General features: G+C 34.6%; 18 protein-coding genes, 1 long non-coding RNA gene and 2 pseudogenes across 25 annotated transcripts; 12 read left to right on the forward strand and 9 right to left on the reverse strand.

The window, feature by feature from the left end:
• Positions 1 to 2319: 2319 nt before the first annotated feature.
• Positions 2320 to 3092, forward strand: LOC148205294 (zinc-finger homeodomain protein 11-like). The gene has a single exon (XM_088110313.1). It carries the CDS (start codon positions 2470 to 2472, stop codon positions 2995 to 2997), a length of 528 nt encoding a protein of 175 aa, XP_087966439.1. The 5' UTR covers positions 2320 to 2469; the 3' UTR covers positions 2998 to 3092.
• Positions 3093 to 12640: 9548 nt separating this feature from the next.
• On the forward strand, positions 12641 to 16152 carry LOC124843981 (annexin D5-like). Its single transcript, XM_047320827.2, has 6 exons — positions 12641 to 12838; positions 13018 to 13163; positions 13326 to 13538; positions 14704 to 14919; positions 15006 to 15095; positions 15696 to 16152. The coding sequence occupies exons 1-6, from the start codon at positions 12763 to 12765 to the stop codon at positions 15897 to 15899; spliced, it is 945 nt and encodes a 314-aa protein (XP_047176783.1). The 5' UTR covers positions 12641 to 12762; the 3' UTR covers positions 15900 to 16152.
• Positions 16153 to 16806: 654 nt separating this feature from the next.
• On the forward strand, positions 16807 to 18815 carry LOC148205295 (purple acid phosphatase 17-like). Its single transcript, XM_088102938.1, has 7 exons — positions 16807 to 17109; positions 17274 to 17430; positions 17539 to 17646; positions 17728 to 17855; positions 17986 to 18114; positions 18220 to 18287; positions 18367 to 18815. The coding sequence occupies exons 1-7, from the start codon at positions 16933 to 16935 to the stop codon at positions 18578 to 18580; spliced, it is 981 nt and encodes a 326-aa protein (XP_087959064.1). The 5' UTR covers positions 16807 to 16932; the 3' UTR covers positions 18581 to 18815.
• A 1618-nt stretch (positions 18816 to 20433) lies between these two features.
• Positions 20434 to 22550, forward strand: LOC148205296 (purple acid phosphatase 3-like). Its single transcript, XM_088102939.1, has 7 exons — positions 20434 to 20791; positions 21034 to 21190; positions 21304 to 21411; positions 21477 to 21604; positions 21705 to 21833; positions 21928 to 21995; positions 22079 to 22550. The coding sequence occupies exons 1-7, from the start codon at positions 20618 to 20620 to the stop codon at positions 22296 to 22298; spliced, it is 984 nt and encodes a 327-aa protein (XP_087959065.1). The 5' UTR covers positions 20434 to 20617; the 3' UTR covers positions 22299 to 22550.
• Positions 22551 to 24086: 1536 nt separating this feature from the next.
• Positions 24087 to 26506, forward strand: LOC124843970 (UV-B-induced protein At3g17800, chloroplastic-like). The gene is made up of 3 exons (XM_047320811.2): positions 24087 to 24381; positions 24644 to 24930; positions 25424 to 26506. Exons 1-3 carry the CDS (start codon positions 24274 to 24276, stop codon positions 26238 to 26240), a joined length of 1212 nt encoding a protein of 403 aa, XP_047176767.2. The 5' UTR covers positions 24087 to 24273; the 3' UTR covers positions 26241 to 26506.
• Positions 26507 to 28556: 2050 nt separating this feature from the next.
• LOC148205297 (purple acid phosphatase 3-like) lies at positions 28557 to 30551 on the forward strand. The gene is made up of 7 exons (XM_047320803.2): positions 28557 to 28746; positions 28990 to 29146; positions 29260 to 29367; positions 29433 to 29560; positions 29660 to 29788; positions 29883 to 29950; positions 30034 to 30551. Exons 1-7 carry the CDS (start codon positions 28573 to 28575, stop codon positions 30272 to 30274), a joined length of 1005 nt encoding a protein of 334 aa, XP_047176759.2. The 5' UTR covers positions 28557 to 28572; the 3' UTR covers positions 30275 to 30551.
• Positions 30552 to 31957: 1406 nt separating this feature from the next.
• Positions 31958 to 36404, reverse strand: LOC124843971 (potassium channel SKOR-like; annotated as a pseudogene).
• Positions 36405 to 37591: 1187 nt separating this feature from the next.
• On the reverse strand, positions 37592 to 42083 carry LOC124843984 (potassium transporter 25-like). Its single transcript, XM_047320832.2, has 10 exons — positions 41837 to 42083; positions 41346 to 41574; positions 41030 to 41272; positions 40838 to 40894; positions 40705 to 40755; positions 40143 to 40403; positions 39960 to 40012; positions 39755 to 39872; positions 39417 to 39671; positions 37592 to 39011 (listed from the first exon to the last, which is right to left on the reverse strand). The coding sequence occupies exons 1-10, from the start codon at positions 41864 to 41866 to the stop codon at positions 37921 to 37923; spliced, it is 2388 nt and encodes a 795-aa protein (XP_047176788.2). The 5' UTR covers positions 41867 to 42083; the 3' UTR covers positions 37592 to 37920.
• A 2563-nt stretch (positions 42084 to 44646) lies between these two features.
• On the reverse strand, positions 44647 to 48565 carry LOC124843969 (NF-X1-type zinc finger protein NFXL1-like). Its single transcript, XM_088102940.1, is given in 3 exon segments — positions 44647 to 47524; positions 47527 to 48196; positions 48440 to 48565. Coding segments are annotated over 2 exon segments (3258 nt in total). The 5' UTR covers positions 48167 to 48196; positions 48440 to 48565; the 3' UTR covers positions 44647 to 44906.
• A 3955-nt stretch (positions 48566 to 52520) lies between these two features.
• Positions 52521 to 55714, forward strand: LOC148205298 (putative inactive receptor kinase At1g48480; annotated as a pseudogene). The gene is made up of 2 exons (XR_015783233.1): positions 52521 to 54038; positions 54593 to 55714. The product of XR_015783233.1 is annotated as a putative inactive receptor kinase At1g48480 (transcript).
• Positions 55715 to 58623: 2909 nt separating this feature from the next.
• Positions 58624 to 61255, reverse strand: LOC124843966 (factor of DNA methylation 4-like). 2 transcript variants are annotated; one of them, XM_088110326.1, is made up of 6 exons: positions 61210 to 61255; positions 60595 to 60814; positions 60043 to 60332; positions 59715 to 59855; positions 59354 to 59572; positions 58624 to 59271 (listed from the first exon to the last, which is right to left on the reverse strand). In XM_088110326.1, the coding sequence occupies exons 2-6, from the start codon at positions 60812 to 60814 to the stop codon at positions 58978 to 58980; spliced, it is 1164 nt and encodes a 387-aa protein (XP_087966452.1). In that variant the 5' UTR covers positions 61210 to 61255; the 3' UTR covers positions 58624 to 58977. The 2 variants fall into 2 exon arrangements, with proteins under 2 accessions (XP_087966452.1, XP_087966458.1); XM_088110332.1 differs by lacking the exon at positions 61210 to 61255 and adding an exon at positions 60943 to 61112.
• Positions 61256 to 64085: 2830 nt separating this feature from the next.
• LOC148205299 (TPR repeat-containing thioredoxin TDX-like) lies at positions 64086 to 69432 on the forward strand. Its single transcript, XM_047320819.2, has 10 exons — positions 64086 to 64270; positions 64362 to 64395; positions 64476 to 64601; positions 64697 to 64784; positions 64897 to 64977; positions 65119 to 65183; positions 65276 to 65416; positions 65499 to 65630; positions 68064 to 68094; positions 68601 to 69432. Exons 1-10 carry the CDS (start codon positions 64161 to 64163, stop codon positions 68933 to 68935), a joined length of 1143 nt encoding a protein of 380 aa, XP_047176775.1. The 5' UTR covers positions 64086 to 64160; the 3' UTR covers positions 68936 to 69432.
• Positions 69433 to 69562: 130 nt separating this feature from the next.
• On the reverse strand, positions 69563 to 74475 carry LOC124843974 (ABC transporter G family member STR-like). Its single transcript, XM_047320817.2, has 5 exons — positions 74264 to 74475; positions 72396 to 72836; positions 72085 to 72264; positions 71743 to 72011; positions 69563 to 71354 (listed from the first exon to the last, which is right to left on the reverse strand). The coding sequence occupies exons 1-5, from the start codon at positions 74276 to 74278 to the stop codon at positions 69719 to 69721; spliced, it is 2541 nt and encodes an 846-aa protein (XP_047176773.2). The 5' UTR covers positions 74279 to 74475; the 3' UTR covers positions 69563 to 69718.
• Positions 74476 to 76586: 2111 nt separating this feature from the next.
• Positions 76587 to 86763, reverse strand: LOC124843983 (uncharacterized). Of its 3 annotated transcripts, XM_088102942.1 has the most exons (13): positions 86687 to 86763; positions 86466 to 86527; positions 84812 to 85331; positions 84463 to 84720; positions 82749 to 82991; positions 82365 to 82511; positions 80771 to 82146; positions 79413 to 79486; positions 78551 to 78632; positions 78353 to 78478; positions 78079 to 78185; positions 77514 to 77671; positions 76587 to 77030 (listed from the first exon to the last, which is right to left on the reverse strand). In XM_088102942.1, the coding sequence occupies exons 3-13, from the start codon at positions 85250 to 85252 to the stop codon at positions 76791 to 76793; spliced, it is 3252 nt and encodes a 1083-aa protein (XP_087959068.1). In that variant the 5' UTR covers positions 85253 to 85331; positions 86466 to 86527; positions 86687 to 86763; the 3' UTR covers positions 76587 to 76790. The 3 variants fall into 3 exon arrangements, with proteins under 3 accessions (XP_087959068.1, XP_047176785.2, XP_087959069.1); XM_047320829.2 differs by lacking the exons at positions 86466 to 86527; positions 86687 to 86763 and having other exon boundaries at positions 84812 to 86153; XM_088102943.1 differs by lacking the exons at positions 76587 to 77030; positions 86466 to 86527; positions 86687 to 86763 and having other exon boundaries at positions 77530 to 77671; positions 78079 to 78175; positions 84812 to 86153.
• A 235-nt stretch (positions 86764 to 86998) lies between these two features.
• Positions 86999 to 90177, reverse strand: LOC148205300 (uncharacterized). The gene is made up of 6 exons (XM_088102944.1): positions 90037 to 90177; positions 89800 to 89931; positions 89508 to 89662; positions 88775 to 88864; positions 88356 to 88514; positions 86999 to 87196 (listed from the first exon to the last, which is right to left on the reverse strand). Exons 2-6 carry the CDS (start codon positions 89927 to 89929, stop codon positions 87122 to 87124), a joined length of 609 nt encoding a protein of 202 aa, XP_087959070.1. The 5' UTR covers positions 89930 to 89931; positions 90037 to 90177; the 3' UTR covers positions 86999 to 87121.
• A 142-nt stretch (positions 90178 to 90319) lies between these two features.
• LOC148205301 (uncharacterized) lies at positions 90320 to 92678 on the forward strand. The gene is made up of 2 exons (XM_088102945.1): positions 90320 to 90595; positions 92007 to 92678. The coding sequence occupies exon 2, from the start codon at positions 92009 to 92011 to the stop codon at positions 92498 to 92500; it is 492 nt and encodes a 163-aa protein (XP_087959071.1). The 5' UTR covers positions 90320 to 90595; positions 92007 to 92008; the 3' UTR covers positions 92501 to 92678.
• A 3038-nt stretch (positions 92679 to 95716) lies between these two features.
• Positions 95717 to 96854, reverse strand: LOC124831987 (uncharacterized). Its single transcript, XR_007028308.2, has 4 exons — positions 96823 to 96854; positions 96571 to 96696; positions 96406 to 96473; positions 95717 to 96205 (listed from the first exon to the last, which is right to left on the reverse strand). It is a non-coding gene; the product is annotated as an uncharacterized LOC124831987 (long non-coding RNA).
• A 1468-nt stretch (positions 96855 to 98322) lies between these two features.
• LOC148205302 (bifunctional D-cysteine desulfhydrase/1-aminocyclopropane-1-carboxylate deaminase, mitochondrial-like) lies at positions 98323 to 100357 on the forward strand. Its single transcript, XM_088102948.1, has 3 exons — positions 98323 to 98386; positions 98688 to 98785; positions 99983 to 100357. Exons 2-3 carry the CDS (start codon positions 98709 to 98711, stop codon positions 100185 to 100187), a joined length of 282 nt encoding a protein of 93 aa, XP_087959074.1. The 5' UTR covers positions 98323 to 98386; positions 98688 to 98708; the 3' UTR covers positions 100188 to 100357.
• Positions 100358 to 101315: 958 nt separating this feature from the next.
• On the reverse strand, positions 101316 to 113091 carry LOC148205303 (uncharacterized). Of its 2 annotated transcripts, XM_088102947.1 has the most exons (10): positions 112903 to 113091; positions 112563 to 112802; positions 111220 to 112450; positions 107948 to 109068; positions 107724 to 107878; positions 103964 to 104243; positions 103614 to 103721; positions 103250 to 103528; positions 102522 to 102665; positions 101316 to 102131 (listed from the first exon to the last, which is right to left on the reverse strand). In XM_088102947.1, the coding sequence occupies exons 3-10, from the start codon at positions 112424 to 112426 to the stop codon at positions 101943 to 101945; spliced, it is 3483 nt and encodes a 1160-aa protein (XP_087959073.1). In that variant the 5' UTR covers positions 112427 to 112450; positions 112563 to 112802; positions 112903 to 113091; the 3' UTR covers positions 101316 to 101942. The 2 variants fall into 2 exon arrangements, with proteins under 2 accessions (XP_087959073.1, XP_087959072.1); XM_088102946.1 differs by having other exon boundaries at positions 107724 to 109068.
• Positions 113092 to 117526: 4435 nt separating this feature from the next.
• On the forward strand, positions 117527 to 121622 carry LOC148205304 (uncharacterized). 2 transcript variants are annotated; one of them, XM_088102950.1, is made up of 10 exons: positions 117527 to 117973; positions 118061 to 118216; positions 118283 to 118414; positions 118484 to 118622; positions 118732 to 118770; positions 118876 to 118950; positions 119031 to 119090; positions 119716 to 119738; positions 120908 to 120998; positions 121384 to 121622. In XM_088102950.1, the coding sequence occupies exons 1-10, from the start codon at positions 117699 to 117701 to the stop codon at positions 121432 to 121434; spliced, it is 1041 nt and encodes a 346-aa protein (XP_087959076.1). In that variant the 5' UTR covers positions 117527 to 117698; the 3' UTR covers positions 121435 to 121622. The 2 variants fall into 2 exon arrangements, with proteins under 2 accessions (XP_087959076.1, XP_087959075.1); XM_088102949.1 differs by having other exon boundaries at positions 117536 to 117973; positions 119716 to 119780.
• Positions 121623 to 125489: 3867 nt separating this feature from the next.
• LOC124843989 (protein indeterminate-domain 14-like) lies at positions 125490 to 128130 on the forward strand. Its single transcript, XM_047320835.2, has 3 exons — positions 125490 to 125917; positions 126121 to 126520; positions 127135 to 128130. The coding sequence occupies exons 1-3, from the start codon at positions 125779 to 125781 to the stop codon at positions 127910 to 127912; spliced, it is 1317 nt and encodes a 438-aa protein (XP_047176791.1). The 5' UTR covers positions 125490 to 125778; the 3' UTR covers positions 127913 to 128130.
• Positions 128131 to 137938: the final 9808 nt, after the last annotated feature.

Here is a 137938-nt window from a genome sequence, read left to right on the forward strand (position 1 = left end):
AGAGACTGCATTATTGAGAGATTAAACTATGATTGAAATTTTATGATATAATAATTTTAGTTTAATCAAAGTTTTAATAATTTTCATATCCTTATGGTGGTGTATGATTTGTAACATATACTTGATGAAATAACCTATATGATTATCTTGGAGTCACTTGTACTAGATCTTGACATGATCTCTAGAACACTCATAAATATTAGACACACACATGGCCTAGTAAGCATAACACAATGATAACAATAAGGATTATGGAATATATTATGATTGGTAAATCATTAACTCACATCAAAGTATTTTGGTTCATATAGTTTGTTATACCAACTACACTATGTCTTAAATTTCTTAATTTAAAACTGATTCATATAGTTTGTTATACCATATATGATGTTTTGCATGTTATTTACCCATGATTTTTCTCTTCTATTCTATCTATCTCTTTATGGTTTGCAATAAGTGAAAAATTGTTGTAAAATTAGTATTGCAAATATCACGAGTATTGGTGTTGCAAAATATCAAGGCATAATCCTACAAATTTTGGTGTTATGGTTGAGATTCACTCCACCAAATATGTAGTCTTCTTCACCATGAATGTAGTGTTTTCTTCTCGAGGGTTTTGATGCTTGAACATCGAGTCTCCTTCACCATTGTCAGCTAATGGTTATCGGATTTTATAACTCACCTTCATTTTATAAATAGTGCATTCTTCCCGCATCTTTCACTCTTTTTTCTCTTTTCTTCTTTCATTATTGTTGTATATTTACTATATAAAAGAGTTTACCTTACTCAATTCTGAATATCTAAAAAACAATCAAGACATTCATGTTGTATCCTGAAAAATTTGTATATACAAAATGGATAAATATATAAGAACATTGATCATTTAAGCCTTAAAAAATTTACTTTGTGTTCTCATGATATTTATAGAACAATATCTTCGTTGATATTGACCAATGACTATAATTCTCACCATCGAATAAGGATGATAATCAAAATTGACCAATGACTACAATTTTCACCACGGAATAAGAATGATAATCAAAATTGAAGTATATGGATTTCACATTGATGCACCGATAAGGAATCATAGAAAGGTGAAGAGAGTCATTGAGAAAGGAAGGAAACACACGGAGAGTTGAAATTTGTTATCTAAAGCATCTATTATCAAATTAGATGGCAACTAAGGATAGAGCAGAAAATAATTAATAAAATGGCAAGTATATGCATAAGAGAAAGATGAAAGGAGGTAGGGTAGGAAGCATATTTTGGTTGTTGCAGCCTTAACAAAGAAAAGAGAAACAAAGTAGTAAACTAAAGTGATAAATGTGTTTGTGTGTGTGGGTTTGTGGGCATGGGATTGACACTGTGACTCTGGACACTGTACAGTGACTGGACACTGAGTGGAGAAAAGGAAGCAAAGCAAAATGGTTCCCAAAAGCTACTGAACCAACCATTATTGTTTTCCGACACATCAAGTGAATGCGTCTTTTGCCTCTCAAAATCCCACCCACTCATTTTTTTTTTCAATTCCTAAATCTTATATTATATATTTCTCATCCTCTCACCATTCTTATACCTCCCACCCAATTATTGCCAACTCAATCTATATAAATTCATTTTCCCATGCACTTATAATAACCATTTTTTTTTCTTTCTTTTAACTTCTTACCACTACTCTTTTCACTTTGCTAACATGTATGTTTTCCAATGACCTTTTTCGGAGTGCACAATCCACAATCCAATGTTTTCTCTCTTCATATATGCAAGTTGTTAAAATAACAACAATAGAATTGGTTTATATTATCTAGATAGATCCAGGAGGAGATGGTTTGACATGTTTATATTTTATTGAGAAGAGAAATTGAGAGTATGAGTAGTAGAAAAGTACAAAAAGAGGGGTGTGTCTGTATCTGTATGTAGAGAGAAAATAATGAAATTCCCCAAGGTTTTGTTTCTGCATTCCAAAGTGAATTATTGGACAGAGCCCATACTGTTGAGGGTCCCTCTGCCTCAACCTTTCCTCATTTCCTTGATAGACACTCATGTCCCTTGCAGGGGCTCGAAATTACTGCTCCATTTTAATATGATACCATGTTAAAAGTATATATATGTGTCAATAAAGTGTTTACTTTTATATAGACCCACTTGGATAATATATATACTTTTGGATAAATAGAACAATTATAATACATTATGCATGTTTATATGTTTGTTAGATTTAGGGTTTAGTCACAGTTTCGTAGTATTGCATGCCTAGAAAACATTATGTTAACAGGATGTTTTGTTGCTTGTGTTTACCTAGTAACAGTGGGTGATGTGGATGTTATTGATGAAGATAGATAATATTGACATGCGTATGTAGATATATAGTGGAAGTTCGCAATAGTGTGTACGTGTCCGTAGAAGGAGAGACACTGTAATTATGGTATCTAAGGATGACTATAGTAGTCATTGCAAACGCGAAGAAAGATGTTGGGTTATATAGTTTATGCACTCTGCGCTTGGAAGCAGAAAGAGAGAGAAATGGAAGGAGGATCTGGAGAGAAGTGGAAGACAGTCTACAGAGAGTGCTTGAGAAACCATGCAGCCAGTCTGGGAAGCTATGCCACTGATGGGTGTGGAGAGTTCACGGTGGACGGCGGGGGGCTGCAATGCGTGGCGTGTGGGTGCCACCGGAATTTTCATCGGAAAGTGAAGTATCCTGTGGGTCCGGAAAGTCCTGAAGCCATGGATTACGGTGGTGAGGGAGGGAGTAAGAAGCGGTTCAGGTCGAAATTCAGCGCAGATCAGAAGGAGAAGATGCTGGCGTTTGCTGAAAAACTTGGTTGGAAGCTTCAGAGGAAGGATCTGGATGATGAGATTGAGAGGTTCTGCAGAAGCATTGGAGTTAGTAGGCAAGTTTTCAAAGTTTGGATGCATAACCATAAGAACTCTTCTTCCTCTTCTTCTGCTTCAGCTTCAGCTTCCACAGGAAACATCTCCTCCCTCACCCATTAACACTGTAACACTATATATTCCTTTCATCTCATCACTTTCAATCTCTGCACTTCTTGTATTTTCTTTTTCTCTTTAATTACCTCCACTTATCATCATCCTCTCTTCATTTTCTTTTCACCCTAACCTAACCACAAACATTATCTAAATTTGTTTACTCTTTAATCTTTCTGCTACAGGATTAATTAACCATTCTCTTACACACACATACATTTTTAGGTCAAAGATTAGTTAAAATAATTATATTTTTAACAACATTTTATATATAAAAAAAATTTAATCAATCAAATTATTGCTTTTTCATGATAATATGCACACACAGGCACACATTCATAATTTAATTTTTTATTTATATATTTTTAAATACCATATTATACATTAAAATTAAAGTATATATAGTAAAGTTTTAAATATATTTTAAATTTTATATACAATTTTGTATACTCCTTCCAAGTGTTGGATTAATTAAATTTGTACTCTATAAATGGTGTTGAATGTAAGATTTGATTAATTTTTACATGTGTAAACAGATAATAACTCTTTCTCTCTTTATATTTGTTGAATTAGAGAGTAAGTCATGATTTTACAATACACACACAACACTTTGTTTCCTTACTTTCATGTCATCCAATCTAATATTTTATTTTCAATCTTCATCCTCACAATCTCATTCATTTAGTACTAAGAAATAGAAGTATCTTCTTGGAATAGACTGAAGAAGTAAGGAAATTGCCCTTCAATATGTTTAAAACAAAGCATATATTTCAAATTTAAATGACAAATTATGCAGATCATTATCTCAATTTATCTTTTAAGGACATTGTTAAGTTTTCATTATGGTTTGTATGGGTAATTTGAGTTTGAAAACATCAATTGATTTCCTCAGTGAAAAATTGGTCTTGAAAACTTCTGGAAAACATTTAAACCTCTATGAAGAATAATGTCATTTTGGAAATCAGGAATTTGTATAGAAAAAGTGAGAGAAACATATACCACACAATGTGAATTCTCTTAACATGTAGCAACTGATGTTTTTTACACTTATGTAACATATGGTTAGGTATCCACATCATATCTTAGTCTGGTCAATTTACATTTTAAAAAGTAAAAAATATATTATATATAACTTAATAAATTTAATTAAAATTTAAAACCTTTATCAGGATAAAATTTTAAAACATTTGTTATATTTGTGATATAAGATTTGTGCATTTTCATTAAAGTTTATTCTATGTCATAGTTTTCTAGGCAGGCAAAAGCGTTTTCAACAATTAAGTTACTTATGAAACACAGATATCATTTTTTATTTAATATCCATCCAACACTAAAATTATTTTTTACTTATAAAATAAATTAACTGGACAAGGGAAAAATATATTTTTTCTTATTAAATGTTAGAAATGACAAATCAACTTAACTACTCCACAAACAAAAAAAATGAATGAGGAAAATGAAGTTTAATCATATCATTCACCAAAAGTTAAAATAATTTTTATGGCATAAATAAGTGTGAATAGTTAACTATCCAATTACACAATTAATTATTTACTATTAAAGTATGAAGGAATAGTGATAAAGAACTTCACCAGTATGATCCAAATATTGGACTTGAACTTATCAAATTGTATTCTTAGCAAATAAGTGATTGGCAATAAATTTTGAATGACTTAAATTAGGAGTGAAGGGTGAATAAATAAACACCATGTTATTCCTTCCAGAGTCCGTGTAAGCATGCCAACAAATGTTGAAAACCCAATGACCATAAATAATGGGCTTTGGCCCAATCTAACAAGCATCTCACAATATTCTCTAACATTATACTAATCCACTGAAAAAAAAATTGGATTTTGAAAATAAATTTGATGTAATAGAAATTAATGGATTGAGAAAAAAATTGAATTATTTATATTAAGAAAAAGATGACTATATAAATGAAAGAAAAAAGTTTACTAATAACATGATCAATTAGATATATTAAAAAAATATTTTAATTAATAAAATTGTAACATTATAATTTTATTTTGTATTTAAAAAATAATTTAAAATAAAATATTGTTTGTAACATTCCAAATTTTCAATAGTATTATCAATAAGATAAATTACACATCAATATATTAGAATAGTCATAAAAAACATATATGAACTTTTACTCGTAACCATAATAGTATAACATATACTAAAAAAAGAGAATAATATCTTTATTAACAAAAACGCTTTAAAAGTTAAAGTGTGGCTAGAACTTATCAAAAGAAACTATACACATTTATAAACATATATATATATATATATATATATATATATATAACATCAATAACTAAGAAGACTGAGATTGGTCTTTTGCTCTGTCTCCCGCCTCCTAACATTTGATCCAGATACCACTCCTCATCTACTCACATCTAATTATTGCAATCCAAAAGATAAACAAACACAAACAAAAAGGGTAAGCTAGTTTATCAAAGAGCACACATAAGAATAATTAAATAATTCAATTATCAATCATCAAACCATATTCACACACATATCATCATCTAACTTTAGACTAACCATCCGAATACATGATAATGAACTATAGAAGTCCTGCCTTTGAGGTGGTATACATCCTTATCAACAAATCAACATACCAAGGTTAATCCTTTCAAGCATCTATGACTAACAAATAATTAATAGACTATGGACCTCCTACTACTCTCCATCACATAATCATCATTCTCTTCTTGAGACTGGAGGTTATTGAAAGTATCAGAATAACCTCTAATTACTAACTTCCTATATCAATACATACACTTACACCTATAATCATTTAAAGGAATTTTCCTTGAACTCCTTATAACCATCATTCATATGTCATCACACCTATATCACAGAATATAAGATACATCATTCCACCACTCACGAATAAACACAATAGAGAAAACACTTAAAAATTTGCAAGGAAACCCAAACTTACTCGCCCAACGAGAGCAAAACCAGTGAGCTCTCACGGGCTAAGCAAGCCTTGCAACTAACACCTAAACACCTTACACACTCGCCCAACGAACCATATTTGTGAAAACAGAGAACCTCGACAATGTAGCGAGGGAGCTCGTCCAACCCCTAAAACTCACTATCAAAACCCTTCTTTACTTACCCAACTATCAATTTACTTGTCCAACCCCTCCGAATAAACCAATAGCCCTCCAATCAAAATATCAAGCATCATACAACCAAATTCACTCAATCAAAACGACATTTTCAAAAAACTCATTCATCTCTAACATGTCTAAATCATATTATTATTATAGAAATTCAACAAACATACTTGAAATTAAATACTCAAATCATAAAACTAGCTTCCCTTACCTTAAAAGAAACTACAACCTCTCTACACAGTCCGCTACTCTTATTTCGAGTTCAAAGAACTCTCGAGAAACCTATACACCACAAGAACATGATCAGCGCAAGTCTTTATGACCTTTGATCAACAAAGAGATAAGTAGAAAACTAATCTAACACATGCGAAAAAAAACCCATACACATGAATTTGTGATCACTTAGATACCTTATGATCGTCAAACAAATTATTTAAACATTAGAAATTGTAGAGAAAATATAAAGAGTTAAAAAAAACATTTTCAAATAGATGATAAGTATTTTAAACAATAAAATAAATTTTAAATTTTTTTATTTATATTATTAAATTATTTAATTTTAAAATATTTGGTCTCATAATTTTAATCTACAATGAAAAGTAAAAAATATTTCGAAAGCAAAATATATGCCGTGAACTCTTTCGAAATAACAATACTATATTAAAGTCAAGACATGCTTGCACTACATTTTTTACAAATAGATAAAAATAAGAAAAAACAAATTTTACCTTTTTATAAACAAAAATCAATGTATGCATAAGTTAAAATAAATAAAAACTAATTTTCCTTTTTTGTTTTTTAGAAATTTTTTATGGAAACTCGTCAAAATAAATTCTTAATTATCATAAGCGATTTTAAAATTTTCTGAAAATTTGGTCAGGACTAATAAATTTTAGAATAAATTTTTTTCCCCTTAAATTTAATACTCTCTTATTACCACTCTCGAAATTCAAGAATTTTTCTTGCAAAAATTCAACTTCAGTAACTCTAACGTGTTTATTTAAAAGGATGGTAGAAATTTTATGAACTATTTATTATTTATTTTGAATATATATTTGTTAATTCTTTTGAAATTTACGAAAATAAATTTATTATTTACGTTTTTGTTTTTAGCAATTAAATAATTGCTAAAAGAAATTAGGACTAAAAATAACACTAACCAAAAAGAAAAAATCACTTGTGAAAAGGAAGTTTAATGATTTATAGTCTTGTAAAAAAGACCAAACAAGAAAGGTATTTGTAAAAAATTGTGAGAAAAATAAAATGTTAAATAATATTTGTAAAATTTTTGATCTTGATGGAAACGGACCTTTTGAGAGATAAAACTTTATTGATGAAAATCAAGAGTCCATGCACTGGCACACTAGTTGGTGGGCACGAACTCGGGACAAAAGAAAAAGGTACAGAACTTTCCTATGGACAAAATGAACCACAAATCATGCCTAATTAGAGGTAATAATTACTCACTGTGCTCCACGACAACAACTGCATCGGAGAAAATAGTAATAAATGATGTCCTAACTAAAGGAAGCTCACAGATGGCTTTAGGATTTCAAAATAAAAGAATGCCTGGTTTTATGTAGCTTCAGCATCGATTTACTTTCCTCTACAAAGAACCAGACATTATCCACTCAGACAAGGTGCTTCTTCAATTTTCAATGGTTGAAAATTTCTCGACATTTCACTCACACCACTACTCATTTAACCTCCTACTCTACTGTTCAGCCATTGAATTATATCCTGTGTGATAGCGTCTCGTTCTGGTTCAAAGAGAAGGTCATGTAAGAAGCCGTCGTATAGTTTGATACTCTTGTCAGTTGAGGAGGCTTCTACGTAGAATTTTTTAGAAGCAATGGGATCAGTTACGGAATCAGCAGTGCCATGGAGAACAAAAAATGGAACTCTTAATTTTTTTACATTTTGCTGCAAGTAGGTTGTAATTCTGAGAATCTCATAACCAGTTCGTACTCTAAGAGGTCCAGTACATACTAATGGATCAGAGTATTTAGCAATTAGAGCCTCCGGGTCTCTAGACACTACCGAACCCTTCTTATATGCAGAACTACATTGATATGTTGGCAGCAAAAATGAAGCTATTGGAGCAAGTACCTACAATGAAGAGGACACGAAGATGAATATGCCAAATCTGACATGTTTTATGCATTCTGGTATAAAACGAAGACGTCAACTAGAAATGTACGCTCACCAGCAAAACAGGATGAGCAGGGGCAACACCAACTGCAGGGGATGTCAATACAGCACCAGCTATGCGAGCTTCAAACTTCGGATCAAGCAGAGCCTACAATTATGATAGAAATAATAAGTTAAATCATTTATACTTCTTGAGCTTTCCCCTTTTACTAGTAATTGCAACAATCTTGTATTAAAAAAAAGTATTACCTTAAGAGTAATGGCTGCTCCCGTCGAGTGTCCAAAGCAGAAACATGGGAGTCCAGGATTTTCATTTAGAACCTTTTCCAAAAACGTTTTCTGTTTATCAAAATGTTAAAAATTGTTTCAGTGTTCTTCCAATCAGAAAAAAAATTCTATATCAGTCCTCCCATTGCGTCTCTCATGAAACTTCTGCCCACCACCGTGCATACTCAAAACATAAATCACACCACCATTTTTCTATGCATTGTCAAAACTTTGGTAGAATGCAGTTTAGAAACGTACCATATCAGACACGGCATCATCAAGAGAATGGACATAACCATGTAACCCATCACTTCCACCGTGACCTATAGATGTAAACGGAACAGGAACATGAGAGTTGAGCAAACACTGAGGAGATGAAAAACAAACATTCTACCGTATATAAAATTATCATAATTCTAACAAGTTGCAACGCAATGTATCAAACCCATACAAGCTTGATTTAACAAAGAAAAGGAAACCTATCCTCCGAGGGCCCAGAAAGAACCAAACGAATAGAAATTTTTAAATCAGGCCCTTGCATTGTTTTATCGTTTAAAACAGCACTAGGGAACTCTACATATTCCAAACTCTTAATAGCCAAGTTTTGTAAAGACAACTTGGGCATATTCCAAGCCGATAAGAGGCATCTTAAAAACTACACATGAATATGAATCCAACGATATTATAGAAATGTTCAATCTACATAAATATTAAATTGTTAATTAAAAACGCATATATTTGCAGACTTCAGAGACAAGCTCGACATTTTAATAAGCTGGACACTTCCTTCTGTCTCACGATTTGTTTCTACGCATTTTGCCGATTAATAAGAAAATGCGCGACAACAGTTATCATTAATGTTCTAAAGACAACCTCTGAACTGAATCGAGCACTGTTACATGCCAACAGGACAACAAGAGCAACATGAGAAAAAAATAAAAAATTAAAAAGAAATCGGACTGTTCATAATGCAGTGAATGTTAATAATGATAGAGTTTAGTCTGAATTAGGAACATCGACACAAACCATTTGTCGCGTATAGGATAAAGTTTTTAAACTGGTGTTTTAAAGTCGCGGCCAAATGTTAGTGGGAGGGAGTAAAATGTAGGAAAATTGATTTGTAAATAAAATTGTGGAGAAGTCTTACCAAGCCAATCCATGGCGTAAACCTTGAAACCATTAGCATTGAGCTGCTTGGCAAAGTCAGTGTATCTGCCACTGTGAGAAAAAAAAAGGGTGAGGATGAGGAGTAATTGTTAAAAAATAAAGCGAGGGGAGGAAATTAGAATCAGAATTAGGATTGGATACCTGTGTTCATTAAGTCCATGCATAAGAAAAACAAGTCCCCTGTGTAATGCAGAGATGGAAGATGGTTAAGAATGAATTAAGATGAAGGAGATTGTGGCAACAGAGGAGATGAGAGAAGAAGGAGTAACCTGATGGTATGATTAGGGGAGCGGGGAATCCAAGACTGGGTGAAAATGGTGTCACCCCTGGAGGAAGCGATGAGGCGGTAGTCCCTAAAAGAGGTAGGATGGGCGTGTGCGTGGTCGGCGTCGGCGTCCTCCATGACTCTCCGAATGGCGAGAGCCCTCCTGGCGGTGGAAGAGGTAGAAGCAGCGGCGCTCTTCCATGCGAGTCGCGAGGAGAGGAGAGTCCCTTTGCGGAAGGGAAAGAGAAGGAGCAAAACGACAGCGTTGAAGAAGGCAAGGAGGGCCTTGAGGGCTCGCAGGGAAAAGAGGGCGCGGATTCTGCCGCTGGCTCCGGACGTCAAGATCAAGGTGGAGGCCTGGTTTCCCCTGCAAGACACGCCCTCACATCCCATTGCCGTTGCTATTGCCATTGCCGATGCTTCCTAATCTTCCCCTGCTTCCTGTCCTATCCTATCCTCGATGAAGGAACAAACGCAATCAAAATCACTCACACCAGATTCAAAATTCAAAATCGATCCCCCAAATTAGTACGCACCCAAATTTAGCAGATGAAGAAGAAGGAGAAGGATGGATGAATGTTATTTATTAAGTATATAAAAGACAGGAATTTTGAATGGTATCGTAGCACGTTGAACGTTGGTGAAAGTGGATTGTTCCAGAAGGGCGGGGGGTGGTCACCCTAACATGTGGGGAATTCCATAACCACATCCACCTGTGTCTCTCACCGCACGACACGTGGGTGGTATGCGGCGAAAAATATTACTTCACGACCTTCAATAACATGTTCCCTCTTTTGTCCCTGTCCCACCTTCTCTCTCTCATTCTCCTTTGCATGCAGTCAACAGCTTTTTCGGATCATCCTCAACTGCCCCGTTTCTAAACATTTTATCCACAACTCTCTCTCTCTCTCTCTCTCTCTCTCCCCTCTCTCTCTCTCTCTCTCTCTCTCTCTCTCTCCCTCTCTCTCTCTCTCTCTCTCTCTCTCTCTCTCTCTCTCTCTCTCTCTCTCTCTCTCTCTCTCTCTCTCTCTCTCTCTCTCTCTCTCTCTCTCTCTCTCTCTCTCTCTCTCTCTCTCTGTCTGAATATTATTTTCATCTTTACCATAATTTATCTAATTTAAATAAATAATCTCTTGTCAGAAAAATGCTTTCAAAATCTATTCTAGAGTTTCAGAAAAAAAAATTACTTTATATATTAATATAATTAAATTCCAACTTTTTTATTTAATATTATATTTTTAATTTATATATTTGTAATGTAATTATGTTAATATATAAAGTAAAATCATAAATAATGTTAATGTATATATTTGTTCACGTATATATTGCAATAAAGAAAGTCTTTAATGGAAATTCCTATAATTTTGTAACAATAAATTATAGATTAAATAAAAATTATATTTAGGATGTAGTTGAATTATTTTGTAATTTATAAGAAGTTTTCTTAGTTTATATTTAGTAAAATATGATAACAAGTGTGAAATGTAAATTATATAAATATAAATGTAAACCATAAGTTACCTCTTAAGGAGTGTATTTAATTCTCAATAAAACATATTCATAATTTTTTTAGTTTTAAAAAAGTAATTATGTCATGTATTTATGACAAATTAAAACTATATAATTTATAATAAAAGATTGAATAAATAACGAAAACCCCATCAATGCAAATATCGTATTGTGTATAAAGTTTTTTATGATATGATTTGCTATTGGATTAGTTTGTATCCTACCAATGTAAAATATAAATTTAAATATAGGTATTATGTTATTTAAATTGGAAGGGTTAAGTTTTATATGATATCATCATAGACCCTCTTGTCAATATAATAAAACATGTTGCGGCCATCCTCATTGAATAAAAGTATTATAAAAAAGACACAGATGTAACCATGAAATACGTTACATTTGTAGAATTGATTTCCTTTTATTACCTTATTTTTAATTGGTCAAGTAATGTTGGTCTAAGTAACGTAAGTGAATACTTATCCTACCAAGTTTCATTGTTTCACGAATTCAGTTTGCCACAACAGAATGTCAAATATTAAAAAATTACAAAAATAAACAAAAAATTAAATATATATATATATATATATATATATATATAATATCTTATATTATCTACTATTACGTCTCTACGTCCGAATATATTTTTTTTACTTTACTATAATCTATCAAAATCTAAATAAATTATATGTTGTCAGAAAAACATTTTTAAAAGAAAGTACCGGAAGGTTCCCAAAAGAGGAATCCAAATTACACATCACTCCTCTGGGTAATAATATAAATAAAGAAATGTTAATTGACTTCTGGCTGTCATTGTTTTGAATCCACTCAAGACTTTGTCCTTGAAGTGGCTTAATTTATGGAAAATATTTTTTAATAATTTTTTTTACAAGTTTTTTTATAACCGTTTATATAATAGCTTATAACTTTGATGTCCGTGTTAAATACATGGATTAATAAAATAGTTGACTAAAAAAATTGTTAACATATATTTTGAGAGAACGTGGTATAAAATGACACGTATTTATATTTGATACGTATTATGAAAGAATGAATTTTTATATTTTAAAAAATAATATTAAATAAATATAAAATAGTGACGTGTGTAGAAGAGAAAATATTAAATTGAATGGTTGCGTGAAAAATAATATTTAAGATTATTCATTTGAGGATTGAACGGTAAGAGAAGTGGTGAATTAGGTGATTGATGAATCAAAAACCGATCCCCTTCTGCTCTTTGGTCTGCGTTTGAAAGAAGAAACGAGTTTGTTTTTGGATACGAAAATGGCGACCTTGAATGTACCCCCTGTTCCTCCCTCCCCAAGAGACGACGCCATAGCTCTTTATACCGCTTTCAAAGGTCCTACCATTTTCTCTCTCATGGCTTCTTTTTCCTTCTCTCATGTTCCACAATCTTACGTTAATTCACTCCATTAAATTCGCTCAATTAATTACGCATGCATGTTCATAGCACAAACAATCAATGCACAAATAATTTCTTTCCAGATCCAAATTACTTGTGCTGATTCGTTTTTGCAGGATTTGGATGTGATACTGGCGTTGTCATCAATATACTTGCTCATCGAGATGCCACGCAGCGTGCCTATATTCAACATGAATTCAGGACAATGTATTCCACCGACCTTCTCAAACGTTTATCTTCTGAGCTTTCTGGCAAATTGGAGGTACTTTTATTCTTAGGGATTCGATTTTACTTCATCACAAACATGCCTTCCTCTGCTTATCACATCATTATATGTGTGTATGTATATGACTGTGTGTGCGTGTGTTTCGTTTCCGACACTTTTTAATTGCTTCGCTTTGGCCTGTGTTTTATGGTTCCATAGACAGCAGTTCTGCTTTGGATGCATGACCCTGCTGGGCGTGATGCCCTTATCCTCAGGCAGTGCCTGACTGCGGAAAATCTTGAAGCCACCACTGAAGTATTATGTTCGCGAACTTCTTCCCAGCTCCAGTATTTAAGACAGGTTTACCACACTAAATTTGGTGTTTATCTGGAGCATGAAATCGAAAGATACGCCTCCGGGGATCATAAAAAGGTGAATCTTCTCGTTCTCCTTGTCTGTATTTCGCTATCAAGAATTATTCATATTAAGATTTGTATCTGTTGGCCTCTGAAGTCATGCGCTCTTTTGATTCCTAAGCACCCTTGCAGCATTGATGCTAAAGAAATTAAAACTGCAATATGCTTGTCTGATGACTCAATGTTCACCAGAGGTGTATTAGTATATTTCTGAAATCATTGGTGGATATTTCCATTTAAGACTCCATGTGCTTGTGGTCTTTCTATTCTACTCAGAAATTTACAGATGAATGACTTTTACCAAATCGTTTGAGGCAAGGGTCCAGTTATGTAATCGGGTTAGCCTGCAACTTGTCAAGAAACGAATAAAGCACCCAACTGCAAGAACGACAAAACCGGAAACAAACTAAATCAAAAAAATCAAACAAGGGAAAATAAACAAAAATGAATACAGGATATACATGATTTAATCTTAAAGACCTACATCCATGAGAAAAGGAGCAAAATAATTCAGTATCGGATAATAAGAGAACAAGATCAAGCCTGTACAAAAAGTGTTCACTTGGCCATTGTATCACCACTGTTCAGAAACAAAAAACAAGAAAACCCAGTTCTTAACTCTATTTCCTCCTTTCTCTCTCATTCTTTCAATAACCGAGTAGTACATGAAATGAACCTCTCCTCTCTACACATCCACCGTAGAATAACACCTATATAGTCACTAGACACAAGATCACAAAGAATAATCTCCAAACAATCCTCTAGAACAAGTTAGTTGTAATCAATAACTAAACGGAACAGAAAAACTCGATGCAACCATTTGTGACAACTTGCAACGGATTTATAGGCGCTTCTAATAAGAATATAGCAGCAACGCCAACAAAATTTTTTGAATCCATACAAAAGATTGAATGCTTGATGGCAGTTCCAAGATTTCAATCTCAAGTCAACCGTGGGATGGAAGGGGACTAAATTTCCGGTATATCCATTAATTCAAATATGATGGTGTGTTTCATTGCATTGCACGTCTCTTGAGGGAAACCGTGTTCAATTGTTTGTCGTAGATCACATTTGATGTAAAAATTCTGGTTCATTCCCTTTATTCTCTACACTAATCACCTCTCAGTTCCTTGTATATTCAAATAAAGCGTGTTACTTTCTATCCAAAATTCTTGATGCAGATGTTGCTTGCTTATTTAACCATTCCGCGTTCTGAAGGCCCTGAGGTAAATAGAGAGATAGCTGAGATGGATGCAAAGGTTCTCTACAAAGCAGGGGAGAAGAGGCTGGGAACTGATGAGAAAACTTTTGTGCAAATATTTAGTGAACGGAGTGCAGCACATTTGACTGCTGTAGATCATTATTACAATAGCATGTATGGACACTCATTGAAAAAGGTATCTTTACCATTTTTTTGTTTCCTTTGAATGTAGTCTCTCCCAAGGTTGTTTTTCTTGTGCTTATCCCATTTGAATATGTACAGGCAGTAAAGAAGGAAACATCAGGAAATTTTGCTCTCTCACTTTTGACAATTCTTCAGTTTTCTGCGAATCCTGCAAAGTATTTTGCAAAGGTATTCCCCCTGGCTTGAATTTTGTGTAGTTGCTTCTCGTATTGCCATTATACTTGGAAGGGGATCACAACGTTTTCATTCGATGATAACTCTTCATTTCGTAAGAAACAAGGATAGGATGATGGTGAGAATCAAGTGAAAACTGGTGCAAGATAAGATGATTATGTTATAGTTACTGTTAAGACGTTTTTTCGTTGAAAAATCTGTAAGCAACTTTAGCAAGGAGTTTTTGAAACAAATTAATTATGCAGTTGAAAATGTTAGAAACTTGAACGAAGATGATCATTTACTACATATCTTCATGGAGTTCAGACATTGTAGGCTTTGGCAGGGTCATGAGCCTCTCAAGGGTAAAAATCAATGCAGTGTGCAGTGTCAGTTACTTTGTTCAGAAGGCTGACATTGATTTTTATACTGCAGAGAGGATCCTAACCCCGTTTAGCAGGACTTATAAATGTATTATGGATCAACAATTCTTCTTTCTCTAACTTCTTGGTGATTTTTGTAGTAGTTGGTTCTGTAAGCACAAGTCAACTCCTTGAAATTTCTAACTGACAAGACAATGAGATTTGCTTTAAATTCAACTTTTGCACCGTGTAGATGTTGCGCAAGGCAATGAAAGGTTTGGGGACTGATGACACAAGACTTATAAGGGTGATTGTAACAAGAGCTGAGATTGATTTACAACACATCAAAGCAGAATATTTAAAGAAATACAAGAAGACGCTCAACGACGCAGTCCACTCAGAAACATCTGGCCACTACAGGGCTTTTCTTCTCTTACTCTTGGGTCCCAATCAGTAGACAAAAATTTTCAACCATGTTTTGGTAATAAATTCAGCGTATGACGTTGAATATATGAGCAGGTATTTTCTGTATTGGTTTAGTTAGCGTGTGGTACTTTGTAAATAATTTCTACACGTATTTGGTTTCATCATGTATTTGCTTGCCATATCATCACCAATGCTCGGATAAAGGATTGGCGTGTTGTTTCCATTTCAAACATTTGTAATTCCTTTGCTTGTGTTCATGTTCTGTCTCGATGGTTCTTCTTTCATGGATTCCGGAATGATTCTGTCTCGACGGTGCTTCTATTCTTTAGTAAATTTTAATTTTTTAAATTATTTTTACTGTAAATTTTAATTAGAAAAAAAAAGGGTAGGGATTCAACATGCTCGGCTAGATTGATAGGGGAAAAAAAGACTAATGAGCTAAAAAGGTTGTAAGCTTCAAATCATGCGACAGAGATGAGAATTTAATTGATTGATATTAAATTAAATCAAATGGTTCAATCTCCTTAAATACACACATGTATGTTTAGTCTTTATAAACATCATTCTGTCTCAATCTTTACAAAAATATTTGCTAATTTTAAAATTTCTAAAATTTTCTAGCCAATCCTTTTAGTTATTATCATTAATCGTAATTAATTTAATGCTAAAATATTAATCCATTCAATTAAGACAACACATAAGTAAAATAATAATTTATAACGTATGAGTTTTAATTAGGTAATATATTTATTATTAACATAAATGTGGTAATTATATCATTAACTTTTTCCATTGGTAAGAGGAGGAGCAGCAGAGCATAGCATCCGAATATTCTGCCTCATATGCCTTTCTCGTGAGATGGGTTTGGAATATGCTGATTCGTCCCACTCTTGCATGGCATATTCGAATATATCATCACCCGCTTCCTTCGATATCATTGGATACGATCTTTTTCTTTTCTATTTCCTTCATCGTCTCTCTCCATAGTTACTCTCAAGTCTTACGTTGTTGCTCCACGTCATCCCAGAAAGCTTGCTCCTTCTGCTGTTCCAACCACACTCACCATGTCCATCTCCTTTCTCTTCACCCTCATCGTCACCTCTGCCCTGTGTGTTCTTTCTGCATCTGCTCATCTCCAGAGATTTCCACACTCATCTAAACATGGTGCTTCTCTTAGCTTCTTGGTGGTCGGTGACTGGGGCAGAAGAGGCTCTTACAACCAATCACAAGTCGCTTTTCAGGTTTCTTTTTATGTTTCTTCATCCGAAACATTTAGGTGTTGTATCATTATTTAACTCGTTTTCATCTTCTAGCATGTTATAGCGTCTGGTCTTATAGATTGCTCCTGGTTGCATCCTTTAACGGATGAAAAATGTCATTTTTACTTCTGAAAATGAACATGCAGATGGGAAAGGTGGGAGAGAAATACGATGTAGACTTTGTAGTTTCCACTGGGGACAATTTCTATGACAATGGACTAATCAGTGAACACGACAACGCGTTTGAAGAGTCGTTTACCAAAATTTACACAGCAAAAAGCCTGCAAAAGCGGTGGTATAGCGGTAATTTTCTAAACAAATAATGATGAAGACGACAAAGGAGTTACATTAGAGTGCAGAGTGTAGTAGATCTTGTCATATGCATAACCTTTTGTATCATGGTGGATGCAGTGTTAGGCAACCACGACTACAGGGGTGATGCAGAAGCCCAACTCAGCCCAGTCCTTAGAAAAATGGATAGTAGATGGCTCTGCCTGAGATCATTTATTGTAGATTCAGGTATTGTCTTTGCTTCTTTCGGGTTTATCTTCTAGGGGTTAAAACCAACCATTGCAGTAATCTGATGTACTTCTTCTACAGAGCTGGTTGAGATTTTCTTTGTAGACACGACTCCTTTTGTTCAAGAGTACTTCACTGAACCAAAGGAACACAAGTACGATTGGCGTGGCATTGGACCACAGAAACCTTATGTTAACAACTTACTCAAGGTATGCATACACGATTCCTTACTTTTTTACTGCAAAAGCTAACCATTTGAACAATTTGAAATATATGAAACTTGCAGACTGGAAAATTACATGAAGATGGATTAAAAATAGTGTTTTGAATCATTTTCAGGACCTAGAATTGGCACTGGGGGAATCAACTGCAAAATGGAAGATTGTTGTCGGTCACCATGCCATTAGAAGTGTTGGGCATCACGGTGATACTCAAGAACTTGTAGAGAAGCTGCTCCCGATCCTTCAGGTAACTAAAAGCTAAGAACTGAAGATGATCCTCGTCTCCCTCCTTGTGTAAAATAATTTCCTAGTTCCTCTAACCAACTGGGCTGATTTTACTTTCAAATTTCAGGCAAATAATATTGACTTCTACATTAATGGGCATGATCATTGTCTTCAACACATCAGTGACACAGAAAGGTAAAACTGAATGAATTGATATTATAGAAGGAACGAAGCCAAAGTAATGTATTTATCTGATAAAGGAACTTGTTTGCAGCCCCATTCAGTTCCTGACTAGCGGGGCAGGGTCAAAGGCTTGGAGAGGAGACATTAAACAAACGAATCTAAGAGGCCTAAATTTCTTCTATGATGGACAAGGCTTCATGTCCGTCAAATTCACTCAGACCGATGCCACCTTTGAGTTCTATGATGTTTTTGGCAACGTTTTGCACAGACTGGCTTCTTCAAAACAGCTACATTCTTCCACGTAAAGTTCAGAGCCACACTTTTGACGTTGAGATTCTAAAACGAAGACCGACCCAAATTGGTTGAGATCAAATTCAAAACCAATCCTTGATGTCATGCTTTAGTATAACAGAAATGAAAATATGATGTCTGAACTCCAACTTTTCCATTGTGATTCATCAGAGACGGACTCGTAAAATTTAAGGGCTTTCACTCCAACATTACCAATCAATAATATAATAATTGAATTGTTATCAGGAATATGTGGTTTATAAACCTCGTTAAATCTAAAGCAATCCAACATTTCCACTAGTCCTGAATCCATTGATTTTGTAGATAAGAATTTGTAAGGATGGGGAAATGGAAGCATGCGTTGGTGATATCCAATATCCACTGTCTTCTTATACGCCACCATTAAAATACGACTATGTTTTAACACCTGAGGACGTTTAAAAGACAAATGATTCAGGGATATAATTTGGAAATTTGAGAACAGCAAGAACACCGAAATCCCATGAGGTGGTACAAAAGGAAATTCACTTACGATTGTTGACTTTTTTTATGCTTTATTACCTATTAAATAACTGCCTTTATTTCTAGGAAGGAATAAGTGGTACATCTTTTCGTTCATTATGTATATAATTTTTTAGTTAGTTTCTTTTTGTAAGGCTTATAAAGTTGTTTTTTTATGCAGTTTCTACACAATTAAGTTGTATGAAATCGGTTTTTCTTTGAGTCTTATCAATTAGTATTAGAGTTCTACAAGGGATCTGAAATAGAGTGAGCAAAGAGTGTGATACAGGATGAGAAAACAATGTGAAGAGAACATTTAGATCAAAGGCACAGTGCGATTTCATGTCTATCTCAAAAAAATTCGTTCAACTGCTATCCCATGGTTCAATAGGCATTATGACTTCTAGTCCATGACCATAGAAAATTTCTTACGTAGCAAAGAATTATGGTAACTTGTGGAAGACGAAATTCCAACGCTGAATGCGGCACCAATTGAGACTCAAAGGAAAGTTGTAATAGACGCACATCTTAAAGAACTAAAGGTGAAGAATTTCCTGTTCCAGACAATTGATCGAAAAATAAGGAAAACAATGTTGAATAAAAATACATCACAAGCGATATGGAGTTTCATGCAATAGAAGTATCAAGGTACAACAAGGGTTAAACGTGCTCAGCTTCAGGCCTTCCGACGTGAGTTTGAGTTTGAGTTTTTAACAATAAAAGAATCCAATGTGATATGCTCCATTAAGGAATCCAAATAGTTAGTTTCTCATATCTTTAACCTAAAAATTCAACTATGTGGTATGCTCCATTAAGGAATCCAATGACCCAAGCACCTTGAATCTTGACGAACTTCATGGGAGTTTGCTAGTGCATGAACAGAGAATGTAAAGTTGGATCAGTCGGTTTTTCTCTGAGTCTAATCAAATTTGCAACAGTATTATTACTCAACCGCCCTTTACCTACCTTTGGAGGAAAATGATTCCGTCTATCTCTAGCTAACTAAATATAACTTTTGAATTAATATACATTAAAAGACTCAGTTAACTTAAATAGAATATGCTCCAAAACCATCTTAACTTTAGCTTCAGAAAATCGATTTTGAAAGAGGTTTACACTTTGGATATATATTATGAGTTGGGCATTTTCCGTATAGATGATGTGGCCATCTGAATACCAAACGTTGCACAAAAAGGATTTTTAGTAATAGTGGAGGAGGTAGGAAGTTGCAACGAACGTGCACAAGCTAATATGTGGGTCCACTGAGAACCTATTATTAGTATGCCGGGCCATAGTGTCATTGGAACGAATAAGTTATCTACGCTACTTTGACAAAAACGCTTGTTTCAGTGGGATTTTCTTACGATATTGTTAAAACAGCTTTTATGTAATTTTACCTGTGCAACCAATATACAGTAAGTTCGTACGCGACATCATGTTAAGCCACACAACTCTACTATTATGTCATAATATGCTCTTAAGATGCAAGAATCTTTTTCTTTATTACATAACAACAAAGTAAGGAGTTGAAGACACCCACACACAAAAACATGGCTGGTTTGGGTGTATGGATGATGGCTTTCATTAGTCTGTGTTCTCTGAATGTATCTGCTCTTCTCCAACGCCTACAGCACCCTGTCAAAGCGGATGGATCACTTAGTCTTGTGGTCATTGGAGACTGGGGAAGGAAAGGAACGTACAACCAATCAGAAGTTGCTGCTCAGGTCTTTGTTACAATCATTCTTTGTGAATCCTTAACTCTATTCTGTGTTCCAATCTAGTGCCTTAATTAAGCACATCATTTTGTGAATCCTTTTACTTGCTCGTTTGACGCATGGCTTTGTTCTTTTGCTGCGATGTATGTGTAATTGGTTAAAGTAATGGTCATGGAATGGATCTCTCTCTCTCCTAAAGCAAAAGCTGGTGCTTTTTAGACTCTCATCTCTTTGCCTATGTGATATGTCAGATGGGAAGAGTTGCAGAAAAGTTAAATATCGACTTTGTGATATCCACCGGAGACAATTTCTACGACGATGGTTTGACTGGTGTAGACGATCCAGCATTTGAATTTTCCTTCTCAAAAGTTTACACTGCCAAGAGCCTCCAAAAGCAGTGGTATAATGGTGAGTTCAGACACACCAACTATTGATGTATAAGCAAAAATTCTTAGCCAGCTAAACTGTTCCTTTAATCTTCCATTCTTCTGTCCATTAAATGTGATGGACACTGATTTCAGTGTTGGGAAACCACGACTACAGGGGAGACGTGGAAGCACAACTGAATCCAATCCTTCAGAAAATCGATCCCAGATGGATCTGCAAAAGATCATTCATAGTTGATACTGGTAACGTGGCTTCTCATCTTGGATACCAATCATTAAGTATTCTGCTAATCTCAAAAACTCTACAGAAATTGCTGAGTTCTTCTTTGTCGATACAACACCTTTTGTGGACAAGTATTTTCTTGAGCCGAAGGACCACAAGTATGATTGGAGAGGAGTGCTTCCAAGGGAGAGATATTTATCAAAGCTCTTAAAGGTAAATCTCTTAATATTTATCATCACAACGGATTAAGATAAAAAAGCAAATCCAATACATTTTTCCCTTTTTCTTTCTGTGTGTGTGGTTTTGAACATAGGATCTGGAAGTAGCATTAAAGGGTTCTTCTGCCAACTGGAAGATTGTTGTGGGGCATCATCCCATAAGAAGCATAGGACACCATGGTGACACCCAAGAGCTCATAAGGCAGCTTCTGCCAATTCTTGAGGTCATTCAGCCAAGATATATTAGAGACAATCCTATTCCTATCCTAGACTAGTGAAAAATGAATGCAACCTTAACCGATGAAATTAAAATTGCAGGCAAATGATGTGGATATGTACATTAATGGGCATGACCATTGCTTGGAACACATAATTAGCACAAGCAGGTGTGTGTTAACGATTTGTTTGCTAACTAAATCACCTCTAAATCATGGTAATTATATGATGGTATTATTGAGTGTTGTTGCAGTCAAATCCAATTCTTAACCAGTGGTGGAGGTTCAAAGGCATGGAAAGGAGACATCGATAAAAATAGGAAAGACGGCACAAAGTTTTACTATGATGGACAAGGATTTATGTCTGTGGAGCTGGAACAAACAAATGCAAAAGTTGTTTATTATGATATTTTTGGCAAAGTTCTGCATGTTGTGAATCTGTCGAAGGCGTTAGGTTCTGTCCATGCCATATAGAAGAGACTAGTTCAGGAAAGCAAAAATTAAAGATGAAAAGGAAAGATATCTATCATATGTAATGAAATGAATAAGAGTGACCAATGAAAGATTACTGTCATTAATAATGAAAAAATATCAGACACGGCATGCCCCAATAGAGGTCCGATATGTGGCCTAAATAGTTGAAGGTGACAGTGTAATAATGGTTGAATATTCAAATATCTTTTATTGTAGGAAGAAATTGTAAGTGATGTTTCTTTTGATTTTGCATATATGGGCTCATTACACCAACTACATATATGGGCTCATTACACCAACTGCATGAGAGATGTGTCAAGTACATTACAACGCCTGCCAAACTTTCATACGAGGTTAAATAATATAAAAAAAGTAAAAATTCAAAAGTCTTTCTTTGTCCCTTTTATATTCATGGAGAGATTTTAACCAGCAAAACAAAATGACACGAGTCATTCATAACTGTAAAACTGAATGCGAGTTTCTCTTATAGAAGATGTATAGTAGACCAACCAATGAATTTTCGACAAGAGTACAATATTGGAAAAAGAGGAAGTTAAAGAAGAAAATTGAAGTAATCATGAAAGCAAGAGCATTTCACTCCACAGAAACAAAGTAATGGTTCATAGCAATGAATGATTTGTTAAGACGTCATTTTCCGCAAGTGAAAAAGATTTGAGCCAAAATTTATCAAAACTGTAAAATTCATAACTGTAAAAATTCATCAAATGCACGAGCTTACTAAGTCATAGTTGAAAGGTCTAAATGGAACTAGGAAGGTACAAGATCAATTGAAAATTAAAAAAAGAAAACACATATATATACAAAATAAATGATTTTCAATGTAAAAAAAATAGTTCTGTTATGATTTTATTTTAAAGATGTCTAGCAAATTTTAATTTTTTTCTTGTAATCTTTTAACTTTAACATCCCTAACCCTAGCCCTAGTGAAGGGAGTAGGTAGAAATTTAAAAATTCATAATAATTATTATAAATAAAAATTTAAAATATAGTTATCTACATATATTATTACATTTAATACTTTTTCGATAATCGTTTAGTAACTTTATTATCAAAGTTCTCAATTTGGTTATAAAGAAGATTTAAGAAACGGAAATGCGGAACAATCTATTCGGAAATTGACACCATTTCTCCTCCTCATACCCAAACAAACATTTCTTTATATAAAATAGAAGAATTGGATTAAAGTGAAATGAATGAAAAAAAAGAGGAAGATGTGGAGGCTATTTTGAACAGAAATGATACTGGAATCAAAACAATACACGATGACAGGTGTACCGCAAAATTGAGGCACGAGTGGCCAATTTTGGACCTCAATTACTTGTGATTTTGTTGCACCACCACAAAATGAATTTTAAAATGAAAACGCTCAAAGATCTTATTTTCCTCACAAAAACACGTTACACGCCATTCGCGAACACTCTAATCCAAACGTGTCTCTCCTTCTCACTAAAATAATATCTTCTCTCCTCTTCTCCGATTTACCCATGCCTTTATAAACCCTTACAAGGACCAAACAATGAAAACTGTAACCTTAGTGATCAAATTCCAATAATCATCATTTTGTTATCAATACTACATGTCTATTGGATTCACTCAAATCATTCAAACTTTTCACCTATTAACATAATTGAGTTACTTAAGATAAACCAAAGCTAATTTCATCACTAAACCAATTGTGAAATTTAGTTCCGAGGGTTGAATTGTCATTTACGCAATTGTGGGCCCGCGAAGCACAGGAGACGCCCTATAAATCCTTCTTCACGTGGCATTAAGGTCTCTCTACCATTAACGCAAAACGCACACCGGAATTGAATTGAATTGAATCGAATAGAATCGTTGATTGATAACCATTTTCTCTTTCTCTAGGGTTTCGTTTCTTCTGCGCTTTCTTTGTTCAATTCGTCTCTGAATCCATCAAGCTTTCAGCTCCTTGGTGGACCTCTCCGACGTCTAAATGGACGTGGCAATCACTGCTGTCCGCTCACCGGCGATAGTCCTCGGAAGACCGATCAGCGCCTCCGCCTCTGTTCGCCTCAGTTCCACTTCTAGGTTTTCCAGAAAGGTATCGTTTCTGTGATTGATTACGTGTTCTCTTTGTTAACTGTTATTGTCGTGAGGTGATCTGATGGATTGCCGTTTTAGTCATCTTTTCCTGGTAATAGTTGGAATCAGGGAATCGGAAATGCTTTTCTAATCTCATTGACATAGCACGATACTTTGTAAGTGAAATGAAGTAAGCATAAATGGAACCAAACACCGTGTCAAGAGATTGATATCATTGATTAATTATCATTCACCTGCTTTTTGTTGTTGATGTTTTCCAGCTTTGCTTCACTTCACTTTCTATCCCCAAGCAAGCTCGTAGAAGAGGTTTTGTAGTTAGAGCAGCTTCGTCATTTCCCGAGTCATCTGAATCGGATGCCCATGCCAAGATTGCTCCTCTTCAGTTGGAGTCTCCAATTGGGCAGTTTCTTTCTCAGATTTTGGTAGATCACCCGCATCTTGTCCCTGCTGCCGTAGACCAGCAGCTTGAGCAGCTCCAAACTGACCGCGATGCTGATCAACAAAAGGAAGAGCCTTCTGCTTCTGGCACGGATTTGATTTTGTACAGGTTTGTTTCATTCTCATGTCTTCTCACACTCTCTTAAGTTTCTTCTAATAAATCTGACAAACTTCCATTCTTGCTCATTTTGGCATCCATAACTTGTATGAACGAAACATATTCCATTAGATGGCAGCAAAACATTCTGATGTTCTCTATGGTTTAGGTTTAGTGTGAAGTATAATTTGTATGATGCGCGTGTTCAAAGCTTTAGCTTTTTAATGGTTTGACTATAGGTGTTGTACGTTTAGATATGTAAGAATTTTTCCCAAACTACACACCTTACTGTATTATATTCCACTGGTAATACAAGAGTAGTGAAATATAAATTAAACTCACTTTAATTTTCTGCATCACTTCAAGGCTTTGTTTGATGTATTATATTAGTATGTGGTCCACGTTCAATGTGGTTCCACTTAAGATCTTTTATTTATAAATCTGAAAATGTTTGTCTTAAAGAAACCCGTTGTTGATCATTGTGATGGCTTCCAAACCTTTCCAGGAGGATTGCCGAGGTCAAGGCTAATGAAAGGAGGAAAGCTCTCGAGGAGATCTTGTATGCATTTGTGGTGCAGAAGTTCATTGATGCTAATATTTCTTTGACACCATCTGTAACCCCAGATCTGTCTGGTAAGATTGATTTGTGGCCAGATGAGGATGGTAAACATGAGAAGCTTCACTCACGTGAAGCATACGAAATGATTCAAAACCACCTGAGCCTCATTATGGGTAACAAAGTAGGAGATTTAACATCCACAGCTGAAATCAGCAAATTCAGGGTAGGGCAGGTCTATGCAGCATCAGTGATGTACGGTTATTTTCTTAAGCGAGTTGATCAAAGGTTCCAGCTGGAGAAGACAATGAAAGTTCTTCTAAATGAAACGGAAGAAGAGAATAGCGTTCAACAAACTACGATGGATAATGCAAGACCCGGTTTTGAAGAAGACACTTCTCAAGGGATGTCGCATCCTGAAGTATCTACTTGGCCTGGTGGTGACGTGAGGCCTGGTGGATTTAGCTATGGTATAAAGGCAACCAGATTGCGCAACTATGTGATGTCCCTTGATGGAGATACCCTGCAAAGATATGCAACAATTAGATCCAAAGAGGCTATCAGCATCATTGAGAAGCACACAGAGGCACTGTTTGGAAGACCTGAAATTGTTGTAACACCCGAGGGGTCAGTCTCTAAGGATGAAAACGTGAAAATTAGCTTTGGTGGTTTAAAGAAACTTGTTTTAGAGGCTGTGACTTTTGGCTCTTTTCTCTGGGATGTTGAGAGCTACGTGGACTCAAGGTACCATTTTGTCTTGAACTGAGGAAAGCTTTGTAGGTGTATCCTCCTCAGAGCCCAACAGGTTGAGCCTTGTGTGCATTGGGTTATCCTTATGAGTTCTGTTTTCTCCCATACAATACAAAACATAGATTACAGTGTGTCGGTACTAACTGATGAAGTATATTTTAAATGTGATTCGAGGTTAAAGTCCAATTATTGTTTCTCTAATTCATCTGTATATACTGTATTATAGTGACAGTGGCTCTGGATCTCATTAATAAAGGGAAAGGTAGATATTTTGCTTATTTATCCTAAGCTTTTGTGATTGGCCAATAGTATGATAGTTTGTTGTTATTTGCTGTCTTGGTTAGATGGCTGGATTTTTCCTATTTAGGTTTATGGTTTATAATGTATGTGAGATAATGGTATGCTTGGTTGATAATTTGTTAGTAGATGGATGGGTAAATGACTATGAGCACATGGGAAGGCAATGGATCAGAGTAGAAGTGAGTAGATACTAATAGTGCGCAATTTGTAATTTAATGATCTAGTACCCCATAATTAAACGGTAGTATACTTTTTCTTACGATAGTTAATACTTTACATTAAATTATTAACTATTACCTGATGCATAACGGCGTATTCCCGTCTTATGCATTTAATAGTAATTGGTATAAAAATTGCTATAGAAATCACTAACTGTAATGCCTTTCTTGCATCCTTTTTTCCATCAAATTCAAAATTTGATATATATATATTTGAGGAAGTTTGATGGGAAATATGAACATGCTATAGAAATCACTATGAACATTTTTCTGTACCATAAACAATGAGACATTACAAAAATAATTGTGTTGTATCTAATTAAATTTAAACTTTTATTTGATAATTTGCATCTTATCTTATTAAATGTATTGTTCATAATTAAAATGAAACTTTGAATATCATTAGAGAATAATCAACCGTAACTGTATAGTATTGTTGATACGTTTTCTTTAAAAAAAATATTTTGACTATTCACATCTTTAGCCAATAAAAATTAAAATAATAAATATAATAATAAAAAAAATTAAAAAATTGAATTCCCTTTTGAAGAATGAATAAAATTCCGTTTCCATAGTTAAGATAATTTTAAAAATTCATATTAGTTTAATGTTTCTAATTGCATTGACAAATAGATGGTTAGCTAAATCTCTATACAAAAAGAAAAAAAAAACTAGAAAGCCATGACTTTTACGTAACTTTTTTTTTCAATTTTTAGTTAATTTCTTTTATATATTTTGTTTTAAAAAAAATTTAAGTTGGTTATTTAACATAATCAAGAGAGTTATGTGATTTTTTCCAATAAAAAAATTACTTAATCCGTCCCAATAAATATTATAAATATGATTTGTTTATTAGTTGAAAACAGTGCTTTTAGGTATAAATTTTGAAAAATAAAATATTGACTCCAATTGAAGTTTACTGAGTGGGGTATGGTTTGCGTGGTGGTCGACATTCTCGTTGACTCCGAAAGAAGCCTCTGTGAGAAGGCTCTGGGTGTTCTCGAGTCCCTCTGCGGTTGTTAAGAAGGAAGAGAGAAGGGCTTATGGCAATGCTTTGGCGATTCCTCTTCTGGTAAAGAAGCTGCTGCGAGGCCCTGCAAGCTTTTGCTGGTATTGGCGGCGCCGTAGAATGCATGGATTCCGATTTCAAGAACCTTCAAAGATTAATAACTGTTATTATTCTCATTAATGCCAATCAATGGTTGTTGTCGTTATTGATTATCCTATGATGTTGGCCACCGACCATCCGTCCATTAGCCGAACAGGCTGACATACAATACAAATGTAAACATTTGTTCACATTAATTCAATTTTAAACGTCAAGAAAATAATAACACCAATACCTTTCAAACGTACGAGATTACATTAATAACAGTAAAGTATAAATAGGAATCATGCTGAGCTGAAATTATTTACACAGGACACAAGATTTACCATTGACTGTTACACCTACAATTACATTAACTATTCCTTATACACACTTGGAATTGGATGAACCGATCATCTCACCTCATTTTGTGCTTCACTCACTACAAATAGTTTCTCATCGTTGTTAATCATGTCTACGTAAAGAACTTTTCCACCTTCTTCTGACAAAATAGGAATTGTTCGTAGTTTCCAAATGTTTCCCTGCCTCTTTATCGGTTCTTCAATGCTTAGTGGAACCCATAGGACCTCTCCCTCTGGTAAGTTCGTACACGACATCATGTTAAGTCACATAACTGTTCTATTATGTGATATTGGATATGCTCTTAAGATGAAAGAATCTTTTTTTTTTTACACATAAATTGTCCCACAAGTAAAGAGTTGAAGACACCCACACACAAAAACATGGCTGGTTTGGGTGTATGGATGATGGCTCTCATTAGTCTGTGTTCTCTGAATGTATCAGCTCTTCTCCAACGCCTACAGCACCCTGTCAAGGCTGATGGCTCACTTAGTCTTGTGGTCATTGGAGACTGGGGAAGGAAAGGAACGTACAACCAATCAGAAGTTGCTGTTCAGGTCTTTGTTACATGCATTCTTTGTGAATCCTTAACTCTATTCTGTGTTCCAATCTAGTACCTTAATTAAGCACATCATTTTGTGAATCCTTTTATTTGCTCGTTTGACGCATGGCTATGTTCTTTTGCTGCGATGTATGTGTAATTGGTTAAAGTAATGGTCATGGAATGGATCTCTCTCTCTCCTAAAGCAAAAGCTGGTGCTTTTTAGACTCTCATCTTTTTTGCGTATGTGATATGTCAGATGGGAAGAGTTGCAGAAAAGTTAAATATCGACTTTGTGATATCCACTGGAGACAATTTCTACGACGATGGTTTGACTGGTGTAGACGACCCAGCATTTGAATTTTCCTTCTCAAAAGTCTACACTGCCAAGAGCCTCCAAAAGCAGTGGTATAATGGTGAGTTCAGACACACCAACTATTGATGTATAAGCAAAAATTCTTAGCCAGCTAAACTCTTCCTTTAATCTTCCATTCTTCTGTCCATTAAATGTGATGGACATTGATTTCAGTGTTGGGAAACCACGACTACAGGGGAGACGTGGAAGCACAACTGAATCCAATCCTTCAGAAAATCGATCCCAGATGGATCTGCAAAAGATCATTCATAGTTGACACTGGTAATGTGGCTTCTCATCTTGGATAGCAATCATTAAGTGTTCTGCTAATCTCAAAAACTCTGCAGAAATTGCTGAGTTCTTCTTTGTCGATACGACACCTTTTGTGGACAAGTATTTTCTTAAGCCGAAGCACCACAAGTATGATTGGAGAGGAGTGCTTCCAAGGGAGAGATATTTATCAAAGCTCTTAAAGGTAAATCTCTTAATCTTTATCATCACAACAGATTAAGATAAATAGCAAATCCAATACATTTTCCCCTTTTTCTTTCTGTGTGTGTGGTTTTGAACATAGGATCTGGAAGTAGCATTAAAGGGTTCTTCTGCCAACTGGAAGATTGTTGTGGGGCATCATCCCATAAGAAGCATAGGACACCATGGTGACACCCAAGAGCTCATAAGGCAGCTTCTGCCAATTCTTGAGGTCATTCAGCCAAGATATATTAGAGACAATCCTATTCCTATCCTAGACTAGTGAAAAATGAATGCAACCTTAACCGATGAAATTAAAATTGCAGGCAAATGATGTGGATATGTACATTAATGGGCATGACCATTGCTTGGAACACATAATTAGCACAAGCAGGTGTGTGTTAACGATTTGTTTGCTAACTAAATCACCTCTAAATCATGGTAATTATATGATGGTATTATTGAGTGTTGTTGCAGTCAAATCCAATTCTTAACCAGTGGTGGAGGTTCAAAGGCATGGAAAGGAGACATCGATAAAAATAGGAAAGACGGCACAAAGTTTTACTATGATGGACAAGGATTTATGTCTGTGGAGCTGGAACAAACAAATGCAAAAGTTGTTTATTATGATATTTTTGGCAAAGTTCTGCATGTTGTGAATCTGTCGAAGCGTTACGTTCTGTCCATGCCATATAGAAGAGACACATTCAGTGATTGAAGAAATTTTGGGGAAGAAGAGCGTATAGGAAATCACAAATTAAAGATAAAAAGGAAAGATATCTATCATATGTAATGAAATGACTAAGAGAACCAATGAAAGATTACTGTCATTAATAATGAAAAAAATATGCGATGTAGTAGAGTATGTGACCTAAATAGCTGAAGGTGACAGCGTAATAATGGTTGAATATTCAAATATGCTGAATTGGCTTATGTTAGTTGGTTATCTTTTATTGTACCAAGAAATTGTAAGTGATGTTTCTTTTGATTTTGCATATATGGCATCATTACTCCAACTGCATATATATGGTCTGATTACACCAACTGCATGAGAGATGTCAGAACGCATCAACGCAAAACGAACACCGGAATTGAATTGAATTGAATCGAATCATTGATTGATAACCATTTTCTCTTTCTCTAGGGTTTCGTTTCTTCTTCGCTTACTTTGTTAATTTCGTCTCTGAATCCATTAAGCTTTCAGCTTCATGGTGACCTCTCCGACGTCTAAATGGACGTGGCAATCACTGCTGTCCGCTCACCGGCGATAGTCCTCGGAAGACCGATCAGCGCCTCCGCCTCTGCACGCCTCAGTTCCACTTCTAGGTTTTCCAGAAAGTTATAGTTTCTGTTATTGATTACGTGTTCTGTTTATTAACTGTTATTATCGTCAGGTGATCTGATGGATTGCCGTTTTAGTCATCTTTTGCTGGTAATAGTTGGAATTAGGGAATCGGAAATGCTTTTCTAATCTCATTGACATAGCACGATACTTTGTAAGTGAAATGAAGTAAGCATAAATGGAACCAAACACCTTGTCAAGAGATTGATATCATTGATTAATTATCATTCACCTGCTTTTTGTTGTTGATGTTTTCCAGCTTTGCTTCACTTCACTTTCTATCCCCAAGAAAGGTCGTAGAAGAGGTTTAGTTAGAGCAGCTTCGTCATTTCCCGAGTCATCTGAATCGGAGGCCCATGCCAAGATTGCTGCTCCTCTTCAGTTGGAGTCTCCAATTGGGCAGTTTCTTTCTCAGATTTTGGTAGATCACCCGCATCTTGTCCCTGCTGCCGTAGACCAGCAGCTTGAGCAGCTCCAAACTGACCGCGATGCTGATCAACAAAAGGAAGAGCCTTCTGCTTCAGGCACGGATTAGATTTTGTACAGGTTTGTTTCATTCTCATGTCTTCTCACACTCTCTTGAGTTTCTCGTAATAAATCTGACAAACTTTCATCCTTGCTCATTTTGGCATCCATAACTTGTATGAATGAAACATATTCCATTAGATGGCAGCAAAACATTCTGATGTTCTCTATGGTTAAGGTTTAGTGTGAAGTATAATTTGTATGATGCGCGTGTTCAAAGCTTTGGCTTTTTTATTGTTTGGCTATAGGTGTTGTACGTTTAGATATGTAAGAATTTTTCCCAAACTACACACCTTACTGTATTATATTCCACTGGTAATTACAAGAGTAGTGAAATATAAATTAAACTCACTTTAATTTTCTGCATCACTTCAAGGCTTTGTTTGATGTGTATATTAGTATGTGGTCCACGTTCAATGTGGTTCCACTTAAGATCTTTTATTTATAAATCTGAAAATGTTTGTCTTAAAGAAACCCGATTTTGATCATTGTGATGGCTTCCAAACCTTTCCAGGAGGATTGCCGAGGTGAAGGCTAATGAAAGGAGGAAAGCTCTCGAGGAATTGGATGACCAGATCATCTCACCTCATTTTTTTCTTCACTTACTACAAATAACTTCTCATCGTTGTTAATCATGTCTACGTAAAGAACTTTTCCACCTTCTTCTGACAAAATGTAGGAATTGTTCGTAGTTTCCAAATGTTTCCCTGCTTCCTTTATAAGTTCTTCAATGCTTTGTGGAACCCATAGGACCACTCCCTCTCTTTTACCCGCTTTGTGATCCCATGGGTGGAAAGGATACACTGTACATCTCTTTTTAGGAATTTCATTTGTTGACTGCAGCACTGGTGTTGCTGCAAAATTCATGAACATACACTATTTGTTAGAATGCTTACACAAAAAATAAGGAAAGAAAAGTTAACCAATTTAAGACGGACTCCAATTATTTATTGATTCCTTAGCATGATGACAGTTAAAAATGCAAGATCCCATTGTAGGACATAATGTGAATGCTTTTGATGAACTTAAATTGGAAACCAAACATAAGAATCCAAGCATCCCTCACATCAAAATCCAGAAGGAAGTGCAGAGTATTTAGCATTCCCAGGTTCCAATGCCAACTGTACCAAACACCTAATGATCATCTGCAATTGTATTATTCTGTACTCAGACATAATGATACCTTGAGTTTCATGAATATTATCGGACAATTCAGCCAACTGAGAAACTTTAGCAACTTCAAGCAATTTGATCATATTTCTATTTCCACCAGTATGAGCTTCATGAAGAGGTGTATTTCCCCATCTGCCACAGAGAAGTGTTGATTGAAACATGATCTTTTGCAATTCAATGAGCAAGACAACAATGCTATTTTATTATCCTTCTAAGTTAGCACTGAATATAAAGTGATATATCCAAAAAGATACGCGTTCTCCCTGACTCAATATTTGGACCATACCTGTCCTTGGATAAAACACTTGCTCCTGCCACTAGAAGTAACTCAACCATTGTAAAGAAGCCCTCAGAGGCAGCAATGTGAAGAGGGGTACGCTGATCATAATTTTTTGCATTTGGATTAATACCACAAGCTAGAACCCTTTTCAAAATGTCAAACTCCTTCCTTGCAACTGTCATGCAGAGAAAATTGCCAACGTCATCAATAGCAAGGATAGCTCCCGCGTTAACAAGTACAGATGCCACATCTTCATGTCCATTCTTGAGGGCTTCAAGCAAGGGAGTGGTGCCAAATTTATCTAAAACAAATGGATGTTTCAAAACGAAAAGTGTTTTTCGCTTCAAAGATGCATGTTTAATAAAGTATAATGCCAAACCTGCTGTATCGATGCATACTCCTTCTTCAACAAGATAAGAAGAAATATCCACATATCCTTTTGATGCAGAGATATGCTGTCATAAGAAACACAAAATCTGATTAATAAAACGCACTTTCTCACCACTGTATAATATTTGATCACCTGTTCATTCTGTGCCGAATTATACACTAGACACAAATTTATTCACAAGCAATGTGAGAATAGAAATAGTTATGCATAATGAAGAAATGAAAGTTCGTTGTGATTGAGTTCATGAATATTTGTTGTGCATACCAAGGGAGTTCTACCGTCATAATCAGTTTTGTTGGGATCTGCCCCAAATCCAATCAAACGTTTGACAAGATCAAGATGACCATCATGGGCAGCACAGTTGAGCCTTGTAGCCAACTCTATTTCCATGCTTCCGATAGTGAGGTTGAAGTCTGATAACAAAAGCTTACGCTGGAAATTTAAGTCTTTTACCTGTCACCCAATTACAAGCATCTATCATAAATTTATCAGCTTAGAACTTCAACCATTAAAACATCTCATGCGTCAAATGTTGATACCATCACAACTATATCAAAGATCTTTTCATTCTAAAGATATCATTTCCCAAAACTAGCCTCGAATCTCTAATTAGGAAAGCTAATCCTAAAGTCACTTTCTCTTGAATATATTTACTCTCACCCAACTTATTTAAACACTACTATACTTTATCCGTTCCTATATTCCTGAATTCTTGAATTGCTTATTGCTCGTTCATAGATCACGTCTCAGTATCTTAGTTTTCTTTTACGAACATAATAAAATAAACTAGGGTACAGTTTCAGTTAATCACTATTTAGACGCCATACATTAATCCAAGGTAACATAACTTTTTGTTTTTGTTTTTATTTTACGTCTTTCATAACCCTTTCTGAAACAAGCTTTTCTTGTCTTTTTTTTTTGCAATTTTTCTTGTTTTGCTTCTGAAACACCAGAGTGTTTTTACTGCTAAAAGTTAAAAAATGTTTCTTATGCATTTTGTTCTAATATTTTCTGTTCATTAATTTGATTCAAAATTACGTTATTTGGTTTTGTAATTTTATCATAAGTCTGTGTTATGAGATGTAATTTCCTCGTAGTGATATTATTTTAAGTAATGTCTTCATATAAAAAAAAAGTTTACATCCTTAAAAACCCAAAAGAAAACTTTTAGTAAAAGTATAATTTTTTGAATTATTAAATTTAAAATCGAGTAATCTCAATATTCGTTTTAGACCTACAAACATGTTGGACCACATGAAAATGATAATTATTATGGATAAGGGACTTGGTTGACTAATCCTCTCTCAGTTTTATTGCAGTGCCTTTATGCTCTCACAATGGAAATGATAAAAAAGGTAAATTTTTCCTTTAAATCACAACATACCTCCCGGAGGTTGTTCAACACAACACGACCATCTAAAAAGTATATCTTCAGTATTTCAGTAAAGGATTTCTTATCAAGTCGCAAAACCTTGCAAAATTCATGAGCTTCAACCGTCGAACTTTGAGGTATATTGCAAAAAAAAGAAAAATGGCCGAAAGAACTATAGGTCTGCAATGTGATCGTCTCTTCTTCTGTATCACCCTCTTCCCTCCTCATCTCACGCTGTTGACAACAAGAATAGTTATCAAACCAGATTTCAAAACAAGATAAGATAATTCATCATACAAAATGTAATGCGTGATATCTTTATTCTTACCATCTCACCATGATATACAAAGTAGAGTTTATCTGCGACATCTCCTTCCTCCATAACTAATTCTCCTGGGAGGAAAAACTCTTCCTCCACTTTGGTTGCCTGTTAAAACAAATTTTGTATCAGACATTTCTATGAAAACAAGGCAATCACATGATCGATTATAAGTTTTAATTAGTATCGTGTACGTAATCAAACAAGTATAAGTAAAAATTTTCTTACGATCTGCTTTATAAACCCTGAAGAGCATCCCTTGAAAAGAGAAACTTTCTGAATGAACTTTTCGTACATGCTTATTGAAATCTGCAAGCAGGCAACAAGATTCACATAAATATCTGGGAAGTGATGAACAAAATTTGGTGATTGACATAGAAAGACCTTCTTGCGAATGGTGGTTGGTATCTCCTGAAGAATAAAAGATCCGTTATAACTTCGATCATACTTTAACCTCAAGTGATCTTTAATCTGGTGACATATCTGGCTGTCCAGTTTGTTCTTATCGAAGAACTTACTAATATCAGACATTTTATCTCTGAATCTCTCGGTCTTAGACCCTTTCACGATCAACGCAGTCATGTTGCCGAGGAGGTAAGCGCCAAGAATCATGTCAAAGGAGACATAAACCATGACGAATATCATTTCACGCACGTTGACTGCGTGGATTTCTCCGTAGCCTGCAAAGCAAAGGATTTACAAAGTAGGATATATATAAATATGACAGTCAAATGTGTGAGTGAGGAAGCAGAGGAATGGAATCGGAAGGAGTATCTGACCAACGGTGGCCATGGTAACAACGGCAAAGTAGAGGGAGGTGACATAACGCTTCCAGAGATCGATGTGTCGGAAGTCAGAATACGCATAGTCTCCCATCTTCAAGCTACCGATCCAGGTGTAACCCTCCTGGGAAGAGGGCAGAGTGGTGGCAAGATAGTAAAAAATGCAAGCAGCGGAGTGAGTGCAGTAAAGTTCAACGACGAAGAGTTTGAGGATTCTGGTGAACAAGTAATTGATCCTTGTATCCTTCTCGAGGGTGTCGAGGAATTGGGTGACACGGGAAGCACGAGCGAGTCTGATCCAGAGCAGAGAGCGGAGGAGCTCGTTGTTGTTGGTGCGCTTGTAGATGAAATCCCATGGGAGACATGCGAGGAGGTCGAAGACGAAGCGAGACTTGAGGTACCTGACGGCGATCTTGTAGTGGTCGAGGACCAAGGAGAGTGAGTTGGAGTGAACTTCGTGATAGCCCACCAAGAACTGCACCACCATGTCCATCAGAAACACCAATTGCCCCGCTATGTCCAGGAGAAATATGTTGTTAGGTAAGCCTCTGAAGAAACCGAACTCCATCGGAGTGAAGAATGAAGAGTAAATCGCCCATATCAGAATGAAGTGCTTCCACAACAGATACCACCTGCATGTGCATGCACCATTCATATTTCAGAATTTCATGCATTATAAAACTCATAATAAGCCTTATGCTGTTTTTATTAGACAGGACCAAGACAACAAATTAAGGTAGAAAGAAACTCGACCAACCATAATGGATAATTAAGATGTTCTTTATTTTCTTCGATATATGACAGAATTAACTAAAAAAAGGATTAAAAATGAAATTAGAGAGACAGAGACCGATTATGAGGATGAATGAGGAATCGGTGGCGGCGCGTGGGAGTGGGAGCGGCGCAACAACGGGTGAAACTTGAGTGAGATTTATCCATTATTGTCTGCATTATTATGGGTGTCTTCTCCTTTCCTTGATTTCTTCAAACCAAAACTGCCTAATAAAACTAAAATTTTAACTTAAATAGGAAGTGATGAGGTTGGCGACAGAGCTGCATTTAGTTACATAAATCTCGTCCAACCTTCAACACTTTCACTTTAGTCTTAATAAAATTTCACAATTTTATTATTTTCACACTCTACAAATTTATTATTCTATTTTTCAATTCTTTTTCTTTTACCTTTATCCCCTTCTCATCGTATTTCTTTTCAGTCTTATTCTGTATAACTCTTTTCAAAGTAAAAATATCTCTAATCTCCAAAAATAACACTGTGGCTTTTTGGCCTGGTAAAATAAAGGCAAAGAGTAGGTAGGTAGTAACTGTGACAAAAGTTTAAAAAGTAAAATATATAAATGTAATCTGACCCCTATGGACTCACTAAAAGATAAAAGGGGACATCACTATATTTTCACTTTGCATTCTACTCATGAATTGTGTTTTAAGAAATAAAAAAAGATGATAAAGAAATTCTTTCTCAAATCATACTATAATAAGCAGTATAATTCCAGTTCATATTATGATTATATGTGCGTGAATTCCTTTAAATGAATTGATGTTAATCAAAATTAAATAATCATATTTAGGTATGAGATGTTGTGATATATATACATTTTTTTTAACTTTGCTAAAGATTAATGATCAAGTTGATTTTACTAATCTCTCGTAATATAAACATAAAAGTAAAATATTACAAAGTAGTAGATCGTTTAAAACATTGGGAAGAGTTATTAACTGGTAATGCAAAAAAAAAATTCTCATAATATATTTTACCTATAACTATGAAGTGAGTTCAGGCAATAATGATTATCCTGATTAAGTGGTAAGTATTTTGAACATTCATGATGAAATTCCTGATCATTATGAAAGACTTCAACTTTTACTATAGTTAATTATTGTTAACATGTCATTACACTGTTAACTAGAATATTTATCACGAGTGAGTAATAACATGTTAACTATTCATTCACAGGGCATAAAGAAAAACTTCAATAAGCATATTCTTGAAGACGATGAGAGCATAAATTCGAAATTCTGATCCCATTGGCATCGTATGCCGCTTCAATCAAAACTCCAGTAGCACCATTTTGCACAGTCTGCAATCTACTACTGGTACGAAATACAGAAATGACACAAATTTTGTGTCATCCTACGAAATACTGCAATCTACCATGTTGGAGCTATATAGTACATACGACACCAACTTCCACGAGAGCAGCATGAGGGATTTTAAGAGCCACTGGAGGTTCTCGAGAATTTTTTTCACTGAAACGATAGACCATTATTAAGAATCTCTTGAGAAAGTTTGAGCCATCACGCACAACTAAATGTGACTGCCCCAAGAAATATGCACTTCCACTCTCCCTTGCATCGATCAGCTCCAAAAGCTCATTCCTAACAGATACCTGCATTTTAGGACTATTATGAGGCAACATGAACCGAACCTTTTTTCTCTTCTTACAACCACTGCTACTCTCCATCGCCTCTTCTGCCACCGGGCTTATCTGAGATTCGTTGTTCACCTGGCTTTGCACCATGCATGATGATGATGATGATGACTCTAAATCCTCCAGAGGGACCAAACCATTTCCATCATCCCTTGAATCTCCAACAAGCATCATTCTTTCATCTGGGCAACTCATCCTCGACTCAATGTCATTCTGTTCAATGGATATGAATTCCCCTATTGAACGAAGAATCTTCTCCTCAAAATCACCCGTGTCCCTTATGTGATCACAGTATCCACTTCTCACAATGCACCGATATATTTTGTAATCCTTTGGCCCGATCCTACCTATCAGGTACCTCTCACTTTCTCCTATGTAAGGCACTGGGACGGACTTGAATGATACCAAGATCAAGACTTGATGGAATGCAGGAAGATTTGTGATGAAATGTGAAAAGAAAGCTGGGATTCCTGCCACTATTTCCGTGTAAATGAAGCCAATTCCGGGTACCCTCGAAATCCCAAGGCCTGGACTTATATCTATCAGCCACTCTGTTGATACTTTGTTTTGCAAATCAAACTCGTACTTCTTCATACTTCCATAGTGCCATGAAAGCATCACTGTCATCGTAACTGCCAATAGGACAACCAGATACCACGATCCCTTGTGGAACTGTAGCAGACATGCCGAAAGATATGCAGCCTCTATGAACCCAAAACATACAAGAAAGTACACAGACACCATCATGTCCTTCTCCCAATACAAAGCAATGATCAGTGACATCAGACTCGTGGTCACAAGCATTCCACTTATAATAGCCAATGCTGTCACAAATCGTGAGCTTATGTCATGAATATTTTAACTGAATAATATAGAAAGAACTTCGTGTATGCACTCATATATCTAATCAGTCCAACTATTGAGAACGTGCATTTGGATGTTGCATATTTTTAGTTTTAGCAAGCTTTCAGATTCTGTTTCATTGGCCATTACTGGATTATCTCTATCCTACGTTTCACCTAAGCTATCAGTGCAGTGGCTAGATTCATGAAACATGATGTGTTAGTCTGTTATTTCTGAATGTATTTAAATCAAATTGTAAACATACTCAAGTTAGCTTTCTCAATAACAATTTATTTCTTTAAGTTCTGCATGCTCTCTGTTTTTTCTCTGTTAGCCACTGCCTTTAAGTATTAGTGTGTAATCAACAACAGACAACAACGGCATACCTGTTGCATTGCCAATTTTCACAATGTCTCTGAAACCAATAGTTACAGTGAGGCTGAAAATCATCAATAGCCAGTTGACATCGGGGATGTAAATCTGCCCGTTTATAGATTTTGATGTGTGAATAACTTTTACTCTGGGAAAGCAATTCAATGCGAGACACTGGTTAATGATGGAGAAACACGCTGTTATGGTAGCTTGGCTTCCCACGGCTGAAGAGAGTAGGGATAACACTATGTACAAGTGTTTGCACTGACCTGGAATCACCAACCATCACTTCAGTAAAGTGAAATTGCAGAAAGGAAAATCTCATCCATATAGAGATACTCCAATAACTTACCTGGCATGGATTGGCTAAGATGATTAAAATCAGAAGAAGTTAAATTTTTGGAAATGTATGCAGCCTGACCCGCATAGCATAACACAAGAAGCGGATAGATGAAGCATATAAATGTAATCTACAACCACACACGATGCACAAGTTAGTAACATTTTTCAGTGTACAATTAATATATGTCCATTACAAAAGATGCTACGTATTTTACCTTAATTGATTTCTTGGAGAAATGGCCTAGGCCTGCAAACATTGCCTCCGATCCTGCAAAACAATGCAGTATCTTGTCAAAGCAATAATTGAAATTCTAACAAGAAAAATATCTCAGAATTATAAACACTGATAACTTGTTAACATTTGCACAGTTCTGGAAAAATAAAATAAAAAGGGCCACCTGCTACGCATAAAATGACGCTCCCTAACAATCTCCATCTGTGGATGTCAATTTTTGTGACGAATCTGTATATGTAGAATGGGGATATTTTATAGATGATTTTTACATCCCAGTGGAAAATGTTATACGTTCCCACCGCAGCAACAAACAGCAGCCAAGCAGCAATTATTGGTGCAAACATGATCCCAATTTTACGTGTACCGCAATGCTGCAGCATGAACAGGCCAACCAATATAACACACGCAGAGGGAACAGGTACATCTGAATAAAGTAAATGAAGCACAAAGTGAACAACATAGTTACAGGAGATACATAGGCATCACTTTTCTAATAAATACTCAATCACAACTTAAACTGGCTAGTAAAATGCACCAAACAGATAAAAACCCATCAAATATATGAACTAAGTTACTTAGCAAATCAAAGTCTGTTACAGATATCACAAGTAGATGCAAATTCAATGTTTGTTAGTAATGTTTCTTCAAGAATAGAATTAATCAATTGAGGCTTTCTAAAGGGAAATTTTGAAAAAGCAAAGTGTGCCGCATATGTTTAAACTTACATGCTTTTAGAGCCTTTGACACGGACTCCTTAGTATGTTCTGACGAGCCAACTGGTTATAGATAAAAGGGTAATCAAAAAACACGTTGTAGCAATTAAAGATAAGGCCTTTAGCATCAGTTACAAGGCCTTACATATGTCTTTCAATATGTCTGTCAAGGATCTCTGAACTCCTGCTGAAGCTGAGTACACTGGTAAACAAACAGCCATAATATTAGTATATACAGTGAAAAGTAATTACCAAATCTTGCACATGCAACCAGCAATTAATTACTTCCACCAAAATTAAAATATATTACTAAAGTGGTAATTGTATTTTATTATACCTGAAAGGGCTGGAGTGAGCACTGCGTCCCCAATAGTCATGCAGGAACCGAAGAGAGCTAAGAACAATATTAAATAGTGACAGATCTTGTGTTTCTCAATGGCCCTTCGTGCTCTTGAATCGGCTTTCATCTTGGGAGAACTTTTCTCCTCGTAAAGCATAACCTCGTTTGCACTTGTGTCACATGGGAGTAGACCAACTTTTGCATTTCTACACAGCAGTGAGTACAAAGCAACAGTGCCACCTACAAAAAATTTCTACCAACATTCAATCTTGAAAGATAAATATGTTACAGTCACTGCAGATCAGAAAGTTACCCTCTCCTTCATCATCAGCTTTCAACACTATGGAGGCATACTTCAGCAAGGAAATTATGGTGAGCGTCCAGAAAATAAAGGAGAAGAGTTCATAAACAACTTCCTGATCTGCTGCAAGATCGCTCTCTCGCATTGTCCCAAATACATATAAAGGTGCCGTGCTCAGTTGACCATAAACTATACCCACAATTTGAAACGATAGCAGAATTGTTTGCTTCCATGTTTTCTTCTGAATAATAAATATATGGAGTTAAAAGTTATGATTCAAGGATAAAGGAAAAAAAAAAGGTACATACTAGATCCTTTCAACATCCCTACAACAAAGATTCAATTGTATATATGAAGCAGTAAAGTTCTTAATGCATGAAGACACTGAATAGAATATGTGAGTGAAACTGAATTTGGTTGACACAAATGTAAGCAAAGAATTGTGATTGATTCACAGTGTTGACATGCAAGAATGTTTGTGCAATTTAGGCAATGAATTTCACCTTATCTTGATCAAAGAGATGAGAATCCATTAGTAGGGAGGCAAAATATGAGGTAAGTAAGTTATGAGAAGAAAGAAAGTGACAGAAATGTATATGAATGAAGGAATGAATGATTGAACAGAGAGAGGTATTTAGGAAATGGTTGAAAGGAGACAGACGGAGGAGACTAGGATGATGATGGTCATTATGGACCCTACATTACAGTGTCTTAAACAGCAGAGGAAAATGATCTAACATAGTGATCTTCACTACAAATTCTTTTAGACGGCTTATTATTATTGATCTCGTGATGATCTTCACTATCACTCTTTTCATCTCTGCATTATTTTACTATTTTATTACAGATAGCAGAGAGGGAATGCCGAGGTGACATGGACACCCCAATTGTATCATTCACACACAGCCATCTGTAAGTTCTAGTTTTGGTCCATGCATTCCATAAACTAATGGATGAGTCAAATTCAGCACGCAACAACACTTCAATTAGGAGTCAAATAATACTCACAGCAACACTTTTGCATAGTTTTACACTGTCTGTTTAGTACATGTAATATATTATTATATTTAGAGTCAAATCCTCTGGTTTAATCAGCCGTGATTGATGTTAAGCAAATCCTTGAATTATGTGAAATGAAATCCATTCCTTTTTTTTATTGACCTATCAGGAATCATATGATCATATCACATGGTTTCCCTTACTGTAAGGATACAGAACTTATTCCTGTTCCTTCTTTCTTTCTTCTTTTTTTATAATTTTTCTGTCTTCTGTTTCCATTTGTTGAATGGTTGAAAGATGAAAGCATGTGGATGCGACAGAAAATACAAACAATCAATGGACATGTGCTGCTTCCATTTGTCTCCAATATTTGCAAAACCAAAATGCTGAATTGTATGAAATCTTCAACGGAAACTGTCACACAAAACTATGTGCTGCACTTCCACTTTGTTTCTTAGTTATTTTTTTATTGGGGAAGTTCTTGTCACATTTTAAGAATGTAAATGTGAAACAAAAAAGAAAGAACTGATTAATTGACCTTGAATATGATTTTGAAGTCTTTCCAAACTTATTAAAAGTTATTAAGGAGAGATCTAGCATGAACACAGTCCCTAACCATGCTATTACTTCGTCTATTTCTTTCTATTTTTCTCTTTTAAAAATTTATGAAACGATTCTTTTCGAATTTATTGAAGATTCAGTCAAATATTGATAATATATACTTTTATTATTATTATTGTTATTATTATTATGGATTAACATTTTAATTGTTTATAAATTTTACTATTATTAATTTAGTCTCCATTAATATTTTTCTTTTATTGTGTTTTTAAAATATTATATTTTCAATTCAATATTTTTTATTTAATTTTTCTATTAAATGCATAGTATTATTATTATATTTTGTATAAGTGCAAAGTAGGTCACGTTTATTTGAATTTTCAATTCATCAACTCACTTTATCTATCTGCTTGATCAACTAAACTGACAACAATTTCAATGATGTAATTATAATATTAATACTTACAAATTAAATTTTAATTATTAATTATAATAAAATAATTTAATATAATAACTTTTTAAATTTTTTAACAGTAATTCAATTAAAAATACTCAAATTTATAATGAACTTTAAATTTAATTTACGACTATTATTATTATTTGTTGAAGTACCTGAATGGAAAGTTATACTACACGTGATCTTGCAGTATCACTTTGAAATTTACTTGACTCATTTAAATTGCTTTTATTTGAAAACTTGACAACTAAAATATAACGTCATCATTTTAAAACAAAACATTCACAGAATGAAATCAAACCAAATGTTTCCTTCTTGTTGGAAGTTGAACATTGAATTTGAATTCTCTTCAACAAAATCGCAATCGTCTCCTTCATTTATAAGAAAAATAATCGTTCGCCTGTATTTATCCCTAAAATTATTAACCAATCTTACTTGTTACTAGATGTCAACGTCTAATTTTTGCCTCTCGTGATTAATTGAGATTTTTTTATATAAATTTAAATGATATATTTTGCGCTAACTTTGAAATTGACCAAGCAAGCTAGGAATTAACTTTATATATGGTTGGTTGGTTACAATGGACATAAAGAAGAATCAAGTAGAAAGTTACAAGAAGCTAAAACTATATTGGACGAAGAAGTCAAGAAAACACAAACTATTCATACAAACAGAAATAAAAATGTAATAATGCAACTGTTGGCAATGTTACTTACTTCTGTTGGGTTCGAAAGAAGAAGAATCTAAAACGCAACCTATGTTACAAAATTGAAAAAGAAAGGGCATCAAACTTCAAATTCAGAGCATTGCTTATTAAATGAACTTCACAACTTCAAAGTGGATTAAACCAAATCCACCTACAATATTCACCATTATTTAGAACTCGGGTCATACCTAAAATAATAAAAACCATCCAGCATCATAAGTTACCCAAAACCAAGACATAATGTAATGATGTTACACTTGAAATTTGGAAGTCAGACGGACAGATGCAACAATTCAAATAAAGTAAGAAATAAAACTCACTAACCATAAAAACATTGATGATAGTAGAAAAAGAGACCAAATTGAAATATAGATTAATAAAGTTAAAATTAGTGTGGCAAACAATATTTGAAATTTGAAAACTTAATAACTGTGCTGGTGAGAGGAAGGGTCTCAACTACAACTAGACATCTCTTACAAATTGTCACACATGCATAATTTCCATAGAATAAACAACAAAATTGCTAAGATAACTACTCCTTCGTCAGTATTTACAGGACACGGCTACTAAAAAAATATAAGACGAGAATGTGCTACTATGGAATTAATAATTTCCGATCAGCAAAAGAACTACACCCTATCCATGGCATCAAACCAAAGTTTCTTTTTTCAATCGCTTGATACATCACCACTCCATTTTTTTCCACTACGAAAATTAAAATATTAACCCAAAAAGTACGGTGATGTCCACCTCATGCCAAACAAAAATAAGAGACTAGGAGATACAATATCAGCCTCCTTCTCAAAAAAAATGTAAAATTGAGACTAAAAAAAATGTTGTCTTCTCTTCACTATTCACAAGCCTTCTCCCAATCATCTACTACCTCAGAATCTTCTAAAGTATCCAAGTTTCCTGCATGCTGTCCTAGATTTGAACCGCCATCATGAGGCTCCAAGTTTGTGACAGCACTACTTTCTGAGTGTTCCTTGGAAACATCAACTTTAACAGCTGCAGCAGATGAACTTGAAGAAGATTCTTGATTTAAGACACTCCAAGGGTTTACTGAAGTAGATATGAGGGAATCTTTCTTCTGAATAGGCAAATGCACATTAGCAGAACCAGTAGCCCACTCCTCATCACCCCAAGAATCTTTCCAACCTGGCTCTTGAACATCTTTTTTCCACGGATTACCCCCCTTCAATGCTGCCAGTGATCCTCCTCCTTTCATTGTCCCAGATCCTCCCCAAGCATTGGTGGCTGAAGATGCTGCTGATGCCCCAACATTCGGAACAATCACTACCACGGCTCCCTGATAAACAGTACCATGATCCAACCTCCTCATTGCAGTTGCAGCTCGGGCTGGATCATTAAAAACAGCCAGTGCATTTTTGTCATTTAACCAAACAAGTTCACACTCACCACCAAATCTCAGCACCAGTGCACTGATATCTGCCTCCCTTGGTAAGTCTAGAAAAGAGACAACAAGCCGAGGATCCATATCTACTAAAGGATCGAATGCAGGAGGAAGGGGTGCATTTACAGTTGTAGTTCCCTTAACCCCTAGCACACGAGCAGGAGCTCTCGATTTTGGGGTAACATGAACAACTACAAAACGCTTTGGCTCACGACCAGCTACATACACCGCAAGCTTCCATCTTTCAGCAATGACCCTCACTGCATCTCTTTTGTCCTTTATCATAGGAGAGAAAATATGGATTTTTTGACCTTGTGTATTTCCCCTGTTCTTGCCAAGAACCAAAACCTTGCATCTCTCCTCAACAGATAAAACCCATTTAGGATCACGTCTCAACATGTCAGAAAGCAATTCAGAAGTACCAGGATTGTCACCAAAATGGAGAGAATCCAGATTTGGAGCAGTTATCTCAAAGGCATCTGCAAGTACCCGTTTACGTTCTAACTTAGCACAGTCATCATTACACATCAGTTTTCTTTGTCCAAGAGGAACTTTCTTGCCATTTGCAGCAACAGGTTGAAGCAACACAGGCAACTTTTGGATAATGGAAGCTTCGTGTACAGCATCGGCATTATAATTAGCAGAGCTTCCACCAGCATCACAAGGAACATTCGCTGTCATTCGGCCACAAGAACATGTAATTGTGACAGGGAATTCGCATCTCGTGTCTGGACATGGAGTTGAAGGGTGACAAGGAGCTGTACATGTATGGCGGCAGTCCCTTCTTGGAGCACCACATGTTTGCCCACAAGAGGCACGGGTACCCGGCACTGTAGATGGATTATCACAAGGTGGGAGGTGACATGTTCTACCACATGCATGTAAACCGCACTGTCTGGTCTTCCCACATAGTTTATTGCATCTAATATCCTTTGAACCACAGGGTATGTTCCGAAGAATTACATGCCCACCAATACATTCTTTTGCTACAGGCACTGAACAAGGAGGGCAATCCCCAAAATGGCAGCTGTGAGACGCTGGATGTGAACAAGGCTGAGGAACAGAACATGGAAGCTGACACGAGGGAGGAGGTGTGCCACAAGGCAATGGAGGAGGGATTGAAGTCTTGCCACAAGCACATGTCAAATCAGTAAATATAGTTTCAAGACAAGGTGGACAATGACCACTGTGGCATAGGGATTCACATGCATGCTGCCCACACCTTAGCTTCTTTCCACATGGTAATGAACAGAAGTGTGGATCCCAATCCGCAATTTGAACATTATTTGGATTAGAAAGTGGACAACACCGTTCACTGCATCTATGCCTTCCACAATTCCTTTTCTGCCCACAAGGCTTTTCACAAGTAAATTTCACAGCGTCCACTTTTGTCTTACAGCACTCCACAGTTCGGGAAGTAGAGCCACATCGACACTTCTGGGAGACTAGAACCAAACAAGGAGAACAATCCCCAGCGTGGCATGCCTCTTCACAATGATGAATCCCGCAAGGAAGGGTCTTCCCACATACTTGTGAACAGGTAGGTATAGGGTCTAAACAACTCTGTCGTTCCTGCTTCAATCTAGTTTTCCCACAACAGCATGTCTTAATATGGGATGGTAACAATCCACACTCCCCACAGCTGCCGGGATGACACGTCTCGATACAAATATGATTACCGCAACCAAGTTTCTTTCCACAGGTTGAACCGCAAGAGAAAACTCCACCTTCGGTTTTGATTTCACCTTTCAGAGCCATTTCCCCACAAAGAATGAGCTCCGTCCTTTTACTGCAAAAGCAAGAGGCATTGACAGGAATCTTACAAGGATCACAAGGTCCCAGATGACAGATTTGTTCACACCGATGCCGCCCACATTCAAGAAGCTTTTCACAGCGCTGGCCACAGGTAAGAACAGACTGGCGGTCAGAACAACGGGTGGTAACATTTTTCTTCCCACAAGGACACAAACGTGGAGGTGCAAATGCTTTGCAAGGAGGGCAAGGACCGGGATGGCATTGCAAGACACAAACATGAGGACAAAGAACCTCCTTATCCCCCCAAGCTCCCTTTCAAGGGGTTTGGCACATGGTTCTCCACAGGAATGTGGCAAGAGATACAAGTCGGAAGGGGGGTCAGGCCTCTTCCCACAGAAGCAAACATACCGAATCTCCTTGGACGATGTGAGCTGCACAGATTGACAACCAGGGCACCGCCAATTAAACCGCTGATTCTTGTCCACAGACACATCCACAGAAGTGGGTGCACGCGCCCACTTCTTTATACAATTAAGGTGAAAGATGGAGAAGCAACTGGAGCAAGACCAAATTGGCGCAGACCTCCGCACCATGTCACAGCAAATCATGCATTCGACCGCACCTTTCACGAGCTTCTCCTGAATCTCTTGCAACAGCTGGGGCAAATTAGAGTCCCTCGAATTGAATCTCTTCTGCACATTATTCTTCGGAATGGGATTGGGATTGGGATTGGGATTAGGATTGGGATTGGGATTGGGACTAGGAATAGGACCGCTCCTCCTATGGCGATTTGTTGTATTGGATGAACCAGCAGCGGTGGCGGCGGCAGTGGCGGCACCATTTTGATTCTGATTCTGAATCTGACTCTGATCGGAAGATCCTCGACGAATCCATTCCTGACGAGGAACCCTAGACCGCTGGCTTCGCTCTTGCGAGCTCATCCTGCGTGACTCTAATCGATAGCTCTCCAACTGACACGTGGAAATTGAGTTCATGAGAAAGGTGGATTGAAATTGAGAAGAAAAATGTTGATGAGAAATGAAAAATGGAAAACCCTAATAATACGAACCCTAAAAGTAAAAGAGAGGCATACGAATATCAACCATGAATTAACATGCCTAAGTCAGAAGTAAAGTCTGGAAATGAAAAGAAGTGCGAGGGATGTAAAACAAGTTAAAGAATAAATAAATAAGAGTATTGAGAGAAAGTGAAACCTGGTTGGGTTGGGTTTCGGGTGCTGAAAGCCAAAGGTGTTGAAGTTGCGTTGTGTTGTTTGGAGAATAATAATAAAAATAAAAATAGGTCAAAGGAGAAGCGTTTATATAGGCTTCTTCCTGCTGCAAAATCCTTGCACCTCAAGCAAAACGCGCTGGTCCTTATCTCACTCTCCTCTCCCTTTTATTTCTTTTTTATTTATTTTAACACCGCTAATATTAAATATTCCTTCCATAATTCTTTTAACACTTTTTTATTATTTACTTATACTATCAATTTTATTTTTATTATATGTTCAAGTGTCACTGTAATTCAAGATTTCATATCACAAATTAATTTAAATGTAGGACAACGTAAACAATAATATATAAAATATAGTTATTTTCAGATTTTTAAAAGAAAAAAAATGAATTGTTTATTTCTCATTTATTTATTTATTTATTTATTTATTTATCTTTGTGTAATTGTATTCGCCATCAATCCCTTATTTTTTTCCTTGGCGACTAAGAATAAGGTTAGTGAATGATTGTTTCAATGTGTAAGGTTTGGTCCAGAAATGAGTCAAAATAAAACGTCAGGAAAGAAAAGTCAACGATTGATGATCCAATTATGGAAACTTGGACTTTTACAGTGTACACCCGTCATTTCAATTTTCGAGCTCCTTTTCAGGTTTTGAGCGAAGATGGACATCTCTTTCTACACCCCCATAATTTCAACTTGGATCTCATGGGATCGTGAAATTATCGACTTACCCTTATATTGGTATAACAAAAACATATGTTAAAGAAAAGGCAATTGTTTTGAATAAATTTTGGTATCCTAAAAAGTCAATATTTAAAATGTCAATAGGATGAAACACCTCAGAAAGATCTTTCATGCGTAGTTTCTTTCTCATTTTTCAATGGAAGAGGGAAATACGTGTGTATGGAAATAGTTTTCTAAGACTTGCTTTTACTAAAGTTCAAAGAATAATCATATCTGTACACAGAATTCATGATTATTCCTTCAGCAAAAGTAAGAAAAAATGTAAAAGATAAAAGAGATAGATTATACTGCGAATTATAATCACACCTGTATATCTGTTTCATCCACTCAAACCTCATCACAACTAAAGTAAGGAACGATGGTCTGCTTCGGCTCTTTCGATAAATTCTTCTTTAGCAGAAAAAAAAGTAACTTTAATTATTCTTTTTATCGAACAAAGAGTTTGACATAAAATAAAACCCTTTCATATTTGAGTTTTTTTTTTTCAGTAATTCGCTGTGCTTGTTTATCTGTGTCAGCAAAAGCTGTTTTTTGTACACTTTGATTTCCTAAACTTTATTGTGACCAGACATATATGCCTTCTTTATGTTCCCAAATATAAATGTCTTGCTGATTGTAGCATCCAAAGTTAAGGCTGGAGAATCTTTATACAAGCTGGTAATGCATGTTTGGAGAATCTTTATACATTTGAGTTCTGTATTCAATCTGCAAAGACTAGTTTTAGATTAATATCAGTTGTTAGGATGCGTGTGAAGCTGGTTTTGATTTTTGGGATTGGCCAAATCTGCATAAGCATTTGAGGGCAACTCAAAGAATTTACATGTTATCCAGCAAGAAAGGCAACACGAACAATGAAATGACCCAATAATTGGTACTTTCTTTCCAACATGCAATCTGCTAAACTTGGTTGCAATGCTTTTCATTCTTCAAAAATAGGACCACAATTTTACTGATAAACCAAAAGCAGTAAGTGAAAACAAAATAAAGCAGTAAATTGGTGAAAAATTGGTGAAAACGATTGAGAACATGCAACAGAGTTACAAAAGTCTTTGTCATGTGATGCAATGATTAGGAGCCATCACCGATTGTCATTTTTTAAGCACAAGTTGCAGTTTTTTGTTTACTAATTTATTAATTTCTCTCTTATAATAAGAAAAATCTCAAAATGTAGAGGCTGGCATCTTAGTTTAAAATGCAATGAAGGTTTTGAAAAGATGAATATGTGGCCCACAGAAATTTCACCGATTTTCCATTAATGAAATGTCATTGCACTGTTTTCACAAGCCAAAAAAGTTAACTGCTGTTCAAGAATCCTATGTGCATTGCAAGTAATTTTAATTGTAATTTTAATGATTACCCCCCTAAAAGTTTTCTACTTTCTGGGTTATTAACAAAAATAAAAGAACAAAATTAATTAAATTGTTTTCTTCCATGTTGGATTTGAATGTGTAAAATAATAGATTGTACTTGATGGTGTCTAATCGAATGAAGTTCATTTACACGGTGATTTGGTAGGAGTGATGTTATTGTTGAAACATGGTTGATAAAAACGTTTGGTTACTAATGGAGAAGTCAAATTTTGGAAAAAGGACATGACAAGCCAAACAAGGCTTACAGTTACCGTTTCCGATCAATGGGCCCTAATTATCCCATCTCTGTCCTATCCAACTCCATGCTAATTACGCCACAGCCGACACCTAATAAGCTTGTAATTAACTTGCAAATCAATGTTAATTAGTTCACTGATTTTGCAGTTCACGTATGTTACAAGTATTAACTAATAAATTACCACACTTGGATGGAGTGATTAAGAAGACAGTAATAGGAAAAGATGAACCACCATACTCGGTTAATCAGAATGCTTTGTTAATAAGAGAAAGTTTTAGAAGAAATTAAGAATGGTGTCTTTGTCGCGTGGCGTGGGGAGTAGAAAAGCAGACATGACACTAAGACAGGCTTTGCTTTTCCAACCGAATAGCCCTAGCAACAGCTAACTTTTGCTGCTCTTCCTGCATGCGTATGTTCTTCTCTATACACTTAAAATTTGTATGAAAGTATAATAATTTATCGTATCCAAAAGTGAGTTGAATTTCTCTTTTCAGTGGAATTAAGATAGCAGAGAGGTCGAAGAAGACAAAAGTGGTGAAAAAACAAGAACAAATATTACCATTAGCAAGTACACCATGAAAACAACTCTCAATAACCCATTCCCTCCATAGACTTTTAAATTTATCCAACTCTCTCATCAATTACTTTTTGTTGACATTTCCTGAATAAACTTGTTAAAAATGAGAATAACGAGAATTGTTTTTCAAACATTAATAATTAGATTTTGAAAAAGTGAATAGAAACAACTTATACATATAAGTGTTTGTTTTAGTAGGTGTTGGAGTTGTGTACATGATGTAGGTATGTATGAAGAGGTGAAAAACCGTGTTAAATAGGTTTCTTAACTCATAATCAAACACAGCGCGAAGCTCCAACCGCTATTTTAATCAATTATCTGATTTTGAGCCAACAACACCTTACAAACTTTTCCAATTCAACTGAGTTAACTGAGAGAGATAATAAAATTTTTACGATATTTTGTTATTATGTAATTAATTTATATTATTATCATTGATTATAAAGCGATTTTGGACTAATTAAAAAATAATATATTAAATTAATGTTCAAATAATATTAAAATATTATTAAAATAACGTTGTAAAATATCTTTATCCAATTAAAAAAATTATCTAAGAAACATAACACTTACCAAAGATGCGTTGAATTATTCACTTTATTTCTCGAACATTTTGTATCCAGGAAATGGGAATCTGGTTGTTGGGTGCTGTGGTGGTATGACATCATTCCTTTTAATAAATCCACCGCTTAACCAAACCGAGTATCACAGATTTACTCAATTCCTTTTCAAATATTTTATTTCCTTAGTTAGACCATCACCATTATACAAATATATTTTAATTAACACCACTACACAAATTTAAATACCATTACTTTAAACTGTATTTTTCTTCATAACACCACTGAGATAAATCTTTTATTTAGAGAACAGTATCATTAAAATACTTAACGAATTTGTAATATTTTTAAGTTTTGACTTAATTGATTTAGTTAGTGGTGACAAAACTAATAATTAGTCGTATAAATAAAATTAATAGTGTATTTATTGAAGAGTGAGTAAATACGTAGATATACGAAAAAGATACGGGGAGGAAGGGAGGTAGGGTTATGTTATGTGCTAAGGAGCATCGAAATCCAACTCAGAGGAGTCTTATATTAATTCCAAGACTTTTAATTTAAAAAGAGATATTATTTGGAAAGTGCAGAGTCCAACTTCTTCTGCATCTTCTGTGCTTATGCTTCTGGGTCTGTTTGGCTGGTCACTCTCTCACTGCTCCCTCTCCCATCTCATACGTTCCTAATTATATCCAAAATCCAAACAGACCATAGCCGCCTCCTCCTGCTGCTGAGGTTGCCTCCACTCACCAATGCTGCCTCACAAGCACACTCTCGTGGTTGTGGCGGCCACGCTGGCGCTCATGCTCGCAGCAGCAGATGCAGATCTGGCAGCCGAGCGAGCCGCATTGCTCGCTCTCCGCTCTGCGGTCGGCGGCAGAACCCTCTTCTGGAACGCCACCAGGGACAGCCCCTGCACCTGGGCCGGTGTCCAATGCGAGCGCGACCACGTCGTCGAGCTCCACCTTCCCGGCGTCGCTCTCTCCGGCCAAATCCCTGTCGGAATATTCGGCAATCTGACACAGTTGCGCACCCTCAGTCTCCGCTTCAACGCGCTGCGGGGTTCCCTGCCTTCAGATCTGGCGAAGTGCGTGAACCTTCGGAACCTGTACATTCAGCGGAACCTGCTGAGCGGTGCTATCCCGTCGTTCTTGTTCGAGTTACCCGACTTGGTTCGCTTGAACATGGGCTTCAACAACTTCTCAGGCCCATTTCCGACCGACTTCAACAGCCTGACCCGGTTGAAGACTCTGTTTGTGGAAAACAACCAGCTCTCTGGCCCAATCCCCAACTTGAGCAAACTGAGCCTGGATCAGTTCAACGTCTCCAACAACCTCCTCAACGGCTCTGTCCCCCTCAACCTTCGGACATTCCCTCAGGATTCCTTTCTTGGCAACTCCCTCTGTGGCCGCCCACTCTCTCTCTGCCCCGGAGATATCGCCGATCCTATCTCCGTCGACAACAACTCCAAGCCAAACAGCCACACCTCCCACAAGTTATCTGCCGGCGCCATTGCGGGGATTGTTGTCGGATCGGTCGTGTTTCTTCTGCTGCTCGTCTTCCTCTTCATTTTCCTGTGCCGGAGCAAAACTGCCAAGAAGACCAGCGCGGTCGACATTGCTACTGTCAAACATCCTGAGGCCGATGCTCCGGTTCTTGCGGAGAAGGGGATTCCGGATGTCGAGAACGGTGGTCATGCCAACGGAAATTCTGCGGCGGCTGTCGCTGCGGTTTCGGCGGGGAACAAGGCGGAAGTGAACGGTGGTGGGGCAGCGAAGAAGTTGGTGTTTTTCGGGAATGCGGCTAGGGCGTTCGATTTGGAGGATTTGCTCAGGGCTTCGGCGGAGGTTTTGGGGAAAGGGACTTTCGGGACGGCGTATAAGGCGGTGCTTGAGGCAGGGCCGGTGGTGGCGGTGAAGAGGTTGAAGGATGTCACGATTTCTGAGAAGGAGTTTAAGGAGAAGATTGAAGCGGTGGGAGCAATGGATCATGAGAGTTTGGTTCCTCTCAGAGCTTTCTATTTCAGTAGGGATGAGAAGCTCCTTGTGTATGATTACATGCCCATGGGAAGCTTGTCTGCACTTTTACATGGTTAGTCAGCTTTTCCATTCCTTCTCTCTTTTCAGTATCCCTTCACTCAATTTCGCCCTTTTCCAGTTCTTGGTCAATCATTACTGACTGTAATTGAGTTTCTTTTTTGGGCAATGCATCATGGCATGGGCTACGTTAGTGATTTTTCATTTCTCTGCATCTGCGGTGACATGCTTTAGGAATTAGAATCTAAATGCATTTTACATTCCCTCTTTTATGTATATTGATGGGGTTATTGAAGATGTGATTTCGCACTATATCTTTTAGGTCCCAATGGATCACGTGAATGGTCGTTTATCTGAATTGCCTCTCCTTCTCCTGCTATTACTAGACTAGGCTTTAAGCAGATACTGATTTGTGTTCTAAGTACTTTTTTATTTTCTTTTTCAAGTTGTAAATTTTCACTGTTTATTTCAACAACGGCTTCCAAATCCCATAGGCTCATTGGAACTGTATGAAATACGACCTGAGGCCAAGGCTCATTCATTACTCATTAGTGTACCTACTGTGGTACGGTACCATGGGTGGTGTTTCTGATCTTTATTTGATTACAGGAAACAAAGGGGCGGGTAGGACGCCACTGAATTGGGAAGTGAGATCAGGCATTGCGCTTGGAGCTGCCCGTGGCATTGAGTACCTGCATTCACGAGGGCCTAATGTTTCTCATGGAAATATAAAGTCATCCAACATCCTGTTAACCAAGTCATATGATGCCAGAGTGTCTGACTTTGGCCTTGCACACCTCGTTGGCCCCTCCTCTACCCCCAACCGGGTCGCCGGCTACCGTGCACCTGAGGTGACTGATCCTCGCAGGGTGTCTCAGAAGGCAGACGTGTACAGTTTTGGTGTGTTACTCTTGGAACTTCTGACTGGGAAGGGCCTACCCATGCTCTCCTGAATGAGGAAGGAGTAGACCTTCCCAGATGGGTTCAATCTGTGGTTAGAGAAGAGTGGACTTCTGAGGTCTTTGATCTTGAGCTCCTTAGGTATCAGAATGTGGAAGAGGAGATGGTTCAGTTGTTGCAACTTGCAGTTGATTGTGCAGCACAATACCCAGACAAGCGCCCTTCAATGTCTGAAGTGGTAAGGAGCATAGAAGAGTTGCGAAGGTCTAGTCTTAAAGAGGACCAGGATCAAATCCAACATGATCCCGTCAATGATATAGAATTGTAGAAGATGTATCTTCTGCCCAAGTTTCCTCTCGACTTTGCTTTGTCAGAGTCGGAGCCCATATTTTACCTGCTAAATCCTGTGCGTATGTTGGTTGTATTCTGTAGCTTGGGCCCCAAATTTCTTTGGCACCAAACTTTCGAATTTCTTCCTTCTTTTTTTTTTCCTCCAATCCCATTGTGCCGTCTCCTCCTTTTTCTTCTCAATTAATACATTGGGGGGAGTGGATATCTGTTCCATTAGTTATTGCTGTTGGATTCTGGTTGATTGTAATTATTACTTTTGCTTTAAACATGGCTTTTACTTTTGTTGAATCCTTGTGTCCGTTGAAAACTTGTAATAGAGATGTTATAGCAGCTGTCCTTGGATGGTTGGTTGCGATGTCCCGTCTGGCGTGTATCACCGCTTTTATTATTGCCAAAAAAGTTGGTTGTGAACGTGATCGCCACCTTGGTAAGGATGGCCGATTTATGCCACCAAACCAACTTTGATTAATTCATCCTTCATTTGCCAGTTGGTTTAAGATTTATTGATATGCTCACATCACATAGAAAAGAAAACACTATTATAGAATATCCCTACAGAAAGGATAAAATTAAAATTGTTAGGTGATGTATATATATGTATATATAAATTGTCAAAACTAAAGCGATGTTTGCGAAATCCAACAAGATGTGATTGTTTGCTGTGTTTAGTGTTTATGCCATAGGTGTGTTTAACCAGTCAAAACAATATTTTGACATGTTTCCAACAAAAGCATGAGTGGTTTTAATGCTTCTTATCTTTTCTTAATCTAGATTTTGAAATTTAAGCATCAATTTATGGTCGGCAGTGATTGTGGGCTGAACTTGAAATAATAGAATTGTGGTTTATAGTTGTAAAATGTACTGTTATGGGCGATGGGCATATTTTGTTGGGTGTGGGGGCACCTGGTGTTTTCAGGGGCTACACCACACCTTAGAAGAGGTTAGAAACAAAATAAGCAGAAAGTGATGTGAGAGACAAAAGTTATTATTACTAAGCCTTTGTCTCTTGGTTATTGCTCTCTGTCCTATTCTGCGTCTTGGTTCAAGCTTCACGACCGTTATACTATGTCTGCTGCTGTAAAACTTTAACTGCATGTCAAAGCTTGTGTTTTTATCCCTAATAGTTTTTACATCTTGCTTTTTCATTTTAGTTCCACATGAAATTTTTAGTTTCTATTTCGTCCCTTTCTTTAATTAGCCAGTGATTAGTTGGCTGAGTTAATGGCAATGATAGTTGAGTTCAACTTTTATGTGCATTTTTTTTATTGTGTTCTTTAAAGGAAAAAAAAAAAAAGCAATCAGTTAATGGGCTAGAAAGAGTGTTATTATCCTCTGATTGAAAGAAGATGAAAAATCCTAGAAAAAGTATATTACGTATATCTCCATTCTCTTTTTGGGTTTTTCATTAAACAAAGAAGTTCGAAATATAAATTTGTCATCGTGCTTAATTCGTGACATCAACACTTAATGGATTACTCATTACTGCAATTGTGTCAAAAAAATTAGAGACAAAAACAAATAAATTTGTTTACAAGAGACAAAATGAAAAAAACAATTGATGATCAAATACAAAATGATAAAATGCATTTGAAACCAATAAGAAAAATACAAGCGACAATGCTATTAAGTGGTTGGTGTGTTATTTATTTGTCCAATGTCGAAAACTTTAAATCAAAATAAAATTATTGCTTTTTATTAATAACAAACAAAGAAAAATATTTACATCTTTTAAACATCATAAATATTTTACATGAATATCTTGTCATTGTTTTTTCTTTAATTCGGGATTTGACGGTGAAATGATAACATTTAAGTGCGATGTATTTTCTATCATTAATAAAATAAACATTTATCTTTTTTCACGATGACAATGACATAATAAAATGTAACAATTTTGGTAACATTTTATTTTATTGTCGGATACTATTATTGTAAGGGCCACAAACGAAAACACTTACAATTAAAATACATTATTATTGAAAGTACATGCTGTGATTCATGTTCTATGCAATCTCTTTACAGCTATGATGGATATGGAGCATATTTTCATGATATAGTGGTAGGAAGACTTCTACCTTAGTATGAATTTTTATTATTGTTTTCAATTTTTGTCGATGTTAAACAATAACATTTATCTTGATGCATAACCCTGAAAATATCCATATACAACAGGTATTGTCTGCCAAATACTTCAAACTATTCACAATCATCTTTCACCCAATCCGTAATGACATGTACTTAATGAAAATTTCATTACAGGAAAATGAGAGAACGTGAGAAAGCCAACATTATAAGGGTTGTACAGCCCTAGGACAGTACAAATAGTTGTCACTAGAATATGCAAGTGATGCAGCCTTCCTCATACCATGATATCTAACATCTGTGTTTCTGTCATGCCTTGAACACGTGCAGAAGTTGTCAAGTGTCCCAACTTCGTGTCTTTCTCAGTTCTAGAAAACCATGGTTACATTCATCACTGATGCTACCATTACTTTTGACATGCCATTCGAATCTTGACCATTCACGAACTACAGGTTTAGCAACATCGTTGGATTTACTTTGGTTTTTAAGCAACTAATTAGTTGGAAAATTAACTACCATTACAATGGATATATATTTAGTTAGTGTAAAGATGATTTGATGGAAATAGTGGAAATCCCACGAGTACAAAAAATGATGTTTCTGACAAAAACAGGAATAGGTAACAGGTGAAGCAATTGATTGTGCTAGAAAATTGTGGAGCTTGGTCCATCTCAAGGATCTTGTTCATAAGTCCGTGGTTTTTCAATGGAAAATTGGGATTTTTTAACTGTTTTTTATAATTCATCAATCAAATCAATTCATTAATAAAGCTATCTTTTATAATCTTTTTTTATATTGCCCGTGAAAAATCCAGAGCAATTACTAACTTCACCCTTTCCAATTTTGCTATCACATTTTGCATACCAGTATTGTCATATTTTTCCCCTGTTTCAAAAGCAGTATCCAAGGACATAAATTATGAATTTACAGCACAAACCTGTTGACATGACAGTATAAATACTTCTGTTTGCAAACTGCCAAGTTTTTTCTTGCTGTTTTTGAACAAATTAATTCAGTCATAATTGCAAGTTATGTGCTTTTGTTCATACAATATGATATACCAAACAGAAAATAGTTACATTTTTAAGGAACAAAAGGGGTTCTACAACTAGCTTTTAGAGCGTTGTAAGATAGGTAATTGTCCAGTGGTAAAACACAGCTAAATAGTAGGCAAAGGATAGTTTGTGCATTTGCTTCATGTATTTGAATTCCTCACATTTATGAAAGGCAAATCTTCCCAAACATACTCTAAAAATTATTACTGATAAAATCTAAATCTCACGTCAAGTAAAAATAACACTAAGATAACACAAACGTGAACAATTTATAGCCAAATACACAGGAGTGTCTGGAAGTGAAAATAGACCAGATTTACATAGGTAAATAGGCCAGGACAGTTTCTGACCTAACATAAAGTTACTAGTAGCCAAATACACAGGAGTGTCTGGAGACGAGAATAGACCATATTTACATAGTTAAATAGGCCAGATTCTGACCTAACAAAAAGTTACTAATAACCAAAGACACAGGAGTGTCTGGATGGGAGAATAGACCAGATTTACATAGTTAAATAAGCCAGGCTCTGACCTAACAAAAAGTTACTAAGTTCGCTAAACCAACCTATTTGTCTATTTAAATATGAATATAAACACAGATGGTTATCAAACTTCAGAGCCTTTTGTTATAGATGGAGTTCCATCATCATGATTCTCACTATCTTCATCATCCACCGTTTTCCTTCTTTTTGATTTTGTTTGATTTATCATGAATTCAATTCCTTCTTTCAATGTAGCTCTCCTTGCTTTTTCTTTGTTCCACATTTCTCTTACAATGAACCTCCCACTCGAATTGTATTCATTCATTTCCTTCAGAGCTGCCACCACTGCTTTATATGCTCTAAAACCCAGTTCTTCTTTCAATCTTATGAGATCTCCATCTTCCTCGTTTAAAACTTGCTGAAACAACCAAGTAATACTCATCATATTCATTATCTATGTTAAGGGAATGTGTCGAATGTAAATGTGAAAGAAGTTACACCGTTGGTTTACTATCAATTGTTATTATTTTGAATGGATACCAATGAGGGTCCTCCACATTCTTCTGCCATAATGAACACATTTTCAAAGCTGTCTGTTCTGCTTCTTCTTTGCTCATTTTTTTCCTTGCTCTGAAAGTTCTAATGAAAGGCTCAGTGTCTATCTCACCCACTCTTCTGACACAAATATTGTCATAAAGACACGATATCTCCGTAATTTCCTGCGATTGAACCACAGATAATGAAATGGACTTGGAACAAAATTGTGTGACCAGGTCCATAATCGTTCATGGAAGCATCTCTCTATAATTAAAAAAAAAAAACAATTAAGAACATAAAGACACGTTAATATAAAAATCTCACCTCCATCAATTTCTTCCGAGCCTTCCCAAGCTCATCATTAATTTCACGCTCTTTGGTGATTAGAGCTTGGTTGAAATCTTTTGAGTTTTCTAGTTCTTCTTCAAGCACAACCACTTTTGCTTTGAGTTTTTCATAGTCATCCTGTTGATACCATTTCTAATATATTATTGAGACCCAACTTGTCAAATTAGAACAAATTACACTATAATTTAAACTCATCCTTAGGATGTATCAAAACAACTTCATGGTTCTACCTCATACTGATAAAAAGAAAAAACAAGCTTCCATTAAATTTAACATAAATCCAAAGGCTCTGACTGCCACTAACCTTTCGAATTTCTTCAGTAAAATTCTTCGGCTGTATATCATTTAGGACTTCACTTCTTTCCGGTTCCCTCATGATCCGCCCATTCTCCTCGGTAAATCTCCTTATGATCCGACCATTCTCTTCAATAAGTTTCATCGTCATCCGCATATTCTCCTCGGAAAGTTTCTCCTTCAGCTGATCAGTTAATGTCTTACTCTCTGCCAATTCCTTTGTCATCATTTCATTCTCTTTCTTCAAACGTTCCAGCTCATCACTCATGTTAGAGTTCATCACTTTCAATTGTTTTAATTCTGAAATTTTTTCAAGTTATGTTTAGCGTATAAGTTCCAAAACACAAGAAGCAATCAAAGCCATATTTCAATGATACACTGTACAAGAGACTAAGACAAAAAAGAAGTTCAAGTATTAAAAGAACAAGCATGACTGGTGAAGAGTAATACATCTTAATTTTCCAGGTAAAGAAAAAATATTTAAATATCCAAGGAGTTTTCGATACAGATAAATTTAATACTAACTACAACCACTACTCAAAAACAAGAAAAATATACATACCTTTCACACATTCCTTATCCATCAAAGTTTCTCTCTTTATCGTATTCAGAACCACTTTTAAACTCTCCTGTAAATGTTTCTTTCGATCAGCTTTCAGAATATTTGTATTTTCTAAATCAGTAATTTGTTGTTTCTGTGATTGTAGTAGTTCCTCCATATTCGCAAAATCTATGTTTTTCTTCGTCATAGACTCATCACACTTATTGTTCGCCATCTGCATCTGCAAAATGATACAAAATTAAAAGCTCCTAAACGAAAAACTACGTAGCTTTTTTTCTTTCTATCTTTTTTCTGACAAAATTAAATGACAAACATGACTGATAAATTAGCATTCATTCTCGTCTATACCTTGAGAGTGTACTAGCATTCATATTCATCAAAGTATGAAGTATGTACCCGTGAGTATATACACATTCCATTGAAGTTGTGCGAAATATGTTTGTTATTAAACCATAAAAAGAAAAAACGAGTAACAAAAAGGCAAGAAGATATAGAGATAAACATGAACAGAAGCATTGAAAGAGAAGACAGAAAAAGATCAGAGAAAGAGATCAGAGAATGATACAAGAAGAATAGAAAGAGATCAGAGAAAAAGTAAAGGTACAAGAAGAATACATGAGAGATCAGAGAAAGTAAAGTAAAGGTTCAAGGAGAAGAATGCACTGTATTTCATAAGGCTAATGAGAAACAAATACCTTATTTATTGGCAAAGAAAATGATACTGATGATACCGGAGTGCCTCGTCAAATTCTTCACTCACATTCTTTAAATTTAATAAATATATTTTCTTTTGTATATATTATTTCAAACAATTAAAAAGTTAATTACATATTAAAAATAGTTTTTAATATTTATCTCAAAGCTGAACCTTCTGTCTTCTTGTTTTCCTAAAACTTTGCGCTGTGTCTGATTATATTTCCAAAGTAAATCCTTATCCTGAAAAACTCTTGGTAGCATCTAACTTTTTCTTTCTTTTTCTCCGCCACCTTTCAAATCAATCATGTAAAAAAGACAAATAATCAAGCAGCTTCAGTGTTTATAAGGGCTCATCATGACCAAAGATATACTTTCCTCTACTGTGTTTCTAGAATGTGCTCATTTCCATTTATTACCATGAATTCACTCTTTCTCTCACAATCACTGGATGAGAACATAACAGTATTCTAGGTGATAAAGAATAAGTAAGATGCAGGAAGTTAAGAGTATAGAGTTGGATATAATGGAAGATATTGAATTGTTTTATGAGGAAATGAAAGAAACTCAAAAAGTAGCCATGGAAATACAATGGAAAGATTTCAAGAAAAAATGATGAGAAAACATGGAACTCATCTAACACCAACCGTACAACCACAAAGCAAGAAAATTAAGGAAACAATGTAAAGCCAAAATGATCAACTCACCTTCTTAATGTCACTTTCAACATTAAAGAATATTTGAGTCTATGACAATCATTAGGAATATCTTATCGGCATGTAATTGAATATCTGCAATGGATGTGAAAAAATGAAGAGTAACTCTACAATGCATGTAAAAATCTCTTCAACCTTGTAGGGACCGAATCTAAGTTTTTCCAACACATCAACACTTTGATTTTGTTGCACGTCATGTTATCCAAACAACAATAACACCATAATTTACTTGTTTTGAAACAAATAAAGCATAAGTGTTTAATTCATTATGCTATCTAAACACACACATTCTCTCATTTAATTACTTTATGTAGAGGTATCAATTTGGTCCTATGGCTTAACTCACATGCTTTGGTCCAAAAAAAACTCATAGGAAAAAGAAATCCTCCAATTGAAAAAGTCCGACCTTAACTCACATGCTTTTGGGCAAAAATAAAATCATAGGAAAAAAATCATCCTTTGAAAAAGCCCACGTGATTAAAATGTTCACCAAAGTTTCATGGATAAAAGTTGAAACTTTTCTTTATGAAAAAATATTATTTTTTAAAATATATTATTAAACTTTCGATTTAAGTTTAGTTCTCTCAACTTTTAGTTTAAATAGACTTGTCACAATTTTCAATCAAACTAATCAGGATTGATCTTAAGTTAGGGGATGACCAATCTCAATCTGAGTCAGGATTGACTCAATTAAATTTATTCAGAGTTGACTCGATAGGATTCAACTAAATTTTGGATAGTGTTAACTAAGTTGAATTCCGACAAATTTAAGTCAGAGCTGACATAGTTAAATTTGGCCCATTTCAGTTATGACTAACTCAACTGAATTCGTCCAAGACCGCTAAGCCGAATTTCGATTGTTGTACTTTGTTAAATTTAGTTGAATTTTGGTCAGAGAGAACTCAACAAAAATTGACCAAAATTTGGTCGTGATTGACTTGATCGAATTCGACTAAATTTTAGTTAGAATTGACTCAACAAAATTCTACCAAATTTCAGTAGTAGTGAACTTGAACGAATTTGATCAAATTTAGGCCATGACCAAATTTGATCGAATTTAAGCCGAGTTTGACTTGGTCAAATTCCGGTTGAGACTTACTTGGACAAATTTAACCAAATTTCAGTTTGATTTTACTTATCTAAATTTAGTTGAACTTTGGTAGGGGTCGACTTGGGCGAATTTGACCAAATTATGATAGAGACTGACTTTGTCGAATTCGACAAAATTTCAGTTGTAGCTGACTTGGTAGAATTTCAATCAAGGTTGACTCCAAAAATTCAACAAAAAACTTGGTCGAATTCAACCTAATTTCGACCATATTTTTTTAATGATCGAATTCAATCAAGTTTCAATCATGGTTTACCTTTGAAAATATTTTACTCGGGTCGACTCATGTCAACCTTAAGCATAAACTGATCTATCTAGACTTTATCTCAAATTGATTCGTTTTAATCTTCTAACCATATCTATTTGTCTTAACTTCCACGTTAGCTACCTATTTTAATTTTTAACCCAAAATAACAATTTAATTTTTAACTAAGATATTATTTTTAAAGTTAATTAAAATATTTTAGTGGAAGACATGGTTTTTTTCTTCTTCTCAGGAATCCCTCAAAGTGAGATTTATTAAAAAGTAGCTTATGACATCTAATTTTATATGAAAAAAATCTAATTAATATTACATGTGAATATGCATACAACTTATACACACTTTATTTTAATGTAAATTAATTAAAAAAAACATTTAAAAGTATAATACATGGTTAACATTTCTATAAAATTACGTTTCTATCATTATGAATGAGTAAACTAACTTAACAAACAATTGAGATTCATATTTTATATGATTATATGATGGATCATGATATATTAATCTTTTTTTTAATAATTTTTTGAGAATAAATTAAGTATTACTGTTTTGTTTTATTGATTCGTGTATTTAAAATAGATGAATCACATAGTTATCATATAAGCGAGCGTAAAAAAAAATTGTCATAAAAAAAAATTTATGACATAATACCAATAAGACAAATTTGGAAGGATTCGTTGATTATAAATTATAAATAGAGCAAAGTTGTAGGCGTGTTGGAGTTGAAAGAGTGGATCGGACGGAACCCTATATCGGAGTGTCTGTTCGGCGGAGAGAGAGAGAGAGCATGGAGGAAGAGAAACTGAGAGAGCTGAAGCAGTTCATAGAGTCATGCAGGTCCAATCCCTCACTCCTCCACATTCCATCCCTTTCCTTCTTCAAGGCTTATCTCCTCAGGTTTCGCTTTCTTCCCATTTTTCATCTCTTTCTCCCAATTCTCGCTCACTCGCTTACTCGCTCACTCGCTCACACTCTCCCTCTGCTGCAGCCTCGGTGCTCGTATCCCTCCCCAACCCAAAACGGTGAGCCTCCCCTCTCCTTTTCATATTTTCTGAATCAATTTTGGAATCTCCGTTTTTTATTACTCACTCAACTTATGCAGGAACCAGGTGATTCTTATGAGGAGAAGCCAGACCCTCCTTTATCTGCTCAAGACGACCTTGTAGAATCTGATATAGAGTTGGATAATGCCGATGTTGTTGAACCTGATAATGACCCTCCTCAAAAGGTATTATATATTGTGTATGGTTTGTGCGTATGGACTCACTGCAATGCCTTCCACGTTTCAGCAACTCTGTAATTTAAGCTATATTGCTATTGCAGATGGGAGATCCTTCTGTTGAAGTGACGGAAGAAAATATGAATGCTGCTCAACTAGCAAAGTCAAAAGCAGTCGATGCTATCTCAGAAGGCAATTCAATTCATGATTACTTATAGTTTACTCTCTCTCTCAAATCTCTCAACTTAAGCTTTTTGGACATTATTTTTGTTTAAAAATTGAGTTTTTTTTAATGAGTTTTTAGGTAATTTGGACGAAGCACTGGACCAACTGACAGAAGCCATTTTGTTGAATCCCCAATCAGCTATACTTTATGCTACAAGAGGTACGGATTCTCTCTGTGTATTCCTACCAGAATCAAATGCCTTTCGATAAATTTCTTTCGGTATTGTTTTCTTCCCACTTTACAGTTTATTGTTCGTTTTACCCTCTGTATCATTTGGAAATCTCGATTTCTTGTTTTCAGCTAGTGTCTTTGTGAAACTGAAGAAGCCAAACGCTGCTATACGGGATGCTGACACTGCCTTGAAGGTTTATTTTATTCCTTATCTCATAGAAATATGGTGTGAAAGCAATATCTGTGCCACGAGTTTCTGTACTCAAGGATCTATTATTTGTTCCAGATTAACCCCGACTCAGCCAAAGGATACAAAGTTAGAGGAATGTCGAGGGCTATGTTGGGACTATGGGAAGAAGCAGCAAGTGACCTTCATGTGGCTTCAAAGTTAGATTTTGATGAAGAGCTAAGTACGGTACTTAAAAAGGTAATTTACCTTCTTTCGACACATGAAACCTGCAGAAGGAATCCTTGTGCTCTTTGTAATTGTATTTTTTTTTACTGGACAGGTTGAACCTAATGCACGCAAAATTGAGGAGCATAGGAGAAAGTATGTTCGCTTAAGAAAACAAAAGCAGCAGAAAGGAGATCCTATCAAGACTGAAGCTTCTGTCAAGAAAGAACAAGAAACTGAAGCCCAAGTAAGTATAGATATATTTTCAGTGATAGAACGATCCATTTGGCAATTAGGGTTTGCGGTATGCTGTGAAGCCCTGATATTCCAAAAATGAAAAAATATCAAGAGCGTACATGATAGGGTACATATTGGATGCTCCTTGATGCGTGTATATACAAGGAATATTGCTAATCTTTTAAAATTTCGAGATGCAACTCCAATACTTTGAATGGGTCTACATTTACCTAACATTCCAATTTTTCCTTTGTGTCATTAAAGCTACAGATAAGGTATGCAATAAAATAGAGTGAGGACTTCTCTTAATAACTAACCAATTAAGAATTGGTTATTGTCCTTTATTTATAGTTGGAAGCAAAGAATAGTTAATCTCAAGATCATTTTCAAGCCTTATTTTTCTACGATAAAAGAATCTAGAAAATAGATTGTTATATAATGATATATATGTTATAGTTGGAAGCAGAGAATAGTTAATCTCAAGATCATCTTCAAGCATTATTTTTCTAACATAAAAGAATCTAGAAAATAGATTGTTATATAATGATATATATGTGGTGTGTGTGTTTATATAATGATATTATCTACCAGCAACGTATGGACAAAATTTCATTGGTTGTACTTTTCCACTATAATTTAGATATCATTCTCTTTTTACAAACTTGGTAAAATCTTGGCACTGTTTTACTAGCTCTACGACCTTCCAACTTCCAATATGTATGGCTCTTTGGGTGAGAGTCTTTTATCATATTATCTCATTGGCGGACTAGCAGTTCAAACACTTTTTTGTACACAATTTCAACTCTTCAAATCTATCTATATAATTTGAAATAAGGTAAGATATTTTCTAACGAATAACTACTTACCATTTTTCGTAGTACTCTCTGTATGTAGTAATTTCACCAACCCATATTAATACATGGTGAGCTTCTTTCCAATTGAACTATTCTACTGTTGATATATTTCATTACAGTGGAAAGTACAGACTAATGCATTCTGAAGTTCACTAGTGCAAACTGTTCCATTTTTTGTCAACATGATACGTCAACAATATTTAAATGTTAGCATTGTTCAATGAAAGATAATACCTTATTATTGCATTCATCTTAGCTAGTTTGTTAGTGCATAGGAGAACAAACATGATAGAAGTTGTCTATATTAAAACTATACTTATTCACTAGAGTATCAAGTATTTTCAGAAGCAGTAAACTGAGACTGGCAGAATCGGTTGAGCTTCTTGTGCTCTTGGGGTGCTTCACTTGAGCTCAATCATCTGGGATTCTTGTTTTATGGGGATGATATTTCTATTAAGTCATAGTGTCATTCGTGCTAGATTAAAGATGGCCTATTCAGCTGCATTGAGTGAAGATTTTCTTCCAGTGGCATGCTGAAGTAGTTTCTTAGTTTTCCCCTTTGTTCTTGCAAGAGATCAAGACATATAGGTAGGCTAAAGTCAAGAAATCTACCGCCAAAGGTCTTTCCTCTCTTTATTAGTTGAGTTACTTCATATCCTTCTCTTTTCTTTTTTGGTTAAAAGGAGGGCCAAATGCAATGACCTTTTCTTCTGATTCTATTTGTGGTAATTCTATCTAAGGTGTTAGTATCATACAATATCATATATTGTGTATATTAGGATTTTCCCAGACAAAACATTAGGGAGTTACAAAAGGAAAAAAAGTAGAGGCCATAGTAGAATGTCTGTTACTGTTAGTTTTGGTTACCAGCAGAACACCAGGGTAGAATGTCTGATCCTGGCACCAAAGAGTAAGGTTTATTCATTTTTATATTCCATAGGTTGTTGAGACTGGAGATAGGGTCCCTAAGATATAATGATAAGTAAATTCCTGCCAAGCATGCTATAATCTAGGTTTCCCTATTGGCATGTACTAAGGTTCCATTATGATCATAAAGTAGACAATCAGACACGATAATACTAAAAAATAACTTGATTGTGATTTGTAACCCTAGTTATGAGACTGATGACTATAAGGATTAAGCAGTGAGGGGATTGATTGAGACTCAAGACTAAGTTACTACTTTTTTAGCTGTTTTTTCATAGACATGTATTTTAGGGACTTTCAAACTTATCTTAGCCATATGTTTTGCAATCTTAACTCCTATTACCGTTGCCAGGTAAAATCTTGATTTTGGGTATCTAGTATGTAACTATGTTTATTCTGTTCATTATCAAGTATTATTTTCAACGGATTTAGTTTCTGTAGGCTACTGTTTGTGATAACATTGTGATGTAACGAATTACAATCTGTCATTTCCTATGTATTCATACTTCTACTATAGTTGTCCTATTACATTCTCTTTCCTCCTTTATTGGAATGCAATATGTAGTGACGGGAAGTTTTTCTCTCACTATATGATCCTTAATACTGTGCTATGGGATGATCTAGTTATAGCTAAATTTTTTATGTTGACTTGATTTTTTCAGGTTCAAGAAGCCTTATCTGCTTTAAAAGACGGTAAGTCTTTGTATTTCTCATCTGGTGATGGTAAAAACTTTTTTTGTTGACTTCATTGTCTTGTAGTTAATGTGAAAAATAAAAACAGTACACAATATTTCTTTGTCTGATATGTTCCGGCCTATACTTTTCATGTGGCTGTGGTAAACGCTTTAGTATGAATATTTTCGTCATAATTGCTCACCTGCATTATAGTTTTACAAGTTTGATGGAAACACATGGATATTGGCTTGAATTTATGGCCCAAACCATTCTTGGTTGTGTAATTGAAAACTACTTTGCAAATTGGGCCTAACTTCATGGTGTAGGATGCAGAGCGGTAAGATTTACGTTACCTAATTAATCTGTAAACTAAAAACTCATGCGATGTTGTGGCATTTGTAACATGTTTGATTCTGGTATTTCATTTTTATTCCTAAAGGAACATTTGTTGCAATTTTCTTGACTTTCCTTCAATTTGTATTTAATTTAATTTAATGACCTATTACTTTTGTTGCATTCTAAAGGGCAAGTCATTGGTATTCATTCTGCTGCTGAATTGGAAAAGAAGTTAAGTGCTGCATCAAGGACATCACGATTGGCGATCCTGTATTTTACTGCAACGTGGTGTGGCCCTTGTCGCTTCATTTCCCCCATTTATACAAGCTTGGCTGAAAAGCACCCAAAAGTTGTTTTTTTGAAAATTGACATAGATGAGGCCAGAGATGTTGCTGCAAGCTGGAATATTAGAAGTGTTCCCACATTTTTCTTTGTTAAGAATGGCAAAGAGGTTGACAGTGTAGTGGGGGCAGACAAAAGTACAATTGAAAGAAAGATTGCACAACATGCTGGCTCTCTTTAAATGAATACCTTATAAACACCCTGATTTCAGTTTACATGTCCATAGCGCAACTCAAAGGCTAGGAGTAATTTAGTTAATATGTGTTTTGTCTCGACGTTTCTCCATGTACAAAATGTTAGTGTTAATTTCGAACGAGTTTCAAATTTTAAAGCTGATTTTAGGTTTGTGATTACTGTATTGGGGAACGGAAGTAAACCATATTTATTAAAATTAGTTAATGAGTTTTGGAATCGGGAGCCTTTGGTACTGGGTCCAACTGGGGCACATGAAGATACAAGAAAGATTGAGTTCCTATCCAAATATGCCGAAGGTTACATTGAAAAGATTTGGGTGGGTCAGTTTTTCTCTCCCTATCTTTCTCTTATCGTTCAAAGTCAGGCCTCCGAAGCATTATTCCTTTTTTTTACTAGAGCATGCAAATTGTGGTGTGATTGATAGGAGGGTTTCTATTTTAACATTGATCATGGTATGAACGGAGTACAATGTTGGTCGGGCTATTGCTGGTGTTATTATACCCATCTTCCCCGTTATAATAGGTTTACTTATGATGGTTTTTTGTTTCCTCAGAGCAATTAATTGTAGTAGTTTCGTAAGCATAAAAATTGCCAGTCGCACCTTAGGAACAGATGCAGAAAATTCGCAAGCTTCTTTAACAGAATATAATGAGTTCTGACGAATATGATAGCAATGATACAAGAAATAACGTAACCGCTGTGACCTTCAGCTTTTAGCAGGTCGGAGCATATGAGCATGTTATCCTAATAAAAAGGGGCGGTAAATGGTTCATTTTCTCTCGTTCTTGGAGTAAAATCTCAAAACCAAATAGAAGAACAACCTGTAAAGAACTCCCCAACCTAGCAGGATTAAAATGTCATACCATATGTTTTGCATTTTGATATCCATTGAGGACAAGATGTCTACACCTAATAAGCAGTTATCTGGCAGACTGGAGTTATGATGTTTGCTGGGCTTCAAGTCTCCTAAAGGTCCGGGGGATAATTCTGCTTTGTTTCCTGTGTAGCAGTCGAGGTTCTTGAATTCATTTGTTAGCAATGCCTCAAAAGGATATTTGATTGCAGAAACATAGTGAAGCCACCTCCAATAAATGGGTATCTGAGTTTGCTTGAGGAAGAAACCGCAGGTCAAAAAGAAGAGTGCTGTTGTGGCTATGACTACTGCATACCCTGTGATGTAACTAGGCACGAGTGCACTGACAAGCATCACATATGCATTAGTAGTAATAAGCGAGGCATAAAGTGTCAGCCAGAAATACAAGAGACTGCTATTCAAGCGGAGCATTTCTCTGGTTATGGCAGCAAATGTAAGTCCTTGAACAGCGAAAAATGGGAGGTAAACAATGAGGGAAGAAATAACATATGAAGAAGCACGATAAGCGTTATGGGAAGTCTCCCTGATGAAGATGAACCTCTCCATGATGAAAGATGGGACTGCGTCATTGGAGGAAAAGAAAACAAGGCACACTGCAAAGATGTAGAAATTGAGGAGCCTATTGATGTCTTTGAAAGAATGATGACTCAGATTTCCAAAAATGCTGGACAGGATAAGTGCCATAACAGTTAACACAATCTCACGAGAGAGGAAGAGTTCCGGGGTGCGAATTACATTTAGTGCTGTTCGCCACGAGAGCACTGCAACCTCACGCCACCATGGGTTTGCGTACTTGGATCCTAAAACTGGCTCATCAACCACTTCCTCAATCTCAAATCCTTCAAGAGAAGGGGCATATGAAGTTTCCGAATAGTCCATAGACTGACTATCCACTGCAGGAGTTTTGGGGCGATTAGGATACCGATAAGCTGCAGAATGTTGGTAGGAAACTGCACTTCTTGGTCCTGACATGGGTGTTTTCCCAGGCGTCCATCCTGGTGTTCTTGCTGGAGTCCATGATGGTTGCCGCCGCGGCGTTCCTACGACACCATTGTAAAGCCAGATAGAGAAATCTTTGGCTGAGAAATCTTTGTAGAACTGAGAAGCCAAACGTGGGTGAACACCACTGGTCATATTCCTTGGTGTTGGGACACTATTCCTTTCTAGGGAGTTATCGAAATTCTCATCATCGTCATCCTCGTCGCGATAACTAAACTGTGCAGAATGAGGTTGTTGTGTTCCAGCAGTAAATCCTTGGCTACGTAGGCTAATTAAGTGCTTAGATGAAGGATTGTTCCTTGTGAAAGGTGTCCTTGGAGTTTTTGGAACAGGGGTCATGGCTGCGGGGTCAGGTTTCAGGCCATCACGTTGGAATTGGATTAGGGGGTCAAGCCCAACCGTTGCTTGATCATATTCACTTATAACATCTAGAAGATACTCAATACTGTTTTCTCCATCAGGAACAGGCCTTCCAAATCTGGACATGTGATCTTGTAGTGCATCTGGCTTGCCCATATATATCAATCTTCCCCTACAACATCATCAAACACAAGCAGATCTGGTCAGGAATTTGTTTTCATATGTTGTGAATATATTGTTCCAGTTCATCCATGTGAAGTACTAGAGTTTCTCCTTGTTTTTACATCGAGCTGAGGCCCATTCTACTTACAATCTTAACAGCAAGGTATAAGTCCCCTAAAGGTTTTCCTACAAGTTTCTCACAGTTGTAACTTCTTATCTCGTCATAAACTGATGTATTCAATATCTTATTAGGTCTTCCTATCATTGCCTATCAAATTCAGATGGTCTATATAATAATAAGCTTTATATATCTCCTCATTTAGGCTCCTTAGACAGTAATATAAACATCATATATAGGCTTTATCTACAAAAGAAAATATAGGCTGTGAAATTTTCACCTTGCAAGGACTGTGATCTGATCCAGGAGCATTTGAATTCTAAATGAAGGCTGGTGTATGGTCATAAGGACAATGCTTCCTCCTCGAGCTATGTCTTTAACCTTTTCTACAACACTGTAAGCACTTGTAGAGTCAAGGCCTGAGGTAGGTTCGTCAAGAAACAGAAGTGATGGCTTATGGATGATATCTATGCCAATAGATACCCTTCGTCGTTCCCCTCCTGACACTCCTCTCCTTCCTTCGTCACCAATATATGTATGTGTAGCACTCTGAACGGGGATGAAGTCATTAACCTGCCATTTTATGTCTGTAAATGAGTGAGAGACGATGGATTATATATACCTGTAAGCCCAGTTGGTCAAGTAGTTCATACACCCTCTTCTTCTTTTCTGCCCTGGAAATGGAAGGAGGAAGCCTAACTTCAGCTGCAAACATAAATGTTTCAAAAACTGTCAACATAGGGAAGAGCTGGTCATCTTGCATCACATATGATGACACCATTTTCATGTAGCTTGTAGTAATCTGCACCATAATATAGCATTATTAAGTTAAAGAGAATAGAAAGAGAGAATATCTCCCCTTTTTTGGTGAAAAGTAAAACATATATCTAATTTGGATCCATAAATAAACAATGTAGAGGAGCTCAGTTTTACTGGTTTTCCATCAATTCTAACTGATCCTTCTAGACTCCCTCTAGCAATTCTCCCTGCCAATGCATCAAGAAAGGTGGATTTTCCAGCACCACTAGGCCCCATGACTGCCATAATTTCACCTTTTATTGCTTGGCCAGAGATGTCATGGAGAAGATATGTTTCTTTGTTGATCCATACTCCATCCTTTTTCTGCTTTTTTATGATACTATACGAGAGGTTACTGAATTCAAGGCCATAGCCAGGAGTGGACTTCTGGGGTCCCTGTTGGTTCACATTTCTTCCTCTTCCTGGTTTGTCCGAATCCATTAGAGTCTCTAGGCTTTTATTTCTACGCGTCCTTTCTGGCCTCGCCATTGCAGTGAACTTCAGCAACCACTTCTGCCCTTCTTTGCTGCTGGTGTTTAAGGGAGGGCTTGCTGGTGTTAAAGCGCTAAAGTTGAGCTGTGGATTGTTTAAATAAAAAGGTTATAAGGTATGAAATACGGACAAGAGGTGACGGTGGAAATGAAAGCATTGGAATGAAATGCAATGGAAGATTGTGACTCGAGAATAATGAGGAAGACAACAGAAACAAATTGTCAGACGGCAAACTTTGGATTGGTGCATTCCATTTCTCTTTCTCTTTGGATTTACCAACACATTTTCTTTGATTGTACCGAATAGAATGATATTTTTGTGTCACTCTCCACATGAGTCGGCTTTAACATCCATTGATATTTGCTTCCCCTAAACTAATTGTTTAACATTTAGAGCTACCATGTTTGTATGCTAGGATAGCTGGTATTTATGTAAAAACATCACACTAGTATAGTATAATCTGTTATGCAGGTACTTGATGATATTCAACTCAAAACAAAACAAAACATGGCATCAAATTTCAAGGTTCCCTCAAAATTTAATTCAACATACTCTGAATAGAGTCAGCATGGTCGTTTGTAAGTATATGCACATATTCCAAAAAGGATTCTTGATAAATTATAAGTGCATATTTTAGATTACAGTTGAAAAAGCTTAAAAGTATGTTTATTCTAAAAGTAACAAATCATTCTCTCCCAACTCATGCATTGAAACACGCAATTTTGTGTTCAAATTCAGAAGAATGTATTCGTAAGTTTAAACCAATTGCCCAACAAGTACTGGTTTCCTTGGGGAGGATGTACACGTCTGTAAATAAGAGTGATGGTTGGTAAAAACTAATATAAAACAACGTCTTATTATTTGAAATATATATATAACTTTTATACAGTCAAACAATTTATAAAATCAATCTCACTTTTTTATCAATTTTCTCTCCTTTTACTTTTTTCTTTACTTTTTTAATTAGTGTGGATTAGTTATTTGTTTTATTTCCAGATCCGACTGAGTAGCAGTTAGTTTTACTGAGCTGTAAAAACAAAAACATTTATATTGAAGCCCCTATGGCATTAAAAATGATTTGCCAGAACTGTTGAATTCCTTATGGTGTAGAATTATTGTAAAAATTTTCAGCTAAAGAGTATGAATAAGTTAAAATAGAAATGTGAGATGGATGATGGGAAGGGAAATATCGATGATAAAGGTGAAGATATTAAGAGAATTGAAAGGCCGGCGGCAAATGGTGGCCGGCAATCTTAGAGAGATCAGTAGATTCAACATATCTTTGGAGGATTCTGTTTGTTCTTCTCAATCAACCAAAATCAAATGCTCTAATCATTACACTCAAACAAATTTTATTATATATAATAAGGGATCAGTGCAGTAGCAGTGGCACTACCACCACACTGCACACAATCTGAAGCATATATGCAAGTGTTGTTGAGATGAGTCTCAATGAAGCAATACCAAAAAGTTAGGCACCAACACGAGGTGTTGGAACGGTTCAAACTGACCTTAGCTTCAATCATTCACCTTTGATTCTCTGGTCTGATTGAGCCGCGCCAATATCGCGTGCCTTTTCTTCTAACTTTTCTCTTTCTACCTATTTTCGTTTATCGTTATGTCGGATTATAGAGTTTGTGGTCAAGTTTCAATGGCTCATTCCTTAAAAAAATTATCTCAATAACTGTATTCGTGAACTAAACAACTCTAGAAAATAATGATTCCCAGAATTTTCTTCGGTTGCCAGCCAACAATAAACACTCAGGTGTATTGAACGTCCTTTTTACTAGGACTGTTAAATTAACCTTTTTTTTTGTACTTTGTTTGGCTGCTAGACAAAGTTTTCACTTTTTTTTTCTGGTATAAATAGCTGTTCATTTTTCTTTACAATCACCTTATCTGCTATCTTTTGGGTAATATAAATAAGGGTCTTTTACATTTATGGGGTAATTTTGAAAAAAAGTTACTAAAATATATAATTTTTTTGAAATTTTGTAAAGTTGTGTTTTAGAACATAAAACTACTTTTGTGTTTTAAATAATGCTCGTAAAATTTATTTATTTTTTTCAAAAGGTGAAGTAGTGCTTTAAAACACTACTAGAATAAAAAAGATTAATTGAAAAAGTCTTTAATGTGCTTTACAGCGAAACTTCATTTAAAAAAAATGTGAGGCTGTATTTTAAAACATGATCTCAATATTGTTTTAAAGTAATAGAAAAAAGTGTGCTTTAAGGCGTGACTACTTCGTTAAAATTGTATTTTAAATGTGACAAATCTCACCATGAAACAGTGTTGCGCAACTCAAAAGAAGCAAAATGTATCAATATACTAACTTAGTTCTAAGCATGGTTTAAAACAAACAGCATAAAATTTATGTCTTTCGCTTTCTCTTTATATTTGGATATTCCATCACAAACTGGCGTTTGATTATTCAGAACGAAGAACACATTTTGTTTTCTGATAAAAAAAGCTTTATGAACAAATTTGTATATCAAAGTTGTTCTTAATGTATAAGTTATAATGCTTCTGTGATATATTTGTATTATTTTAAATATACTAAATAATTTTGTTAAATAAAGGAAAACATAATTTGAAATAAACTTATACATGCATACATTATACTCTTGGGCGACAAGAAGAGCTCTCAATCGAAACTCCACCAATTGATTTCAATTCTTGCATTATGTACTGCTAATTCTGTATTTCAGAATATATAATTGATCAGTAAGGGTTTCTTTGGGAGACCCTTAAACCAAAATTGGTTTCAGGGATTTTTTTGTTAGTAAAATGATGAAAAAAGGAGAGATGTAAAAAGAAAAAAAAAAAATATGAGAGCATCTGAATGCAAGAACCGTATGGAAGTACAGAACATGCAATGGTGAGGGTGAATGTGAGAGGAATGGATGGGGTGTGGTGGCGAGGTTACAGAGAGAGGAGAGATTTTTAAGAAATATTTAGAAAAGGAAACATGGATAAAAAAAAGAAGCTCTTATTCCATAATATGCAATAACAAATAACCATTTCTTAGCAATTGGATTTTACACCTCCATCTTTTCTTCCTACATTCTTCCCATTGTATTGTGATGACCTTTTTATCTCTCTTTTTCGTTTTTTTTTTAACTTTTCTTCCTCCCTTCAAATTATATGTTCCAAAACCACTCTAAAAAACACATTTCAAATTGCAACATTTCGGAATGCATTAGAGAAATAAAGTTTCTATTTAATTATTCTACATCACTTGATAATAAAATTTATTATTCATATTTCTAGAATAATTCAAAATATATTAGTCTTTTTGTGGAAAGATTTTAAGTATATCCTGCAAGCGGATGACGACCTCATGCAGAAGGAGCTCAGATCCACTTCAACCTACGGATTTTGTTATTCTAATGCTAGTGATATGAATGCCGATGCTGGGGAACCGAACTCTGTTCCACAACAAACCCATTTTATATGCAATCGATGAGTACAATAGGAAGCTTGTTAATCGGTCAGCTGATGAAATTTTGGAGCCCAAATTTCACTAGCAAAGTTCAAGTCAAAAGATGTGTAATCATGAGTAGGACCTAAGGTGTAAGTGGTTTATTAGCTATCAAATATGTAGCTGATCTTGCAGCAATTTCTTGAGTAGCAAATCAATGTTAATAGTTATTTTCATCTCTGTCCATACAAGAAACGAAAAGGAAGTGTTTTAATTATCAATAGGAAGCTTTAGTACTAATGCACTGGAAATGGAGTCGAAGGTTGTATAGCAAATCTAGTTTAGATTGGAAATTTTCTCGTCGCTTTTTTTCTATCTAGGATGAGGGGAGAGGGGGGTGGAGCAAGACAACAGGATGATAACGTCTAGTGTTATACTATACAATTCTATACACAAAGAACAGCCACAGAGTGGACACAAATCAAAGAATAAGGAAGGGGAAGGAAACTATTGCAGACTCAACACACCAAGCAAACAAACTAATTGACATAAAAAGAATATGAAAATAAAAAACAAAAATGAATGAAATTAATATGAACTAACACAGCAAAAATGATTTACGATATGCATCTTACTACCAAAGGTGACCCCGTTTTTTTTTCATGGATTGCCTTCAACAATGACACAAACTTCACAAGGTAATTTCTGGAGAACCACCGAAGCTTCAATTTAAGAGAGCTAGGAGCCGTATTTTCGTGATTGACAGATTCGAGGTTCATTTGGGTAAATGGATGGAGTTCTGCCAGAGGACATGTCAGACTTAAAGTCACACAGTAGCTGCCACCGCCCTCAATAACCTGTAAAGAATAACATTAAACAAGCCAAGCAAAAATAAGCGACAATAATTGGGGGTTCAAAGAGTAAGCAGGACCAAAATGATAAGTGGGAAGAGATTTAGGAATGCTTAAATCTGTTTTTAGTATATAAGAATATCACTAAATTTGATTTTAATTCAGCAATTTTCTTGCTCACTTTCATCTTTATAAATTTTATGATTTTTTGAAAATGTTTTCTGTCACTGTTTTAGTAATGACGTGATAAGAATTTATATCATGCCAATGACCATTATAAGGTGGCATCAAAGATATCTATCGGAGGATCATAATTGTAAAATATATTTTATTGTAGAAAATTATCTACGCAGTAAAAAAAATGTTCTTCTCATCTTCCATTCACAAGGAGGATTTTGGGATGACATTAAGAGATAAAAATCCACTGGTTTTGTTTGTTTCTAATTGTCGGGTACTTCCAATGTCATTTGGCCAAAAAAGTATACTCACCATCTCTGTAATGTCAGCAATGGAGCTAAACGAATCAATTCTGAAATATGGAGACACGGATGCATCCGATGAAAACGAGTACAGCTGCTTAACATCTTCAATGCATAAAAGCACATACCCTCCAATCACAAAGAGTGATCTCGACAGCCATGATTCCTCTGGAAGTTTAAGACGATGGATAGCTTAATATCTGTAAACTATTAGTTACTAAAAATAAAACGTTTTGAAGACATTTTAAAAAGATTTTGTCCATTGAAAAACAGCTTTTCTGAAACCTTCCCAAAGTAATACTACTGAAATAAAATTGATGGAAACTCCCGTCAAAAGTGGCTTCACACAATCATCCAACTAAATGTGCAATATACACTATTCCGACTTCCTACCATCTGATGAAAATATCTTTTGCAATTTCACATATAGTTTTAAGACATCTTTTTACATAATAATAGAGCAAATTAATCTCCAAAAAGGTTCATGACGTAAAAATAAATTGACCGCTGTAATTCTCATTAGAATAGAATATAAAGAAAAAAGAACTGTATAAAATGACTGGACAGAAGCTTACCACTTCCGTTTTTACAAAAAACGAGCACCATTGCATACTGATATATGCTCACATTTGAACCACCACATACTTGTTTGTCAAACAACCCAACCTGGACCTGCTCCAAACTGCCATTTAAATTTCCACAATCCGTCTATTATAACAGGAAGAATATAAAATAAAAAAACATAACATATTCATAGATCACATATGTAGAGCAATTGATAATATCAATACTGTCATAAAGACATACACCCTTTTAATGAGTGCGTATCTAAGATAAAAGGTAAATCACCTTCTTATTGAGCATCTATCATTTCCATCACTTGAATCAAGCACATGTATGGTGCATAGTAATTCTCTTGATTTCTCAATGCTTCTTGTGACAAAAAGATACGTTTCTTCGTTCTCAAAATTTACCCTGACGGCCAAAATAATTATACTTAGCAAGCTGTTGTTTCTCAAGTCAACGTAAGTATACAAGTTCACTAACCTCAACACCTGAAGTCCCATTCCTACTTGCACCTCACAAACTTCTTCAATATTGTGGGAACTCAACACATTCAAGATTGTACCTGTATGGCATACCGAGAGGGTCTTAATAGTAATATAAAAACCAATAGAGAAAGCTTTATTGATCTATTTTGTTGAATTAATATGCATTTTTTTTTTCAAAAAACAATAAAGGAAATTTAAAAAGAGTGTTCATTTTTCAAGCTGCAAAACATGGATAAAAATATTGGTAACTTGGTAAGAATGAAGTATCATTTTTAACATTCAGAGGAACTAAAAGTTAAGCCTTTTTTAGGGCTCATTTGGTTTAGAATGTTGAAGAATTGGTTCCAAATGATTAATATTGAAAGCTCTGGTTTAACAAAAATGATTTGTTATTTGAGATTAATTAAAAATTAGGTTAAAAAATAGGTTTTGTTTGCATAAGATGAAGTTAAATCATCTTTAGAGATAAAATTAACAAAAGAGACTAACATAAACTTCAAAGAAACAACAAAATGAAGAGAGAAATGATACTGTATTGTGCTAAATTATCAAACGCACATTTTAACTGTAAAAAAGTTAAAGTTCCCTGTAGTAGCTGTCATATGAATTGACTTTTACTGATGTCATATTAACTCTGTTTTCAGTCGAATATTGTAAATGCTCTGGAACTTCTTTTTAACAAACACAAAGCCCTAGTTTAAACTAGGGACGAACGTTAACCCCCTAGAGCAGAAAAGGAGATTCATAATTTTACAAACATTATAGACATGGACAGAAGGAGACAAGTGAATCTAATAAAAAATGAAAGGAACAATAAAGTTTCTGTTGCCAACAAAAACAAAAGTTCATGGCCTAACCTGACCCATCAGAAGCAACGTTGATCAGTAGAAAATAGAGCTTCTTTTGGCTGCTCAGTAACACTGCAACTTCACTACATACAGGGAAAAAAAATTAAACACCCCATTTCAGGAATGTGCAGAAATTTTAGCATACATACTACAAATAATAATCATACAAAAAGTGTTTATTTTGGAAAATATCACGTCCTTTTTTATCAAAACTACTAGAAAGGGGTGTGACTTCCCGCAATCTAAGACATTTTTTATCAAAAATTGTCATGTCTCTAACTTGCCTATTCTCTTGCTCATTTCATCATCCGTTTAAAGTCACACGTCTCCCTCAACTATATCAATATTGCCTCTTCTACACCTTCCTTTGGCTTTGGTGAAAGGCGAAAGCTCCTTCCTCTGTCATAGTGGTCCAGTCAGCTTAAGTGAGGCCATTGTTTATTGACTTATTAGTAATAAATTTGATACTTTTTGTACCATTCTCTTTTTCATCAGCTCATTCAGTGTTATGCTCCTTGATGTGATATGTTTATATATTATAATTATCCCTATACATATAACTATTAATCTCCATTTGCTGCACTCTTGCTCTCTCTGTTATTCACAATGTCTGATATCAGTGGGTCTGATCTGTCATTAGTTTGCTACTTTGCTTTTGTATGGAGTTAAAATGTTGAATGTTAAGTGTATTATGTTCAAGTATATATGTCATTTATATTAGGTAAACTCTTATGAGATTACAAATTATGAGTCAAGTCTACAAAAGCTCCACGAGTTTAAATACACTTCCAAGTTTGACAACCTGGGTTCTATATGGTGGTGGAGGCAGGGTTTGTGCTTGGCCTGGACAAAAGGCCTCATTTTCTGTCTCAGGAGCATAAAATATTTTTATAATAAATATAAATGAAGTTAAACACTTTTGACCATTTTACTTCACTCTTCCCCCTTATGCATAAACAAAGTTTTAGGACAGATAACATGGGGAGGTTTTCGACTTAAACAATGGAGGGAAGGATGCCAGTTAAGACGGATCCAGATATTTTACAACTCCTAAGAGACACTGATTAATGTAATCAACAGCAAACCATAAGAAAGCACCAGCTGGTTGATGTTGATGTATTGGAAAGATTAGAATGAAATGGCAAAGTGAGCATATGGTACTTTCATTTTTCAGATGAGATAGTTCCCAAAAAAAAAATTAATACGAAAAATAAAAATAATGATTGACTAGTGATCCAAAAATAATTATGTAAATAATTAGAGACCCAAACAAACAAAATTGCTTAAGATAAATCAGGATACCATTCATTTGATTCATCCCAGTAAATTCACACAAATGCTGGTGAATTAAACTGATTGATAATTACCTTTCTTTATAGTTTGTCTCCCTCTGAAGGACACAATTACAGCGCATACAATGACTACAGACCTCACTGGCTTCAGAATCAGCAATAGTTGTATTGAAATATGTCACTATAAAATCATCAATCTCTTGGGTAGAGTAATTATGCACAGAAAATTCAGTAAAATCATTAAGGTCCAATTCTTGCTTTAGATTTGTAGAAATATGTCCCTGACTTATCTTCTCTTGTGTATCATGAGAAGCATTGCCATCTAATTTCTCTTCTAGTACTGAAATAATTCTCTTCTTGGCTTTCTTTCTGATTTTTCTTTTCTCCAACAAACAAGTGTCTTGGCTAGCACAAAGTGTATTCTCAGCAAAATCAATCGCATGCTGCTTAGAAGTTTGATCACAGGAGGAACTACATGAAGAAATTCCATTTTCTCTTTCAAGATTTCCTTGTCTTGGGTTGCAAAACTTTTCCTTAAGCTGACTTTGAGATAAATGACTACCAACACCATCCACATAAGTTTTACATTGGGGATTATCAACTTCTGAAACTGATGGCTCAAATTCACCACAATCAACTTCACTACAGCTCGTGTTACTATCAGAAGATGCTACTGAAAAGGAATCTGTAGACAGCTGCAAAATTTCTTCCACCAGGTGTTGCCTTCGATGAAGAAGGTCTTCTTGAAAATGAGGAGGAGATGCTGGGCAAGCAGATGACTGAGACCCAGATATATCATGAATAATAGTCAATGGTGAGATGTTGAAATTTTCAGTCATTCTTTGTGCCCCTTCTGTGGTCAGGGTGTCAGCATGAGAACTTCTAGTTTGTGAAAGTGAACTATCAATGCCCTCAATTGAGGATTTAAGCTTCTCCATGTCCACTCCTCCCGAGTCAAAAAGTGAGGCCCCACTGGCATTACCAAGCAAACCTCTATAGTCAAAGTGTTGTTGCCTATGAAAACTAGCAGATGTATCTACAAAAGAACTATCAGATTCTAAAATATTCATGCTACTGTCATCCCCTGAGGCTAGAACAGAGTCTGAAGCATATCTAGAGACTTCACCAGACTGCTCAGGATTTGTCTTGTTTCTGATGTAATTTCCCTTCTGATGATGCAGTGTAGTGCTGCCTTCTTTCATAGTCTGCACTGATTTGTCAGAAGGAATACCCATCCAGTCTTTAAAATCCCTCAACCAATTAATAGAACGCTCTTTCTTCATATGTTCAATTCTATTTATCAAATCTACTATTTCAGGTTCATTGTCAGATAAATCAGGATCCTCTCTACTTTGAATAATATCATTTGCACAAGAGACAGAATCTTCCTCAGAATATATGCTAGTGGTCTCTTCTTCATTTCTGATACTGACAAGACGACAGGCCTTTCTCTGTTTAAATCAAGAATAATATCATAATAATATCTAATGCTGATCAAAATGAAAAGTATTAGATTTTTCACAATATTATAGATAAATGTACAGATGAAATTGGATTTTCAAATTTAATTTTCGACAAATGAGAATAGTTAGCAACAAATTCAAGGTACATAATAAATAAATGTTTTTCATTTTATATGAATATATACGCAGCTTCACTAATTACATACCCTTCTGATATTGGCACCTTCAACTACAGCCTCATCCTTTGCAGGTACATAAATCCCAAAACTGGCAGGTTGCTTATGCATACTGGCAATAATTATTTGTCTCTTCCAAAAATCACTAGTGTTAATTTCTTTCTCATCTAACTTCAGCTGATTAACACAGAAGACCAGATGTGTGTTTAGAAATAAGAGAGTAAAAGATTCAGATAAAAATAACAAAGATGAAGATGATATTACAAAGAAATTAAATGAACTCTGCAAGTGACATTGAGGTACAATTAAATAAAAACCATGCCACACAACACCGACAAGCACACATGGACAAACAAATAGACAAAGATGAAGACAGATAGCTAGATCAGCTGAGTAGTGAACAATATGACTTACCCTTTCTGGGAAGGCAAAAAAGCTGAATACATGTGCTCTATACCATCGAGCACAACACAAAGGATTTCCTTCTAACCACAAGCTTTGAAGATATGGAAGGCCCGCAACAAACTCTAGCTCTGAAAAATTGGAAACAATATTGTAGGAAAGATCAAGTCCTTCAAGTGACTTCAAATTCTCAATTCCACGCAAAGTAGTTAGAGCATTGTTCCTCAAAACTAGTTTAACAATTTGAGGGGAAACCTGCACGGTTCAACAAAATTGTATATAGGTCTCCAGAGCAAATCCTTAAATGAAGGCATACAACTATAACAGAAAGATATTAATAACTTTTCTACGAAAAATTTGCTCTCATTTCATTTAAGGATCATGTCATTGAAATCTGTAAGCAAGTAAAGAAAACTTAGTTTTTCTTTACAAATAGTTCACCAAAATTAGTGAGAGCACAAAAAGAAGCACGCTCAACAAATATAGCACGGGAAGTTGGGAACATAAACTACTTTTAGGGATCTACCCTGGCAAGTATGTGGCATTTAAGAATATACACATACATTTCCGCATGGTCTGATCAACATGGAAATGACCAATACAACATACATGATGGTAACTCTAGTATTACCGGTACTCCTGTATTAGCCACATTCCAGGCAGAATCCTAGGGTCTGAGGGGGAAGGTTGGAAAACTGACTTAATTATGGTTACCCTCAGTCCATCTTAGATGTTGCCTCTTTGGAGGCTGTATTGCAACCTCAACGGTGGTGGTTTAGTCCCACTTCAAATGCAGATTTGGTTTTAAAATACTTCATAAAGCTTGGAAAATCCTCAGCATACAGCCAACTTTATAAGGTTGCATTAGGCCCTAAAACTAATTTCTAAGAGAAGATTCATACTCGAAGTTAGGGGACACAATAGTGCAAGGAACATCCAGAATAACCCTCGAATATTGAAAACAGAAATTCATCCAAGCAAAACTAGAATCACACACCACTCTAATTTCAGTGATTTTCACACCGTATTTCTCATTGCAAGATTAAAAGAAGCTTAATACTTCCATTTTCAATCACACAATAAGTGCATGAGTCAGCTAGAATTTTGAAAACCAAACCAAATCAACTCCACTTGGGATCCCATCACTTGAAACCCAGGTTCTCTAAATGAAGCAAAGACACACCTCTCCCTTAACCTAATAGTTGAAATCCTTTTAACACCTTATCGAAAAGAAAACAATATCTAAGGTGACTAATATTTTCAATCAAGTTTGCTGAAGGAAAAATCTTATCACAACCAAGAAAGGAAGAATAAAGTATTGATATTCATGTTCACAGTGTTTAAAATTTCATACTACCATGCTCTATTAAATGTTGATTGTGGAGAGGCAGATTCAAGCTAATAGAATAACAAAAATAGAATTTTTTATTCCGATCGCTTTATTCACAACAATGTCATGAATGGACCGTTTACTTTTCCAAAAGAAACTTCTACAATTGGTAGAACGGAAATTGAAAGATGACTTCAGATTCAGGAAAATAACCCAATGAAAGAAACTCTGGTTTCCCAACAACACTATACAGTCAACTAAATCGAAAACTATAATTTCCCAACATGCAATAAGCAGCAAAAAGATTTTCCCCCAAGACAAACAAGGTCCAGCACATACTATGGATGCAATTGCAAAAGACCATGTAAGGAAAAAACAAATATTATATCCATGTACCCGGGTGAAGGGTGCAAATGTTCTCAAGTGATTGAAACCAAGATCCAAATGCTTCAATTTGGTACACTTCTGTAGATTATCCACCTTTGCAAACTTGTTCCTGCTAAGGTCTAGTGTTTCAACCGCAGGAAGAAGCTGCAGAGACTCGTCCATGAGAACCAAGCCATTACACGCACATGACACAAACGACAGGCGGTTCCACTGAGGAGAATTCTTCACCTCTTTTATCCTGCTAGCAAACACATGCCGCAGAGCATTCTGAAAACACGGACACAATTTTTAACACTCACTTAATAGAGAAGAAAGAAAGCAACTAAAACAATTGTGAGAACTCCATAAATAGACTCACAGTAGAGTTATGACAAATGATCTTCTCAAGCGTGTGCCTGAGCTCAAGAAGGCCTTTGGCGGCGGAAGTGGACAAGTCACAACCCCTGAGCTCCAGAGCCTTCAAGCGCCCAAAAGGCAAGAAGGACAAGGGCGTGGGATCCCTAATAGGATGAGGCAGCACAGAAAATATTTTGAGCGAGGTGAGGAGGCGCAGGATCCGCCGGAGCTGCTCCAGGGCGCGGTGGTCGCCGAGGTCGGACACGTACGCTCTCAGGTAGTCCACCGGAGCGCCAGCGAGGAGGTTCTCGACCTCGTGCAGCGCCTCTAACCTCGATTGCACGTAGTGGAGGCCCGCCGGATTCATCTTCAAGACCTTGGTTTCTTCGATGAGAGGACCGGCTTGCTCCTCCACGAACTCCACCAACTTCACCAGGTACCGATCTCCGGTCACAATCGTCATTCTCCACCGATGAGTTTGCCTCTCAAGAATTTCACACCCCAATTAGGGTTTTTAGAGCGAAGCCAGCACCGTTCGCCGACTCCATGGGAAAACAAAACGAAAAGAAAAACGAAAGGAACAAATTGAGATATTCGCACAACAAGAAAATGGAGAAGAATATCTAGAAAGAGAATATGGAGATGGATATGGAAATTCAGAGGATGGACAAATAGAAGGGTGGTTTGGGATTGGGAGGAATGGACGAACGAAAAACGGCCATGAGTACGGATGAAGCGTTAGGGACAGAGAGAGAGAGAAGGTGACGTTTTCAATTCTTATATATATATATATATATTTTTAAAAATTCAATGTAGTAATCATTTCGTGTTTAGTGACAGAAAGAAGGGCAATTACTTGAGGTTAGTAGTGCATTGTAATGATTGGGTTTGGTGTTTGAATATGGAGAAGTTTTCAAACTAGTAATAATATTACTAATACTACTGAGATCAAAATGACACGTGTCTTCATCTAGATGACACGTGTCTGCATCTAGATGTTTAAATCCTATTTTATTATTCGGGAGAAAATATTGGATATTAATTTATTGCTTTTATCTCTTATTAATTAAGTTTCTTACTTTTCTCAAGTAATCACCCCCTTAAACTATCAACATACGTCCATTATGTTCTAATTCGTAGAGAATGACGTATATATCAAACTCTCCAATACCAAATCTTATACATAATGATCAAGATATATTGACATCGCAATTAAGAGTAATCTCCCTTCGAATCAATTCGTTTCAACATCTATATTTCTATATATTTAAAGTGTCCATAATTAATTTACCATATTAATTAATGGTTACTTTAATTTGAAAATTATAATTTATTATTTAATAGAAAAAGAGACTCGCTCACTCTGTTGAAAAAATATCAAAGAGTTATAATGAATGTAAAAAGTAAATAATATATTAAAATAAGTGAATTCTTTCGAGAAAAGATTATGAAAAAAAAGGAAATAATAGCTCATTATGATTATTTTAGCGATAAAATAATACATACAAAGAATATATATCAAAATAATGTATCTATTTTATTTTAATTAATAAATAATCAATCCAAGAAAAAAAATAGAAAAACATTATAAAAAGAAACAGAGAATTTTCCAAAATTAAATGTGTGAATTTAACAATATAGCTTTCGTATTAATTAAATAAGTTAAAGTGATCAACCTTATCAGCATTAGCTGTTAAAAAAACAAGTTCGCCCCATCCCTGCAGGTTACGTGAAATGTCTGCATGAAGAGTAACATTCAAACATTTACGCTTATATCTTCGATAAGAACGAAACATAGGAAATAATATAAAATGAGAATGATGGAAATACTTATTTGTCTGATTTTATATTTATTTTATTTTAAAAATTGAAAAGAAAAAGTGTATAGATTACCCACCGTCATTTCCATCCAATTTCATGTTTCAATGATTAAGAAACATCAAATGATAGCTTTATCCACGATTACGATTGTCAACTCTACCACTTTCCATGATCTTTATCAGTATCAGAAACACAATTTTCCTCGTTTATGACTTCTATTATAAACACTGGTCTCCAAAATGGAGGAAGAAAAAATCACAGAAAGACATTTAATGAGTCACAAAATCACAGAAAAAGTCACAAAATATATGGATTTTAAAAGCATTACCATCTTAAGAATTTTGAACTCTCGTCCCTTTGTCCGTGAGTAAACTGAAGAAAACATAGCTAAAACCTCTCTGAACTAGTTTCCATTTCCATATAGATTCAAATTTCTGTTTCAATGAGTTTGGCAAAATTTCAGTGTATATATATACAAACAAGCTACTTCTGTTCACCTGCGCACCACTAGCTAGCGTCTCTTCTCTTCCTCAACTTCTTCAAGCAGTGCTTGTAGCTCTGCTTCTGTTAGGGACTCTAAACGCTTCTGCAGATTCAACAGAGGCAAAATTATTCAGTGTTATGTCATATTCAGAAACAATATGAAAGATTTTTAACCTCAGCCTGTGGCAGACGAAATTTTCAAGCTTCAGCCATGTTTAGAAAGATTGTTTTCACGATACATTTTTTTCGGGACACATGAATGTTTCAGACTCTCAGTCTCTCAAAAGCTCATGAAAAGAGGAAAATAGAAGTAATATTTTATCATACTGCGTGAAACGTTTTGAATAAAGTCATGGATCCTTACATCTCATTTAGTCCTAGACATTATGAAGAACAGTTCCCCCGACAACTAAAAAGATATCATATGACCAGTGCAATTCAACAAAATGTTCTACACAAAGCATAAAACATTTGATGCAAGATTGTTTTCACTATACATTTTTTTCAGGACACCTGAATGTTTCAGATTCAGTCTCTCAAAAGCTCATGAAAAGAGGAAAGTAGAAGTATTATTTTATCATACTGCGTGAAACGTTTTGAATAGTCATGGATCCTTACAACTCATATTTAGTCCAAGACATTATGAAAAACAGTGCCCCGACAACTAAAAAGATATCATACGACCAGTGCAATTCAACAAAATGTTCTACACAAAGCATAAAACATTTGATGCAAAATTGTTTTAACTATACATTTTTTTCAGGACACCTGAATGTTTCAGACTCTCAGTCTCTCAAAAGCTCAGGAAAAGAGGAAAGTAGAAGTATTATTTTATCATACTGCGTGAAACGTTTAGAATAAAGTCATGGATCCTTACAACTTATATTTATCTGAACTTTGGCCATGTCATGTAACTGTAAATATTCTAGGGGACACTGTTTTGTTTATAGCTAGCTTATGTAACGGCACCAATATATTGTCATTGCATATTTTTTAAAGTCATCCATTTTCACAATTTAAGGACTAATGATCTCTTTCGTATTTTCTTAAAAACAAAAAGGTTATGTTATGATATCATACAACTAGATATGATGCCTTTAACCAAATTTGAAGATGGTTGAAAAAGATTAGAAAAAGTTAAAATTTCATCAAAAAATATCATATTCAATACCCAAACACGCACTTCAATTCTTTTGGTCAACCAAAAAGTAATTATTTTCGCAGATTTGGCACAAAAAGCAACACTGTTAAGATTGTTGTACCTCCATTACTTTACTTTCATAGTCACGTAATTGTTGTGCATATGTCATTTCCTTGTTTGAAACTCTGAACACATATGTGAAGATCCACCCAACTGTGAGGCCCAAAACTAGCACTAGCTGAACCACATTTCCTGCTTGTAGTGAATCAACTCCAGCAAACTGCAAAAATTATCCAAGAACAATTGCGTGAATTAACCCTAGTACATAAGTGCCTATATGTTATCCATTGCATCATTGGCAAAAGCAATTCAAAGTAGGTACACTTCTTTATTTACAAGGAACCTGAACCATTTGTTAGTAATCTCCAGGATACGTACTTTCTCAATTATGAATTGGAATGAGCTGAGTAAAAATGTTGAAGTACAAAAAATAGTAAAAAACAAAACAAAAAGATGTTGAATAAGAAAAAAGCAAGGTACCTCTAATCCACTTTTTAAGCCAATGCCAAGTAAAGTAACCCCAACTCCAATTAACAGGACATCTTTCCTTGTATATCCAAATGGTGTCTTCTGTAACATCATAAAGAAAATAACCATCAGGTGTCTCATTTTGTTAAATGCTTGAGATGGCACGGCTGATAAAGCAAGCAGAAGAGTAGTTAAGTATAAATCAGACAAATACCACACGAGCATTCTTTCTACTTTCCGTTTATTGAACCCATTTCCACAACCAAATCACTAAATGTTCATTAATTACCACTTGACTGGTCATAATTTTCAGAAGACATCAGCATAAAATATCATAACCTCATTATAGTAGATTTTGATACCATATTAGACATTCGAACTTAGGATTAACTAAAAAAAAAAAGCAAAAACATAGCACATATATTTGGGTTGGAAAATGATACTTGAACAACCATTTTTGACAACATTTAGACACGCGCACACGTGTCAAAATCTGAGTGATCCAGTTGGAAAAATTAAATGAAAATGGACCACTCAGATTTTGACACATGTGCGCGTGTCTAAATGTTGTCAAAAATGGTTGTTCAAGTGTCATTTTCCATTTGGGTTTTGCAACCGTGTTTTATTATCCTTAACTTCTTTCAAGTTTCATAGTTAAAAATATAATTCTGATAGCACACTCCAGCCAAATAAAATCTCCATTGGCCGGTAGATTTCAAGTTTCATAGTCTAAACTCATACTTACCTCTTTCTCTTTAGAGGGTTCATCCGTACTTCCACTAGGGTTGGAAGAATTTCTACTTGTAGGGATAGAGAATCTCTCTTTCTTTGGCAACTTGCAATTAACTCTATTTTCTGACAAAGCAAAACTCCTCTTTCCGTTTAAGCACAGGGGAATTACTGTTCATGGACAGTTAGCACAGAGAAATACGAACATACTACGTTAAAAAATAATTGCAATTTTCAGGGAAGAAAAGATGCATCGTATTGCAATGAAGCCAACACAAATTACAGAAGCAGTTGAGTAATTAACGTACCTCTGTTAAAAATTGTACAAGAGTTTACCCCCGGCTGGAAGAATGGCAAAGCAGAAGTACCAACATGGAAAATTGCAAACTTTTGGAATAAAGAGTTGCAATTTGCATTTCCATACTGAACATAAGCCATCCCTGAAGAGAAGAGCAATCAGCTGACGCAGCAATTAGCAAGCTTTGAAAACATAAAACCTTGCCGAGCGTTCTAAAGAAGTGATAAGTACAAACATGAACATTTACCTGTGTAAGACGAAGAAGAAGAACCAACGGCAGTGATGAGTGGAGAACGTTAACGCGTTGGAGATGAGGTTATTCGAGTTCAACGTCCCAACGTGTCGTTAATCCCTGTTCCACCATACGTGTCCCTTACTCATTGGTGTGGTCCCACTCACTGCTTTAAACACCACAAACCAGTATATATAGTATAAAAGATATTTTTTATCGCCTAGCCCAATGTCGTGGTTTTTTTTTTTACCTTGACCACTGATAGAAACTAATCATACAATTATCACTATTATATACGTATGTATTAATTTTAAAAACATTTTACGGATTTAATTAATAAAATATCTCTACGATACAACCCTTTTGGGCACCAAAAGTTGCTACTGTTGAGCTAGCAAACAGAAAAAAGGGGTCTTTATGATTATTGTTGATTTTCTTTTGGTGCAAAGCAAACAGCTGGTGTTAACTGGCCAGAGATCTTTAAGTTGTATGAGTTGGAGCTGGAACCAATTTGCCTGTGCATGAACATATATACTCAGTGCCTATAAAAAGTACAAAATATAGAAGTATATCTGTAAGTAATTTAAATTCCTTTTCTTTATCTTTTTGCTTTCCCATTACTTCATTTTTCCATGTTCTGCATTTCATATTATGATCGTAGACAAATATTGGGTTCTAGAAGAAATTAGGAAAGAGAGCAAGCAGTTTAACATTTGTGAAGTCTGTGTTTTTATGTTGTGGCTGATGTCAACCATCTAAGCAACAACCGAACCGCTGCTTGCCAATCATTCCTTTTGTTGGATAGGAAACAAGCAGAAAACCCATCAGATAAAACATTCAATGTACATTCAACCCCTATGACAACTAATTATGGGCCAATCATTTAGTTGTCCTACTTAAGATTCTTCATTTGTTAATTCAGCAGGCAAATTTAATACTTATACCTGTTTTACCTATCTTTTTCAATCAAATTTTACACCCTGTGAATTTGGTTTTCGCCAACTACTCTCCCAACAGGTTTATTACAAGAAAACATCTTAAAATTAGATCCTGACACTCCAAGAAAACTAAGAAGCTATCAAACGAAAAATTGGTTGATTTTCTTTCAGCTGTTCTTTAAGATTTGACAAAACAGAGACTGTTCATCTAATTAGCTGTGTGAGTAAAAGTGAGCAAAAGAGAAATGTTGAGGCAATTAATATAATGAGTTGATGGGAATATAGTGCAAGCTAGCATTGGATGGTGACTGGATACCAAGAGATTTGACGTTTGCCCTCAAATGCAGATGCTCTTTTCATATCAACCAAAACAAACTGCATGTGTAGACATTAGCAGATATCAGGTGAATCCTTTATAAATGGTATAAAATAAAATAAAATTACACGGTACCATATCTAATCATTAGTTTGGTAGTGTCCTTGAGTGAGGTTATCTAAATCCCGTAGCTTTTTCTCCATCCCTCCCCATGTGCACTGCAATAAACTAGTCTCCACTTCTCTCCACAAATAGACCCTAACAAATACAAAATTAAACAAACTGGAAAGTTATGTGCGTCAATTTTCCACATATCGAAGTTAAAATAGGCCAAAATTTTCCAGGTTGGCCTATTTCCTTCATCTGTGGCTTTAATTAAAAAAGATGATCTTTAACACAAGGGGCAAATAGATTATATGCCCAAAGACACGCCCACTTTCTCTTAATTTCGTACCTGCATAAAACTAAGCCTCTGCCAGATGGGAAACTTAGTTATAAAGATATAACAACACTTAGGACAAACTTCAGTACCAAAATATTAAAATCAGAATATCGAAATAAAGATATGCTAACTGATTACCCAACCATGGACCTTGAGGCAGAAAACGACAATCAGCCATTTTTCTTTCTTTCTTTCTTAACAACCAGGTAGCTTCCCTGATAAATACTCTGACATTTCAAAGTTAAAATACCAAGTACTACCAATTTTGAAACCCTTCTGTCTTTCTCAGAAATGGGCAACGCAGCTTCTTGCACACCTTCCTTGACAGCCAATGGGGTCTTCAAGGTGTTGTTCTTGGATGGGAGGTTAGAGTCCTACACAAAACCAATCAGAGCTGCAGAACTGATGCTAGAATACCCTGGACAGTTTGTTTGTGACTCTACCTACCTCAAAGTGGGACACCGCATTCAAGGGCTCCTAGCTGATGAGGAACTCGAAAGGCGCAAATTTTACTTCCTTCTACCAATGGAGCTTCTCTACTCTGTTCTAACCCATGAAGAAATGAGCTCTCTTAATTACAAAGCATCAAGGGCAACCAAGCATGCAAGCTTTAACAACCTGGGAAAGATTTTTCCAGTTTTCAGTGAATTTTGCATGTTCCCTTCGGAGCTTAAGAGATTAGAAGCTGCGAATCAGGTGGTAAGGGAGGCAGAACCAGTTGAAAGGTACTCCAAACAGAGATCTTGGAGACCAGCGCTGGAGACCATTGATGAAACTCCATGATGCATGTTCATTTTTCTTCATTTGTGTCGGGCAGAAATTCTTGGACATTCTTTTCTACTTTTTTGTAAGCATACCTTTACTTAGATGTTAGAATTAGTTCATATATCTTTATCGCAAACCAAAATATCTGAGCTGCGTGGAATGGCATGTAAGCTTGATGAAGGACTTCTTGTGTAAATCCTTTGCTTCAACTTCCTTGGCTTGTTCATTGATCAATTAAAGGAGTTTTCCCTCGAAAAAAAAGTGATAAAATTTTGTGAATGTGTAGAAACAGTAGTAGCATAGCAGTTCTGTAATTATTGTAAACGTTCTATCAAACTGATAAACATGACAGAGTTTGCATAGATCTTGAACCAAACTTAACAAATATTAAAAGAGTAAATTTTAAAACTTAAAACTAAAATAAATAATTTCTAAGTATAAGAACTAGACATGAAAAAAATATAAAGGTACAAGGGAGCAAATAAACAAAACATCCTTAATGTTGTTTGAGGAGAAGCCAAACTTTACCTAAGTCTATCAGTCAGGTCATGAGTTCTTAACTCTGAAGAATAATCCCTAATGTAACTTACTTCATTGTAGCAATGCTAATTAATGATAGTTCTGATAATTATAATTAAGCTTAAATGTTCCATAATTGCTATCCGAAATCTCAAAAGATCTGGATTCACTATTTTCGGAAATCATGTTATGATACAAAAATAGTTGGACTTTTTTTTTCTTTTAATACATCATATTTTTATTTAGAATACTTTTTACTATGTGTTAATGATTATTGTTTTATGTTTTACGCCTTAGTAATTTTTAAAAATTTAATACCTTAAAATATTGTTTTCAATTGAATTTAAAATATTTTTAATATTCGTAAACGTTATTTTTAATTTAAATATTTTTGTGAATTTATTTAGTCGCATGGAAACACTATCTATTTTAATATCAAGTGAATTATTTAACCAGATGTAACTGTGATGTAAATTTTTAAATATATATATTATCATCTTTTTAATATATCTTATGCATTATCTTTAGACTTTAATTCAAGCAAAAGGTTTAACAACAACCTAATTAACAAGTACGAACATCAATACTTTCTTTTTTACTAAAAAACTATCTGCAGTTAGTAATTTATTTTATTTATATATGAGTTAAGAAAGTAAGTGTAAACTCATAAGTTATCAATATTCAAAACTTCCAAATATATTTAGCTGAATTCCAGAATAAATGAAAGATGAATGAACATACCAGAACTCTAAGTGTGAGTGCTCCACCATTTTCTTCTTGACCTTTCTTCTTTCTATCAATTTTTATGGCTAATTTTTCACCTTCAGTTGAATCACTTAACAAATATAGATAAGAAGTATCATTTATCCAAAAAGCATATTGAATAATAACTATGAAACATACTTTTCTCTAAGGATAGGAGTTTGAATTTACATATACACAAACATTCTTGTACTATAAATTATAATCCTAAAAAAAGCATACATGATTTAATGTCTTCTCATTTTCTCAATTACGTACGAGTTATTACTGAATCAAAATTATACAGGCACGGTTAAAGATTTAAAAGAAAATATTGGTGTGAAATAAAAGTAATGATACCAAGTACAAAAAATATAATTTTAGATAGGGTTAAATATGATTTTAGTCTCTAAACTATTAGGCGATTTTATTTTTAGTCTCTCTTTCAAACTAAGGTACCTTTTGGTCTTTATCCTTTAGAAAAACATAATTTGTCGTCCTAAAAAACGAACAGCGTTAAGTAGAGGTTGAGCTGGCGATTGCTGTGGCTCGAGTGAAAGAAATTATGGTTCGTGTTCGATCGATTTGCTTTGGCGATTGTTGTGGCTCGAGTGGTCTCAAGGGTGAAGAGCAACAACGGGAAAGAAGCTTCAAGAGCAGAAGGTTGGATTTCATCTTCTTCAGCATTGTTTTGACTGGAGTGGTTGGTGATTATTTACTTTCGCGATTAGGATTCGTCTTCCATCAAACAAGGTAATTATTTACATTTGGTTTAATGTGGATGCAGTGTTTGTGGTGCATTGTGTGTGTAAATTTTTCATTTTACCATGTTGTGGATGCATTATTCATTGAACAAGGTAATTATTTTTCATTGTCGATGCAATGATTAGCAATGCTTTTTGACGTTTCTCTGCATCACATGGGGAAGTTCATGAAGAACAAGGTAATTCCTTTTATAACATGTATTTCTCTTCCCACATATTCTAGCCCCTCCTTTTATAACATGTATTTCTCCTCCCACATATTCTAGCCCCTTGTTCTTCATGAACTTCCCCATGTGATGCAGAGAAAAATTGTCTTATTGCAGGGACATATATTGGGTCAGCCTTTATTGAATCCGACTACTCACTTAGTCAAGCACTCAACGTCAAAAACCATTACTAATCATTGCATCGACAATGAAAAATAATTACCTTGTTCAATGAATAATGCATTCACAACATGGTAAAATGAAAAATTTACACACACAATGCACCACAAACACTGCATCCACATTAAACCAAAAGTAAATAATTACCTTGTTTGATGGAAGACGAATCCTAATTGCGAAAGTAAATAATCACCAACCACTCCAGCCAAAACAATGCTGAAGAAGATGAAATTCAACCTTCTGCTCTTGAAGCTTCTTTCCCGTTGTTGCTCTTCACCCTTGAGATCACTCGAGTCACAACAATCGCCAAAGCAAATCGATCGAACATGAACCCTAATTTCTTTCACTCGAGCCATAGCAATCGCTAGCTCAACCTCTACTTAACGTTGTTCGTTTTTTAGGACGACAAATTATGTTTTCCTAAAGGATAAGGAGCAAAAGGTATCTTAGTTTGAAAGAGAGACTAAAAATAAAATTGCTTGATATTTTAGGGACTAAAATCATATTTAACTTTTTTAGATATTATGCAATATTATTGTGAATACAAAAAAAATAATGAAATATAAACCGCTTCAATAATTTTGAAAATCATAAAAAACAGAAATATTTGGTACAAAAACATTATAAAAAAGAAAAAATTATGAAATAAAAAATGAAAAATGAAATATTATTATAATTTAAAATTCATTAACAAAAAAAGGGAAATATAAATATATTTCAAATAAGTAATTAAGAAAATAAATCATGTATTATTTACAACACAAATATAAACTTTGATAAAAATAAATAAACATTAAAATAATAAAACTTAACCGAAGTGGAAGAGAAATTTTATTTAATAATAATGGAATAATATGTAAAATAATTGTTGAACAGTTTTAAAATGGTTACTTGAAACATTACTATATTTTTAAAACTATAAAAGAATTTAAAATAATAATAATAGAAAATATGTTAAAAAAACTATAATAATAACTGGTGTTATGTTATTTGAGAAATTGGAGTTCAAGAACATTTTTCTAATAATTAATTATCTTTTCTGTTTTCTTTAATTCTTCTTTTTGCAGGCCATACAGAGTAATTGACGAAATCGTGATAAACCTTACTAGCTTGAAACAAGATTGTGATTATCAATATATAAGATCATAATTAAATAAGGTAAAAGAAATTACTAAAAAGAAAAAGAAGACAAGGAAAGAAAGAAGCCACAAGAAAATATAGTAAAAGAGACATGTTTTCTTTCTGGAAACCAAATGTAACCTCTGTTTTTCTGGGTCAATGGTCTGGTTCGATAATATTATGTTTCTCATGTTCTGAAAAAAATAAAGTCGTGTATCGGTAATTGACGAAGGAACATAAAACCATCAAGTTCAAAGAACAAGCACTCGTTCATAAATATCAACAAAACTTGCATATATCAATAGAAAGAGATGGAAAAATGGCAAATATAAACACAGATTAGAATATAAACAAGAAACATTGCAAATGGCAGAGGAAGATTAGAAAATGTTACATGAACAGAGTTGAGGGAGGCATGCGACTTCAATCCAGAATCGGCAAGAAGGAAGAGACAGATATTCTCTGATTAAACAAGTTTAGATTAAAGAAAGTCATACATAGTACAAGACCAAAAAACAATCTCAGTGAGAATTTACAGTAGAATGTTGATAATGCTTACCAATAGAAGAATCTGAAAATTGAACCCAATTTTCAATTCTACACAGCCAAATACCGTAGTTTCACAGCCATGAAACAGCAGAATGTAGACTATGTTTGGCAAGAATGATTGAGACACAGAAGAAAACTAAGACAAAATCAAAAGATGGGTTAAATCAGGTCAAAGAATTTATCAAGAAAAACATAAACTCTGAAAATAGCAGAATCGAAAAAGAAATAGAAAAAAAAAGAGAAAGAGTGTAGGAAGACGCACAGAAGAGAGAAAAGGATGAGCGTTGTCTTTGCTCTGTGGTGGTGAGAAGTGTAATGAGACACTGTTATTTAAATACACAGAACTCTATTTTACCGCCAAATATTAAATTGTTTTGTTTCTCGCGCTTCATACTTCAATTTTAATTTAAATCGCAAATTAAAATTAGATCTTCGTCTATTAAATGATCATTTAATGCAAATAAATTTACTGAAGATATGATTGAAATATTTTTTTTAAACTAATAACTCATCTGCCTCTTAAAGATATGGTTAAAAGAAAGGATTAATTAAATTTAAAAGATATAGTAGTATTTTTATTCAAAAAATATGTAATGTAGAAGGTTGAAGTTTTTTTGTTCTTTATTTTTAACTCAAGGGTTAGTATTTTCTTTTCTTAGTTTTTTTTTGTCTTCTAGGATTGAAAAGCTTTTTGTTTTTTAATATATTAAACAATTTCATATTGTTTAAAAATTAAACTAAGAAACAATTTAAATTTAAATGCATTTTTTATATGTCTTTCAAAGAATAGTGAAAAAACTTTGAATTCAAAACAAATTATATTTTTATTCCATATAAAATGTTTGTAAAATCTTCATAGTTGTCTTTTAGTTTTGTTAGTAATAATATAGAAAGTAAAAAACTACTTTTGATACTTTATTTTATAATTGATTTTATTAAACTATTTTAAAATGTATAAAATAATTATCATTGAGCCATTGAAGCGTAATAAGATTGAAAACGTATATGACAAGGTAGGGGAGATAGTGCGTTATTCTCTTTACATTTTATTCAGGGTCTTAATTAATAAAAATTAGTTAAGCAAATCGATAAAATCAATAGGAGTTAACTTTGTAATTTATTTAAACGTGAATTTTAATTCAAGCTATTAAAGAAGTAAAATGGATAAAAGAATAAAGTCCGCTGAGATTTGAAAGTAATGGATCGTGTCTCTTTCCAGTGCAATTATTTAGGGCCAAATTTATCACTTTCAATCCTTTTTTTTTAGCATTTATTTATTATGAAGCTATTTTTGGTTGATATACTTTTAAAATTGTAATTATTTTGAAAAGGAATTATAATTTTTTAAGAAAAATTACCACATATCTTGAAAACTACTAGTGTGTCTTTTGCTTGAATTTTAAATTTCGAATATGAAAAAAAGAAAGAAGTAATCCATTTCAAACTTCCAATTCGAAAACCACGTGGCCCCTTTTGAATAAAGACTGCACAGTCACCTTTCTTTGAAAACATTCATCGACAAAAAGCAAATTAGTCCATATTATTTTATTGCTTGATTCTTTGAATAAATGAACTTTATGAATAATAATATATAACATCGACCCCCCTATGTTTAAATAATAATATTATTAATAATAAACCAATTTAAATTTATTTTGCCTTGCATTATCAGCATATCACACCACACAAAGCTATATAATCTCAGACAAAAAGTGGCTATTATGAGTGAAAAGTAAAAGTCTGCATGTAAATCAGGCATNGCTCAAGGTTTGCTTGATGGACTCGATGCTGGTGTTAACTCGAGAGATATTGTCCACATTCAAAACGTGAGTGTCTTGGTATTTTTTCTGGTTGGTAAGATTTATAAGAATTCGTTGGAGAAAGTAAGTAAAACATGGTACTTTTCATGGTCTAGCTGTTTTTTTTTTGTTTTTAAGCTCTATTTAAATTGGACAATACCTTATCTAAAGGGGAAAAGAGTACAGACTAATGGATGATAAACTCCCGGAGAGCTAACATGCGTGACGTCTGTCTGTACAATCACATTCAATTATGATATGGAAAACTTGATTCTTTATCTTGGTTTAAATGCTTTATAATTGATAATGAAAATTTAATTGTTCACAGGCCAAGGGTCTTGGCTATGCAATGAATACATCTGAGGAGCTTAATTTTGTAAAAGATGTTGCTGCGGCTACTGGTGTTATTCTTGACCCAGTATACAGGTATTTATTTGTTCCGCAGATTGTACACTGTCAAATTGTTTTGTATATGGGTCTATTGGCACAGACTTTTAGGATGGAAAAATAAGAAGCAAAAATTAAATGATTTTTTCTTAAAATTAGCTTATGTAAGTTAATTTATATAAGTTTTGTCATATAACTTCTCTATTTTTACTCTATTGAACAAATAATTTTATATTTCTTCTTAAAGTCCCTCTGAAGAAGTTTGTCATGTAACTTAGTTTTTACTTTTTAACTTGTTTGAACTAATTTCAATTTATACAAAAATTTCATTTCGTTTTTCTTATTTTTTCTCTTCTTAAAGTCCTCGTGAAAGATTTTGTTCAAAAAGACTCTCAATAACGAAATTACTTTGTACATTTACGTGAATCTCATGTTCACATTGTTAGTCCTCTAATTTGAAAATAGCATTTGGTCTCCTTATTTAAAAAATATGTAATTTTGGATTAATCCTCAATTTTGTCTGTATTTATTTATTTTATCTCAATTTAATTAACTAAATCATTTTTTTAATGATACCTCTTTGAATATGTTAGCTCTAGAGTTTAAGGAACCAAAATAATAGAAATGAAACATATGAAAGTAGAAAGTTGGACCAAAATTAAGGATTTTCTAAAATAGGAAAATCAAATGTTTTTATATTAAAATAGAGGATCAAAATTGCAGACTAACCAAAATAGGGGACCAAATACGTACTTAGACCAAATATGTACTTAGACCAAAAAGTTATTACTAAAAGGTGGTGCTATTATTTGACAGGCATCATAGACACATGTAGTTTACATTTATAATCAGGTAATGGCTAATCGTTAATACTCAAGAGATAAAATAATCCTATATAAAAATGTTTGTGAATTTATAAAAACTTGAATCTATAATACTAAAACTCACGGGCCTTGCTTGTTATCAAACGTGTAGTGTACCATTCATTAATCCTTGTATCACCTATATGAGAAAGTATTGAATGTTCTCTTGCATTTTTTAGGGTATTAAGTTTTTTGCCTTTCGTTTAGTACTCATTTTTAATTCCTTTACATGTACCTCAAGTGAATTCCTCTGCATATTCCAAACTTGAAAGGAAAAAAAAAATCTTTTTATGAAAATTACACAAGTGAATGTTATTTATTGAATATTGCCAAGTTTAGTTAACTTCATATTCTGTTGGTAATACCCTCTCAGCGGGAAGGCTGCTTATGCAATGGTGAAAGATATGTTGGAAAATCCAAAGAAGTGGGAAGGGAGAAAGATCCTCTTCGTACATACTGGTGGCCTCCTAGGATTGTATGACAAGGTTGATCAGTTGGCTTCTATTGTGGGGAATTGGCAGCGAATGGATGTTAATGAATCTGTTCCTAGGCAGGACGGCATCGGAAAGATGTTCTAGAAAACCCTGACAGCATATATATTTTGTAGTGTCTTTGCCTTAGTAAGTTGTATACTTGTTTTTAATAGTCATGCACATAATTTATCCTGCTTGAACTTACAACATGATAATAAACTTCTGCGAACAGAAGTGGCAACAAATCAAGCTTGTTGTGATTAATTCTTGTTTTACATTAGAGCGTAATTAGAATATATGTTCTCAATTTGAAAATACAAAGAAATTGGAAATTTTTCTATACATGTATTAAATGTATAAAGTTTTGTATAATGAAAGCTAATTTGATGTGTAGAGTAATTGAATGCATATAATCCTAGACTTTGCTGGGCATAACCGCTGGGGGAGCAAAAGGAGGTGAAATATGGCAATGGATGGCATCTTAGACCATGTGTTGATACTTTTGCCTGAGATATTGTCCAAATAGAGATGAGGACATTATTAAATCATTTATATAATTGTAAGATGTGTGCACGGTAAGTTATATTTAAGTATTTTCTAATAAGTGGAATACGATGAAATAGGTTTAATAGTTTTTTTGTTCCTATGATTTATCTTTTAATTGTCATTATTTTTTTTGTTTAATTTAGTTGTTTTCTTAAAAGCAAATTGACATAGTTTCTCCTTTGATAGTACGATACTATCATAATGACACGCAAATAGGGAAAAACATTCCATTATTTAAAGTTGACTTTTTAATAAAGATGTTTATATATTTTACGTAAAACTATCGGATATACACAGTTCTTGCAACTAAGTCACCAGCTACTACACGAACTCATCTGAAATGAAGCAGCTACTAACGCTGACCATCTATTGACTCCAGTGTGGTTGAATAAGGTAATTAAAAGGAGAAAGGACGTAATGTAAATGTGCAACTGCTGACAGCAAATAATTTTAATACGATCCAAGTTTGAACAATAACAATTAACTCATTTATTTTATTCATAAAGTTGAACCTTTTTAAAATGATAATTATTTAGAATTTAATATTTTTACTTGTTTTTTATAATTGTTTACAACTTTTATTTATACTTACAGTACTTAATTCTGAATATTTGTCTAAAAATTAAAAAACCATTGTTTTCTTTATGAACCTATAAAAAATGAAAGCAAAAATATTGTCGACCCAAATGCCTTAACAAGTATTCTCGATCCAACACTGTTGGTAAAACTGAACAAAATGTTCCTTAACAGTATCAAGATACAAATCGATTGCTCCCAAATTGAGTTTTGGGGTTCCATGCAAAGCAAGCATGTGGTATTAAATGATTCACATTGTCAGCAGCTTTTCTTTAATCTTTGACCATCGCTCCCTCCCAAGTGTGGTGTCGCACGCCATACAAAATTGGATTTAGGATACATATAATATATCACAAAAATATTACTAGTAGCCTAAAGAATTATCACTTACATACCATGTACAAGAAGATTCTAAGATTTCCCTGTCCGGCAGAACAAAGAAAGTATAAACCTAACTAACATAACACCATACGTGCAAAATTACATCGTTTGATCGTATGGTTTGTCACTGGAACACAGTTTGGTTAGGAGAAGAAGAGACAGACATTTCCCACAACCAAAACCCTTCCAAAGCAGTATTCATGAATGTGGAAGGGCACAACTCTTTCCATTTCCTCTTTAAAATAGACAATGAAAAGCAGAAAGGATGTATCAGTGGGTCCTCTACACTCTGAAACCATGAACCTAACCCAACTCTGGGTATGTGAGATTAGGACCATACAGAACCCTCCAAATATTTCAAGATGAAATGGGTTCATAAGGGTACGATAACCATGGATGCTTCAGGGCTTCAGATGCAGAGGGTCGCTCCTTAGGGTTGACTTCAAGCAAGTGAGCCACAAAGTCAATGAAGCCTTGGTCTCCCATTGGCAATCTATGCCTCAAGGATGTCTTTTTTGGAATCAAGTATTCTAACCTGTTGGTTTCCTGTAGATTAATAAATAATACATTTATTGACAAGCATTCAACTAAAAAAGGCAGAGGCAACTGCAACTTTAATATAGCCCGGTAAGAAGTAAAATCTCAAGCAGCTAACATCTATGAGAAAAAATTAGTAATCCACTTTTGCTAATCTCTTCCAAGCTATAGATAAACGAAAATTTTACTGCCATTGTCTTGAGGTTTCAAGCAGGCTCTGATAATCGCTTCTGAAAAAAACAGGTGCTAATAATAAAATAAAACTTCCAGTCAAGGCCAGACACTAAACATCTAATTTAACTTACATAATAAGCCTGGCTCCTAGGGACTGGTTAATCAACACCAATATTCCAGATTGATGGCTACTCCATTTGGTATGGATAGAAATAAGATTATTACCTGATTCCTTTCATAAAGCATATGATTTTTGGTGAAGTACTTATAGGTGTCCCGTCCTTTTGCAAGCATACCTTGATCAATTGGACCCATAATCCCAATCACCCGTGCAAGTAATGTTGCAGGCGAATCATTTTGGAAGAGGACCTACAAAAAGCTTAGTTTATTGCAACTGAAGAATAATAGAAAATTAATCATGTAACAAAGGAAACAAAGCACTACTCATAATACAGAGAAATTCTGCAATTGCTTTCAACCAAAAACTATTAACAATCCCACAATCGCAAAGTAAGCAAATGTATTCGATATTATATTCTAATAACTATCATCGGGTCCATGAATGGTGAAGAAACAGGAATCCTCATTTTAACGTAAATAATCTGAAAACCAAATCAGAACAACTAACTTCAATAACATAAGATCATTGCTCAAATAAAACAAACATGACACAAAGCAATGCTACCTTTATGCAAGGAAGGAATTTAACATCTCTTCATTATGAGGACAATACGAGTTTGTTTAATGATGAAACTTTGGTATCTAAAAAGATACCAGCATCAAGAAAAAACAAATAGTTTTTTATTAAAATGAATTTAAGTGGTGAAGTTAACTACTTTTTGACCTGATGTGAGAACTTTTATGGCTCTTGAGAAAAAAAATTGTACTAAAAACGCAATTGTTTATCAAAAACAGTGACATTTTGAAGTACATTAATCATCTTTGGTCCTTACATTCCCAGTACAAAGTTCTGCCAAGATGCAGCCAAGAGACCAGATATCAATCTTCTTATCATATGGAAGTCCCAAAATAACCTCAGGAGCACGATAGGACCTTGACTGAACATAAGAGCAAAGGTGATCCGTCTCAAAACAACTACTTCCAAGATCAATGACCTTCACCTCACATCTACTATAGCTCTTAACCAAAATATTCTCTGGTTTCAAGTCACAGTGTATTAGTCCAAGGCTATGCAGAAACTGAAGTGCTTCCAAACACTGAATGGTAATTGACTGCATAAATAAATTCAGAAGTGTTAGCACTGAGAATAGATAAAATGAGCACCAAACCTCAAGAAGTAAATGGTACACCACAAACCTGCAATCTTGGCATTGTAAAGTACACTTCACCACCTGATTCTCTATTAAATTTATGAAACTCGTACAAGTTTGCTTTAAGTAGTTCACATACTATTAACAAATGTTCCTGTCATACAATAGAAAAAGAGTTAAGAGCAGTAAAGTCAGTTGACGAACATGGCATACAATACAACTATCAATAAATAATTCCATTCATAAATTAGAAAAATTAAATATACACGGATGATGTGGAAATTATAAAAATGGAAGAAAAAATAACGTAAGATATAGGAAAAATAGATGTGCCTAAATGACAATTGATTATATTGAAAGCAAATAGTAATGAAGATCAATGGCAAATCGACTTACTCGATAATAGAAATAATCATATAATCGAAGAATGTGATACTTGTCTCCAGGATCATGCTTATTGACATACTTGAGAAGCTTGATCTCATCAAGACTTTGGTCAAAAAAGTCCTTGTTGTTCTTTATAATTTTAACACAAACATCCATGCCTGTATGTAGGTCATGAGCTTGTATGGCTTTGCTAAATGCAGCAGATCCCAGATACTCCGTAACATGATACCTTCCAGCTATTACAGAATTTAAAACAACATGGAAATTCTTGTCCTCCTCAAAACCAGTTCTGAGCAACAAAACTTAGTTTAAGAAAGACTCTCAAGGCTAAAAGGGAGAACAAAAAACAACAAGAAATCATACTACATAACAAAAAATCACCACAAGCTATCAAGCTCATTAAGATCCTTTTACATGAGGCAAAAATGAAATGCTTAAAAGTTCCACTGTCATTAGCTCACATATAGCTACCATGAAGGTAAAAGAAAACGCTGTTTCAACAATATCTTTGAAAGAGGTTTCATCATATATTTTCCCAAGACCTTAGTTCTTGAAATATAAGAATAAAAATAAAGCATTAAAGCAGCTTTAGGAATTCATAACGATCACCAACTAATCTATAGCATAGTATTACTCTGAAATTTTCACGGTATTTATCTTTTTTTAGTGCAGTACTCTATTAAAAATAATTCCTCTAGCTCTAACCTTATAGACCAGCCAATGTTGATCATATGGTCACAAGACCTAAAATGGGATTATGTATGCAACCAAGAATTTACCCTACACTCTTCTCACTTTGCCACCCCCTACACCACTTTATTTCTAACCTCCCCAAATTACAATTTTCTCAAGGTCTTTTGGGTATGCTCACTTTACTTTTCTTATAGACTTTATAATTTTCCTGAAGTTTAAGTTTAGATGAAATAAGTGTATGTCTTCGGGTTATTCCACCAGTAATACAGGATATATATATATATATATATGTTTATCTTTTACTGGCAGTGTTTATTTCTAAAGATTTCAACTTTAATGAGTATAGATTTCCATCTCTTCATCTTTTTCCGAACCACCTCAACACCCTTACTTCTAATTCACCTTTTGGTTCTGCCTATATTCCTGAAATATATCATCCTAATTCTACCTTACCTGCAGCTCTGCAAGTCGTTTAATAAAATTCCACAGGTCAGTCCACTTCCTCTTCTTTAGGTAAGTCTTTTGTTTCAAATTGAGGAGCATTTTCACGGTATTAAATCGTTAGGAGAGTCCTCTAGTAAAAATAATTCCAACAGTTCCAACCTTAGATCCACCAACACTCATCCCATAATCACAAGACCTAAAATGGGATTATGCAACCAAGAATTTACCCTACATTCTTCTCAATTTCCACTAATTTATTTAAAAACTCCCCAAATTACAATTTTCTCAAGGTCTTTGGGTAGGCCTTGTTTCCTTTTCTTAAACTTTATAATGCCATCAAGTTTGAGTTTAGATCAACTAAGTGTATCTCTTTGGGGTATTCCATCAGTAATACAGGATATATCTGTTTATGTTCAACTTTTATTTTTAAAGGTTTCATCTTTAATATCTTCATCTTTTTTTCAACCACCTCAACACCCTTCTAATTCACCTTTTCTTTCTGCCTATATTCCTGAAATATATTATCCTAATTCTACTATAGCTGCAGCTCCACAAGACATTCAATCAAATTCCACAGGTCAGTCCACTTCCTATTCTTTAGGTGAGTCTTTTGTCTCATATTCAGGAGCCTTTTCACAGTATTGAACCTTTAGCAGAGTCCTTTTGTCAAAATAATTCCTGTAACTCTAACCTTAGACCTAAAATGGGACTATGCACAAAGAATTCACCCTACGGTCTTCTCAATTTGCCACTCCCCATACTATATTTCAAACCTCCCCAAATTACAATTTTCTCAAGGTCGTCGGGTATGTTCGCTTTCCTTTTCTTAGACTAAATAAGGCTCTTAAGCTCTAGTTTAGACCAACTAAAAATGTCTTTTTGGGGTATTTTACCAGTCATACAGGATATATGTTTCTATCTCCAGCTGGCAGAGTGTTTATTTCTAAAGATTTTATCTTTAGTAAGCAAAGATTTCCTTATCGTCATCTTATTTTCAACCACCTCAACACCCTTACTTCTAATTCACCTTTTATTTCTGCCTATATTCCTGAAATATATCATCCTTATTCTACTATACCTGCAGCTGCACAAGTCATTTAATCAAATTCAACAGGTCAGTCCACTTCCTCTTCCTTAGGTGAGTCTTTTTGTTTCGAATTCAGGAGCCTTTTCACATATTGAACCTTTAGCAGAGTCTTCTTGTCAAAATAATTCCTGTAGCTCTAACCTTAGACCTGCCAATATTCATCCTATGATCACAAGACCTAGGATTATGCAGCCAAGAATTTACCCAACACTTCTTCCTGATGCTGGGACCTAAATTTTCAAACAAGACCTGCGGGACTCCAAATGTTTTGCTGCTATGACTAATCAATTTACTGCTTTAAAGAAAAATAATACTTGAACATGTGTTTCCTTACCTCCCAACAGGATTCGCATTGGCTGCAGATGGGTTTTCATAGTAAAAGAAAATGTTGATGGCTTAATAGACAAATAAAAGGCCAGATTGGTTGCAAAAGGTTTTAATCAAAGAATAATATTCTTGAATCTAAGTCCATCTCATTTCCTATTATATCTAATTGTAAAATGTACATAGTTCAGATCTGTCACGATCTATTGTTGGTGTACGTCAGTATGTTACTAAAACTCATCCTGAATTGAGTTTTTGCTGTCAACATGGCATGCCAATCTATGGCTTCTCCTGAGTCTCAATGGGTTGCTGTAAAAAGAATATTGTGATATCTTAAAGGGGTGTTACATTGTGGTCTCATCTTTCATTACGTCATTCCTTATCAATCTCTAGCTATGAGAGCTTTCTGTGATACGGATTGGGCAACATATCCTAATGACAGAAGATCTACTTCTGGGGCTGTCATTTACTTGGGACCTAATTTATCTCCATGGTGGTCAAGAAAACAAATTGTGGTTTCAAGATCTAGCACAAAAGCTGAATATAAGAGTTTAGCTGCTGCTACAGCTAACATATTATGGACACAGACTCTCCTTATGGAACTTTCATTCCTCATTATACTCCGGTAGTTCTATGTGACAATCTCAGTGCTGTTAATCTGGCTCATAATCTGTTCTTGTCCTAGAACCTAACGCATGGAGCTTGATGTGTTCTTTGTTCAGAAAAAGGTAATAACAAGCAGTATGTTGTTCAACACACTCCTGGTCACAATAAGTGGGCAGATCTTGTTACCAGGCCTTTGTCTCCTAGATTTTCTTTTCTTAGGGACAAACTCAACGAAACTGAAATATCATTGGTTTCTCAGCCCCCTTGAGTCTGCAAGTGTGTTATACTCTGTTTAACATGTGTTTGGTCTGTTAGTGTTCTTGTTTCAGTAAGACTGTTGTTTTCTGTTACAGCAGTTGTACTGCTGGTAGAGTGTAACTGTTCTGTTAGACTTCACAACTAACTAGTAACTAAGCTCTATATAGGCATATGTTAACAGAGTCTCAAATTCATCTTGTACCTTTTACCCTTTTCATCATAATAAATCAGTGTATTGGTTTTATATCACAAGTTATTTGTTAATTGAGGCAAATAGTAAGCATGTTTATCACGACAAGTGAAAATATCTCAGATCAAGACATGAGCACAAACAAATACCAAGTATTAAAAACATGCCTGTTTTTCCTGTGCACAATCTTTAGATTGAAAGTTTCAAATTCCTCCTCCTGTGCCTTTATCTGTCTTACTTGCTCTTGCACAGCAGCTACCTCTTCATCCTCTGCTCCTAGGTCATCTTCCATAGCAATTCCAGTTTTTTCATCCTCCTCCACCTTCACACGCTCTCTTTCAGAATATCCATAATTTGAAATTGTTGTTGGAGAAGAGTTTGCAGATCTTACATTGTTAGCATTATTATCACCCCTAGAACTTCTAGCAGGTGATGAATCACTACTCTTTCGCCTCCACGAAGCAAGCATGTCATCAGTTTCCACAAATGCACTAAGACAGTCATCAATTTCATCTGCATTGTCGTTATTTGACCACAGGGACTTATCGGTGGAAGCCTGAATTATATCACCATCCTTCAAAGATAGGGGAAAAGAGAAGTTCCCATCACCATGAGTTTTTATCTGGAACTGTGTATCTCTGTCACATCCTATGACATATTTATTTGACTCACTCTGGTCATTGTTCTTACTTACATTTGATTTGTTAGTAGATTTCTTGTCCAAATCACGATGGGGGTGCCTGCCACCAAGCCCAGCATCACGACCATGGAAATATTCTAAATCTCCTTCACTACTACCACCAACCAAACTTTCACGCACTTCACTGCCAATATCTGCAACATCACTATTAATCCCTACCCCAATTGACCTAACGGAACCATGCTGATCATCATCCATTTTGATGTTCTCTTGCCGTGATCTTACATTATCATTCAACACCCTCCCATCTCCTAGCATGATGAGTTCATTAGTCTGAGGGACAAAGCCCCGCCAGACTGGTTCTGCACACATAAGGTTCAATTCTTCTTCATCCATCAATTGTCCATCATATTGAGCCATTAAATCATTATCATTGGTCCTTCCATACTCAGTAACTGTCAGACCAATAGAATCATCAGTAGCTGTGACTGGCTCAACATTATTTTCCTGAAGATATCGCTCCCCAGAAAAGTAAGAATCTTCCTCAGCAAAAGATTGATCGTCATCCTCATCTTTGGCCAGACCTCTTTCCTGATGGTCTGGAACACTTTCATGGCCAGCCCCTTTTTCGTTGTCACTAGGGTAATCAATTTCATGTGCCAAAAACCAGGTCTCATCGTCAATAGGTTGCCTCATGTACCCAACATCCTCGTCGTCATCATATTCATCGGAGTCCCAATATTCATTTGGATAGTCAATAGATTCACTTAACCCGTCGCCAACTGTAGCAAATCCTGATACAAGATCAGATGTATCCTCTGCTATCCCTTGACTTACAGATAACCAACTGCCCCCTGTAGCCCTCCTCATACCTGAAGCATATATCAAAAGGTCAAAGACATCCTTTAGAACATCTGAACAAGTATATCAAGCAAATAATAAGCACATACAATCAGATATCAACTAGTTGTAGCTAGGTGTACCCAGAAAATAGAGAAGATTTACAATCAATTATTGCTTCTAGATAGAGTATTCAATCCATAATGCGATGATTATGGCACCATTACCTTATTCATTTCCTTTCACAGCAAAGGTATTAACATTGTTTTCTAATTAAGCTCGATTTTTCTTCTATAATTTTTCTTCCCTTAACCGAAAGTAAAAAGAGGAAAAGAACAAAGTGAGAATCACTTCGCTTACTTTATGCATTGCTATTGGAAAACTATGAGAAAATAAAAACATGTCTATAGAAACCAAAAAGAAAGTGAAATCCTGCATCAAGTACAACAGAAAGATTTGTTTTTATTTCAATTCATACCTTATTTTTCCTCCAATTACCACACTGTAAATATCCAAACATTTATTGTTAACTTTCACACTTTTTGCAAACCTTCTTACAGGAAATTTACCAACTAACTTCAACTCCTATAGATACTTTTATTCAATGCAAAAACGGGAAAGTACATCCACGACAAAGATTAAACTCCAATACAGTCCTCACAGTGGTTCAAGTGGCAATTTAGAACGAACTAATATGCAAATTTTCAAAACTAGAAACATACAACCAAGAAAAAGAGAAGCAAAATACATGAAAATCCATTGTAGTGGTATGGAACAGAATGGGACACAACTGGACACACTCCTAAGAAAACCTTCGATATAAGGAATCCATGAGTATTGTCCATAATCCCGTTTAACATAATAGGACCAAACATATTGGAATCGGAAGGCATTTCATCAAAGACACTCTTGACAATGGCCTAGTGGTTACAACAGATGTCCCTACAAGATTTCAGATGACAGACATTTCATTAAAGGGCTTTCTCATGTTGGATTATACGATCTTGTAAAACAAGTTGGGAATGATTGATATTCATTTACCAATTTGAAGGGAAGTATTGTAAATAGTAGATTATTAGGATAAAAATATTCTCAATATCTTTATAGTAATCAGGAAAAAGTACATGTAGAATCTTCATATTCATTTTAGCATTTTTTTTTTATTTACTTATTTTAAAGGCATTTTATTATTACAAATAGAAATGATGTGAATGTAATTTGTGTGATTGTTAAAAAACAAAATTCTTTATTTGCTTACATGGTTTATGTTATGACTTTGAATATTGTGATAGATAGATTATTTTTACTATCATTCACATTTCAGATAGTCAAATGCTCTATTTTCATTCTGGTCGTTTTTCCTTCTCTGTCCACTATATATTTTGTTTCTTTTCTCCGTTTTTAGTCTTCTAAAATAGAGACTTCCCACATAATAATGACTCATGATTTTGTTTCATGAGACTAGCCAGTCATTTTCTAGTTTTATATTATTATATCCGCACTACACACCATTTATATGATATATTTCAGGCTATATTTCAATGGTTTCTTAATCTTATAATTCCATATGATTTATGTTTCATGATTCAAAAATTAGTTTTAGCATTTCAAAATTTAAATTGCAATTTGATATTATCAGCAAGACCCAATATATAAATAGGGTGGGTATGCATATGGGATAAGTATTCAAGGGGGAAGACTATACTAACTACTTACTAGGAAGTAAAGAACATTACACAAAAATATATTTATTATATGTACTTCATGGAATACTATTCTGAATTCAGTAGAAACAAAAAAATCACTAGCTGACCCCTTAAGTGGCTTTAGTTGATGAATTTTGACTGACTTTTCAACAACCTATACAACTACTTGGACTCCTAGTTATGGGATTCGATTCCTTTCTAAGCTTAACTAATTTATAGAAAAGAAGATTCTCGACTAGCAAAATCCGAAAATATATGTTTCCCTTAAACAACAAGCAGTTAAGATTCAACAACAGAAACTTTGAACTCACATTTTACAAATAAAAATCAGGAAAGGTTTCCCATTTACAAAATTAGCTATTATCATGACCAACCAACAAGTGTAGCTCCTATTAAGTTCAAAAGGGAAACCATCAATTGAAAGGCAGAAATCATCTGCAATCAGATGAAATTTAATCCTTGTAAATATAAGCTAACCTGAAGGATTAACTTCTTGTCCAATAGGTACATCCAGATATGAACCAATAAGAAAAGTGCTGTCAGTACCAGGGGGGTTTGAAGTTGGCCCATCTCGCTCAAACTTCTCTTCCCAGTTAACAACCAAGGGCTTATCATCTGACTTGAGTTTAACTGGAGGAAGCCTGGGAAATTCTTCCTTCTCATTTTCAGGTGGAAGAGGAAATCTTAAGCTGCCAATCAACTTTTGTTCAGAACTGACAGGTGTCTTGGCCAAGTAAATAGACCTCCCTGATTCACCCACCTGCTCTTTTATGGATGTTCTGGCCTCACTAATTTCTACCCTTTTTTTCTCCTCTTTTTTGTCAGAATAAGTGGCACCATCGAAGTTTGAAGACACATCCCCTTTCGAGAGGGGGAAAACCGTCTTGACACAATTTTTGCAGGAATCTGAAGACGAATTCCCGTTCTCATCCATTTTTGACCAGGGATTATCTGGAAAGTTCCCTTTAAGAGAAGAACTATTGAATTTAAGTTGCCGATCAAGCTCCATAGGTTCTTTGCTTTGCGCAAGGTCGTACTTAAGATCCACGGAGGTTTTACTACTACTTCCAGACCACAGAGATTTTTTTTCAGCAAGAGCAGCATTTTCCTCCCCAGACATTGAACTGGTATTGGCAACACTTAGATCCACAGCTTCATTAGTTTGACGTTTTGATCGTTCAGATACTGTGGCATTCAAGCTCAAAATAGTATTAGCCCTACTACCAGCATCGTTTTGGTAAGGCTCCACAGGAGCTTTCCCAGGGTTGAACTTCCAAGAGTATAAATCAAGCATCCCACCCTCTGAAGTATTGGAGAAAATGAAGTTCTTATCACTAGTTCGAACCGCTTCATCCGATTTACTCCGTTCCACCAAAGTGGGAGCAGCAGTTTTCCATTTGCTTTCAGCGGCATTTCGACCATTCCCACACTCGATTTCCGTGACGATCAGTTCTTTAGAAACTTCAAGAGTGTCCACCTCTTGAAACTCAATCATAGGCTTCCCCTTATTACTTTGAGGCACATCACGTGAGGCCTTTTCTTCCAATGTGAGCTTCTGAAGGAAGCCATTCAAGTCAGGGCGATTATTTATCTCACTACGGAGAGCTGCCTCGGCTCTCGTGAATCGGTTCCTCCGAAGAAACTCCAAAATCACATCAACTGAGCTTGTGTTAGAGTCCGCCATACTGAAGTAAAGCTCCTACGGCCACTAAAGAAAGAAATAATAACAGAGTTGAGATGGGAAAGGGCAAAAAGAACACGCGGCATTCCATATAAAGAATACTGAAAATGAGGAACTTTAGGTGAAGGGTGGAGCTTACCCGGCCTCAGGCAGAAGGAAGTGGCGCCATTGCCACTGGTAATGATGCAAGTAAAGCACTAAGTAGCTGGAAAAATTAATGGTTGGAAAACCTAACCCAACCCAGGTTTGAAAATCCAATCGCGATCGACGGGAGTAGAAGCAGAGCACTTAAGCCCAATGAATGTGGATAAAATTGGAATGCGGGTGGGACACCCAATGAATCAGGATCTGATTCTGAAGGAAGGGTTTTACCGTTCTTCTGGATTTCCAAGCACGAAGTTAGAACGGTAATAATAGAAGGACAGAGAAGAAGAAGAAGAAGAAGAAGAAGAAGACGAAGAGAAGAAGAAGAAGATAACCTTGTGTGAAAGAGAATACTAATAAGAAGAGAGGACGATGAAGAAGGTAGTTGGATTTAGCAGTGGGGTTCGTTTGGGTTCTCTTCCCTTCCACTTTGTGTACTTCCTGCTGCTCGCACACGGGCTCCGCTCCTGCTACGCTGTGCTGTGCTGTTCATTTTCTTCTCCCTAATCAATATATTCCTATTCTCTTTCTTTTCATTTTCTTAATTAATATTACATCACATCTCCTTAATCTTTCTTTCCCCTTCCTTTTACTCTCTCCTACTAACCACATTATCTTTCAAGAAAACAAATTGTCTTCTTATTTTTAACTAATTAAAATTAATAATTCTTTTAACTAATTTTAAATTATACTTTAATTCAATTTTTTAATATAAGATACACTCATACCCACATTCTCGATAAATGCTCCCAACCCAATAACCTAACCTCAAAACTCATCTTATATTTCAAAAACTAATCTCATGTCAACAACATTTTCTTTTTTACCTTAATCGATAAAAAACAAGTTAAGCATTAAATTAAAAAATATATTCACAAAGATTAATGATGCTTACCAATTAAGCGTTAATCTTAAGATGATATACGGTTTTCTAAGTAGACTGTATATGGTTATTACAGGGGAAATAAAACTCTAAAAATACACTGTTTGTATTTTGTACTTTTAGTTGAACAAAATTAACTCGTTTATGTTGAAATTAATATATAAAAGATCTGTTGAATTGAATTATGTTTAAAAATCAATTTAATTCATAACAAAATATTTTTTTTATCTCTTTGTTTAAAAAATACTGGTAGAAAAGTTCCTCTCTTAACATATTCTAAATCATTAAGTTTTTAAGAGAAAAAAAAACAAATCCGAAAAGGTAAGTTTGTTTCAGAGAGAACTTGTTAGTTATGCATCTAACTACTTGACGTTGCAATCATCCCAACAACACATCAAATTTATCAACCTTCTTTCTTGATGCGTGTCTTAACAAGGCTAACTAAGTGTAAAGAATACTTGAGATTTTTGTGTACCCGAAAAAAATGTTAAGAAATATACTTTAACGTTCTTAAGACACCTCTAATATAATTATTCAGATTAATGAAAGTGATTAGGCAAGTTGACTTTTTAAACTTGTAAAACAATGTTAACAATGTACTCGATTTATTTTTATTGATTGAGGAAATTAAATTTTGAAACAAATTGAAAGTTTGTTCGATGTCATTTTTCAAACAGATGGTGAGCATTTATGTCACTAGATTTCCGCAGTTAATTTTGAAGTAACAGGATAAAGTTCCAAATTTAATTTGTTTATTTCGCAGTTCTGATATTCATTGCACCAGTAAGGAATATCAATCATAAGAATACTTTCACAATTTGGTTATGCTAAAAAAAATTTATCAGAACTTAAATAAAGCAGGTTGTAGTGGAAGTTTAAAATTTAAATTTAATGAGAACCTCAAATTCATTATTTTTCTTATTCAAAAATAGTAACACGTCCTCCTCTTCCCTACTTCAGCAAATTGACCCTTACAAACAACTTGTTCAGAATAATTGATAGAACAACACCAATTATTGATCAATAGCATTATTAAATCACACAAAACACAGACAATTTCTGAATTAAACATATGATTCCATAGAGTATTAGCGTTTGGAGAAAAGAATGCAGATCAGTGCTCTGCAATTTCCTTAGAACTGATAAACTCAACTGTGATATGATACAGGGCTTTAGCTATATAAAGTTAAAAGAAGGAAACAACATATTAAAAACAAAATAACTACCTAATCTGTTTAAAACAGAAAACGGAATTACAATAGTAACATAAAGTTAAACAAAATACTGATTTACAATACGTAATACCCCTCAAGTACCTAATGTTAACTTTATCCGAAATATCTTTTAATGACAAAATTATAAAAATGTCAATCGGACAAATGGAGATCGAAACACCAAATATTGGACTTTGCAGCTAACATAGAAAATGTTAAAAAATAACTAGCTCATAAGGCTTTGTTTATTTTTTACCTTTTGTTGAAAAAATTGTTGTTTACTTGGAAGTTGGAATCTTCTTCAATTGTGTGTATAATTAATGATGAATCTCAATTTGGAATATTGGACCATTTTATTTCCTGGGAGAGACTTTCACTCTGATGGTTAATTAACCCATGTTGATGGAAGGGGTTGCCGGAAAGCTCATCATCTATGTTACTGGAGAAAGATAATTCATTTTTAGAGAAGGAAAATGAGTGAACTTGTAGTAAACCTTCTTGTTGATTCTAACATAAGATCTAATTGCTCAAATATGTTGATCTATGTGGTTTTTTTATATATAAAAATAGGTAAATCTGCCTTTTAAATTGTGAGAATAAGTAAATTTTAAAAAAAATTAATAAGATAAAATTGTTCAAATCCTATATAATTGTATAGGAATAAGTAGTGTATCTTTAAACGATTTCTATTTTGTTATATCTGAAAAGTTGAAGTTGTGTATCCCTAAACGACTATAACAAATTATAATCAATTACTAGAAATCATAATCAAATAAGTATTACTGAAATCGTTTTGGGATAAACGACTTTAAGGATGAAGTGTGTGGGATAGACGACTTCAAGAATGAAGTCAAGTGAAGTAGATAATTTCACTCTTAAAATCATCGATATAGTTCATTATTATTTTTGGTAAGTTAAAGTTGTTTAGACGGTGTATGACTTTAACTTTTCAAATATAAAAAAAAAATCAAATTGTATAGAAATATTATTTGGTATGAAAGAATGTAAAACTTACTCAACTTGTCCATTATAATTTTTTTAAAATTTATTTATTAAGACACAGATTTATCTATTTTCGTAAAAGAACCACTCTCTCTTCATGTTTAAGAGATTATGTTAGAATGCCTTTTGATCCTTTTGGTAATGAAAGACTTTTGAACAATTCTTTTTGCATGTTCACATTTTTTGCTCTCTTGCCATAAAGCGTCTAAGTTTAAGTGCTTTTGCTGCCCAAAAACTACTTGTGGAAAATGCATTGATGATGCTGAGTATGCTACATAAAAAATATATTAAAATAATAGTAAACCTTCTTCTACCTATATAAATGTGTATTTTCTTTTGAGAAGATAGTGTAATACCTACTTATTAGATTATATAATTCATCTTACTCGTTAAACAAGCTTTGGAGGGTGTGTATAGCATAAGGGTGTTACACTTCCTTCCCAAGATAAATACACTTCTCAAATGAATTTGTGTGCTATCTTGTAAAACAAACAACAAGGAGAAGCAAAGCATCAAAAACAGGATACAAGTACCTCAGCTATATATTCGAGTGGAAGACAAGGAATGGAGCATTCCTACTACAGATTTCATCGTATTAAGTGATGATTATGAACAAGAGACAAATGTTGGAGACATTTCTAGCGGAAAAAGGTGGAGGAGAATCCTCATATTTCTATTTCTTATTGTTGTTGGCGTTTCTGCACTCCATATTTTTAAAAAGTTTTAGTTTTTATATTTCTGAAAATGTCATTCTTGAATAAATGTATTTCATAAATAATAAATTTTAGTCCTTTAGGGTGCTCTCTTCAAATGTAATATATAAATTGTATGAATAGTTATAATTATTTATTATAAAAGGTAGAATCATTCAGAACATATTATCAAAGTAAGATGAAAAGAGTTAGATAAATTTAGTAAATTATTTTAAAAAGTTAATATAGTAAATATAATGCAATTCAAATAATTTAAAACTAATAACAATTATAATTTGTTATTTTAGTACTATCTCGGAAAACTTAAGCTACCAAAAAAATCATTCATTCTAATTGAAATTGTAATTTTATTAGAAAAAAAAATCATATCTATAGTCGTTATAACTCATACAACTTTATATAATACAAAATTTGAAATTACAAAGTAACACGACTTTTTATCTAAAACCAATAAGAGATATTTTTTATTTATTATATTAATACATCTCTCATCTGATAGCAAAGATAAAGTGAAAAAGAAGATATTTTTCTTAATTTTTTACATGAGATTTTAATAAATGATCTAAAATGATGTATTATTTACTTAATTATAAAACATTTTTCTAATAATTATGTTTTTTATCTTAATATTAAAGATTTTGAGTCAAATACATAATTTAATGTATTGGTTGACATCTAATAACAAGTTGAGATTACTTAGTCATTTTAATATGCATATTTTTTCTATTGAAAATAGAATTTGAAATCAAAATCATCCATGTTAAGTTAAATGGGACAATTTTGATCTTGATTATGATTTATTGATCCATTTCTAATAAGTTTTAACCAAGTAAACATCAATTTCACAGATAGAGTTATGTTTATACTCTTATAATTGACATACAAACTCTTATTTAAATGTAAAAAGACATTATTTGTATCATCTTATTTTTTTCATAGATTGGTAGGTAAAGTAATGGACTTCACAATACTTATTGAACTAACGAGGAGTCTTTTCTTTTAATCTTCTTTGGTAGTACACCATAACACGTGACAAAGATTGTTTTATTTGGAGATTCAATATGAGAACAAACACTTTAGTTTGAATTGTAGGGTATCTTATTCCGATATATGCTAATTATGTAGTGATAATGTTTTGGAAAGATTCAACGATGATTATAATTGATGAAGGGTATGATTACTAGAAATGAAAAATATGAGCAGGAGGAATAGGAATAAGAAAAATATAGCAATTTAGGGAGGAATTGTGCCCTAATTATTTTGTGTAAATGGGCGAGGGAAACACAGACTAAACAAATTGATTGGTTTAATCGAATCGAATGATGGCAACTGTGTCCATGGGAATGGGAATGGGAATGAGAACACTCTCTTACCCACTTCCACTGTTTTCTTCTGCGCCAATTCTCAATCCCTTCCCTTCTCCTCGTAGAACCTTTTCCGTTCTTCAAGCTGCAAGTGTAAATGCGAATGCAAATGCAGATGCAAATTCCCCCTATCACCGTGCCCATGACTTCGATCCAGAGCTGCGATCGGTGCTTGAGCTTGCCACCGATACCGAATTGTCAGAGATTGAAAATATCCTTTTCGGTCCAAGGTCACACTGTAACTCACTACTTTCTTTCGTGCAGTTCAATTCAGTTCTTCTTTCAAGCTCTCTCACAATCCCTTTCCTATCTCACAGTTACTTCAGTCCTTTGCTCAAATCAATCCCATTCTCAAACACAGCCCAGCTCCAGCGTTCCATGATTGGAGTCGATCTGAGCATGCGTCTTCAATTTATAGAAGCTCTCGAGTCCCGATTCTTCTTCCTTGCTGCCGATGCCCGCTCTACATTAAGGTTCTTTTTCATCTTCCACTCTCTCACCCTTTCGCCACATATCTAACTGGCTCTTTCCTCTTCCAGGGGTTGGAGGCCATCTTATAGAAATGTTTTGCTTCACATAAGGACGAAGTTTGATATTCCTTGCTCAACTCGATTGTCAACACACGACCTTGAACTAGAAATTTTTCTCCACCTTTTGCACTCCAACTCTACGTAAGTCAACTGACCTCCTCTCTTCCTAGTCTCTCTCTCATCACCTCTAAAGCTTTTATAGTCTTGTAGTGAAGAACCAGGAAACTACCCTGCCTTCTTCGACGAAAGTGCTGCATCTGAAGGTCAGGGCACTCTGCAGCATGGACTCAGTTCATGGAAACTGCACTCCAAAGTTGGTGCCCAAGATATTCGATCAATTCTTCTGAAGGTTGTATAATCTGTTGCTCAACTGATTCACTTCAGATGCCGCTTCTTTTAATATCGTCTTAAACTTTGAGTGATTGGTCTTTTCCATTTTTATTCCTCTTCTTTTGAAGGGAGGTGGTGTTTTCACGCTGTCCAAGATATACCAATTGGTAAGAGGATGATATCTGTGTTTTATTTATTCTCTCTTTAATGTGTTTCCAAAAGAAAGCATTTTGGGCCTCTTCCTCAAGTCATGACTAGATGCTGACTTGTAGTTAGCGAGGAAATTATCTGGGAAAGTTCTTGTAGAAGCTGCCAACTACCAGGTTAAGAAAGAGTTGGTGAAGAAGGTATAACTGGTGAGATTTCTGGTGCGTTAGTATTTCCAAACAATAACTCCAACATCCATTTTGCACTTTATGATTTACAGGGTGGACAGTTAGCTGTGATTAATTTAGAATCCAGAGCAGCCTTGCTTGCAGCAAAACAGGTGTCTGAAAAGAGAGTTTGATATGCTTCTATTGTTATGCAATTTTTATTTTAATGGTATAAATTTTCAAGTTTATGTCCATATAGGTATATAGAGTGACGTTTTGAAGCTTCAATGTATCATGTCATAACCAAGAGTTTGGAATGTGAACTTCTCATGCATCAGTTAAATAATTAAATATGAAATAAGTATAAATTTGATTCCCCGTCATCTGTATAACTTTATGCACTGTCAGTTAATGAAATGATGTCATACCATTTGAGGAACCAAAGCATTTTTTGTTGTAACAGTTTGACTGGCTTTCTAATATGTGGGGCACTGATTCACTCTTGTATTAACGTTTGCAATTGGACCAAAATTAAATTTCATATGTATTTCTTCCACTTTACTTAGACATTTATGAATCAACCTAAGCCTAATATTAGTTTTGATAATTTAGTTCTATTGCAAGAAAATTTAATATCAAGATTCAATAGTGATTTCTTGTTAGTTACGTCAGCAGAGTTAGTTATTTTCTTTGTTTCATATGTCTATTGTTTTTTCTTTTTCTTGCTAAAACAAACTAATGTTTCTGTTTATGTTGATTTTATAGCATGTTTCTCAACTGATGTTAGATTTATTCCAGGGTTTTCTCGGTGCTGCATCTAGGTACTTGGGCTTTAGAAGCATGCTCACATTACTTGGACCTGTGTATGTCATGCACCTGTTCTTGTTTTATGATTTCAACAATTTTTATCTGCTTTTTATTTTCATAATAATACCATTTCTTTTTCTTTGCTTCTGTTTCATGTTTATAGGAAATACTAAATAATATTTAAACGAGTCCTCTCCTTATTGATATTAAAAAATTCAGATTATAATGAACCTTTCAGGTCTTCACAAAGGGTTTTCCTTTTCATACAAGCTTTATAGTTCTATTTAGTTGAACCCCTCGCATCTTATTCCCCCTATCTAAAGAAAAACGCTAACTATGCCCTCTTTAGTACTTACTATCGGGTGATTTTTACGAGGGACCCAATAGATAGGGATTCTGACCACATAGTTTAGTGGGTCGTACATAAATTTCACATAATAGAAAAGAGTGTCACACATTGTGTTCCTGGCATTTCGCTTAATCTAACAATCCCCCTCTAATTATCCAATTGTCTGTCTGTTTTAAATGTCCCTATTTCCCTTATAATTAAGGAAATTAACAATACACTCGTTGTTGGATGATTTTCACGAGGGACCCAATATATACAGAGTGATGCCCACTTCGTTTAGAAGATCATAAAAGAATTTCACACAATAGCAAAGAGTGTGCTACCTATTTTCTTCCTAGCATTTCTTTTAATCTAACAATCCCCATCTAATTGACTGCCTACTTGTTCGGACTGTGCTTAATTCCCTTCCCTTCTATTCTAACTATATCACTTCCATGTAATTCAACCTTATTCCCTGGGTTGAATTCTGAAAATGTATAAAATATGCATTCTCCCTTTTAGCTTTTTCCACTGCCTTCCGCTGGGAGGTTGACAAACATGGTGAAGACAGCAAATGCACCAATCTGCTTCATAAGTTTTCAAATGGCAAAATTTGTTTGTCCATGACTTCAGCTTGGCCTATTGGTTTAAAAGACCTTAGTTGGTAGATTTGCACTGCCTTGTGTAAACCCAAATATTGGGACAATGATGGGCATGATCCATTCGATAAGAACATTGCTCAATGTTTGGATTTCCATTACCTTGTTCCATGATTCTGTTTTCTTTCTGATTTGGGTACGCTACGAGGCACAATTAGCGAGTATTTCTGTACATTTTATTTGGCTTGTGGAACAGGATTTGGGGAACATTTTTGGCCGATGTTGTCATTCAGATGCTTGGAACAGATTATGCTAGAATCTTACGAACAATTTATGCTTTGGCTCAGGTAAGATATATGTCCTATTCTTCTTCCGTTTTAAGCTTGGCCCGATTAACTTTATGCTATGCCTATATTTGGTTATTTTATTTAAGAGCACTTGTGATCTTTAATTTATATACATATTTTTTTAAATTACCGCTAAAAATTAGATTATTGCTGGTTTTTGGTTCAAAAGACGGCATTGACAATCTGGCATAACTATCCATTCCATTTGTAGAGCCAGTGTCTGTCATCCATGGATGCTTTTGTTTTAGTTTTAATTGAAGAAAATGTGCGCCTTTTGAATTTCAAATTTTTCTGTAGAAATATATAGGCGATACTGAGTTTATGTGAAAGAATTATTATTACTATACTAACTGGTTTTCTTATTTCCACTCTGCTTTTGCTTCAGATACGAGCCATCCGCACATATCGGTTGCCTTCTGACGTTACCGATGAATAATAGCTAAGGACTTTCCTTTCACGGATTTATTTTAGTACTCCTTTTTTTAGATCACGTTGAAGCGGTCGGAGGAACTACATGTTTAGGGCAATACAACCTCCACTTTTCAAAAGTTGTAAATAACTGGTATTAGTATTTGTGCATAAATAGTTGAGAGGGACTAATCGATTTTGTTCTGCGTGGTGCTACTTTCTCTTTCTGCTTGAATAAAAACTTCAGTTTATGAAATCATAAAGTATAAAGATACGAGCCCGAAGATTTGAAAACCAAACTGTTTGCTTCCGTAACTCTGCACTGCAATTGGCATCTTGTTCCGGTGCTGACTCCAAAGTGACTGGAAAAAGTATGCACACGAGCGTTTTCTTTTAGTAAATAATAACAATTTATGTAAAATACAAAAAATATTTATGTGGATTAGGTAGACAATATATAAAGGTATTGATTGATACAAGAGCAGTTTCTTCCGAGCAGTTTCTTCCTGCACATCTATATCTTTCTGCTTGTAACAAAGGTATTGATGTACTAAAGAGTGTATCGTTAGCATTGTTCTTTAGATAGGAGAATAAGAACGAAAGGGTTCAACTAAATGGAATTAGAAAGCTTGTATGAAAAAGAAAAACCTTTTGTGAAGACATGAAAGGTTCATTATAATCTTAATTTAATATCAATAAAGAGAGAACTCGTTTAAATATTATTTAGTATTTCATATAAACACATTTTCATCATATAAAGCCTTTAAATGATGTTTGTGAACCTTTAAGTTCCTACCATGATCCTAAAAACTAATTTTCCTCGGCAATTTTAAGAGTGTAATTTAAAGGCTTTTTCTTAGTACTGACCTTTATTTTCTTTTAATTTAACTGTGCAAACAAAACTCATATTTAAGAGTAACTTGTCCTGCCTTAAAGAAGAGCAAATATCAAATTACTTTCAAAATGATTTTACAATGTTATTTCTTACTATAATCTTTATTTTAATATAACACATTATTTTAAGCAGCTATTAATCTTTGACCATCAAATTAAAAGAAAATGAAGTATGAGATGTGTTTAAAATAAGTAGACGCCTGCCTCTCCATCCAATCTTTATTTTCTTTTTATCTAACAATTACAGTGAAAACTCATCTTTGATCATTAGATTAAAAATAGTGGAAGATGGGAATTAGAAATAACTCTTTTAAAACTACTATTGATATGACTATATTTTCTCAAAAAGGAAGAGAGAAGAGTTAAAAGATTGTAACGCAACGACAGACGAATAAGAACAAACAAGTGAAAGCAGAGGTGGAGAACCGCAGGAGCATGGAAACCCTATTGTTTTAGTGCTACAACACGCTGACCAAAGAGGTTGGATAAAGGCTTAAAAGAGATTATGTTACATGTCACTGTTTCAAAAGTAAGTTTTTCAATTATTTAAATATATCAGCTAGATTTTGACTAATATAATTTTATTTTGGCCACAAATAATATTAGTTTACCCTACCTATATTTGAATTAGTATTTTTCATATATGCTTAATTAAAATGATTTTAACTTGACCCATCTTCATTTATACTATATTTGGATTAAATAATAAAAGTGTAATAAAAAGAGCATAACGAGAAGCAAAAGAAAAAAAAAAGAGAAAATAAATAAATAAAATTTACGTGTTAAACTTTCTTTGTTTGAACTATTTCTAATATTCTAATTAAACTATTTCTAAATGAAACCTCACTAAATTGTGTGAACTACCTTAATATCAATCATGCATGTCTTTAACTTAATTTTAAACAAAAATGTATCGAATTTAGTCTCTAAAATAAGATATAAAATCTTCGAGAACTGAGTTGTTACTTTGTAGATATTTTATATTATTAAATAATAATCGAATTAATATATCTTTTTGAGAGTAAGAGTATTATCTCTTATCAAATGTATAGATGGAAGGATAAATTTAGTTTAATCCTTGCAAAAGTAATCTTATATGATTAGTTGTTTCTGTTAATCAATAATAGGAAGACTTGGTGAATCGGTTTTCAGTTGGGTGATTATGATCTAAACTAAAATTGTGTGATTATGGTGATGGTTTTAAAGACACACAAAGACGATGTTAGCGTAAGACGAGATGAAAATAACTTGAGCTTACCCTTTTTCTAGAAGATCTTAGCCTAATCTAAAAGAGTATTAAATTTGAGGGATAGAAAATAGTTTGATGGATGGAATAATAGGAAAATGATTTTGCGTATAGGAGTGTTTCCTTGGGTGAGAAGTTACTGTCATATATATTTCTCTTATATTTGATGATATACACATTAAATATTGTAATATATTATTAAGAGCGTAAGAGGAATGGAATATTTGCATTGCATCATAAGAAGTAAGATTCAAGATTTCCATAATGGGAGAGAGAGTGTATTTTGTTATGTCTGCATGGTACAATACAGGCCTACAAATACAAACAAATACATAAAGGACAAATAAGCATCGCCGAATAGTGAATGGGCCCCACTTACACCCTTCATCAATCAAATTATTAAACACATACAGCTACCATTATTCACCATTTACGTAACAATTCAAATCCCATCTTATTCATCATTTTAAATACTATAATTAAATAATTTTCTCAATCTACTTTTTCTTAATATCATATATTTTTACTGTAACTTTTATTCTTTTTAAGAAAATTATTTAATTATAGTATTTAAAATCTTAAATGGAAAGATACGAGAATACAACAGATGTACTTATTTCCTGATAAAGATACGAGTGTGAGTATCTAAATGGAAGTAAATAGATAATTTGTGTCTGATAATGTGACGTAATCATATTTTTAACATGAATCAAATTAGATACATACATTATAGTTTTATATATATATTCCTCTTATATGTGACTGAAATTAATAACTAATATAATAGTATTTAAATAATTAATTTAATTCTAATTTTCTTGGTTCCAAAATGTTAAACAATTTGAATCCAAGGCTTAATTATGAAAAACAGATATAAATTGATTAATTTATTATTGATTTTCAGAACTTTTTAATGGGTTCGTTAGTGAACGCCACTAATCATTCTCGATGTTTCCAAAATTTGAATGTAGGCACTTGTAAAAGAAAGTTAATTCATGATCTTCTTTGAAATTAAAAAGCTAATCACATAGCCTTCGTGTTAATTTCACGTTAAACATGTAAAACGAAAGCCATTAAAATGGATTCAATCCTTGAAGTTCACACTGTCATCTTCCTCATTTATTAATTCAAAATCAATAGTTAAAATCATGACAATAAATATATTATATATCACGATATCTTAGAGGTGGAAAAATATGGTTTACAAATTCACACAAACAAACTCAATGAGAAATTTGAAAAGGAATTTTAATATCTATAAAATAAAATAAAATAAAATCGAAGTGTTTATGCATGAATCTTGGTTCAGTATTTGTGGATATACTCTTTCTTTTTCTTCTTTTCAGGCAGAAAGCTTAAAGATTTGGGTGGTAAAGGTGATATTTGCCCTACCTGCATAAATTACCATAGATTCTGGTGAGAAAAACAGTAGTGGGTCTCTTGTTGAAGTCGAGGTAAAATGATGATTAATGCAGAACAGTATAGGTGTTGGGGGCCTATGAACAATATTGTGAAGATTACGAAGCTCAAGTACAAAAGACAATGTTGGCAGTTTTTACTTGCAACTGTTAAGTAAGGTGATGCCCCTGGTTTACCAAAAAGCAAAAACACGTTGGACAGAAAAAAGATGATGACTTGAATGCCCTTGAGGGTGACTTCACATCCTCATTATCGCTTTTGAAAAAGGTGCCTGCTGAAGTGAAATTAATTAGAAATGGTGTGTGTGGGTACAATGGTCTATAAACATGTATCTGCCCTCTCTCTTATGAGTTTCTAACTAGTTCTAAGACACAGAAGAAATAAGAAGGCTAAGTAGTAGTGCGTGAGAATGAGATGGATGTTGAGGGGAGTGTGACAAAAATAGGAAGCTTACGTGTGTATTTGGGGGCTTCGCCTCTCTATTTATGCATGCAAACCAAAGCAACAAAAATTTTACTGTGTGTTTGTGGGGATGTTTTTCTTCTGGACCCATTTCTCTGTCTCTTTTTCAAACTTTATTAGCTATCCCTGTTCAATATACGAGCAAGAGAGAAACCCAGAGATAGAGAGAGAAAGCTGTTGGAAAAAGCTCAAAGTTTAAAAGCAAGTTAAAAGAAAGCTGAGTCTGGTAACCGAAAGAGGAAAAAATAAATAAAGCTTTTCCCTTCCTCTTTTCTCTTAGCTTCTTCATCACCTTCTCTCTTATTCCTTAACCTCTCCTTCTCTTAATTCTATCTTCCTATTATCATACAAATGGCCTCCCTTGTAAGGATTGACACGTTGCTCAAAACCTCATCTCCCTCCTCTCTTCCCACTTCCCAGCCCTTTTCCTTTGCCCAGAATGCTACCACTCCCACTAATAAAAGAAAGAGAAGGCCTGCAGGAACACCAGGTGCACGATTACTTCTAACTTCTATAACTTCTAATCTAATCTCCTTTTTTTTCTTAATTAGATTCTTTTACTGATTGTTATTTACTCCCATCACATGAATCTATTCCTATTCTCCAAGAGTAATTAAAGTTATGTTTAATGATGGGAGAATTCATTAATTCATTCGTTTGATGATGGGTTCGGGTGAATTAAACTCAACACAGATCCAGATGCAGAAGTCGTGTCCCTCTCACCCAAGACCTTGCTTGAATCAGATCGTTTCGTCTGTGAGATCTGCAACCAGGGATTCCAGCGGGACCAGAACCTTCAGATGCACCGGCGCCGCCACAAGGTGCCCTGGAAGCTCTTGAAGAGGGAGACGCCACTGGTGAAGAAGCGAGTCTTCGTTTGCCCGGAGCCTACTTGCTTGCACCATGACCCTTGCCACGCTCTGGGTGATCTTGTCGGCATAAAGAAGCACTTCAGAAGAAAACACAGCAGTCACAAGCAATGGGTCTGCGAGAGATGCTCCAAAGGCTACGCAGTGCAGTCTGATTACAAAGCTCATCTTAAAACGTGTGGCACCCGAGGCCACTCTTGCGATTGTGGCCGCGTTTTCTCAAGGTATATCCATCTACACAACAACGCCACCTTTTTCTTTCCCTCCTCATCCAAATCTTCCATTAACTTAATACACATCTCTATCCTCCTCTTATATTTTATTCGCCTTTTGACTTTATCAAAAGGCCAGATGTATTTTTTGGAATCGAAATAAAGCCATCTATGGGGGAAGCAAAAGAGAATCATAAATATATAAATAAATTAACGTTTACTAGTATTTGACTGATGGAACCTTAAACAAGTCTTCAACCTAGCTGTTTCTTGACAGCTGGGAACACACGGTTCCCAAAGCTCACAGATATATATTTTCATCAACACCTTCCGCCATTCCTTTTTACGCACCTTCTCTCATTAAACCTTTGCGACATTGTACTGTATTTCTTCAAGAACCTTGTATTGAATACCAGCTGAGAACAAGCTGCCTCAAAATGACATCAGTTTGTTGTCTTCTTTTAGTGGAAACTGAAACATCTCTCCCACCTCTTGACTTCTTTTCCAAGAACCTTTATATGAACAACTTTTTTTCGATTCTTTTTATTACTTTTGCAAGGAAGGATCTCATGAGCTTTTCAAAAGGTACGGAATGATTCTTTGTGACCTCTCAATATTGTTTGTAGGGTGGAGAGCTTTATTGAACACCAAGACGCGTGCAACGTGGGGCGGTTGCGGTCAGAAACGCAGGCAGTGCAAGCTGCTGCATGCTTGTCTCGAACAGCTTCAAGCCCTTCTAGCGAAAACAATTTCAGCACACGTGCTCCTTTGCAAATCGGTGTAATAATTCCGAAGCTCCCGGAAACAGTAGTAGAACCGGCCTTATTCAGCAACACTACCACGACACAAACCAACAACGACAACAAAGTGAACAAGCTCCAGCCCAACCTTGAGCTTCAGCTCTCTACAGCCCCTCCTATTGAAATGATCGGGGCTGCTTCAGGCACTGGCAATAAGAGAGAGGGAAACCCCTCTGCACAGTTGCAGTTATCGATAGGGTCATTGGAAAAAGGGTGCATGAGGGAGAAGTCATTGGGAGGAAGGTTTGAAGATGAGGCACGTGAGCAGCTGAGGATAGCGGTGGCGGAAAAAGCGTATGCGGAAGAGGCAAGGAAGCAAGCCAAGAGGCAGATGGAGCAGGCGGAACTGGAGTTCACTAATGCCAAAAGGATAAGACAACAAGCGCTAGCGGAACTGGACAAAGCCTGCGCCTTGAAGGACCACGCAATCAAACAGATCCATTCAACTATGCTTCAGATCACCTGCCTTGCTTGCAAGCACCATTTCCAATCGCCAACCGTAACGTGTACTGCTCCTTCCGACCAGACTTCTTTCGTCTTCAGTTACATAACAACAGACGCTGCCCAAGTTGGAAAGCATCGTGTCAAACCCATTAACTCATAGACATCATCTCCTCTCTCTCTCTCTCCTTCTACATTTTTCATACCAATCTTATTTTTTCTTTGCCTTTCGTTATTGTCGTATCATCATGTTGTTTTTCCTACCTTAATTAATATCCTTTGTGAGGCAAGTGCTACGGTTATGTACGTGGGATTAATAGCCAGCGAGGTGGTGGAAAAACGTATGTTCTTAGTAATGTAAATTATTCGCATTTTGTGCCATTTTATCAGTGCAGTAATTAAAAGTGGTATAAATACAGATATATTATATGATGAGTAATATGGTTAACCGTTGGGTTCTTTAATTAATTAGTAGCTACTAGTTATATGATCTTGAAGCGGTATATATATATATATAATATCGTGGAGGGTGTGATGATGTGTACAGTAGTACTTGTACATATGTGCGTATATATATATATATATATATATATATGTAGTGATTTCATTCTCGTTAGGTTTTTCTCTCGTGCATTGCAATGAATGAGAGTCAGAGAAGCACTGAATTCCCCACCCTTTAGTTTTGGTTGTTTTGGATTATGTGTTTGGACTATGTGTAGATCTTTGTTGGTGGTGTAGGGCAGAAAGCGGAGTCCTTAACAAGCATTAAAGGATTGTACTGAGGAAAATAAAGTTAGAAAAAGGAAATTCAAAAAGGAAATGAATACACACTGCAGAAATACACTGGTGAGAGAGGAAGAGAGAGAAAAGGGAATCCAGATAGTGTAGTCCTTCCTTTGGACTGCTATTCTGGCGACTTATAAATGTGAATAAAAAGCAGCATGTTTTTCAGTGCCACTGTGTGAGGGGTTAATGACAGTCGCAGACTCAGTCGTCCCTGTCAACTCTCTCAAACCATTCAGACACAAACAAACTCTATTCATGATGACCACCTTAACGTCTCTTGCATCTGAATCAGGGCCATGACAGTAGTGGGGCGCAGAGAGAAGCAGCATCTTTCCAAATATGCAGAGACCATTCTAAGCTTTTGGGGTTACAAACCAATTACTTGTGATGTAAAAATCCATTTTTATTATTATCATTATGTTCTTCTTTCTTCTGTGGTCCTCTTTCATCGCGAGAACCAATACAAAAAGCCGTAGAAAGGCCAAAGATACGAGCAGCTTAAAGTGCCGTATTTCTTTTGTTTCCTCAGCTGCTGTAGCTTTTTATCTTGGACCATGTGCTTCTTCTCTCTCGTCTATGCATCGTTGTAATTGCTTGGCTCAGTTTCAGTTTCCTCTCCACTTTTTTACCTGACGCACAAACATTGCATTTCCTCTATATAATTATTACCAACCGGTGAGCTTGCACTGTCAATTGACTCGGCCTTTTTCCCATTCTATAACTATAACCAGCTGCTTTCTTTCTTCACATTAACTCACTGCTTCACTTCAGTCCCATTTCACAACCCTTTTCATCATCTATAAATTCACAAAAACGGTAAACCATCATGCTAACTATATCTTGCGTCTCCATTATGCCACACCAATTTCCTGCATATCTTCACAATCAAATATGACTTGTTATTGGGACCAAACCTTTCTTTCACTGTGTCGAAAATGAAAGTTTTTAGGATTTGTGTTCGATGTCAGCATCAAATTGAGGTACCAACACCCCGTGATTTTCTATTACTAGAGGAATTCTGCATACTTACGCAGTAGTCATAATGATAATAACTACTATCGTTTAAATTTGTGAGTCGTATTAGATTTTTTTTTGGTTGAATGGGGTCTATATTTATATATATAGACACGCATACAATGATGAAACACTTCCATAAATAGAGGAAGGTACAGTCAGCCAAAACACCAAACTTAATTATAAATGTACCCCAATTGTTATTTGAATTATGTACCTGTATATGACAGTTGTGTTTTCTTTAAAAATAACTTTTTGCATAATCATAGTCTATCATTCGTTTATGTTAACATAGATAGTATACTATAGGTTTTGATATATCTGAAATGCAGTGAGACATCTATATATGATATATTGCCAAAACTAGTAACATGGATAATATTCTACAGGTCGTCCTTCTAAATACAATCCAATCTAATACAACTTTTTCCCGTGCGTATAATATTCCCATGCTACCTTTTGATTAAAATATTATCTGGTTATTCATTTAACAACTTTGTTCAGCAAACTGTTGCAATGCACACCGCAGTTGTAGACTCAGAAAGATAAATGGCGCCACTGCATCATGTTTCTTTTGTGTTACTTGGTATATATTACTGCCAGCTTAAATTAGGTTTTAGAAAATATTAATAGATGTGCAATTCAAGTAGATATATGTATAGGAGTGGGAGTAGTTACAGTAGGGTTCATTACAGCGTACTAATCCTTTAGATAGTTATTATCAAAAGAAACTGTCCAAAACATAAAGATACAAAAGAAGAAATCCACTGAAGCATGATTGAGTGCTACACGTTCAAACCAAGTTCAAAAAAGCCTTGTATTTTTTTTTTCCAATTATATCTGCTTTATTTTTCAACACATCAATAATTATTCATTGATCATTCATAGAAAGTTACCAAATCATAAAAAAAAAAGTTGTGAGAAATTTTGGCACAAGTAGTCAGGTGGAATTTTGCAGAAGGATTTGTTCTGTTTGAAAAGGTCTTTGGTATTATTGACCTTATACGATAAAACTTTAGTGAAGAAGATCAATAATGGGCAATTAACATGACCTTAGCATAGATAATGAAAGGGAAAAGAAGGAAGATAGATGAAAAAAAGAAGAAGAAGAAAAAGACCTTTCCATAGATAAAGCTTTGGTGCTCCGATACTGTCCTGGCATCACATTGACATGGGCCGTAAAAGAAGGATATCCGATCAAATTTGGAGTTGAAAGAGGGAAAGTGAAATGGATAAACAAGACTTAAATGTGAAGTTATGAAGTTTAAATGACAGGGAAAATCAATACAAATCACGAGGAGATAATTATTTACTAGTATGTTCTAGGTACAAATAATGAGAGCAGTTATTATGGGATCACAAACTGTGCCTGTATTTATGTGTATGTCTTAAACTTAATAACTATAAATTTTCACTTTCATTTTTCATCTCCACCAGTTTTTCTCTCCCAAAACTACTATCTGTTATGTTATCACATCTGCTTCTGCTTTTGCTTCTTCTCATTCATAGTATCAAAAGATCACTTCTTTAAATGTCAATTGTTTTTTCATCTTTCAATTTAGAACAAATTAACCCTAAGTATATAAGATTTATATCCTTACCAAGAATCACAACCCTAGCACCTCTCAGTTGTAGAACTTGAGAAATTATTCATCCACTATATATTTACGTTTTGTTTATCAGTTTAATTATTTATAGATATTTTTGCTTAATTTATGAAAATATTTAAAGCATTTTTTATATTGTTTTGGTTAAAAATGTTTATGAAATAAGAGGCTATGAGTGAGTGATATGGCTGGATTTGAGGAGTCTCATTCATTGCTTGGAGTTGAGTGGATAAGATAAGGAGGATATGTAGTAATTTTAGGTATAAAGATTTCACTGTGTGAACTAAAGAAACCATGTTCTGCTACAGTTTAACAGTGCATCTGAACTGAACCATGCTTAAGAAGTGTTAAACTGGCTCTTACATGTCAAGCATCAATGCAATGAAGAAGAATATCCACTGATCAATCAGTGGGATAAAAATTCAGAAAAAAGAAAAATGAGAAAGGCATATAGATTTGTAGTTGTTTATTTACTGGTAGTTTTTCTAGAATCATGACTTTCAAGAACATGCAAGAGATGAAAAGGAATTGGCACATGGACTTACTAAATCTAATTAAAGTTATTACATGGAAAGAAAGAGTATGAGACAATTGTGGGAAATCAAAATGAAACACCAATTACCATATTCGAATTAGGTCTTCCATCGATTCTTAAATCTCTCTATAGATCTCTCAAAAGACCCCACAAGTGCTATTAGTGGTGAAAACACACACAGACACAAAAGCAACTGATTTTAATAACAACCACCAAAGCAATTGAGCCTTAATTATTGCTTAAAAACTAATCTCCCATAATAGATAAAAGTACACAGGATACTACAAAAGTGCAGTCAAATTAAGAACATGAAAAGAATATATGCAAGTGTGTCATCAATAACAATAACAAAATTATGTTGTTGATGATCAAAATTGGAATGAAAGGCTAGAGCTAACATTTGATGTGAGGAAAAGAGTCTATAGATGAAAAGACAAAAAAGAAGGAATAAGATAAAAAAAACTTACACTTGCTTGATGTTAATGGGATATAAAAAGGGTACGTAACGCTCCCATAATGGAGCCCACATGACGATAAAAACTAACAAAAATAACACATTCTCTTTAAGAAATATTTTAGAAAAATTCACTACGGTAAATGAGAATATCACGCAGGTAAACACATTATATATATATCTAGAAAATTTGCTTCAAGTTTGAGCATTAGGCTTTTAATGTGTAAGTTACCCTTCAAATATTGTCCCAAAACTTTTCTAAAGATATACTTGTATATCATTCTACCATTCAGAATGAATCACTGTTTCACTTAGCAGAAGCATTAGACGTTGTAGAAGTTGAAGAAGCATATATCACGTGGTTCACAAACTATATATATTGAATCTAAAATGGTAGAAACTATTTAGTTGTGGGTCACAATCAATACACAATAATTAATATATCTTCTCCATGCTTTCTTTTCAAGTAACACAGTGCAAAGAGAAACATCCCAATCATAACTCTGAGTAAGAGAAGAAGGTTTTAGTAGAAAAAAAGAAAGACAACGATTCTATTAAGTGGAAAACCAACAACCTTAATTGCAAACTAACGAAGTTGTATAATATATGCATATTTAGATGGAGAAATGTAGAGGAAAAAATGAGGAAGAAGAGAAGAGAAGATAATGGGCTTGCAGAGGAAAAGGTCAAAGAGAAATGGAGAGTGAAATGATGATGGTGAAGTGGACCTAGATATTGAAGTGGGTGTCCGTACAGTGAGTGAAATGGAAGAAGGCCTGCATTTAATGCAGAATTCTCTGGGTTGATGAGGAAACAAAAGAGTGGTCCAAGCCAATAATAATCACGAAATTTTGTTATCTTCAGCTGGGAATCTTCTTATGTTTTAACAGATGAGATTGAGATTGAAGCAGCAACAGGGTCCACTTTCTTATCAGACTCACTTTTTCTTTTCCCAGTTACCAGTTACTAATTACCATACCAACCAAACCCCCTCCCGCTCTCTCTCCCTCATCTTTCTTTTCAACACATCTTTTATAAAGAAAATAATATTTTGATAACACCAAATTTTACATTCATATTATTTTTTTTAATTTTCTTTTTTAAAATATAAAAATTTACTTTTTTTAATAACCATCTTATCCTTATAACATAACGTCTGTTAAATAAATGTAAAGATGTCTCACCTTATTATTACTTTTTTTTAAAACTCACAAATGTAATATATTGTATACTCTATCTTACAAACACACATAAATTTTTTACCTTAATTTAACATGTTCATTGTAATATTTTAGTCTCTTTTTTTTTTTCTAAAAGTACAAAATTTACATTTTTATAATCATTTTAAAAATGAATATAATTGTGTATAATCATATGATTCCTCGTTCATAAATCAACAAATTAATATAACTGAATTCTTTAACTTTGTTAATATATATATATATATATATATATATATATATATATATATATATATATATATATATATATATATATATATATATATATATATATATATATATATATATATGATAATTCGTTTTATAGGCCGTAAGGTAAAAATTTTCACTTTTTTTATATTGAATTTGTTTATAAGTGTTTGTATGTATATCAATGTACATAATTGAGTAATGATATCATAACACATTTTTACATTTATTTTATAGTATATCAGGATAAAATAATCATAAAAATGTAAACTTTTATATTTTATAAAAAAGAAGAAAATAAAAAGCAAAAAAGGATAATATCAAATAAATGTAAATTATTTATGTTTGTCAAAATATATTTTTTATATATAATTAAGAGTTTCTCTTGAATTCATGAGAATAGGCACTGATATATAGTATGCTGGTTTATCTTTAATCAGAGTTAAATTAATTATGTAACATTCTTATGTGTGTTCTAGTTTTGAAATATTTTGTTAGTTGTTTTCTTTTTTAATAAATAATTTATAACTTTCTTTTTAGTTTATACACAATTTCAAATTGATTAAGATGATATTAACGTTCATGATTTAATTAAAAGAATTTAAGGTATCTATAGTGTAGGAGTCCTTTTATGACGTATTAACTTAATTTATATGGTTCAACAAATTTTCTTATCGTATAATTGAATTTAGAATGATAATCAAGGGTTCCTTACCATACTTTTTTTTAAACCCCAACTTTGATGACTTTTTTTATGCTTTTGATTTATTTTTGTCACATCAATTTCATTCGCACTAATTTCTTATTAGATTAAGATAGTAACACTATCATTCTTTTATACTTTCTTATAACAATTACAAATATTATTATTTTGTTTTAAATTTTATTAATTAAATATAATATTTTATTAAATGAGTTGTAAAATACAGGTAAAAGAACAAATAGATATCAAGATGGTTCTTAAATTTCTTATAGGAATTTACTTCCTGTACCATCCTTTCTTCTTACTGCACACACAAATTAAATATTACCAACTTTACACCTCAAGGTCAAACCCTTCGATATCTGTTCCTCTCATTATAGGGTAAAATGGTCTTTTAAATTGACCAATGGAGGTGCAGGAAGAATTTATGATGAATGATGAGGGCCCAGGAAGAATTGGAGGGCTCAAAGGTAGGAATAGGGCTTCCTACAATTCTCCGATGAGAGGATGACTTTTAGGATCTTTCTATTTTTTTGGATTCAAAAGGCCTTTGTAATGGACTAATAATGAAAAAAAAGGCCTTTTGAGTCCTTATAAGTCAAATACTTTTCAAAATTAGAAGAGTCCTTAAAATATTTTAAATTCTAAATTGATTCTTAAATATTTTACATTATTTATAAAATAATTCTTAATTAAATGTTAGTATCTATAACTTAATTCCAAAGTTAGGAACCACTTAACTTGTTAACTCCATCGATTTAATTTGATTCGAATTTACTTAACATGGATTTAACCGTAGCTAATCTGACTTAGTTGAAATTATTGACCTAATATGTGTCCAACTTATGTATAAGTAGGTTTGACTCGTCTTAAATTGCTACTAGCTCTATTCGATTCATGTCAACATCACACGAATCAGCTTGATTCAACCAAACTGTTATTCGTTTTTTTATCTTAGTTTATACTTTTTCTTTACTTCATACCTGCATGTTAATTCTTTTTTTTTCTTGCTAGATACTGAATACCTCGGAACAATTGAGACGTAGGAGATTTGCGCATATATAACCGATAAATTTTATTAATCATTCACTTATCAGGAAATTTATGATCTCATCAGATTTATACAACAATAGTAAGGATTTACGAATCAGTGATTGGATTGGTTCTCGTGGGACTGTTTCTCTATTCTAAACAGAGGAAAATAATATTTTGCAAAGAGAAACAGAGCATCGATAGGAAAAGAACAGAACTCGGATGGAATGGCCACACAGACGCAAGATTTACCTGCAAACCCTAAAGGAGATCGAATCCGAGGACGACCTCTTCTCCACCTACATTCACGTTGAGAAGCTTGACGATGGCGCGAACGATGCTGGCCATGGTGGAAATGGATCGGTTCAGAGCGTTTATGGAAACCGCGTCGGTACTAGCAGACACAACGACAACGAGAAGTGTTGGAGAGCCATAGAGGTGCGGCTGAGACACCAACACAGTAGCTCCGTCGATGGTTCCTCGTCGACAAGCATGTTCGGAGAGATCATGGAAGCGAATGTGGGAGGTCTCGCGTCCCTTGGTTTTCGCTGGCGACGTCTCCGGTGGAGACCGGAGTCGTGACAGAAGGCGCGGCAGTGACTGGCATGGAGATCTTGAGGGACTATGTTTCGATTAAACTGTGATAGACAGAAGTCGAGTCAATATGATTTTAAGAGTTACAATCATAAGAAAACGAGACAACATATAATTATCCTAAGATAATAATTTTAAATTAAAGAAAAGCAGAGAAGCTTATTATACGTGATGAGTTCTTTTATACATGATATTGCTTGTGTAGTAAGTATACTAAGTATCTTAAAAGGCATTAAGATCCTCTTGCAAGAATTATGATATATATATATATATATATATATATATATATATATATATATATATATATATATATATATATATATAAATAAGAGGTTTAATAGATTATGTCCTAAAATATAGTAAATTTTTTTATTGTATTAGAAAGTATAATGATGTTAACAAAATTTCTTATGTATTTATATTTGGAGGTGGTGTTATTATATAGAGATTAGTTTGACAAACAATTATTATCAAATCATCAATGAAATGAGATTGTTGCTCATGAAAACATGGGTAGTGAAGTTGAATAGTTAACAAACTTTTTAGTTAACATTTCATTCGGAATGAAACCAACCTTATATGTGTCAATATATTGTGATTGCCAATTAACAATAACTATTGTTATAGCTAAATAGTGAAACTATTCTCATTGATGATGTGAAATAAAAATGGAACCTAGCATATCCTTTGAAAACCCTTGGGAGAAATATGATTTTAGAAACATCGAGAAAAATGGTACTTAAGCCACTTGAAAACAAACAAGTAGTGGTAATTCAACCTTCGTAATTGAAAATTCCTTAAATAAGGTTCATATGGGTAAGAACAAGTCACTTGTATTGATAATACTAAATTGATTTCTAATCAATTTTGTCCATTCCTATAGTGTGTATGAAAGTGCGCAGAGACTGCATTATTGAGAGATTAAACTATGATTGAAATTTTATGATATAATAATTTTAGTTTAATCAAAGTTTTAATAATTTTCATATCCTTATGGTGGTGTATGATTTGTAACATATACTTGATGAAATAACCTATATGATTATCTTGGAGTCACTTGTACTAGATCTTGACATGATCTCTAGAACACTCATAAATATTAGACACACACATGGCCTAGTAAGCATAACACAATGATAACAATAAGGATTATGGAATATATTATGATTGGTAAATCATTAACTCACATCAAAGTATTTTGGTTCATATAGTTTGTTATACCAACTACACTATGTCTTAAATTTCTTAATTTAAAACTGATTCATATAGTTTGTTATACCATATATGATGTTTTGCATGTTATTTACCCATGATTTTTCTCTTCTATTCTATCTATCTCTTTATGGTTTGCAATAAGTGAAAAATTGTTGTGAAATTAGTATTGCAAATATCACGAGTATTGGTGTTGCAAAATATCAAGGCATAATCCTACAAATTTTGGTGTTATGGTTGAGATTCACTCCACCAAATATGTAGTCTTCTTCACCATGAATGTAGTGTTTTCTTCTCGAGGGTTTTGATGCTTGAACATCGAGTCTCCTTCACCATTGTCAGCTAATGGTTATCGGATTTTATAACTCACCTTCATTTTATAAATAGTGCATTCTTCCCGCATCTTTCACTCTTTTTTCTCTTTTCTTCTTTCATTATTGTTGTATATTTACTATATAAAAGAGTTTACCTTACTCAATTCTGAATATCTAAAAAACAATCAAGACATTCATGTTGTATCCTGAAAAATTTGTATATACAAAATGGATAAATATATAAGAACATTGATCATTTAAGCCTTAAAAAATTTACTTTGTGTTCTCATGATATTTATAGAACAATATCTTCGTTGATATTGACCAATGACTATAATTCTCACCATCGAATAAGGATGATAATCAAAATTGACCAATGACTACAATTTTCACCACGGAATAAGAATGATAATCAAAATTGAAGTATATGGATTTCACATTGATGCACCGATAAGGAATCATAGAAAGGTGAAGAGAGTCATTGAGAAAGGAAGGAAACACACGGAGA

The sequence above is a fragment of the Vigna umbellata genome, chromosome 1 (genome assembly GCF_029865625.1).
Source record: "Vigna umbellata cultivar VRB3 chromosome 1, Vumbellata_1.0, whole genome shotgun sequence".
NCBI classification, from domain to species: domain Eukaryota; kingdom Viridiplantae; phylum Streptophyta; class Magnoliopsida; order Fabales; family Fabaceae; genus Vigna; species Vigna umbellata.

Bases quoted from the DNA above. Each gene is read 5' to 3' on its own strand.
- LOC148205294 (XM_088110313.1), top strand. From the start codon at position 2,470: ATGTTGGGTTATATAGTTTATGCACTCTGCGCTTGGAAGCAGAAAGAG.
- LOC124843981 (XM_047320827.2), top strand. From the start codon at position 12,763: ATGGCGACCTTGAATGTACCCCCTGTTCCTCCCTCCCCAAGAGACGAC. The intron at 12,839-13,017 runs GTCCTACCATTT...TCGTTTTTGCAG, and splicing joins TCTTTATACCGCTTTCAAAG to GATTTGGATGTGATACTGGC. The intron at 13,164-13,325 runs GTACTTTTATTC...ATGGTTCCATAG, and splicing joins AGCTTTCTGGCAAATTGGAG to ACAGCAGTTCTGCTTTGGAT.
- LOC148205295 (XM_088102938.1), top strand. From the start codon at position 16,933: ATGTCCATCTCCTTTCTCTTCACCCTCATCGTCACCTCTGCCCTGTGT. The intron at 17,110-17,273 runs GTTTCTTTTTAT...ATGAACATGCAG, and splicing joins AATCACAAGTCGCTTTTCAG to ATGGGAAAGGTGGGAGAGAA. The intron at 17,431-17,538 runs GTAATTTTCTAA...TGGTGGATGCAG, and splicing joins GCAAAAGCGGTGGTATAGCG to TGTTAGGCAACCACGACTAC.
- LOC148205296 (XM_088102939.1), top strand. From the start codon at position 20,618: ATGGCTGGTTTGGGTGTATGGATGATGGCTTTCATTAGTCTGTGTTCT. The intron at 21,412-21,476 runs GTAACGTGGCTT...AAAACTCTACAG, and splicing joins ATCATTCATAGTTGATACTG to AAATTGCTGAGTTCTTCTTT. The intron at 21,605-21,704 runs GTAAATCTCTTA...TTTTGAACATAG, and splicing joins ATTTATCAAAGCTCTTAAAG to GATCTGGAAGTAGCATTAAA.
- LOC124843970 (XM_047320811.2), top strand. From the start codon at position 24,274: ATGGACGTGGCAATCACTGCTGTCCGCTCACCGGCGATAGTCCTCGGA. The intron at 24,382-24,643 runs GTATCGTTTCTG...GATGTTTTCCAG, and splicing joins CTTCTAGGTTTTCCAGAAAG to CTTTGCTTCACTTCACTTTC. The intron at 24,931-25,423 runs GTTTGTTTCATT...AAACCTTTCCAG, and splicing joins ACGGATTTGATTTTGTACAG to GAGGATTGCCGAGGTCAAGG.
- LOC148205297 (XM_047320803.2), top strand. From the start codon at position 28,573: ATGGCTGGTTTGGGTGTATGGATGATGGCTCTCATTAGTCTGTGTTCT. The intron at 28,747-28,989 runs GTCTTTGTTACA...GTGATATGTCAG, and splicing joins AATCAGAAGTTGCTGTTCAG to ATGGGAAGAGTTGCAGAAAA. The intron at 29,561-29,659 runs GTAAATCTCTTA...TTTTGAACATAG, and splicing joins ATTTATCAAAGCTCTTAAAG to GATCTGGAAGTAGCATTAAA.
- LOC124843984 (XM_047320832.2), bottom strand. From the start codon at position 41,866: ATGGATTCTCATCTCTTTGATCAAGATAAG. The intron at 41,575-41,836 runs GTGAAATTCATT...TTTATTATTCAG, and splicing joins ATCTCTTTGATCAAGATAAG to AAGAAAACATGGAAGCAAAC. The intron at 40,404-40,704 runs GTAAGTTTAAAC...TACTTTATTCAG, and splicing joins GTCAAAGGCTCTAAAAGCAT to ATGTACCTGTTCCCTCTGCG.
- LOC124843966 (XM_088110326.1), bottom strand. From the start codon at position 60,814: ATGCAGATGGCGAACAATAAGTGTGATGAGTCTATGACGAAGAAAAAC. The intron at 60,333-60,594 runs GTATGTATATTT...AAAAAATTTCAG, and splicing joins GGATAAGGAATGTGTGAAAG to AATTAAAACAATTGAAAGTG. The intron at 59,573-59,714 runs GTGAGATTTTTA...GTTCAATCGCAG, and splicing joins CTCGGAAGAAATTGATGGAG to GAAATTACGGAGATATCGTG.
- LOC148205299 (XM_047320819.2), top strand. From the start codon at position 64,161: ATGGAGGAAGAGAAACTGAGAGAGCTGAAGCAGTTCATAGAGTCATGC. The intron at 64,785-64,896 runs GCAATTCAATTC...ATGAGTTTTTAG, and splicing joins AGTCGATGCTATCTCAGAAG to GTAATTTGGACGAAGCACTG. The intron at 64,978-65,118 runs GTACGGATTCTC...TCTTGTTTTCAG, and splicing joins TATACTTTATGCTACAAGAG to CTAGTGTCTTTGTGAAACTG.
- LOC124843974 (XM_047320817.2), bottom strand. The intron at 72,265-72,395 runs GTAAAACTGAGC...ATTATGGTGCAG, and splicing joins TTAGAATTGATGGAAAACCA to ATTACTACAAGCTACATGAA. The intron at 71,355-71,742 runs GTGAAAATTTCA...ATGATGTTGTAG, and splicing joins CAGATCACAGTCCTTGCAAG to GGGAAGATTGATATATATGG.
- LOC124843983 (XM_088102942.1), bottom strand. From the start codon at position 85,252: ATGACGATTGTGACCGGAGATCGGTACCTGGTGAAGTTGGTGGAGTTC. The intron at 84,721-84,811 runs GTGAGTCTATTT...CCGTGTTTTCAG, and splicing joins TCATTTGTCATAACTCTACT to AATGCTCTGCGGCATGTGTT. The intron at 82,992-84,462 runs GTACATGGATAT...TGAACCGTGCAG, and splicing joins CATTTGCACCCTTCACCCGG to GTTTCCCCTCAAATTGTTAA.
- LOC148205300 (XM_088102944.1), bottom strand. From the start codon at position 89,929: ATGGCTTATGTTCAGTATGGAAATGCAAATTGCAACTCTTTATTCCAA. The intron at 88,515-88,774 runs GTACCTTGCTTT...TAATTTTTGCAG, and splicing joins GCTTAAAAAGTGGATTAGAG to TTTGCTGGAGTTGATTCACT. The intron at 87,197-88,355 runs GTACAACAATCT...TTGAATCTGCAG, and splicing joins ATGAAAGTAAAGTAATGGAG to AAGCGTTTAGAGTCCCTAAC.
- LOC148205301 (XM_088102945.1), top strand. From the start codon at position 92,009: ATGGGCAACGCAGCTTCTTGCACACCTTCCTTGACAGCCAATGGGGTC.
- LOC148205302 (XM_088102948.1), top strand. From the start codon at position 98,709: ATGAATACATCTGAGGAGCTTAATTTTGTAAAAGATGTTGCTGCGGCT. The intron at 98,786-99,982 runs GTATTTATTTGT...ATACCCTCTCAG, and splicing joins ATTCTTGACCCAGTATACAG to CGGGAAGGCTGCTTATGCAA.
- LOC148205303 (XM_088102946.1), bottom strand. From the start codon at position 112,426: ATGGCGGACTCTAACACAAGCTCAGTTGATGTGATTTTGGAGTTTCTT. The intron at 102,666-103,249 runs GTAAGGACCAAA...AGCTTTTTGTAG, and splicing joins CAGAACTTTGTACTGGGAAT to GTCCTCTTCCAAAATGATTC. The intron at 102,132-102,521 runs GTAATAATCTTA...ATTAATCTACAG, and splicing joins TGCTTTATGAAAGGAATCAG to GAAACCAACAGGTTAGAATA.
- LOC148205304 (XM_088102949.1), top strand. From the start codon at position 117,699: ATGATGGCAACTGTGTCCATGGGAATGGGAATGGGAATGAGAACACTC. The intron at 118,217-118,282 runs GTTCTTTTTCAT...TTCCTCTTCCAG, and splicing joins GATGCCCGCTCTACATTAAG to GGGTTGGAGGCCATCTTATA. The intron at 119,781-120,907 runs GTATGTCATGCA...CTTGTGGAACAG, and splicing joins CTCACATTACTTGGACCTGT to GATTTGGGGAACATTTTTGG.
- LOC124843989 (XM_047320835.2), top strand. From the start codon at position 125,779: ATGGCCTCCCTTGTAAGGATTGACACGTTGCTCAAAACCTCATCTCCC. The intron at 125,918-126,120 runs GTGCACGATTAC...AACTCAACACAG, and splicing joins AAGGCCTGCAGGAACACCAG to ATCCAGATGCAGAAGTCGTG. The intron at 126,521-127,134 runs GTATATCCATCT...TATTGTTTGTAG, and splicing joins TGTGGCCGCGTTTTCTCAAG to GGTGGAGAGCTTTATTGAAC.